Source organism: Haemaphysalis longicornis, unplaced genomic scaffold, assembly GCF_048455015.1.
Source record: "Haemaphysalis longicornis isolate Haplotype H1 unplaced genomic scaffold, Haemaphysalis longicornis Haplotype H1 scaffold_14, whole genome shotgun sequence".
Taxonomy (NCBI): domain Eukaryota; kingdom Metazoa; phylum Arthropoda; class Arachnida; order Ixodida; family Ixodidae; genus Haemaphysalis; species Haemaphysalis longicornis.
In genome coordinates, this window is record NW_027526245.1 from 35,076,403 (window position 1) to 35,220,581 (window position 144,179).

General features: G+C 47.9%; 2 protein-coding genes across 2 annotated transcripts; one reads left to right on the forward strand and one right to left on the reverse strand.

Annotated features, from left to right (window-relative positions):
• The first annotated feature begins 14,619 nt into the window (after nucleotides 1-14,619).
• On the forward strand, nucleotides 14,620-85,972 carry LOC144165042 (uncharacterized). The gene is made up of 7 exons (XM_077695200.1): nucleotides 14,620-14,727; nucleotides 20,875-20,984; nucleotides 33,101-33,166; nucleotides 48,075-48,116; nucleotides 49,820-49,873; nucleotides 85,516-85,650; nucleotides 85,811-85,972. Exons 1-6 carry the CDS (start codon nucleotides 14,643-14,645, stop codon nucleotides 85,591-85,593), a joined length of 435 nt encoding a protein of 144 aa, XP_077551326.1. The 5' UTR covers nucleotides 14,620-14,642; the 3' UTR covers nucleotides 85,594-85,650; nucleotides 85,811-85,972.
• A 28,577-nt stretch (nucleotides 85,973-114,549) lies between these two features.
• On the reverse strand, nucleotides 114,550-116,475 carry LOC144164847 (neprilysin-2-like). Its single transcript, XM_077695099.1, has one exon. The coding sequence runs from the start codon at nucleotides 116,473-116,475 to the stop codon at nucleotides 114,550-114,552; it is 1,926 nt and encodes a 641-aa protein (XP_077551225.1).
• Between the last annotated feature and the right edge of the window lie 27,704 nt (nucleotides 116,476-144,179).

Here is a 144,179-nt window from a genome sequence, read left to right on the forward strand (position 1 = left end):
GCGACATTCTGATGCCGAAGAGCAATAAAGTCAACGAGCCCAACGCAGCCACAGCACGCTATGTGTTGCAGTGCAACACCATTGCCGCATATCAGGTGAGTCGCACCGTTTTCGATGATAGTGCGGTGCACAGCAATGTTCCCCTAACTGCCTGGCCTACTTCCTCTGGCGCTGATTTATCGAAGCAAGAAGCAGTCGCGAAGACGCAAGTGATAGTGGCATGCATGCAATTCTGGTTGTCCGCGCCTGCGTTCTGCGTGGTCTCGACAGCAGGCGCCGCGCAACCACATGGCGCATCGGTTAGTTTTGGTCGCCTCTCCCGTGGCCCGTATACTTCAGCTCACCACTGCACATCTCCCTGCAAGCAGTGCCAAAGCACAACGGACACGCCCTGCATCGAAAAGACCGGAACAGAGCTCGGGAGACCCCGAAAGAAAACCGGCGGCTAAGAACTATAGGTATTCTATTTCAGTTCACTGCGTTCCCAACCGAAAGGTGCAGAGGTGCCCGCCTGTCCCCACACGACATTGGGGCCGAGTGGGGGCCCACCATTCTTATTTCTATAAAATGAATATATGCTTTACTTATAAGCAAAAATACCTTGTGAAGGAAGATTATAAGCCCTGCATAACTTGCATTTGCTTTCGCCGCCCTCCGCCAATCTCAGAGCTGTTTGCTATGACATCATAGGTTCTCTTGCGGGAAATGATCTAGTGGTTCGCATGGCCGTTTCCTTTTTCCGAAATATGAACTTATTCTAGCGAAGTTTACGCTAAAAGTGATGTCAGTATGATTCGAAGGAAGTAGTCGTTCGAATGAACCAAAGTCGTGTTTTGTCGTCATGGCTCCTTTAAGCTAGGGTGCGCATAGAGTGCAAAGCTATGCAACTTGTCTTTAAGGCGCCGAGGTAGGCGCAATCGAGTGGTATGTAATCGTGCACAAGAACTGGTTGCAAGCAACATTTTACACTTGCGGGTCACGCAGTACGACCGAGTCCTTTCTTTGGGTCGCCTTCTAGGCTGCAGGGCTTTCTCGAGCACAATCACGTAGATTTCACGGACTGCAGCTAATTTAGCATTCAGTAATATTTTCCACAAATATTACCATTTTCCACGCGGTTTGCAGTCGGTTAAAAGTGTTGGAGTTCAGGTTCCCTTGAATGTATGTAATTATTTCTTTCTAGCGCCAGGCATTTTCCGATTTTACGCAAAGAAGAAAACATCCGATGCTTCGTACGGCCTTCCCTTTGCTCCAAACACACCGTTCACATGAAAGTTACACCCGTATATGTAGCAAGCTTTAGAGATCGCACTGATGGAGAGCGATGATCTATTCAAATAAAAGTCGGCGGCAAAAGTTTACGGGCCACTGGACCGGGAAATATTTTCTATTACGGCTAGACATCTTGTTATGTATGTGCGACTGGTGATTTCCGTACCGATTAATATTCATAAATCCAGGAATAGCTTCGACTAGCCACCGCTATACCGGCCAGCAAAGTTGTGGCTGTGTGTAATTATAGCTACCCATTGCACCAAGCAATCTATAGGTACAAATCATATCCCTGAACAGGTGAACCCTTTATGCACCATGCCTGAGCTAATTGGGATGCCGGGCAGTAGTAATTGTTGTAGCCAGGAAACTGGGCGTTGTCTGCTCAGGAACGTATATATCACGCAATCGGATGAGACGAAGAACTGCGAACGTCTTCAGAGCGCATACCAGTGCCAGAGGTGGACGGAGACTTGGAGGGCAGAGTGGATAGCATAAGCGCTGGTCCCCTCCTGCTGGCCTACGAAGTCGTTGTTTACCTTGGCACTGTTACGGGTCTGTCGCTGAGTGGAAACTTGTCCAAGAACGTGTTCTGCCTGAAACTCCCAACTTGCTGCTACACCTGTGTCGACCGTTTCACTTGTAGCTTAATGAGCACGCATTCCGACTGCGTTGGTTTTACTAGGACACGTATGTTCCGGAAGGCGTATTTGGCGCCTATAGCTTCATTGCTTTAGTAGCCGCTTTTCTTAAGCTTTGAGGGTGTACTCCTAATTCCGATATTGTGCACGTTAGCATCGTAGCCGAAGAACAAAGGGATGAGTTACGAAAGAGCAGACAGGGCACAAAGTGCTTTTGAAAGACTTCAAGTGGAAATCATCTTCGGGAGGCGTCAGCGTTCCGGGGAAGCAGAGCAAGCAAAGATGAAGCCGCAGACGAAGACGTTCACAAGGAGAGCCAATGCAGGCGCCGCTCTGCTCTGGCGCGATGTCCTCATGGAAACGCCTTCGCCTGCGCTCTCCACCTCAATGTACCACGTCTCGAAACCGAATTTCCCCGCAAGGCGTCTTAGAAGCAGTGGCAGTTTTCAGTGGCATACTCAGGATTTCTGGTTAGAGTGGGTCCGACTCCGAAAAAAAGAGGGGAAGAACGTATAAAGCAAAAAGAAAGTTAAAGAAACGAAAGAAAACAAATAGTAAATCTATACAAAGGGAAACAAAATGGGGAAGCATCGCACTGGTGTAGCGAAGACTGGGCAAACAGGGAAGCTGGCGGCCCCGCGTAGCTTATTCTTGGTTGAGGCAAGTTTTTGTGGGATCGAGCCGCACCTGGATCGAGCCGCGGACAACTCGACCGTCTTGCTCAAGTCTTCCGCTAGCCGGCGGGGTGATTTTTATTACGGTGAGCAACCTAAGTTGAGCGTTCTCAGCAGTGTGACCGCCGGCGAGGCGGCCGTGGTCGCCACCGCGGCAACCTGACACCGCTCGCAGAGCTCCATCGTCTGAAGCAGACGCCGTCTAGCCGACTGTCGAGATCCAGGGTGAGTCTGTCTCACCTGAAGATTATAATAACGCTGCGGGTGGGATCGAAAGCTACCACCACGGGGGCCACCTTGAGCTGTCCCAGCTAATCCTTACGTCGGCGAACAAAGGCCAACATGGCGCCGGCTACCACGTCGATGCCGGAAGAAGCAAGCAAGATGGCTGCGCTCGCTCCTAGTCTCGCGGCCGCCACAAACGGCGTCGAGCTCCGGATCTTCCACCGACCGTCGTAAAACCCATTCCCAGCCAGAAGAAAAATCTCGACTGATAGATATCAGTATCCGGAATATTCCGTATACTGATGACGCCGACGCCATAACCCACAGTCTCGTCAACAACCGCAACCCTACCATCCTGCAGGCCCGACGCCTCGGCACGTCCCGCTCAGTGAGTATTGCTTTCGAGGGTGGCACCGTCCCCTACTACATCTATTACCGTGGGACTGAATACAAATACTATCTACATCAGAAAAAGCACGAAGTTTGTGAGCGATGCGCAGCGTATGCACTCTAAGAAATCGGGGGAGCAGTTGAAGAGTCCAACCGTCATTGTACTCTTGCAAGCGTTGGTGGACTCCCCTCGAAAGCTGCGGGGAGTTGGATGCAATGCTCGCTCCCCATGAGGAGGAGAGCAAAACTGACCGCGTACTCTTCTCGTGCGCGGCGGAGTGCAGCCCAGTTCTGCTCCCGCACCAGTGAAGAGTAAACCTGCGCATCGTCTCCCATCTCCAGTACGAAGAGTAGAATTGCAATTTCATTCTTGTCCAGTGCGGGAGTAAGCATGGAGATGCACTCCTGCCATCTGCGCACACCAACTCATCAGCGATGTTTTATTTGCATACGAATATATTATATAAAGCGCTTGTGTAAAAAGCGCCCGATTACTTCTGCCGCGCATTCTAAACGTGCAAGAATATAAATTCGTGTAACGATTGCTCGCAGCGTTCAGTGGCGGCAGGCGGCAAACCGAAGGAACTAATCTACGGACCCCTGCAGACGGTCGCTTTGAAATAGTTTGATCTATAGACATACGCTTGTCCCGCGCCCATCGAGCTTAAAAAACGGATTGTAAATATGAGATCGATTGAGAAAAATGGTGTTGCAAGAAGTGAAGTCCGCGCTATTCTGATAGCTCAAGCTGCAAGCGCAACACGAACCCGACCCAACAATCGTGGCTAGTGTCGCCGAGATAGGCATGTACATACGATAGCTTTTACTAGGTTAAATAAAGGAAATCCGTATACATAACTGGTATTAACAGCAATATAGGGCCTATCTGCAAGATCGGAGTGTGAGGAACAGGCGATATCAATACACCCTCTACGGTGAAAACTATCTCGTCGGCTGACGAGCGACGATAAAAGCGTACACACCGATCGGTTGCTGGAACTCTAAGCAAAGAGAACTGATGACCCCCCCTCCTCCCCCCCGCGGCGGCGCAGGCGTGGATCACGATACGTAACGCGTCATACATCCGGGGGATCAGGTAATGCGAACCGCCCGAGCAAGCGTGAGAAAGGCACCTTCAGCGAGCCACGAAGTGCGCGTGTTCTGCAAAAACCTACACAGGCGGTGAACCCGCCAAGGCCGGACGGGCGACTTACAGGCCGCGCCAGACCGTGATGTCAATGTGCTACGAACGAAGTGGGCTTTCAAGCAGACGCTTCGTGCAACATGGGAAGTTGGACCTGCCCTTATCGTCATACTTGCTTCGACACAGTATACGACGCGTGTTGCCTAACCGCTGGCCGCTTGTGCGTCAGCGCGACATCATGCACAGGCGAGCAAGTCGTATATTCGTTCATTCGTGCGCGCGTGCGTGCGTGGTACTAGTTTTTCTTTCGGACGAACATCACAGCGGCGACAGCGCTGAGGCCGATTTCGGAACTATGCGCACTGTGTAGCGATGCGCGCGCTATGGCCGGACTGTATCCGCGGCCGTCGCAGGCTTCGCGCCTTGAGCTTTGGATCTTTCGCAGCTTTACGACCTTGGATTTATCTACCGGACGAAGAAACGCTGGCGGGAAGTAGAGGTAAGCCATTAGTTAACCTCGTATTCTTGTCTTGTGTATTTACCGAAGCAGAGTTACTCTCTGTACTTCGGTCCGCGGAAGCGTTTAGTCCTAACGTTTTCGTGACTGATTTTGACCGTTGCTTAGTTTTGAAGGGCGGCTTTTGTACCCGTGTGCAAACAGCGTCGATTCTTGCACCGTTTCAATCCCTTTGATTCGTGAAGTGTTGGTATCCTTGCGGAATGTTTTCGCAGGTAGGAAGCATGGTCGCGCGAGTAGTCGCAGCGCTACGCTGTACTCTTAGCTCGGCGGCTAGGGTTAGAGTGGCGGCCGTGCAGTAGCTGTGGCTACCTGCGCGGCTCCAAAGAATTGCGTACAATAGGCTGAGTGATAGGAGCGCGTCTAGCGCGTGGTAGTCACTAAATTACAACAATTTTAGTGACCGCCGCGCGTACAGCAGCAGACTGAAATGCTGTTCAGACAAGTTTTTTTAAGTTTTGCTTGAGGGCAGGATGGACGGAAATGGGACTTTTCGGGGCGTACTCACCGCACTGTTAAGGGGTAATTGCGATGAGCGACGCGAGAAACCTTACTCAGTGTGTACGGCAAACAGGTATTGTGTGCGACACAGACAAGCGAAAATTTTTTACACCTGTAGGCCGGTGACGGCGGCGACAGCGGCAGGCGACGGGCCGTCGCCGTCGCGGGTTTATTTCCGGACAGAAGCAGCCCACAAGCGAGCGGCAGCAACGACGACGAAGGGCATTGGCAGCAATGCATTACTTTTTTTCGTTTGCCGCTGTCGCCCACACTGTTTGTTGTACCCATTACATTACTTTTTTCGCGTCGGTTGTCGCCGTCGCTCGAGCGTTCTGATCGTTCAATACGAGCCTATTGGTTCTCGTCAAATGTTGCGATCTGCAGCGTGCATGCAACGAAGCGTACTCGAGAATGAAGAAAACAGTAGCTATATGACCCATTAGCAACTTTTCCACGCTAGTCTTGTGAACGTATAATTGGCCCTACGTTGCAGTCGGCTGAGGACAAAATCCAATGCAAATTATTCAGGGATTATAACCTTACAAAAAGAGTTATGTTTCCTTAAATTTTGTGCAATGTTTTTATACCGGGAACGATAGCGGGGTAAACAGTTGAAGCTACGGACACGTAAGCACTAATGGGTTTGGGGCGCAGTGCGTAGGCAGACAGCTGTAGGGCGCGCTGTCTGACATGACATTGGCCAAGTGGTACAATGAGCGTGGTGGCATCCAAGGTCACCACATCCGCATCTAGACTGTTTACTGCGCCAAGCAGTATGGCATTTCCAATACGGGTTCAGTGCGTGCTCTCGGCGCAAAAACTAATCTATCACCCAATAAACTTCAGTTAACGTTGTCAAACTCGTTAATATTTTTTTCGTTGTAGAACTTATCTTTGCTGTCCCCCTCTTTCTGTCTATGTAGGAACCACGAAAAGACGCTACTTGCCCGAAGATTTTTTTTTTTTGAGAGAGAGGGAGAGATCCCCGAGGCGTCAGCAGCAGTGGCCGTCGCATTCAAGACACTTCTCCTCACACCCTTGGACATCGTGGATGGGTTCCCATTGCTGCTGTCTGTGTTTTGGCCGTTCAGTGTGTAATACGCTTCAAAGGCGAAGCGCACCTTCTTGCTTCTGTAGACGTTACTTTGGCTCAAGCACGGTGCCCTGGTCGGTACTGTTCTGAAGGCCGCCACCAACATTATGAAGCAGTCAGCTCGAACGTGTTTGTTTTTAATACCAAGTTATGCCTTTTTAAATCTTACTAGCGCATCCTCATTTGAGAACCACCCGCCTAAAAAACCGAGTAGGAATGTTTCCTGCGGTTTCCTATTGTACCACCAAAATATATCTGTTGCAAAGTTGCCGTGTCAATGGCTTTGTATCTTTGTGTTGATTGCACCTTGTAATGCGTTAATAGTAATCCACGCTGAATTGTTTTAGTCCCAGATTTTTCTTTCGCAAAATTTATGTGTAAATATTTTTTATGTGTGTTAAATAAGAGCTGGCTTTTCAGTCCATGTGAAGCACTCACTGATGTACTAAGGCCATTTTGTTTTATGTTAATACTGTTAACTATTCTCCCACTGCTCTATTTCTACTGGCACTTATCGTGCTAATGCCAGTACCTTTTTATTTGTGGATGTTAATGTCATTTTTATCGTCATAATTTAATTTTGTATTTCAGTGTTTTCAATTGCTTTGCTGCATTTTTATTTGTGAATTTTTTCTTGGATGTATCCTAAATAGGCGCTACGTCTCCTGTGTGCATGTGGAGTAGGAACCGTTTTTATGCCGTGATATTTTAATTCCCAATAAATTGCATTTTGTGTTAAATTGCAGAATGAACCGATTGTTGTGGTATTTTGAAAAATAAAGTCTGAGCTTGTTTTTTCTTCTTTTCCATGTTTCAAAATAGCTTGTCCTGTTTTGTTTGCTTGTAACTGCCTATAGTACCATCGTGGGGAAGGGGGGGGTGTAGTAGCAGGCGGAGCGAAAGCACGCTGCCTCGCGGGGGATAGCAGAACGCTCTTGAGGCGTAACGAGATGCTTTCCAAGAGAGAGTAGTAGTACCCGTCTGCAGTATCCGGGAACGCCGCCAATAGAGCTTATTCACGCCTAAAGGGAGTGACGGAAGGCTGCCTTGGAGATGGCATTGAAATTCCCACACAGGGTTCAAGTACTCCGCTTCGAAAGCAGCAAGTAAATCCCACGGGGAGTGTTTCGCCTCTCGTTCGGCCGCCACGCGCTACTCCTCGGAAGAGTCGCCCAATGCTTCCAAAGGGAGTGAAATATGGGACAAAAGTTTTTACTCCTACACAGAGTGCCCAGCACTCCTCGAGTTCTTAGAGTGTGGCCACCGTATCGACGTCTGCCCCAAACCCGACAATTATACTCTCGAAGTCTGCCCTCTCGAAGTCTGCCCTCTCAATTATACTCTCGAAGTTGCGCCATCTGTCGGCTGGACCATAAGACGGGCGACAAAACGTGCAAGCAGCGGTATCGCACACCCTACCTATTCAACGACGCCGATGGGGTCAAGAACGACGCCGATCAGCGCACACTTACTTCTTCGGCTAGTTGTCGATGAGAAAGACCTTTATCCTTGCCGGAGGGAAATCTTTGGAATCAGGGTGCATGATACGATTGGGCAGCAAGGGAACTTGCGGAGAGCAAGGCGAGATTTACCCGGTCTTTGTTCTTCAAGTGTTGGAAAAAGACGAGGTGGGGCGTCGACCGCGAACAAGGTCACATGGGCTTGCTATGCCGTCCCGTTTCTCAACACTCTGCCGGTCGGTTGGAACTCTTCCATGCCCGAATTCTCTTCCGTGAGGGCATCTGTCCCCGCTGTCCACAAATAATCCATTAGGCTCAGTTGATGTTAATCATTGAGCGCTGAATAGCAATGTGGCTGTCGCTTTGTTGGTTCCGATGAGCCATGCCCCGCCCTGAGTAGCGCAGTACCAGCGCAGCCGTGCTTCGGAAGTCCACTGGAGAGGAAGTCTGGCGTAGCTATACCACATGCGCGCGCGCAGAACGTCTTTCGTCTGCGAAGTACGTTAAACAAAAACTCCCACCTCCCCTCGCGGGAACCCCTGTGTAGATGCGACGCATAGGGGGTTCACGTTGCAGCGTTGGACAGCGGAAGAACGTCGCTGGAACGATGGAGCGGAGCGGCGCAGGCACCGCGTTTCATAGCGCGCATAACGGTGAGGGGACGCGCCGGCGCCAGTGCGTCTGCCGCGGCTATGACGCAACACAATCCAGCACAATCCACTTTATTCCAATCCAAATCTAATCCAAGCCAAGCCAATCCAATCCAAGCTAAGCCAAGCAAATCCAATTCAATGCCCCTCGCGAGAGAGTGTTCGCTATCGGAGAGGAGAGGGGTTGAGCGGCGGAGAGCGAAGCTGGCGCGGCGAGGAGAATGGGGGAGGGGTGGACGCCGACAACAACGACGACGACGCCGACGTCGGATGCAGGGACAAGGCGAATGAATGAGATGCGTTCGCATCTAAAAAAATCTCGGCCATCTCCACTGACGGGAGGCGTTGGAAAACGAGCGTCCCGGTGTGTTCTTTTAGTACCGTTACGTTCTAGCACAAAGCATTGGAAAATCAGTGTCCTGGTGTTTAGTACTGTGACTACATAAAACGACGACGTTGACAGGATACGCCGACATCCCGAGCCCCTTAGGTACAAGCCATTCGTGAAACGGTGGTCACCACAGCCCTGGTCAAACCGTGAACAACGGTCATTTGTCTGCCCACCGTGCAAAGTCTTCAACACCTTGATGAGCATCGGCGTAGCCTGAGCGCACAGCATACTTGACCTCGTTTGTACCAGAAGGCAAAGCAACTGCCACAGAACTGCGCCGAGTCGCGGCATGCGAGCTTGAAGCGCAACCACAAGTATTTCCATGCATGACGGAATGCAGCGGAAAAGCAGTAGCGGCGCAGAATTGCAGAAAAGGTGAATTCAGACGCGATGCAAGCCGCAGGAGAGAGAAAGCAGAAAAATAAACAAAATGACGTATGGTTTGACTACGACAACCATGGAATATCCGACGGCATATTCTCTTCCAACGTAGGTACAACCCGGACACTTCCTGTCTAATACCGAACGTTAATTCGAGGTGTTTATATGTCGCGCACCCCCCCTGCATCAAATCAAGATACCAAACCACACTTATTTAGGAACGTAATTTGCAGAATTGAGCTAAGAATAGTTTACATAAAAAATTGTAGCCTCCTAAAACATTAAAAGGAAGGTGAAGAGGTTTTGGAATTAAAAGAAAAGTTCATTAGCAGCAAGTACACATTGAGTAGTTCCCGTGTACGAAATATTTTCGTAATATGTGCAATAAAAGCGGCGCAATACGCAAACAAAAGGGGCCCGATGCCCCACACCAATTTCGGCGCGCGATGCCGGAAGACCGAAAGCGGAGACGAAAACCGGCCGGAAAACGTCATAACTGGACTTCCGGCCGGATGAGCCGCCTCTGCCATGCTCTTTTCGCCGTGTCTCCTGTAGATGCTCGCCACAGGAAGAATGATACTTGTTGTTGTTCTTGTTGATAGCACTCATTTGTACAATTTTCGTGTTCAAAAAATTACGCCCACCTCCCCTCGCGGGAATCCTGGTGTGATGCAACGCATCTCACGGGGGGTTCCATTGGCGTTTTCCGTCGTATTGATTACACTTATAGCAGGGATTCTCACGTGAAGGGGAGGTGGGCGGACGACCGTCGACTGACCCGCCGCGGTGGCTCAGTGGCTAAGGCGTTGTGCTGCTGAGCACGAGGTCGCGGGTTCGATTCCCGGCCGCGGCGGCCGCTTTTCTGATGGAGGCGAAAAGCAAAAACGCCCGTGTGTACGAGATTTCGGCGCACGATAAAGATCCCCAGGTGGTCAAAATTAATCCTGAGCCCTCCACTACGGCGCGCCTCATCGCCTGCGTTGCGTCGGCGCGTTAAACCCAACAATCAATCAATCAATCGACCGTCGACTGAGACCGCGGGAGCGCGGCATGCCGCTGTATATTCACAGCGCCCGAAGGAGAGAGCGCGCACGTGCGCAGCGCGCGCAGCGGCGAGCGCATCGCCACCCACTGGCGCCTATACTCGGTTACAACTCAAGAACGGCACCACCTCATGTAGTGTATCACTCCGCAAAAGCACCGGACCTGTGACGTCAGTGCGCGCGCGTTTTGAAAGGGGTTTGCTATGAATGCGTGATATCGTCTGCCTTGTCTCATGCAGTTTGTTTGTTGTCACTGGAGTCGTTCATAAGCATATTAAAGTGACCCAGAAAAGCCTTTTGTAAAAGTTACAAAATGCCTTTATTGTGGCGTAGTACCAATATAGCGATGCAATGCCGTTGGAATTATTGATCTACATTCAGTATTAGCTGCGCCAGAAGCAATTAAGTGCACCTCTCCCCCCTTTCCGATCGATTCCTCCTCCCTCTCTGCTTCTTTCAAAGCAGCTGGAAACACCGGGAATAGCCATGTGACATCGCGACGCTCGACTTCCGTTCTCCGCTAGCTACATTCCTGCGCCTAGGCACGCGTCAATCGCTGCAGACCCGCCTTAGCCTCGGGATCGCGCAGGAAGGAGGACGAGCAGCCGGAAGCCAATGGCAGTGACGTTGCCGGCGACCGACGATCGGCCGAATCAGGGGGGCGCCTCGCCGTTGCGTCAGCCGCGATCGCCGTTGCGTCAGCCGCGGTCGGCTCGCTGCGGCGCGCGCTTATCGGCTGAGAAAGGCGATCTTCAAAAATTGTTTACGAATTACCCGTGCAGCGTATGGGGCCCACACTAGGCTCAAACATCCCCCGTTATGTGTTTTACCACCTGAATGCATTTTATTGCCACCTTCACAAAGCTTTTCTGGGTCCCTTTAAGTCCAAAAAATCACGGGAACGGCTCGCGCCATGTTCAAAATATTCCCAGTAACACCCTACTTGCGCCGCGCGGAGAAACATCCGGCTACGGTGATAAGGCACAGCGGCCACTTCCGGTAAGATGACATGTCATCACCCCGCTTCAAAGGGGAAACCAATAGCAACCATTATCATCATCATCGGTGCCGTTCTTAAGTTGTCACCGAGTATAGCAACGGAGTGAGAGCGCGCTGCGCCAACCCGCAGCTGTTTGGGAGAGAGTGTTCGCTATCGGAGAGAGGAGTGGAGGACAGGCGCAGCTGTGCGCACAACGCCGGGCAGACGCACGAAGGACAGAGGGGCGAGCATGAGATGCGTTGCATCTAAAAGTATGCACGAACGCCAAACGAGGCATGCGTTACTATGCCGTATTCCTAAGCAGGATAATACCACGCCGGGATGCTTTAAAACATACGGACGCGACAGCCGAGGTGGCTGTGCTTGATGACAGAGAATATACTACACTACGTTAGATACTTTGTAAAACGCTTCAATGCGTTATTTTTATTTTCTTTTTTTTATGCGACGGACATGAATGTTCACATTAGATGCTAGATTTAGGAAGGATGGTGAATACTGCTGTACTTTGGTCAGGGGTGTTTCGTTCACTTCCAGCAACAGTCACATTTCTTCAGGAAATACCTGTTTCGTTAAACGCGTCGGTTTGCTTTCCCGGGCTTGGGACAATGTTCAAAAACCCAATTTTTGGAAAAACTAAAACAAGGTGCCAATCCTGATAGCAGTTCTCTCCTGGCTAATAGGTAAACAGTATTCCTACAAAGTAAAAGAACCACATTACTCATTTTGCAAGTATACATGCCACGAAGAGGTAATATTTGTCTGGAATGAAAAAAACACCGATCCGAACCACCACCGTACCATAATTTGTGAGTGACTACGGGGGCCTAATTCTTCGCCCGAAATTCCGTGTGCCTGCATATTATAACCTGGCAAGCGCTTGTTGCCGCTGAACCTCATGTGCGCTCCAGCGATAGTCGTGGATATATATAACGATGAGACTAAAAAAAATTAGGAACGAAGAGTAACTATACGGCCTTTATCCGACTAGTGCCCTACATGGTTAAATCTCGAAATGCTGAAACAGGCCAACGATTCATAATCACAAACGTTTGGTGATTGTTACCTAAAGTAACGTAACTACAACGAAACTGCCTTGTCCTACTGGTTTGTTAATTAAAACGAGGTGGCCGTAATATTGTAGCAGAATGCGCAACGCACACGCTAAAATCAAGCCCTACTAGAGCTGATAATTCTGCGGAGCCGCCAGTATGCTATAATCTTTTCAAAATAAATGCAAGCCAAGCAGTAAGACGCCACTCATCAAATGATGCTAGCGATCGCGGAAACGCCTTAGCGCCGCTGCCCAAACGACGTGCGCGCGCGCGCGTGTGGGTGTGGGTGTGTGTGTATGGGGATGAGTAAGGGGGTGAGGTGGGCGACAACGGACAAAGAAAATTCGGAAGCAGAATCCGCTTGTTGGTTTACGCGTGTAACAGCAGCACATGTCTCGCATATACGTTTACAGTGCATGAACGCGCTTTTCGCTGGTGCATTGTTTATAAAATCCCGCTTAATCTTGGGCATAAATGTTTTCGTATGTAGTAACAAACACTTCAGGCAGTACCGAATATTAACATAAGAAATAGAAACCCCCTATGCTGGTTTCCGAGTTCAGCAATATTTTGACGTAACTCTCTAGCCGACGCCACAGTCACCGCTTTGTGGTTTTCGGTCATGTAAAGCAAATACACGCTCTAAGATACTTGAACCAACACCAAGGGAAGTTGGAAACTAGACTTGCGGTCATGTGTGAACAATATACTGCAAAGTAAATTGCCGAAAAGGCAAGCGCCGCTGCCGTGCGGTCGTTTCCAATGCTTCCGACAACCCGCGTGGCCGAAGGGTGTCCTATTTTGACGTCACGACGGGCGCAAGCAATCAGAGGCGTCAAATACAAAGAGCGCGCGTCTTTCAAACGGGACCGCGGGTTTTGCAAGATACATTCCGGTTGGGCTCATTTACAATAAAATTCAATGTTATTTTCGGAGTCAGCACGGAAGAAACTATAGAAAGGTTCCTCTGACTCAATTTTTTTTGGAAAGCGTTTCAGCTTCCCTTTAAGGAACATAACGGCTTGAAACCAGGCAGCTTGACCCGCCGCGGTGGCTCAGTGGCTAAGGCGTTGCGCTGCTGAGCACGAAGTCGTGGGTTCGATTCCCGGCCGCGGCGGCCGCTTTTCTGATGGAGGCGAAAAGCAAAAACGCCCGTGTGTACGAGATTTCGGCGCACGATAAAGATCCCCAGGTGGTCAAAATTAATCCGGAGCCCTCCACTACGGCGCGCCTCATCGCCTGCGTTGCGTCGGCGCGTTAAACCCTACAATCAATCAATCAACCAGGCAGCTTGCCCGAAAACGCGTTTTTCTGCCTCTAGGCCACTGACGCCGATCAGCAGGGCTGTTTTAGAAAAGCTACAATAGCATCGAACGAGTGTTCCAAGGGAACCAGTAGGTGCCGAAGGAAGCGTACAGGACGCTTAGGGCGTGTTCCCATCCGTGTACGATACACAGCATATCCTGCAAAAGCGCAAGCAGTCCTGCTTCTAAAGCGTTGCTTAGTACACCAAAGCACGTATTTGGTGTGCACGGATGTGTGACATTTTGGGAGGCACACATTTTTTCGTCGACACGAGCACTTTCTCGAGCCAAATTGTTTGATTGTGTCCTGTATTGTTTGGTGCATGCTGATTCCTCGAGCAGGTTCTATAGCGTTGCTTAATACACCGCCGTGGGTACGTGGTACGGATGGGTACGTATTAATTTGCTAGAATAACGGCAGCGACATTGAGGTCTGAGAGGGAACTTGAACAGTGCCATGCGTCGCTAACCGATGGGTAACAACGAGGTGATATGAATTAACAGTTTCGTTGCAAGGTCACGTCGTGCACCGCGGACAGAAATATCGAACTGGTCGCTGCCCTTATCTACTTACAAGCTAAGCGCACCCAAGGCAAACATGTGCAAGAGCTGAGGAGCGGGTACACAGCGCCGTCGTGATGAATGTTTCGCCTGATTCTGAACATGTTCACGAGCTGGTCGCCTGTTCAAGCAGCGCCCTTCATTTTGTACTACGGGAAAAATTCAATTTTTTACTTCAAAGAAAACTGCCACGCCTCAGCGACTTTCCTCCGCGTATTGTCGTGTCATAAATCAGGAACACAGACTTTGTCAACGAGCAGGTGCGGCCAGCGGGCCTCTTATTTAGGGAGCCTCACTTTCAGGGGCGAATATTTCTTTGGGCGGCTGCGCAGAGACCAAAATGGTGCAAGTGCTTGCCACATCCGCATTGGCTTTTTCCTTCGGTGCCCTGTTTGCGAGTGCTTGCAAGATAGAACCGAAAGATGGTAAGAACATCACGCGCTTTTTTTTTTTGCTCTAGGAAAGCGGTTGGATTCACCGTTATCATCTACAACTGCGGTGGAAATCAATTGGAGACACCTGAAAACCGGAACGCTTTTAAAATGTAGGTCTCGGGGTGTGTCGCAGAATTGCGGGGGACTAATCACAATGCTTTTCCGTTAACGATTTCTGGCAATGTTATGGTAAAGTCAGAAGCTAGCGTTGTAAACGCGGAGACATGGTAGTTGCGAAATTTGTTGCAACCACGCTGGTACGGGCTTCTGAGTTCGTCTTGAGAGTATTTTTAGTGAAGCGTATTTACAGGTTGTGCGTGGACTGTCACGTTAAGTGCACAACACCATAATACATCCAATATAGCCACAAAATGTTTATAGGGTATAGTTACTTCTGACATGCGACTTGATTTAACAAAATTCTAGGTGCCAAGAATAAAGGTTAATAAACTGAACGGATTATATAAGCACGTTTGCGTTGGAGACTGCAAAAAGATACCTGGCATGTCACTAAGGGTACACTATTTTTTTTACCTGCCATACGGTGGTGCAATATGCACCCAGAATTCGACCAAGGTAGAAGCCTCTTCCGGGTTAATTATCTTCGATCCCAATTCCGCTTTCTCTCCGATACTCGCACTACCGACGCCTCCCTATACAACTCAAGCCAGGCTCATGCTCTGGTGGTTGTCTACGCGGACGGCACCCCTCTGACCTCCCTCAAAACTCTGTCCACATCAACCAGCCCTGCCGAAGAAATTGCTATTGCCATCGCCGCTACCACTGGCTCCGCATACCTTAAAATTATCCCAGATTCCCAGCATGCCTGCCGTAACATTCAACGTGAATGCATCTCATTTCCCGCATTACGCATACTCGCATAAATCAATCCCCTCCCCGAGCTGTACATCGTCTGGACTGCCTTGCCACTCGTCCCTCGAGGGAAATGAGGGGGCTCACGCGGCTGCCCGCACCCTTCCACACCGAGCGGTTCCTTTAGGCACAGAAACCACGGTCCAGCCTCCTCCACCTCCCGCTGTTTCATCACGCTACCATGACACCTTCACCATTATCGGCACATTCGTCTCACTTGGCCTGAGCCTCACCTTCAACTAATCAAGGAGGAAGCAATCATGTGGCGTCGATTGCAAACACCTATTACAACGTACCCATCCTCCACGTTATTTCCTCTACCCTATACACCCTCTCCTGTTACTACTTCCGCTCTCTTAATACTACCTTCGGCATGGTGCGGCCCTGTCGAAACACCCCATCGCTCACCCCTAATCCCAACCTATCCCCAGAGCTGTGGGAGGGCCTGCTCACGAGCTCCCGTCTCGCTGACCACATCTTTCTGGTCACCCGTGCCAGGGCTGCAGCCAAGGCCCAAGGGTACCTGGGCTGAGCCGAACACACCCCACCTAGTGACGGCTGAACCACCTCTGTTTGCTCTATTAAGCGTTTATTCTCTCTCTCTCTCTCTCTCTCTCTCTCTCTCTCTCTCTCTCTCTCTCTCTCTCTCTCTCTCTCTCTCTCTGTCTCTCGGTCACACGGGTGAAAATTGCAAACCGAGTGGCACTTCAAACAATATGAAAGCACTAAAGTTAATGCGCTAGACGGCGGTATGGCTTCTCAAGATGTGATGCACTGAGCTTGGTTGTTCTACTCAACTAACGTAGTTATCGGCAGGAGCCATGACAATACGACAGCTAAAAGGTTCACGTTCTTTTGCCCTGCCTTCCAACGTTACGCCAGCATTCAAACTTTTGCGCACTTTTTCCTGCAGTTAACGTAACAGGTAAACAGTACCGAGAATCTCATGGCAACAAAAATAGATCATACTGGTCCGCAGGAAGCACATCCCTCCTTTTTTGGAGATTAGCTGTTACCGGCCGAAAATCCTGAAGTGATTGTCCGGCCCAAGCGCAACACCCCCCCCCCCCCCCCGCGGAGTACGTCTGGCGCGGAAAAGAGCGTGCATGTTGTCATTCCTGGTAGTGGCATTGCTGTGGCAGCCTGACGTTCTGGGGTGAGGCGCGTTGTGGGTGTTTTGGTGGCCTACGTCGCCTGCCATGGGACTTTCTACACTGGTCTTAAAGAACAGCACGTAGAAGAATAAAAAGAAGAAGGAAGGAAAAGAAGAAGAAGAAGAAGAAGAAGAAGAAGAAGAAGAAGAAGAAGAAGAAGAAGAAGAAGAAGAAGAAGAAGAAGAAGAAGAAGGAGGAGGAGAAGAAGTTGTAGAAGAAGAAAGGCTTTGAAGACCTCGACTATGGCTGCCCCAAACTGGGATAAGGGATTCAACCGCGGGGGTATCTCTACACGATGATGATGTTCGCTGCCACCTCGGAAGCGGGAGATTCAACGTTTAAAATTTTCAGGTACAGTAGTCTTGACCCGGCACTGCCGTTCCGGAACCGTTGTAGCTACTATTACGACCTTGAAATCGTTGACCCACAAACCCCACACTAGCGACACGCCTTTCCCTTTCTGTTCTGTTCCACATTGGCAGGAAGTGCGGCGCATGTCCTTTCGCTGATTTAATGATGTAGTCGGACCCACGCCGGCTCTCATCGCGCACAGCGGTTACTTCGGAGGTGGCAATTCGGGCGTGTCAGCCGATGAAAACTTCGCTGTGGGCTATTCTACTGCCACCTGACAAGATCGGCCACGTGGACTTGCAAACCAGGCAAGCTGAAACAAGAAGTTGTTGCTGTCGCTGATGTTACGTCACCGCATCACATCTGCAAGATTTTTAAAGCCAAGCTGCCTTGGCTTCGTCTACGGACTTTCCGGCTGCTGCTGCTGCTGCTGCTGCTGTGATCTCAGTCCCACAAGCCGCAGGGTTTACAACACCACCAGATCATCGTAGCCTCCGATTATTGTGGGCCTTCGCCGCCACAGCAGCTCATGGAGCAGGCTGCCACGCATTTTTCATTTATCCCGATTAATTTGTCGCTGCTAGCCAACAAAAGGGCAACATCATTCTCGCCGACAGTGTAGGCTACATGTGCGTTGCGCGAGTCAGGCATGGGGACGAGAATGCCAGTTTGGCCACCTTGGCAGCGGCAGTTGGAGCGACGCCAACACTTCTCCGTCGGTCTCCTCGTTGAGTTCGCACGAGGGTTTGCGCTTTGTGGTTACATGAGCCATTACTAGACTACCCTGTCGGTTTCCGCGGAGATTTGAACGTCGACCTTCGAAAGTCGGCTGTTACCAGCAGCACTCATGAAAGGTGTCTACGGCGTGCGACTCCTTAGCTATCAACCTTCCCACTCATCACTGCCCACGTCAAGAACCGGTCGTGATATTAGGAGCGAAGCTCTTAAGCAAACCGTAATTTTTCGTGCTCGCAGTTAAAAATACCAAGAAATTGCCGAGCGTGCGCACGCGAGCGCGGGATTCGCGGCGACCAGCCAGCGTCTGTGGCGCTCGTTTGTCGAGTGAAGCATACCCACTTAGAGAGATTTGTCAAGATTAAGGCGACCGTCCGGCATTTAAGAAAACCAATAAAATGCCGAGCGCTTGTGTGCGCGCTCCTCGCGGCGACCGTCCAGCGTCATCGGCGCACGTTTGCTGACCCAGCATGCTCACCATGGGAGAGTGACAGAGACTGGCCAAAAACAGGATAAAAACTCCAGCGCTTGCCGCTATCGTGGCAACACTTGCTCGGAACGGGGAAGGCAGGTCATAGCGTATGTTCCTCCAACGTTATTTCCAATGATTATCACTTCTCAAAAAATGCAGGACGCTCAGACTCATAGCAACAATGATGAAGTAAAGGTCGTTGCGGCAGCGGCGAAGCAAATCGGCTGCAATCGTTTACTCAAGCCATCGTAAATATCGTGAAGGTTGCGTACAGCTTCGCTAGCTTCAAGTCTTACGCGTTAGTGAGAGCTTTCATCGTTTTTTTTCCAAAGTTTTGTTTTTTATATTTTTATATTTCTGTATCTCGCAATTCTGTTTGCCTAGTCATCTCTATTTACGCTATTATAAATAATAAATGTGTTCCGTCCTCCAGTGATGCATCTTGGAGGAAATGCAAGGCGTTACATGCATGTCCCATCCGCTTTTTTTGGTTCTTATTTGCAACGCCGTTTTTTTTGGCGTTTTATTTGAGTCTTCTTTTTCTTGAAGCTATCTATGCGATGCATGTTAATTTAAACAGTCTTCTTTTTCTCATTTAAGCAGTCTTCTTTTTCTTCTTTTGTAATTTTTTTTTCTTTTTTCAAGTTCCCTCATTTTAGTTTTTCGAAATTTTATTCAACCAACTATTTAGTGTAACATAATTATAACCATTCAAAGCGTTACTTCCGCAATACTGCATGTTCGCGCAAATAGACGACATTAAACGGTTTGACCCATTTAGCTGTTAGGTGCGGAGTACCTTAGGACCGCACAATGTCCGTCCGCGTCCGTGCGCATAGCATTTACAATCACAAAAAGGATTCGAGTCTGTATCTGGTCGACCAGAGTTAGTTTCACTCGTCTCACCCATTGGGCTACGACCGTGAGTTCGTACCTGAGAGTCAAACGGCTCACTCCCTCGCCTGTAACGGTGCGGAGTACCTTAGGACCTCCAAATGTCCGTCCGCGTCCATGCGTGCGCACACCAGCATCAAGCAGAAATCAAGCAAAATTCGATTTAACCCTTGAATTGCAGGTTCATTTAGGGAATAATCAAGGTGCAACTCACGGCTCAAATCCAATGATGGTTGGGGCGCAAATAGGATGTCACTCGGGGCGCAACTTGCATGTCATTTCGAGTCCGCGTACTCCGCGCCCTCGAAGGAGAGATGCTGCCATTTTTATGCGGATTTTTAGCGTTCTGTTCCGGCTTTTTTAGGCTTCATCTTGTTTTTTTTTTTTTTTTTTGGGGGGGGGGGGGGGAGATGCATACCAGACACATTTTGGATTTGGAGAGTTCCTTATAGTATTTTTTTTTATTTTCCCGGTTTCTTTGTTGTTCCAACTTCGGGCCCACCGATTGTGTTCATTCACGCTATTATAACGACTACATGCGTTACTTCAAGTTATCCGTTTTCCTAAAATACAGGGCGTTACACAGTCTGCCAATTTTGGGCTAATTTTTGATTCTCATTTCCAACGTTCTTTTGAGTCATTATTAGCTTAGTCTTCGTTTTTTGGAAGTCTATAAAATACGTATTCTTGTTTTTTTTCAGCAGATTTGTATAAAATGGGCATTTTTTCTGGCTTTCGTGTTTTGTTTTTCGATATTCTGTTCGACAAGATATGTCTATTCATACAATTGTAATGAATAAATGTTTTACTTCCGCCAATTCTGGACGTTTGTTTAAATACCCTGCGTTACACGTTTTGCCCATTTTCGCTATTTTAAATCGTATTTCTCCGTTCTCTTTAGTCGTTTTGATTTAATTTTTCTTTTTGCCTAGGGGACAGATATGCAGCTTAGACTGGATCCCGTCAGCTCATTTCTGAAAATTTTAAATTAATTTTTTTTCAATTTTGTGGTTGTTCGAACTTCTTCTGTGCAACCGATTATTTCATTCGCACATAGAAAACTATAAGCGTTACGTTAGCCAGTTATGCATTTTTGTGGAAGTGCAGAGCCTTACATGGTCCTGGATGTGCAAGTACACTGCAAAGAATGCTAAGCAGTAAAGTGTGCTCTCGTGGTCATTGATTGTCGGTGTTTCTTCGCGTCACTTAAGCATTGTTAGCTTGAGCATGCAAATCCTCCTTTAGACTTTGCTTAGTGTCATGCATACCCAAATGTATTTTTTGCATGCAGTCACTTTAGCTTAAATACACATAACGTCTAAGTAAGTTTTACTTCTGCCCCTGTGGCGTTCGTTCATGTATTGGTTTCAAATAATTTCATAATTGCATTCTTGAAGCGATTGATCTCGCTGTCAACTTGTCCTAAAACCGTCAGGAAAAAAAAAAAGAATTCATCGGACTCACACAAAAGCAGTTTTAAAAAGAGCGGGGGAGGAGACAGAGGTCAACTTTGCAAGCAAGAACATCATTGTTATGCGTGATTCCTCACATTGGGAGAGTTCACGTTTTAATGCCCGCAGTATAATGCCATAGCGACCATACGTTAACGCCGTAACGCACTGCACTGCAAACTCGCAATTTCAATCACTTTACCTCCAGCTGTATTCTTCGCAACGAACATTGGCCGGGCCACGCACTATTTCTTCAAGAACTGCAGCCACTACCTAAGAGAACTCCGCCCTCATCCTCCGCCTGAAGTGACAATAAAAGTGAGCATTCCATACTTTTCTCTCAGTAGCAGCGGAGCCTTGCGCTACAGTGTTGTGAAGAACTGGCCGTCATTCAGTGTTTAGGAATGCCTGTAAAGATGAAGCCGGCTGTTTTGTGCTCTCTCGGCCTATATCGCACATTGAGTGCAGGCGCCGTCGAGGTTCCTGCAGATACCTGCGGCGACGACTTCTTCCATTTCATTCCGATTGCGTGTCGAGACAAACGCGCGCCTGTGGGGGGTTATGATAGAGCGTGTTTTTGTTTTTTGTTTATTTGTTTATTTCGAGCACCTTCAATAACACAAGCATTGAAGAGGGGAATGGGTTTTGGATACAAAAAGTAACAAGGCGGCAAAAAAGTAACATAGGCTACATATGGTGGTAGTAGAGACAAAGGGCTACACCAGAAAATACGCTAGTCGTCATTCTGGACCAACCTGTAATAATATTCGCGCTGTAAACAACAAGCGGAAAGGAATTGCCGGCTACAAAGCAAACTGCACGAAGTTTACACAGTACTGCACAAGAAATGTACAAAGCATGCGCTCGACAACAGTATTCAAAAGAAATTGAAATAAATAATAACAACAACAACGTTAACAGCAGAAATAAATTCCCATTCTACACCCGAGAAAGGCGAACAACGATCGGTAAAAGAACATTTGAATCGACTTTTCATGCCATATCACCGGGAATGTGGAAGTTTGGTTTTTGTGGCAAAAAATATTTGCAACATGGTACGCGTGGTCGACATGGGAAGAGCGGTAGGATAGCCTTGAGATCATGTGACTGGCTAAACACTGCTGGTATTAAATTTTAATGAGTAGGCAGAGGCGGAAAACTTTTCTTCGTTAGGATAACGGCGGCCATTACAGTTAAGTTCGTTGGTGTTGCGCCAGCGTTTCTGTTGTAAGTTGTAAGGATAAAACGGGGAAGCGTTTTATTCTGGACACGTTCAAGGGGGTGTTTCAAAAAGCTTGATTCGGAACCCAAAATAACGCCGCATATTCTAATTTTGGTGTCACAAGAGTTTTGAAAAATCACAGGTTTAATGGAACCTGGACTTTGCGGATGTTTCGCCGGAGGTAACCTTATGTGCGGTTGGCATAACTGGTTATGTATTCGATGTGCGTTTTTCCTGTGAGAGCTGAAGTTATAATTACGCCTAAATACCGATAACATGAGACGGTTTCCAACTGGGCTGCCACTGAGGTTGTATACTGAACATTCTTCGTTTTGTCGAGAAAACCGCATTTATTTGTATTTGCAGGGTTCAAATACATTTTCCAGGTTTCGCTTCATCACAGGACACCATCTGTATCTGACTGCAGCAAAGGCTGGTCAGCATCATTCTCTATTTCTTGATAAAAGACGTAGTCGTAAGTGTAGAGCTGGATACGACATGAAACAACATTTCGGAAGCTCATTAATGACCAATAAAAGCACTGGTGGACCTAAAATTCAGTCCTGTGGCACACCTGCAATTACAGAAACAAAAGGGGTATCGTAGTTGTTCACAGTAGTGTACTGAAAGTGGTCAGTGAAAAAATAATTTTGGATTATTTTCACCGTTAATGTAATTGGTTAATAGGTTTGGATCTATCTTCAGCGTGGAAACTCAACAGTATGAAACGATGATCAATTTTATCAAAGGTTTTCGAAAGATCCGGAAAAACACAGTCTACCGTGGATGTTTTGTCAAATATAGAATAAAGTGTGTAAAGTGTGTAAAGCGCTGAAAATGTGTTTCGCATAAATTTGAACACTGAAATCGTTGAGATTAAACAAACAACTAATTAGATTCCAGAAAGCGGAAGAGTTCGGTGTACAATACATGCTCTCAAAGTTTGCAAGGAACGCTTGTTAACGAAATGTGGTGGTAGTTAAGTGGAGAATTTTTGTCACCTCATTTAAACAGGGGGACCATCTTCCTGATTTTCTAATGTCTGGGAAGCGGATCTGGGGCTAATGATTGCTATAAGATATTTTCTAAGGAGATAGAAGAGACATTTCAGTTTGTTTTAAGAATTTTGAGGTAAAGTTACTGGGCTCAGAGGGCGGTGAAAACTTTAAGGATTAAATAAACTTCACTACTCCGGCTGATTCGATGGCAATAGGAAACATTGAAGGAAAATCCGTCGGTGAAAGGTCAGGCGTTCATTTGTAGACCATGCGGGTGAGAAGAAAGTTGAAAAGACATTCTTCAAACTTGACTGGCAATCGGCGAGTGGTATAGGCTGATCCGATTCATCGTTAGAAGAAATGCAGCTGTATTCCCTAGTATTTACCACGTTCAAAACTTTCTTGGGATCACGTGCCTACAAGCTGGGCAGGGTATTATAGAAAAATTGCTTTTAACAGTCAGACAGAGAGAGGAACAGGTTTCATTTGTGGCCAGGCTTAGTAGGGACAGTTGAGCCGTGGAAGCGGAGCTCTGGGGGCCCGGGCCCTGTACACGAGGGCGCACTGACTGCGCGTTCGACTGCGGCGTGAGGCCAGACCACCAGGAGTTGGGGGAGGGGGGGTTGAGTAGGGGAAGAGGAAGCGGTGCTGGATGGCGTGGCGGGGTATCTTCGTAGTCCCCGCAGATTAGACAAACGGGTGTGAGAAAGAGGGATGGCAATATGTTTGTGAGGATGGATTGAGGGCGTTTGGATCTGTATCCAGAGTGCTATTTCTACGGGGGATAACGAGGGGTGATGTTGTGAACGGGTGATGCGTGAAAGCCTGTGATCGAGAGCGATTTGCCGGAAGATGAGTGGTGGCTTTAGGTAATGCGTAGGCTGGGAAGTGAGAAGGGGGCCGGGTTGGGGAGCCCGGTGTATCAAAGCTTGGGGCGTCTCGTGGGCCATATCCGCGCCGCCAAAGCTCGTATGGCCAGGAGCACACAAAATGGATATAGTGCGTTCAAGAGGAGAGTCACGGGGGCAGAGAATGTGTGAGCGAGGGGCAAGTGATGCCACTGCAGACGTTGCTAACATCCCTTTGTGAATTCCTAATAGGAGGGTGTGGGTTGGGTTGGAAGGGGTGGCCAGTGCAATTGCTACTTTCACTGCGCCGCGGAGATGAGCCGGGCGTATGGTGGCTGTGGTAGAGGTAATTTGGGTACGGTTTACTGCTGCTATGACGTATGTATGGCGGCGTTGCTGTTTTGAAGCATTAACGAGGAAGGGGGTAAGTGTTTGGCATTATATTGCCACGACCCATGTTTTGGGGTTTATTTATGATTCGTTTTTGCCGACAGGCTGCGCAGGGCTATGTTATCTGTGGTATCCGTGGTACAAGTGAAGCACATGTTCCATTCTTTATGCCGCACGTGTTATCTCTTTTCATAGGCTTCGAACTAGCGTCACCAGCCTAGAACAATCTTCGTTGATCTACAGTGTTCTGGATACAATTCGACTATTCGAGAAACCCTCACGCCGAGTGATAAATTCCCGCAGAGCAGATGCCGCGGCTTTCGAATCGTTGAAGACGCTCGCCTTCGCATGTCACTATGTTGAGCTGCTTCACCGCCTGTGTATTCTTGGAGTTGTTATGGGAGCACAACTTCGCTCCAATAAACTTGTTTTCCTTGAAGACAACTTCGTCGTCTGTGGCTTCGTGAGAATATTGTGCTCGCGCCAGGTGATGGTTTGCGTGATAGGTGGGGTGCATGTTGCAGGGGATAGAGAAGCACTCGATTTTCTCGAGGGATGAGGAGGATTGGGGAGTGCTGGATGGGCTGGTTAGTTTTGAGGGAGAATGGGGTGGTTTTTTCCGGTGTGGGTTAGGGTAAGGCGGGATAGTTGAGCCTGTCGTGCTTTTATACGCTCGGGTGGTGTGTTAAAGGAGTACTGACACGAAATTTTTATGTTACATTTTTTTCGCTGCTATGCGTGCCTACCAGCCCACTAATCATAGAATGACAGATGAGACGGTCGAGCGCAGCGTAAACATTCATTTACGGCGTCGTTTATTCGTGCCAGTTTCGGTTTCTACAAAAAAACGCCGAGCGGCCGCCATGACAGCATGTATCGCATGGCGTCACCATTCTTGCCGTATCGCTGCCTCTCTGGAAGCGCGCGCCAGCGAGCGCACGCGCGCGCCCAGACCGCCGAGGTCTTCGCCGTCCCCACAGACCCGGGCAGCATGACGTCAGTCCCAGAACCATGACGTGTACACACGCCCGAGCAGCGCGCGCCAACCACAGCCAGCGCGTCAGCTTCGTCACGGGAGCCCCGACGTCGGCAGTTTGGGGCACGTAGCAGATGATGTCACGTCGGCCCGCTCTGGGCTTTCTCGTGCGGGCGAAGATTAAAACGGATTTTAAATATGTTTCGCTGAACAGTTGCTGTTGAAACTTGCTGGGAGATATCTCCTGATAAAAAGGAAGCGTTTTACATACTTATCTCAGCTTTGAAATTTCGTGTCAGTACTCCTTTAAAGGTACACGTGTAAACGAGAGCATCGGAAGCAGCGCTGGGAGGTAGCTGCAGCCTACGACGATATAGTGCGCGTTGTATGGCCTCGCTTTGGGTTACTTAAGTGCGAGTGATTTTGAGATATAGCGTATACGTGATGCGTGGGGTCAAGAGGGCGTGGGTGATCTTGAGGCTATTTGACTCCCGTGGGTCATGTCCTCGCCCGGTGACGGGCCATAGGAGCTCCGATATTTGGGCTGCGTGTGTCTTTAGTAGGTGCGTGGTGTCTGTTAGTTGATTTTGTTGCATAGGGAGCCCTACTATGTAAATCTAGTTGGCTAGTTGTATGGCAGAGTCCCACAAAGCGACTTGGATGTTGAGTGTCCATTGTTTGGTTCGGTGGCTGGATGGGAGCAGAAGGAGCTGTGATTTGGGAGGAGCAGGGCAGTCCTGCTGTAGCTGTCATTGTTGTGGCCGCTAGTTCGAGCGCTGTTGGATATGCGCGTCGCTGGCGCGTGACATCCATACTGTAATGTTGTGAGCGTACAAACCGCTCTGTGGTGTGGGTATTTGTTGTAGAGCCGGGCAAGGGGTATTAAGGCTACATTGATAGGCGTGGGGGAAATTATGGAGCCCTTTGGGGTGCCTTTAGCGGGCAGTGCCTTTGGCGGGGTTCTTTGACGGGGGTTCCCTTTCGCGGGAACCATGTAAATAGACTAAGCTCAAGACATGATATCCATCAAAAATTCTTGATTCATGAGGAAAGGAAACATCCAAAGGGGAACAGGCATTGACGCCTATTCATCGCGGGGTTAGTGGGATGTCTACGGAAATAGAAGTAGGAAAGCCTGCACCGAAAACATCAGCGCCACAGAAGACTGTGAAAAGGGGAATAAGTTTCAGCAACCTTGATTGGAAAAAAAGCAGAGAAAAAGGTTTCCCCCCCAACAGCAGTGGTGCCAGACCGAATACCAATGCAGATGATAAAGCTGCTTGGACCAAAAAGTAAGGCATCCTTTATGAGGGCAACAGAAAAGGTGATACAAACCAGACAAATACCGGTGGATTGGCTATAAAGTAGAATGAATTTAATATACAGGGTGTCCCAGTTATCATGCACCAAGGTTTTAAAAAAGAGTATGGGCGTAACTCGAAGAAAACCTAGTGGATAATGTTTGCAGTACTGTGGAGAAGCGGGCAGCATTTTTTTCGTTAATCAGACTTAATTAATTAATTGTAATTAATTATCTAACTCGCGACGTACTGTCCTAATCACGAAAGTGTCAATGAGGCACTTGTAGGTACCCACGAGGGGAATCTAAGTGCGGTATTTTCAGCGACGAACTAATTACGTACACATTTATTCTGACTGATAAACAAAACCCGCGAAATATGAAAAATACCACGTGACGGCGCGTCCGCGCGCATCGTAAAGCAACGCCCTCAAACAGGCTGTCTCTGAGTTAGCCAGAATGAAATAAACAAAAGAAAGAAAGAAGAAATCGCCACCGAGTTTGTGCCTTATCTGCACACGCGCCTTATCAGAGTGATGCGCTGTCTCTTCGGGTGAGTAACACCGGAAGCAGTTGCTTTCAATCAGCTTATTTGGGGACGCTGCTTTACAATGCGCGCGGATGCGCCGTCACGTGGTATTTTTCATATTTCGCGGGTTTTCTTTATCAGCCAGAATAAATGAGTACGCAATTAGTTCGTCGCTGAAAATACCGCAGTTAGATGCCCATCGTCGATACCTACAAATGCCTCATTGACACTTCAGTGATTAGGACAGTAATTATCGAGTTAGATAATTAATTAGAAATAATTAGTTAAGTATCATTAACGAAAAAGTTAGTCACCGCTTCTTCACAGTACTGCAAACATTATTAAATAGGTTTTCTTCGAGTTACGCCATTACTCTTTTTTTAAAACTTGGTGCATGATAGCTGGGACACCCTGTATAAAGGCAGAGGTAACAAAGCCGGCATTGATTGATACAGACCCCTCACAATAACGTCAGTGGTGTATAGATTCGTAATGCAGACGATAAAATCAGAAATTCAGCCATGGATGGAAGAAAATAAAATCCTTGGGGCACCCCAGAATTGATTTAGACAAGCAGGCTACTGGATGATATGTTCCTGATAGCACAGTGCATTAAAATTGCGAAGGCGTAGAATAAACCATTATGAATTACGTTCTTAGACATTAAAGGGGCATGCGACAACGTAAACAGAGAACTGCTCCCGAGAATGCTGAAACTGGAGGGATTAGGTGGCGAGTTAATACAGTTCCTTACAGCAGTCTATAAGATATTAGAGCGGAGCTGACATATGAAGGGCGCAAATGCCCACAGCAGGTCAACACCCAGCAGGGATAAAACAGGGATGCCCTTTGAGCCCAATACTGTTTATGCTTTACATGGCAGGGCCAGAAAACAATTAGAAGAAAGTCAATTAGAATTCAACATAACGCATATTTTGTAAGAAGTGGTACAAAGTGTATTCCGGGAATGTTACGCGCAGACGACATTGTTCTATTAGCTGATAACCAGACCGATATGCAACGGCTCGTAAATATTAGTCGTGACCCGCCGTGGTGGCTCAGTGGCTAAGGCGTTGCGCTGCTGAGCACGAGGTCGCGGGTTCGATTCCCGGCCGCGGCGGACGCTTTTCTGATGGAGGCGAAAAGCAAAAACGCCCGTGTGTACGAGATTTCGGCGCACGTTAAAGATCCCCAGGTGGTTAAAATTAAGCCGGAGCCCTCCACTACGGCGCGCCTCATCGCCTGCGTTGCGTCGGCGCGTTAAACCCCTACAATCAAATATTAGTCGTGAGGAAACCACTGCCCTCGGTATAAATTTTAGAGTAGAAAAATCGGGAATAATGGTTTTCAATGACACTAGCACTAATTCAGTGTCAATGTAGATGGCTAATTGCCAAGAGTCAAGATATATAAATATTTGGGGTGTGGATAAACGAAGCGGATAAGCAAAGCGAAACACAGCTATAATGAAGCGTAGAGCTCTGTGGGGGTATAAGAAATGTGAAGTAGGAGTTCACTATGGAAAGGAGCAATGGTTCAGAGTCTCACATTTGCGAATGCAGTACACTGCTTAAAATCAGACGCCCTAGTAGGCCTTGAAGTAAACCAGAGAACGGTAAGCCGTTTGGCCTTAGGAGTGCATGGAAAAACAACTAACGAAGCAGTGCAGGGAGATACGGTCTGGGCGTCGTTTGAAGTTCGAGAAGCGCAGAGTAAAATGTGTTTTCAGAAGAAGCTCAGAGCAATGGGTCAGCGTAGGTGGACAGCTATGGTTTTTATGTTCCTATACAGGAAAAGCGTGAACTCGCAGTGGCTACAAAAGACTAGAAGACTAACGATGAAATGCGGAAAGAACAGTGGAGAATCCAATGCAGCCAAGGTAACCGCAAAAGAGACAAGGCACGTAGAAACAAATAAGTGGAGAGAAAAAATGAAATCTAACACGTCGTTAGAGATGTACAAGGCTGAGAAATTGGACATCAGAAAAAAAATACTTCTGCTGTAATTCCAAGGGCAGTGCTTTGCTTGTTGAAACTAGGACAGGTTGCTTGAGAACTAGGAGGTTTCTGGGGAGGTATACACAAAAAGATGGGGTATGCGTGGTCTGTCGAAAAGAAACAGAAACAACGCGCCACATAGTGTTAGCACTCGCGCGTATCCCTCCAAATCTACATAAGGAAAATGTTCGCCTTCAAAAAGCCCTTGGATTTAAAGGGGCCATGCAGATAAAACACCACTTTCGTTCATTCAAACGCCTGTAACGCCTCGTTAGAATCATAGGAACACTACTTTTAACGTAAATGCTTCGCAATTAAAAAAAGGGAATGGCCGTGCGAGTCACTACCTCATTTCCCGCAACAGAACGTATAATGCCATACTGCCGAGCTGCGCGATTGGCTGGGGCTGGGAAAACAAAACACAAGTTTTGCAGGGCCTATATCCTTGCAGCACGAGCTATTTTTGCTCAAATGTAATGCATATATTCATTTCATAGAAGAAAGAATGCTGGGGTTACGAAAGTAAGCGTAAAAAAACAAGTACCAGAACGCGCTGTTGTTGTACTGCGGACACTAGGCTTGTTATAGCTGCACATCAGTATGGCGCTTTCCGGTTGTATGACACGACACAGGCCGATTGGCGCAAGCGACAGCGTCTTACGCACGCTGTTTGTCGAGTATACCCCATATTTCACAAAACGAGTACTTTCTACTGTAACAAGAACGAGTCAGGTGCAAATATGGTCGACTACAAAAAAAAAAAAAAGACGGGCAAAGATCAGTTGTGGTACTGTGGCGCCATCTGGGAGGATTGGCAGTAAACAATGCTTTGTAGCCCTCTGAAAACCTAGAGCCGCATTCGGGTTCGCTTGAAGACCTGTTTTTTTTTGTGACATCAGTCCAGACGACCTCAAGAAATACACGATTTGGCGGGATAATCAAGCGTTTAACATAAATCGTATAATTCTTAGTGACTAGAGCATCGTTTGCGGCCGTACAAGTGCTGGGGGCGCTATAAAAGACTCAAAACTAGACGCTCCTTTCACAAAAGCAAAGGTTACGGCCGTCCTGCACCACCCACATTGTAACATCACCCCTCGCCCAGAAGGTATTACATATTCATCCCTCCGCAACTTCGCCACCGCGTCTATCGATAATCGATTCTTTGCTCCAACACTTTAACGACTGCTGGGCTAACATTACCCACCCACATACCTGCCACACAGCCACCGTTACCCTAAACCCAAAACTCCATAAACCCCTAAATGCTCGAAAACGCAAACCCATTTCCTTCCCACCTGTATCGGCAAACTCCTAGAACAAACGGTCCGGTCCCGATTAACTCAACATCTTCATGACGTCGATGCTTACCCCTGCAACATGTTGGGCTTTCGACGCCACCTCAGCACCAACGACATTCACCTCCCACTCCACCAGCACCTATTATCGAACCCACCACAACGAGACACTTCAGCTATACTAGCCGTAGCTATACTAGCTAGTATAGCTAGTAGTAGCTACGCTAGTAGCTACTAGTAGTAGTAGCTAGTAGTAGTAGTAGCAGTAGCTAGTACAGCTATACTAGTGTAGCAATACTAGCTACACTAAGTGGGTCCCCAGTTCGCCTTGTACCATTAACATCCAACCATCATCAAATGGAGATAATTAGTAGAACAGAATTTTCAAATAACAAAAAATCACAAAAGAATAAAGAATGAAAAATTCACAAGAATGATACGACGAAATAAAAAATCTGCACCTTATACATCTCCTCCAAAAACGAGGAATGGATGAAAAATTGATTTGGTAATGAGGTTTGACGCGCTTACGCTACGCAGGCGACGAGGCACGTCGCAGTGCAGGGCGCCGGAGTAATATGGACTACCTGGGGACCTACATATAAAAAGCCCCCAAAAGAACGTTCGAAATACTAATAACAAATAAACAAAATGAGCAAGCCGTGTAACGCCCTGCATTTCCTGAATTACTGGCGGAAGTAGCACATTTAATAGTAATAATAGCGTAAATAGAGGTAATTGGTAGAGCAGAATTTTCAATAACCACGAAATAAGAAATACAGAAAAAATACAAATGATTAGAGAAATTGTCTGCCGAAATTATAAATATGCACCTAATAAATGTGTTGTACGCAGGAATACTAAACTAAAAAAATCGAAGAAAAAAACGTTAAAAATACGAATACAAAGTAGCGAATTCATACCAACTATGTAATGCACCTTGCACCTGAGGGAAGATACATAATACATAATTTGTGAACTAAATGCGCGTAATCCCTATAATGGTATACAGTTACATCACTAGGAAAAAGAACCCAAAGAGAACTTAAGAACACTAAAATATCCCAACATCTTTGGGTACGTATATTCAAATGTGGCAGTAAAGACTCGCAGTCTAGAAAAGCGGCCTGAGAATGCTACGTATTAGTAGACGACCCTCTGAATTTCTGCTGCATGTATTTTCGGCCATTGATGCTTTCCGCTGTGTAGGAAGGAGAACTTCTTCACAGTAACCAGACAAAGATAGAGGGGTCACAGACTTCATGACGAATTGTCTGACGGACAGAAGCTTGACGGACAGTACGTTGAGGCTTCGGTGTATAGGTAATATTGCTGAATTCATTTATCTCTGAGGGGGGGGGGGGGGGGGGGCGAGAAGGAAGTTGAAATATTTTGCGCTGGACTTACCGGAATACTGGAAATGAACAAAAGGACGTGCCATGGGGTAGCCATGTTTTAACACAGGAATGGGAAAGAAGAGTATCTTCGGACACTATTTACATTCGCAGAAAAACGTTTAGTCGATCGTGGATGATGTTATTCTCTTTGTTATATAGCATGGGAACTTTTTCATAAGCAATTTATGAAATAATCATACATTTCAGTCCTATATTATGAGGAGTACATACCTTTTCTATCATTACGGGACGCGGACAGCTACCCCGCCTGACTGGCGTTCTGCACCGGGTAAGATGTGCAGGTAAAGAATGATGCAGAAAGAGAACGTCGCGCACTTGGAATGCACGGATTCAGTGCGGGGGGCAAATGGGAAATGGGGGCGGATAGGAGTATAGTGCAAGGTATGGAACTTGGCGCCTAGTTTATATTTGCAACGCTACGCCTCGTAAGTCCCTATATATATATGCTTAGTCGACGAAGCGTTGTACAAAGCCTATTTAGCTAATGAAGAGTTTCTGATCAAGCTTGGTAGTCACTTCGTGCTGTGCGAGTGTATTTTGCTGCCACAGAACTGTATATTAACGGTGTACCTAAAACGCCTGCTGGAATTGTGTAAGGCAAGACAGTGGGCGACTGTTTCACATTTGTAGATTTGTGATGTTAAAGAGAGAGAAAGCATAGCGTGTGCCATAGAAAAATTGTAAAAGTAAATTTTAAAAATAACTCCCTTGATTGCAAGAGAAATGCGCTACTTTGAGCTAACCTATCCTGTGGTGCAGGTGTACTGTGAACTAGAACTTTAGGCCCAGTACATGGACCTTGTTCTACCGAAAGCCACCAGCACAAAAGCCTACGAGCCGATAAAAGACTCTTTCTGCGTAAAATCTTTATTGTACCTGTACAACCACTCGATTGTAGCGCACATCTGCCGAGTAAAAAATAGTTTCTTCTGGCCAAGCTTTCGGTGCTAATACAGCTACTGAATTGTTACGCGCTTAGAAGCTTATTTAGAGGCTTACTTGCTATACATGACAATAGCTAAAATACCTTGTTTCTACAGTCAATGTGACGGAAAAACAGCTATTTGATAAATAAACCGCGTCTATGATCTGTTCAGCTCATTTACAAGGTTATTTGTGATGTCCATACGACATTCCATTGTGTTGTGTAAACTCAGAGCCTCCAACAATTGAAATGCAAAAAGGTATCCTTTTGTGAACGTGTGAGAGCTATCAACGTCAGACATCACTCAGAGGTGTAAACTTCTTTGGGTGAAATTCTGTGGTGTAGAGGACTGTATGAATTTTTATTAACGTGCGACGGTAGATAGCCACGTTGGAGAAAGTCAGCCTTGAATGTCAAGCAGTTCTTCTTTGATCGCGTCTAATGTCCTTTACGCGGGGTACGAGTAAGTCACCGACCATTAGTGTAGGTGTTTTATAATGCACGTTTTAAGTTTCGCTTTGGTTTCATTTCAGTTCTTGGCGAGCGTCTGCACAAGTTTGGACTCGTGTTCGGAGCGTTCTCCTGAAGCTACTTTTCTGGTATGTCGATTGCGATGGCGATTATTTGCGATTATTTCCTCGGGTGTCATTCTATTGGTATCAGTTTCTAAGACTTGCAAACACAAACCGCTCAACTGTATTCCTTTAATACGTACTGACACGAAAATGTATTAGTTGCACTAGACTAAGCTAAAGCTTTGCAGACACTAAGACAATAGCAAATACATTCGATCTGGACCTGTGTTTGACCTTACTGCCAAATACGTGCTAGTAAGGTCAAACACAGGACGGAACATAACTCTGCGTGTGTGCATAAAGAGTTTCCTGTGGTTGGTGTAGCTGCTCGACTGTTGTTTGTATGTCACTTCGGTGCGAGTAGTAATGCGGAATAAACAGAAAATACTGACTTATGGGTTAAGATTTAGAAACAAAAATAAGATAAACAGCACTGTCAATTGAAGCCTAGCTTATTGACCCATAACCTAGAAATACCACCTATTCGATTAAAAATTAAGCCATTGGGGTAGGTGAAGCACATTGGTGTACCCCTACTGCAACTGCTTACCCATGATTTCTGGTACTCAATGTATTCAAATTTTCACAGAAGTTTTATCGTAGAATCTCTCGAGATAAGTTGGTTCAAATTACGGGTCACCTATTGTCACAAACTCGAGCGTACGACGTCTAAAAGTGCCTTATAAATTTTTCATTTCATTTGTACAGCGCCTAATTCTTCTTACACTCGTCTGATTCATTCAGTCCGGTTCTATTCGCGCCGAGACAACGCTGGAACTTTCTCGAACGAAGAGACGGTAACATGATCACCCGCCGGCGCGCCGGCAAGAAAACAACAAAAATAAAACCCCCGTCGCTCCGGTTTCGTCGAAGCTTCCAGTACTTTCGAGGAGGTGCGCGTGGCCTTGCCAGCTCTAAAGAGCGTCGAATATTCTAGAAGGGAGAAGAGTGAAGTTATTCGCTGACGGCGGCGGGCGCGTTGTGTGTTGTGCTCTCCCCCTCCGCGCCGGCATGGTTATAAAAGGAGAAGCCGCGCCTAAGCAAACCAGCTACGTTTGGACGTCGTGATTGACAACTGCACCTGCCAGTTTGTACATCACACCATCGGCGACCCGCGCCCTGGAGGACTCCAACGTGCTCCCGGGCCTCTAATGACCGTGATCGTCTCGGACGGCCTGGCCTACAGCGAAGCCACGCTTTCCAGGTAGCCGAATCGCCTCCGACAGCGGTGCATTGTCCGGCCCGGTCGGTGAATATGCAGGGACTCTGTCTCTCATAAACATCGAACTGTTTGTTTTCTTTTTTTGTTAACTGCTCCGCTTAGTAATACTCCATTGTTAACGCTCCTGGTTGTATAATTTTGCCTGATATTGAAATGTTGCTTGATTTAGAGAATTCGATCTAAATTGTCTGTCACTATCGATTCATTACCTCGTGCTTGTACAGTACTTCGCCTGTATAAATATAAGTCGTTGTACTGTTTTTTTTTTTTGTTCAAGGCTCTTGCTCATTCTTGCCGCTCTGGTCGGCGAAAGCCGCACATCAGACGGCCACCCCCTTTGTCACCTGTGCCCTGTGGATTCGGTGGGGTTTGTTGGCTCTCTTGAGTCGACTCCCCATATCTTCTGGCAGTGCACCCTAAATTAAGGAAACGGGTGACACCTATGCATCTATCTCTGTGCTCCACTAGATTGCCTGGCAGCAACTGCTCATCACGCTTTTTCTCTTGCCTATTCATCTTCCCGTTTATCCCACCTACGCTTTTCTACAATACCTTAGTATGTTTGTAACCACTGACCTGACCTTATCAACGTAAAATTTTATTTTGCATGCTTCTTTTTGTCCTTGTGAACCGGTGAAATGTTAAGCTGCCGTGTCTAATATGGTCTGCGTCGATACCAAGTGCACTGTACGGGAAAAACAGCGAAGCGTCCCACTAACCGCTGTCATCGAGAAATGTCCGCCAATTAGCGTACTTTGCCAAGCTCATAAAAATGGTTATCACACAGTTTTTTTACGCCATGTTTAAAATAGCTGCGGCGTCCTTCTCGAGGAAAACCTTTGCGAGTTTATCCACTTGCTTTAATCTCCAGGCAGTCTAGTTCATGTTTACCAGTTTATTTAGACGTTTTTTATCCAGCAACTCTTTATGCATTTGCACGGTACAAGGCTGACTGGAGCTATTGGAGCCAACAGTATGCAAAACGGATCAAAGTAGCCACTGTGTGTGAAAACACCGTGAGCGTAACACTCCACCGATCTATGAACAGTGCCAGAAACGTACTCTCTGATGAAGATTCATTAAGACAACTTTCACTATTTTACATCCGTGAAATCTACGGGGAGGCGTCGCATGTTTTTGTCGACGGCTCGGTCACGGCGTCTTCGTCGGCAGCGGCAGTGGTTATGCCGGGGAAGGACCTTACCCAACGTTTTAAGATTGCTCACAGGACGTCGTCTACCGCAGCAGAACTGGTGGGTTTACGCGAAGCTCTCCGCACATTTCTTGTGAAAGGCCACAGCAGTGCATTATCTTTTGTGACTGCAAACCAGCGCTGCAGGTACTAAGGTACCCAATGAAGCAAGGCGCGTACGATCAGCTGACCACTGATGTTGCTATCCTGTTTAAAGAGTTGAATGAAAAGGGCCACACGGTGGTGCTTCAGTGGATACCAAATCACTGTGGCATCACTGGAAATGATTTGGCGGATGCAGAAGCACATCAGGCACACCAAAATGGAACTCTCTTTTCTATACCGATCACAAGGCAGGATGGTAACGCGATACTCTACCGAGCACGTAAACAAACTGCAACCTTGCATTCGTCCGACCCGCAGAATCGTCATGAACGCCTTCACAAGCTCGATCGAGAGCTCACGTGCTGGCTCAGTCATGCTCCTCGCCTTCGCCGAAGTCAAGAGATATTGCTACACAGGCTGCGTCTTGGAGCAGCATTGACTCGGGAGTATCTTCACACAATCGGACGAGAGGACAGCTCGGACTGCCTTCTTTGCGGTTGTCCTGGGACTATCGAACATTTGCTTAGCGCTAGTCCAAAGTAATCTAGTGAGGAAAGAACCTTTAGACAGCATTACTACGCTTCGACACTCGCCCTCTGTCCGAACAAAAGATTTTTAGCACGTGTGCTGACAACAGGAAACAAAGCCTACCCGTTCAAGCACTGCTTACATTTCTTCGTGGCTCCTCTCTGGATTCTCGGCTCTAGGTTGCGACAAAATCTAACATACTGCGAAATGTCTCAGTAGTTTTTTTCTTTTCATGGACGTTAGTCATTTGCTGAAAAGTGAACTGTAGTCATCTGATTCAGTTGTATGTGAGACGTTTATTGGTTTTACTCCTTGTACATAGTTCATTTGTCGCTTTCATTGTCATTTCCCAGACCTCCCATATTTATTCCTTTCTCTTTCTGTCCCCAGTACCCTTCCCCAGAGGGAAGTAGCAGGCCCAACATCAACATCAAGAAACCTTTACTCTCTCTCTGTCTCTCTCTCATGAATTTGTATAAACTGGACCTTCTTGAGGGGTTTCATGGTCAGATTGTCATAAATGTCAAAAGAATCAAGATCCGTAAAGATAGAAAGTAAATACCTACCAGCCATGTAATTCTCACTATCTCTGTATTGCCTGAGTCTGTTGTGGCACGCTATCTTAAGATCCGTGTGCGTCCTTACACCCCAAACCCTCTCCAGTGTTACAACAGCCAGCGACTTGGTCATGGCTCGACAAGCTGCCGAAGGAAGGCGGTATGTGCAAAGCGTAGCCTTCCTGGTCACTCGTATGACAGCTGCAAAGCCCCACCTTACTATGTAAATCGCAAACTACACAACGCCGCATACTTGCGCTCATGATCCGCATTGGAAAGGGAATAGAGGTAATTGTTTTGAAGTTCGAAGAGAACAGTACTTTTCGAGAACCACGCCAGACTGTGTTTAACTCACAGCAGCTTAGCCAGTGAGGCGGCTCAGGGGGCAGAGCTACAGTCAGCTAGAGTGCCCCTTGTGACCCTCCCAGCCAGCCCCAATGTACAGTACGTCCCCCCTTGGTGCCGGTGGCTCCGTGCATCTTCTCCAAAAGAAGTGTCAGAGGTTGCTCCGGTAACCGCTGATGCCCAGGCTGGGCCTTTAGCTGGCACTACTGTGCTGGTGAGGGCTTTGAGGCGTGCTTTCTCGAACAGGCAGCCTAGCCCTACTTTCGAGGCTTCACAAAAAGTCATCGACACAACGGCGAGATCTCCCGTGCGCGAAATATCACAAAAGCGCTGCACTTGTATTGACCGGACAAAACATAGGCCACCTAGAGTCACGGCTCCTGGAATGGAGTCGTGAGCCTGTAAGGATGGCAGCACGACAAATATTTGAGCCCTTGTAATATCGTAAGCTGGTGTTTGGCGATACTGTAGCTCGCTGGAACTGCAGAAGCCTTTTGAAAATTTCAGATGATATCTATGAGTGGCTCTGACAAAACCGAATACGTTTTATGCGTCTCATAGAAACTCATTTAAAGCCGAGCCAAACCATCTGTCTTAAGAAATATTTTATATTTAAAAATACCTAAACAGTTGCATACAGTCCTCTGGAAGATGTTCGATTGTAGCACAAAACTTAATCCCATGCCACAATTCAACCCTACAGACAAATCAGGAGGCTATAGCGGTCAGATTTATTATTTTAGCGAACTGGTACCAGTATACCCATTGCACATTCCTCTAGACCACGGCCTCTCTAGTATGAAGTTTGAAAGGTCAATTCATCAGCTACTAGAGCCCTACCTAGCGGTCGGTTATTCCAATGCTAACCACCCACATTGAGTTTCTGCACGCACTCATGTTTGAGAATGCCTTCAGGAAAAAGTTTTTCTATCACTAGGATCGTGCTAATTGAACAGGAAGAGCCAACCTGCTATAACGCAACACACCATGCACTCCTGAAAAGATCTGGCAACTGTTTCTCTGGTTTTATTTCCAGCACCTCAGTGGAAAATAATAAAGAACAGGCATGACAGTGATAATTTTCGTCATCATTGCACTCTTAGGTAGCCTTAGATAATCCTCAGATAATAATTTTAGATAATCCTTACAGTCCTAGATACGTCAGAACTCTGCGCCCACAAATTTCAAGGATGATGCCGCAGACCAGAAAAATGCCAAAGAATTATCTGAACTTCACTGTACACGTATAGACCACCTTGATATTGATGATACTGCAGAGACATTAACAACCCATGTTATCGAAGCTGCACTAAATTTCATTCCCAACACTTCGTCTAGTAGGGTTACTAAGCCAAAACTTTGGTGAAATGATTTCAGGCAGGCCCGTAAGGAACAAAAAAGGGGTACTTCACTATACACGTATAAACCACCTTGATATTGATGATACTGCTGAGACTCTAACAACCCATATTATCGAAGCTGCACTAAACTACATTTCCAAGTCTTCTTGTTACTAAGCCAAAACCTTGGTGCAATGACTGCAGGCTGGCCCGTAAGGAACAGAATAAGGGGTGGAGTGCCTGGTGTAGGTGCCCGACGACTGAGAACCTGTTTCTTTTCGTGCAGACGAAGGCCAACGGCAGACGGATTTGTGGTATTGCACAGAGAGAAGGCTGGAATACGTTTGTGTCATCAATCTCATCATGTACTGATACTCGGAAAGTACGAAGAAGAATAAAAGCACTCCCAGAAAGCAGCACAGTTATGCACCATCTGGTCAGCACAGAGACACTTTACAAAACCAAGCGAATGCTCTAGGCGGGAATTTTGAGAATTTATAGAGCTCAGCTCCCTATTCAAGTAATTTCCTGACACACAAGAAATCATGAGCAAAAGGTCATAGTTGACAAAAGGCAATCTAAGGTTGGCTATAATTGCCCTTTTATCAAGCAGGAGCTCAAAGTTGCACTTACGGCTTGAACAATTGCTTACCTCTTGAACAAAATGATTGACCGTCGCCTTATATATTTTCTTGAGTACCCCGGTAATATAGGGATTCACCAGGCAGGTTATTAGTGACTTCATTTATTTATTTATTTATTTATTTATTTATTTATTTATTTATTTATTTGTACCTCATGGACCTCTTGGGGGGGCATTGCACGAGGGGTGGGAAAAAAAAGGCAAAGAAAAATAGTGGAAAGGTGTGAAACAAACGATGGTTACATATCAGGGCAGAATTCTGCTATCGCATACCTAACACGACTGTTATCGGTAAGAACGGCCATGTTGACAGAGAGATTATTATAGTCGTTTGCTGCATGAGCAAAAAATGAACGCTGAAGAGTTGTAGTGTGAACACGTGGCGCGTAAGCAGCGTTATAATGACTATGCCGCGAGGCTCTAGGAGCGGGTACGATTAACTGGTTATTTTGGCGCAGCAATAAGAGAACCGGTAATAAAGAGACAGCGGTGCTATCAGTCGACGAAACGTGATAGGAGGGAAGCGAAGTTGCGGTCTTGTAGTTATTTATTTATTTTCTCCTGTATGGGAGATGCATTTGTATATATTAACAATTTTTCTTCAGTTTTATTGGACAGATATAGAGAAAAGTTTTATTTTTGGCGAGGCTCAGTAATAGCGAGTGTCCCTTAGGTGAGGAAGGGGCGCTACGTTATCTTGAGACCCTAGAGGTGGCTAGGCACTGAAGCTCGGGTTAAGAGCCCACGGTCACGTCTAGCCAATTCCAGTTCCTTTCCGTCTTCTCCCCCTCCCCTAAAATACAAGAAAAAGTGAGCAACAACACCCGCACCAGCAAACCTATGGCAGGTTTACAGCCAGTTAGATAACAGGGGCAAGCACACAAAATGTACATTAAAAGAAAACCAATTAGTCGATCACTGAAAAACATTGAAATACAAGAAAATCACAGCACGAAAAGAGCACAGGAGCACAAAACACTGCAGTTTGAAGAGTTCCTGAACTTTAACACCCACATATGCTAGAGGCAGTAATGTATTTTCAAATTCACGTAGTCTGTCTCCACTACACAGTCCGGCTACAGAGAAGCACACCCCAAAGAACAGTACCTCCGCGCAGATCTGAGGATGAGCAAAAGCTGTTTACTTCAACGCAGGTAGAAGCCATCCACAGTGCCTTAAATTCCGTCCTTCGGGCCCGACCGTCACACAGGCACGCACTAAGCTCCCAAACACCGCACATCGCTTCGAAGCTCCGTTCATGAGCGCGAAACGTCCGGCATGTTCTTGCTTACAAAGTCGACGAGCTCGATGAGGATTTGCACGGCTAGAGAAATGTTAAGGTCTAGTCTCAGATATGAAGGTTCCAGGGGCAAACGGACGACATGTTTAGGTAGGGTACAATCATGGAGGTAGTGGTTTACTGCAGAGGCAAGCTGCCCACAAAAACCCCTGTTTTCGGGGAACAAGTCGATTGTGTGAAAATAGTGCAGCATACTGCCATGTCCGCTAACGGTGTGGGCGAGTCGTGTGGGCGGAGGAACGCAACGCGGTAGAGCGAGCGCGCTGAGTATTCAGCGAAACAACTCAGTGTCAGCGTTGTCGGTGTTCTATCGCTGCTGCCACTCTAACCAATCAGCCCTCAAAAGCCTCTCCCTTGCGATGTGCTCTGAAGATTGCGCTCCCACCTCTACGGCCACGGTTGTTTGTCAACGAAGACGGCAAGCTAATTTCCCCACACCCCCGAGTGTCCACGAACGTGAAACAGGAAGGGGGCAACAGAGGATACCAATAATTTATAGCTTTTATGAATTTCGGAATTTCGTGAATAGGGTCCCAGATGCGGAGGGGGTTTTCGAGAGAAATAAGTAGGGATAAGCGGTCAATATAGATGAAAACCCCACATGTAATGCCCCTCATGTACTGCCCCAAGTCCGGACTCTTCAGGAACCAATACATAAAACAAAAAATTGCGCCAATCCACCCTGTGATTGTCGTTGGAAAGGAAAGCTGTAAACGGCACCCACAACGATTACCCATGCGACGTCTCTTAAATTCAGAGATACGTCGCTGTACAAATAGTAAAACCAGAGAGTAGTGAAATGCGCTTAATGATCACACCCTTTGTAACTTTAAAAAGATATTCTTGGTAAGGTTACATCAGTGATGGTGCATGAACCGTGGTTGGTTAAGTTGTATTGCTGCAGCATAGGAGTGGAAACTTTTTTTTATAAAATGAAAGGAAGCTCAGTCCCAGCATTACACGATCTTACTCCTCCATCTCTGCCGCCGCGGATGGACGCGACGTCATCGGCGGCCGAGGTGGTGGAGGAGGACGGCAAGAAGAAGGAGGTGGTGGAGGAGCAGGAGGAGGATGTACTTATATTCAGATTTCTCAACGGCCCAGAGTGCGGCCCAGGGGAGTGGGTATTTCTTCATTGGAGCCCATATGCAGTCCGCGCCGCCTGTACTCTGTCCACCAGCTGAAGTTGGGTAGCCAGAGAGGGAATCGACAGCAGCATCTCCCCTTTCTGTTCTTGGTATTTTACAGAAAGAGAGAAGACACCCGATTCTGTGGCGGAGTGTTCCTTGTTCTGAGCAATATTTACATTCAGCGTCGTAGCGATTCGGTTGCATTAAGTGAAGACGGATCGCGTGTGGGAAGGAGCCGGATTGGATGTGCCGTAGGGTAGTTTGTTTTGCTCTCGAAAGGTCCGGGTAAGGCAAAGGCAGGGTGTATCTCTGAAGGCCATAATGCTGGTTTATGTCCCTGAAAGAGGGAATCGGGGGACTGTCCTCGTGAAGCTCCATTGCACGGGGGTAAAAGCGGAGGATTGTTGGTGGGCGCATCGTTGCCCTCCATGGAAGTGTGAGCGGGTGTCCAGATCAGATGAATGGAACCGTTCGGGGAGTGGGTTTTTATCACACGCAGTGCACGCCGGGACACCCAACCCGACTGGTAATTCCGGTAGGCTTGTTGGGAATCGGTGGCTACCTCCCGAACCCCGGGTTGAGTGAGAGCCAAGACGATGGTTGCCTCTTCTGCGGCCATCATGTCATGGGTCTTGAGTGAGGCACACGCAAGGAGGTTGGTTCTGGAGCGTGATGGCTTACTGGTGCCCTCGATGTTGGGAGGCGTCAGTGCAGATAACTGCGTGATTCCCAAAGAGGCTGGTGTTTAGCGCTTGAGCCTGTGCTTGTCGGGCACCCTCGCGGTGTGAGGGGTTCATATTTCTAAGCAAAGGGAGCATCTTTTGTTCTTGTCGCCAAGAGTGCGGGAGTACATCAAGCGGAGTGACATTCGGTACTGCCCAGCCAATCTGGTGAAGGATGCGGCGATCCACATTTCTGCTCATTCGGAGCTTCTGGTTAGAAAGATGTCCCTCTATCAACTCTTCCACCGTGCTGTGGAGCCCCGTGGCAAGGAGTCTCTCTGTGGACGCACTCAGGAGAAGACCAATGGCCTGTTCAACAGCCTTTTTAATCATTATATAAATCATCTTTATGTACTCGTAGCCGAGAAGAAGACAGAGGGTGGACGTAAGTGATTCTTGAGGAGAGAAAAGCTTGAACTAATCAAAAGGTATCGGATTCCTTGAGGCCTCGCTTCTTGGTGGCAACTCGCCTGATCATGAGTATGAGTTGATTGGTGCTGTGTTTGAGCGCTGCAACGATACGTCACTCTTGGTGTTAGCCTGGAGATGTAGGCCCAGGATCTTGATTCTGGTGCTTCGAGTGATGGCCTCGCCACCAAGGAGTATTTGAATGTGTTCCTTGATGTGTCGTTTGGGGTGAGGGCGGACGGCAAGGATCTGAGATTTTTTACGTGAACACTGGAGGCCACAGGCTTTAGCACATTGGCGTACCACAAGTGAGATGCCATGCGTTGGTGTGAGCTTTCTTTCATTTTTGTAACTCTAGCACACGCACAGGGCGCGCACAGGGCCACTAAACGTGCCGTGGACAGAGCGCACAGTGTCCCGTGAGGTGGCGTGGCGCTATCACGTGGCATTTAACGAGAATGCAGGGGGCGAACTCGCAGATGTGCTTAGTGAGTCCACCACCTGTCTTCCTCGTCTCCGCTTGGGTTCGTAGCTAAATTGGTAAGACAACGGGCTCTCGCTTTGTTGCGCTATTAGTTCCAGATTCGATTCCTGGCGGTGACAATAAATTCTTTATTTGTTCGCTGGAGTTTTCTGTTGACACAAACGGTCGCGAAAGAGCCCTCGGGGGGTAGAGCTATAAAGCTTAGCTTTGAAAAAATAAAACAGTGCTCGAAAGGCGTATTATTTTGAGGGTGAACGAATAGACGATGTAGAGCAATTGCTTCCGCATCATAACAGCTTATGGGAGGACTAATCCGGAAGCGTTGGGCTGTTACTATAATGTTAGGAGCACTGAACACGACGAATGCGGCACCAGGAGATGTCACCAGGAGATGTCACGAATGCGGCACCAGGAGACGCGTGTAACCCAGGACCAGCAAAGAGTCGTGAAGCCGTTTTGGGGTCAATTTTGTTGACTAATATAGAAAGCTGGACCAGTTGGATTATATTTTTTAAAGTGAAAACCAGGGTTTAAGACGCTAGACGTGGACGGCACTGGGCACCGTCATGCATTGCCCTTGTGTGGTTTTTGAATGCTTTCTAACATCTTCCGCAGTCGGGCCATTTTTTCATAACATGTGTTGAGGGTGCCTTCAAACTTCTGTGAAAATGCGGTGCTGTTCAAAGACACTGTGTCACACCAAGGGTCGTGGACAAGCTCCTTGACCAGACGTGACTCAGAAGCCTTTGTCAGCCGCTTCCTTTGCACAACGGGTGCCTCTTTTATGCCAAAGACAACGTACCGGTGGTCCTAAAGCGTCGGAGTGTCCTGCACTTCCAAGAAACCCTTAGAAGACCAGCCGTTCCACCCGCCAAAATGATGCCGATCCCGGAGCCATTCATGTCTGTATTCTTTCCTTGCGCAGCGTCTTCAACACTGGTTCCTACTTCAATTCTGTTGTGCGGAATTCCCAAACGAAGAGCAGGATAACAGCCCGTACAGCCTAGAGGGTGGTCCACCTTCGTTGGAGAAACACGTGTATTTGGCAAATCAATAGGCCGTTTAAGGGGAAACAAGTGGGACCAGTCTAGCTGCGGCTCGCAGCTTGTAGCCCAGGAGACCATCCAGCGGTTGCTCTTAAAAATAAAGGAAATAAAGGAAAAGACGCATTTCGATGTTCAAAAGGATGGACAAAGAAGTGAATTGGCCAACACTTCCAGCGCTGCAGCGTACTACACCTGTTCGTGTAAGCACCGGTCACTGCAAAAAAGCGGAGAGCGCATCAAGGCGTGCATCCTGGCCTTAAGCAAATTATGCTGCCGGTGATGCCACCATGCGAGTGCTACATACGTGATGGCTAGCAGAATAATGCGGTGGTAGAGGAGCCGGAGGTGATTCCTGTACAAGAACAAGTGCAACCTCGCAAATGCTATGAGTGCGGTACACATCTTTTCAATTCGGCCACGCAGGTAATTCGCGTGGGCAACGAATGCCAAGTGCCTGCTAAGAACGACTCCCAGTAGCTTTTTTTTGTGTGACCTGCTCCAATGTTGTGCCCCCCAGCTTGATTTTCACCTTCCGCTGCGCTCCCCGCTCTGTCCTAGATATCAGGAGGCAAGTAAATTTGGTGGGGTAGAGTTCCAACTTAGCCGTGCGTGTCCATTTGGACACTCGCTCAACGGTCTTATTGGCAAGATGCTCGATCGCCCGCCTCGTCTTACCCTTCACTGCAATGACCATGTCATCGACGTAAGCTTGCAGGTGCACATGTAGTGATACAGGAAGGCAGAGTAGGGTGTGGATCACACTATTCCACAGTAGGGGACTCAGCGGCGAGCCTTGATGGCTGCTTTTCACGGTTTGCGCCCGCACGCAACCAGCATGACCACTGTAGTGAACCAGCCCGAGTTGTAAAAATGGCTGGAGCAGGCTATAAATTTTCGAAGGGCACCCATGTGTTCTTAAAAATTGCAGCCAGTACGGGTGCCGTAAAAATGGCTGGAGCAGGCTATAAATTTTTGAAGGGCACCCGTGTGTTCTTAAAACGTGCAGCCAGTACGGGGCCAGATGGAATCAAATGCCCCCTTGAAATCCGAAGATATAAGGAGGATCAATAATCTTTCGTCACGCCAAAACTGAAGGCGCGAGCGTAGGGAGTGCTGCGTTGTGGTGGTGCTTTGGCCTTATTTAAGCCGTACTGGTTCACGTGCAGCAGGCCCGACTCGTGCAGAAAGAAGTAAAGGCGTCCATCGAGCATGCGTTTTAAAAGCTTGCCTAGAAACGACGAAATACAGATGGTCTTGTATAATGAAAGATCACGTCGAGGCCAGCTTGGCTACAGCAGAAAGGTCACCCTCGCCTCCTTCCACGCTGACGGAAACTGGTCAAGACTGAGGCACGCACTGAACAAGGTTAGCAGAAACGAAGTAGTTCGTCCCACCAGGAGGGTCAACGTTTTACCGGTTATACCGTCGGGTCCAGGAGCCGATTTCCGGTTTATATTTTGACCAGCCGATCTAAGTTTACGCCAGGTGAAATCATGGGCTCGAGAAGTTTGATCGTATCGAACTTACACAATCAGTGTCCTCAAAGCTCGATGAGCGAACGTGTCATGTCGGTGGTCGTCAGCGGCAAGAGTTAGGAATAGCAGTGCTGCATATTTCAAGGTGGAGGAGGTAGTTGAATTTCCGGGAGAGCGCAGAGGGGGCAACACAAAAGGAGAAGTGAACCTTTCAAAAGCAATTTTGCAAGGAATGCCAATAAGTTCTTCTTGGAGGTTGTGGTGAATTTTCTCCTAAGAACCCCATTCTTGGCTTTCTCAATGTGACTCCTGCACCAACCTAGATATTTGTAATAGCGGAATCTGAGGTCTGCACGAAGTAGCGGATCATGACACGTTTGATACTTGCGGCGCAAGGATCTCACGGACAACCTTTACTTGCCAGATCATCCGACCACCATGCATTTCCCTTGTGTGGTTTTTGAACACTTTCCAACCTCTTCCGCACTCGGGCCATTTTTTCATAAAATGCTTTAAAGGTTCCTTCGAACTTCTGTGGAGATGCGATGCTGCTCAAAGACACTGTGTCAAACCAAGGGTTCTGGACAAAGTCCTCGACCAGGCGTGACTAAGAAGCCTTTGTCAGCCGCTTCCGTCGTGCAACGTTGGCATCTTTCATGCCAAAGACAACGTACCGGTGGTCTGAAAACGTCGGAGTGTCCTGACCTTCCCAGAAACCCTTGGAAGACAAGCCGTTCCACCCGCCATATAGACGCCGATCAACGTTTCCGAATATTCGGTGAGAGAGTCCGCGAAAAAGAGAGTCCGCGTTACTGAAAGATTTAAGTTGCCGAGGAGGAACAAACCTCGACAACTGCTGTCCTCTCGCATTGAATAAATCACCTCGACAGAGGGGGTTTCTAGCATTAAAATCACCGGCAATGACCACATTGGCAGGCGTGGTAGCTGTCAAGAAGGGAACCAATGGAAGAAAGAATGTGGTCTAGAGCCACAGATGGCCCAGCGTACACTCCTGTAACAGGTTACAGAGGTTAGGCGCGTTCAAACTGAGCGCGATCACGAAAGATGACACGTGAATGGGAAACAGGTCCAAGGATACATTTCGGGAAGCAACGATGCAACGCGGTGTTCGGGCGTGGTGAATAAAGAATCGAGGTGGAATGTCTGGCACAGTCCCACTCCTAACATACCGGTCGCAAACCACTGCGAAATGTGCAGTAGCAGTGCGAGTAAGGTCAAGCTTTGCTTGAAGAAAACGTAGTGATGCCAGTTGTGGGGTGAAACTAAGTTGAGCCAAGAAATAGGGAAGCGTGCTGAGTGTCCTTGTCAATGGTTTTGGCGCGAAGTCTTGCAACTCGCGGTGGCAAGACCTGCAGCCTTTACTTAGTGCCCGAAAAATCATAGCACACGTTCGTTCTTCATCTCCGACTTGGCTTTATGAAGGTATGACGATTAAATGGACCCACTTTCAGAGAAGTGTGGACGAACTTTTAGCGAAGGTTTTGATGCACATTTGACGCTGTTTTGATGTAAGAAAGCTGTCTCGTTTCTCCAAACTTTGTTTACAAAGAGATGGGAAATTTTGTTTCTTTAGCAGTGCAAATATAGTGCCAGAGCACATTGAGGGAATTCATTTAAAACTCAGTATATAATGAAAATCATTACATCATCATCATCATCATCATCATCATCCTACTCAGGTCCATTGCAGGACGAAGGCCTTTTCCATTGACCTCCAACCGCTCCTGTTTTGCGCTGCTCGAGTCCATAGTTAACCCCCGAATCTATTTCATCCTTCCATCGGGTTCATGGCCTTCACCATCTTCTAGACCCATCACTTGGTATCCACTCTGTTAACCTAATTGTCTACCGGTTCTCGGTTCTTCTCGCTACATGGTCAACCGTCGGTTGGGTCAATGACATGGCCAATGACGGTCAACATGGTCAATGATGGTCAAACCGTCATCCCGGATACATAAGGGAGGTTCGTTCGGATAACCAGGAAGGTCAACCGTGCTAGGAAGGCTCTTAGGGATACAAACAGCACTCTTAGGGATACAAACACAGAAGGATATGGTCACCCTGGTGTAGTAGTCGGCCGCCACCACCCATGACTACCCAAGTAAACTCCTGGCCCTCAGTCCCCAGCACCTGTAGAGCACCAGTCCATGGTGGCGGTCAGAACAGCGATGCAGGAGAGGATGCTAAGAATTTAAAGCAATTCTGTTTGATAATTTGTTGTTTATCTTTGCTATGTGACTGCGTGTCAAATCTAGCAGTTTTTTTTATCCATTTGCACACTATCAAGGAGGCCACCTTTTGCAGACATAACATGCGATTGTGGAAAATCGCGAATGCTCCTAGCTATTAAGCGTGATCGAATTGTCAGGTGCCAACGTGAAATTTTCATCTGTGTTTTCCTCTTGTGTTTTTAGGAAATAGTTCCTTGTGTTCAAGAAGACATGTGGCGAATATGGGTAAGTCTATTAATTTCTAGAAAGAAACAAGAAGTAAGAAAACACCTGTCGTCAATTCAAAGGGAGGCCATCCAGGCAAAGGCGATGTGGTTTTTCGTGCGCCAGTCTCCAAGACAGACTTCTCAAATATCTAAAGGAAAGGTACCATTAGTTTTGTTGAATAAGACATTACTAGAATCTCTGCCTTGCGGGATGAAAAATACTTTACGTGTAATAAAAGACTTCGGATACTTCATAGCCAGTAGTGGACTAAAAATGGTTGACGCAAACACACATTTTTTACACTAAACAAATCGACTTGTCAAAGTAGCAAATGTGCCGTTTTCGGTATATTCTTACACATTCACGCGTAACTGAAAGGGTGGGTGTTCGGCAGGAAACTTCATGTTTGGGCAGATAATACGATTTAATCGCACTTGTCCAAAGATGTAGACAGATGTTTCTGGCACAATTAGGAACCAACTCGCGAAAAAATGGGAATACAGAAGAAAGCCTGCAATGCCAACACTAAAGGTTCTGTACTAATGTGACCAATCGCGGGTAGGAGAGATCTTGATATTATAGTTTTTATGAGACTTCATATGAGCCTAAAATATCGGACGGGTAGTATTGAAGGCCTCTTATGCGTTAGAAACTCTCTGACCTGTATCTACGCGATAAAACACATGCTGTAGAAATCTGTACTTTATTAACTATCGGCTTTTTCAACGCATAAGCTATCAGTTGGTTTAACGCCTACAGCTTTAATTGATTCCTGCTTGCCGTCTTTTTCTATTGGGTTGCTACTGCACAAACCTTGGCGCAAAGACGCCCCTTAAAAGGTGTGAGAAGTAGCATAAGAGGTTGGCGTGTTTTTTATTGTTAGCTTGTAATGCAGTGTGCGTTGTTACACATTCGTAAATTTGCTCCTTCTTGCGGCCACTATTGTTTTTACCGACGTATATCCTTGTGGCCCCAGCTTTCACCTTGGGGAAACATAAATTCTTGTTGCGGTGGGCTCAATGTTAAGAGTTATTTGGCACCGTGTAATAGTCGCAAATACTGCATCACTTAAGCATTTTTATCTTTAGTATGAAACTAGAATTAGCTCAACCTACATGCACTGCAAGGCAACCACACTCAAAAGGCTTAAACATTGAACTTTTTCTATACATTTGTTTGCATCACAACTGAATATTTGAAAATATTGTCCACGTGACTTACCCTGATCTCCGGCAACTAGTACCAAGTTTATTTATATGCTAGTCCAGTCATTAGGAACAATACACTTCATCAATATATTTACAAATATATCCAATCGCAGAACACTGAACATTTTACACACGCAAACATAAAAAGCCTGTCGGTGGGTATCATGATCTATTTATGGGGGTATTCGGCTTTAATAATTTCTCATTTTTTTACTATAGATAGCTTCCAAACAGTGCCGACACTCTGGCAAAGGCACCATGACATCAAGCTCATTGCACGGTCCGGTGGTGCAGAAAACACACTAAAAAAGCATTCCGAGCCCCAAATAAGGAAGAACCCGAAGCTGTTCACTTGCGTTGTGCAAAGACCTGGACTTTATTTCGTCCTGCATATCCTATTTAGAATCTGCACTTCTCGGTCCCTAGAATCTCACGTCGCAGCCCTAATTCGGACAGCCCACCATTCCGCATGGCACAAAGAGAACTGCTGTGATGTTCTTGTCTTCTTCACAGGGGCCCACACCATACGCTCCACTTGAACATAAGCAGGCAGTGGAGAAGATGCTGGTGAGTAGCTCTGTACGGCGTGCTAAAAAAGCCTGAAACAAATATAATCCTTCGCTTTAAGTGGTCTTCGTTGCTAAGAACTAATGAACTCTTCCGCAAGATGTTTGCTAAGTTCAGCAAGGACCGTCAATGGGGCAAGCCCAATGTAGGTGCATATATTTTCCGGGGGCACCCACCTTTTTGTGAGTGAAGTGTAACTGTAACCAAACACTTATACCATGAAATAAGGGATTCTACCAAAGCAGGAAGCATTATACGTTACGCAGTGTTCGCGTTCTTCTATTCTAGACTAAAAAATCTGAGCTCCTCCGCGCTTTGGACTCGTTTTGCAGCACCATGGCAGGGTGTGCTGTACCATCTAGAGCCACTTGAATGCGCTGTACGGCAGCTAAACGTAGAAACACCGTCATTATTATGGTATGCGCTTTGGTTCACCCGCATACGCTGCAGACACAGAGAATTATTCTTTTTTTGTTCCACGTGCCAAGGAAAATATTTATGCTTACATTTTCAGTGCGAAAAATAATAAAATAGTGCCTGTGCCAATTGGCCTTTGATACAGCAAGCCGGAGAATTTTATTTTTAAGGCAACAAAGTCAAGTTTTATTTATACTCTTTGTCTTGAAGTGATTTCTGAACTCTTGATCTGTTGCAAACCGACCACTTCCTAGCGTAATATATAAAGCAGGGGCCAGCCTCAAAACACATATTTTTTAATGCTGAGCACCAGTGGCGAGTGCCAGAGTAGCGTTTCATGCAGGTTAAATGGTCAAAATTGAAATCAAAGTTTTAAAGTTTCAAAGTTTATTTCAAAAAATGCAATAATGTGCGATTACATAATGTAAGTATACAAGAGAAGGTCCCAAGGTAAGAAACCGTGGGCGGGACCTCCTATGCTTGTACACCATAAAGAGCGAGCATATAAAAAGTCGTAGTTGGAATTCAGCAATCCTAAAAAAAATAGTGGGCGATACAGAAACACCTCAAAAGCACACAATAGCAAAGTATACCTGGAATATCGGTCAACTGTGTATACTGCACAGACCAAATGAGAGCAAACCATTCAAGAAAAAGGAAAAAATTTTTTTGAAAAAATAAATACAATACATTTTTGTTCGAAATAATTTATACATGGTTACATGCAAACAGCAACAACAACAACAACAAAAACAAGATGCCAGAAGTGTTCTCCACAACCAAAACCGGTAGTAGTGGCATAGCCTAATTCCTTTTATTCCATTAAATGCATGCGTAAATACTTTTTAAAGAAGAACAAGGATTTTGAGTTTTTAAGGTCAATGCTTAAAGTGTTCCAAAAGCTTATTGCGGAAAATGCAGTAGTTTGTTTTCCATAATTTGTTCGTACTTTGGGTAACAACAGATTATTTCGAGATGCAAAACGTGTATTATTACGGTTGGACAATAAATGAGAAGGGAACATGTCTAGTACAAGGTGATTATTTATTGCACGAAATAACATGATGGCAAGCCTATATGTATATAATTTAGAAAGGGGAAGAATATTCAATTGAGAAAATAAAAGCGACGACGGTGATAGACGAGGCGAGGAAGTAATGATACGCATGACCTGTTTTTGCATCTTTTCTAACGGGCTTATGTGAACATTGCATGCGCCTCCCCACGATGAAATGCAATAGTTTAAGTGACCGTGGATGAATGCAAACTATAGACAAGTGAGAGTTCGAACGTTAAAGAAATGCCTTGCCCTTAGAAGTGCCTTTACTCCATCAGCAATTTTTTTGCAGGTAGCGGCAACATGAAAATGGAATTTTAGGTGCGGGTCTATCATAATATCCAGGAAAGAAGACTTTAATGTAACGTAATCGGTTGAGAATTGATATTCAGGGATGAGATGACAGAAAATTTTCTTTGAGGGGAATAGGTTTTCTTTGAGGGGAATAGGTACGAAACAGGTTTTCGAGACGTTGATGGAAAGTTTATTTGCATCACACCACTGCTCGAGGGAGAAGAGGTCTGATTGTAAATTAGAGATAAGGGAATCGATATCCTGATGGTGTGATAAAATAGTGGTGTCATCGGCATAAAGTATACAACTGGAATAGGAGAGGCACAGAGGAAGATCATTAATGTAGACTAAAAATAACAGGGGGCCTAGAATAGAACCTTGTGGAACACCCCTGTTTGTTATTACCCTAGCGGAATAGTGACTGTTGATCGAAACAATTTGATACCTATCTTGAAGAAAACTTTTTATAATTGTTAGACCTGGACCAGTTATGCCATAATATTCCAATTTTTTAAACAAAATGCTATGCTCAATGGTGTCAAAAGCTTTCGAAAAATCTATTAGGACCGCTCCCGAGATGTTACCTTCATCGATGTAAGATTTAACCTTATCAGTAAAAGTAGCAATGGCAATGTCGGTTGAGAAAACTTTTCAGAATCCAAATTGGTTGGAAGTGAGAATATTAAACCTTTTGAAATACCTAGACAACCTTACTTCTATCAGTTTTTCTAGAATCTTGTCGAAAAAAGAAAGAATGGGAATTGGCCTATAGTTGTCCGGGTTTGTAGGATCACCTTTTTTAAATACAGGAACAACCTTGCTGTGGAAAAACTCCGGTCCTAAATACGCAGTTAAAAATGTGGCTCAGTACGTGCGATACAAGTTTACTAATGATAACATTTTTGCCATGAATACCATCTAAGCCAGGGCCTGTTACTTTTAGTGTGTTAAGAATGGACTCAACTTCCTGTGGAGACGTGGGGTTCAAGAAAAAAGATTGCGAACTGCGATTGAAAGGCGGAGCATAAGGCGAAGCCGTGGCAATAGGAACATTACGGAAGAAATTTTCGCAGAAAGCATTTGTATTTCTGCGGGTTCGGTGATAACGGATACATCCTTGCGTAGAGTAATTACTCTGTCGGGTACTTGGACCTTATTTAAAAATTCATTAAGTATTTTCCATTTTTTGTTTACGTCATTCCCACATTCTTGAAGGCACTTTTCGTAATAGATACGTTTAGCTCTTTTGAGTACAAGGGAAAGAATTTTATCATAATTATTTAGGCGCATTTTAAGTTCGTCATTAAAAGGTTGTCGTTTAGTTTTTTATATAGGTTATCCTTCTTACGCAAGCAACGTAAAAGAGAAGTTGCAAGCCATGGTGCGCACGGACTAGAGTATTTTCGATTGGACTGATCTATGGTAGTGCAGTCATTAACCGCACAATTAATGACAGTGCAAAACTGGTCTAAGGCAACTTCAGGGTCGGAACAGTTGGTGATAGGGGACCAGTCAGTGCCAGAAATTAAGTCGAAGTATTTTTCGCGGTCAAAGAAAGACCTGAAGTTCGGTTTATTAATGTTTATGGGTCTAGTATCGAAGCACAGAAATACCGGGAAATGGTCTGTAATCAATGTCTCAATTACACCAACAGTGGGGGAAGTGAAAAAGTTTGTCAAAATGTGATCAAGTAACGACTCAGAACCCCTATTACTGCACCTCGTGGGAACAGAAATTAACGATTGAAGACCATAGCAAGAAAAACAGCTCATGTACTCCAAACAAACAGAATTGGCGGTATCAAGAATGTTAATGTTAATGTCACCAAAAATTATAACGTTTTTGTTTTCGAGAGATAGTCTATCAAGAACGAGTGAAAATGCATTAAAGAAAGCTGATAGTTCGGATGAGGGGGACCGATAAATTGTGCCGCAGAAAGTTTTACAACTGTTGTCACAGGTTCGGAAAGTATCAAGTTCCACCCAAACGGATTCACATTTCGGCACGTTAAGCGATAACTGCACAACTGCACAGTCAACACGCACAGTCAAATCAACTGCACAGTTCCAAACACGTCTCGCTTGGACTACATTGAAGCGAAATATGTGGTCTGCCTGCCTGGAGAGGAAGGGGGGAAACTTTGTTTTTGAAGTGTCTGGGATACTGAGCTGTGGTCACCGACAGCTGCAGCTTGCCGGTGACCTCGGCCGCTCGTTCCGTTGGATTCTTCTGAACCTGCAGGTCTGAGCTGCTCAGCGCCTCTTCCCAGAGCCGGCCAATGGGTATTGTGGGAAATGGGTCTTTGGGGGTCTATTCCAAATGGGATGAGTGATGGTGTCTTGTGTGCCACTTGCAGGGCAATTTGGTGCGCCACTTGCAGGGCAATGTATACTTTTGTGTATACAGAGAAGTATAAATTAAATTCAGCCTGACGCGACATGGTAGTGTATTAGTCTGCATGAGGCGCCACAGTCGCTCCTCGGCGTTAGTCAGTTACGGGTGAGCACGCGGGTATCGACGGCGGGTAAGGTGGCAATGCGCAGTGATACCGTGGAAGCTCAATGGTCTGTCGCAAGCCAACTGGGCTCCATGGAGGGGGACAAGAGTAGGTCCTGCTCGGATGGTAAACTCTCAAGCTGCTGTGTTTACCGCTTCATTGCCGCAGCCCCATGTGGGCAGAAGTCCAGGTCAGCTCCACCTTGGAGGTTTGAGAATTTTGAAGGATCATTTTAAGCGGCAGTAGAGAAATAGTCCCCTTGCTTTGATGGCCGTCTTCGAATCATAAATTATAATTTTCGGGTCGACAAGCCAAATGAACAACACCGCTTAGTCGTGCCGTTTTGTTGAAGACATGTCTATTTCTTGCAAACTGCTTCAACAAATACCATATCGTCGAAGGGACGTCACCCGTTTCATTAAAATACTGTTTGGAACCATCGGGCGAGATTGGTATTCCTGGTAGAACACTTCATGCCTTTTTAGAGCGAAGCTTTTTAAAGCGAAGCAGTTTACCTCGTCCCCAAAGGTTCTGTCGCGGCCGTTGGTGTCAACAAAAACTCCCGCAAGCAAATAAAAGAAGTTACTAGCACCGCCAGGAATCGAACCTGGAATAAATATAGAAACGGAGCGAGAGCCCGTTGTCTTACCGATCGAGCGATGAGCCCACGCGGAGACGGGGGAGATAGACGGTGCACTCACCGAGCACATCGGCGTGTTTACCCCCTGCCTTGTTCTCGCTTAATTCCACATGATAGCGTCACGCGACATCTCGCGCCGCTGTGCACTTGCCCACGGCACGTGCAGCGGCCGTGTGCGAGCATTGCGCAAGTGCTAGGAGTTATAAATATTAAATAAGGTCACACCAACGCTTGGCATCTCACTTCTCCCCGGTCTCTGCCGTCGATCTTGTTGTGGTGATGTTCTGTGACCAAGCGGGGTGGTGTGGGGTTGAACCCGCGAAGGACAAGGTATGTGCGTCTAAGGAGGAAGCGGAAGAAGAGAACTGCGTGCGCACTGGCGTTGGTTCCTGGAATCACGTCAAGGCAGGCGTGGTTCGTGGCGGGCCGGGTTTCGGGATTCTTACAGCAAGAATTGCACCATTTCCGGGTACCGGGCCTGTCTTCTGGTGGCTCCTTTGGAGGTGTTCTGGGAAGCACTGGACATCCAGTTCGTGTTCCCAAGGTGCTTCGCGGCGTAGGCTCGAGCGGAGACATGGATCCATGCCAAGCACCCAAGGCCTGATGTGGGGCGTGTGCTACGAGACAAGCGCACCTGGTCAGTCAAGCGACCCCAGTGCAACCTCCACGGGTCAGCGGTCACTCCTCGCGGTGTAGGGTCGAGGCGCCACAGCAAGCACAAGCGCTGTCCGCGAATCTCCAGCTCCTGTCACCTACATGCTTGGATAGTGGGACTGGCGGACCTCGGACATGCTGCGATGGCGCAAGCCTTGACTTATCTGTAGAGCCGCCAATGCAATGTAAGTCTTGCGTGGCTGTGTACGCTCTTAACGTCTCGTGTGTACCTTTTACCCCGTGCTTTCAGTTTGCGCCTGTTCGCGTTCTCTGGTTGCTTGAAAAAAATATACCTTTTCCACGTTCCGCACGCGATGTTTCCCACCCGTACGAAGGTCTAGCGCGAGGTGCTAGCGGGGTCCATCATAACACTCGTCTCCTATGTCGGTGGTGGAGGAGACGGAGAAGGCAGATCGTCTGACAACGAGTTTGAGCTTCCTTTGATTTTATAAAAAAAAGTTTCCACTCATGTGCTTTACCAAGACAACTCAACCAGCACGTGAATCATGAATAATGCATTCATTTAACCTTAGCAAAGAATATCTCTTTGCAATATTAACGGGTGTGGTTAAGTGCTTTTGTTTCTGGTCTCACTTTTTGTAGAGCCACGTGTGCGCATTAAAGTGACGTCACATGGGTAATCGTTGCGTGTGTTGTTTACAGCTTTCCTTTCCGAACGCCTTCAAAGGGCGGATTGACGAGCATTTTTTTTTTGTCACCAACAATGCGTGAAGTATGAAATATGTTATACAGGAAGGTGCGACGATAATGGGAACACTTTAATAATTTTTCCTGAACGAACCGCTGCTCTGTTCGCGCTCAAACTTCACACGAAGGTCGCATTTTGTGGTCTATTTTGTTTGACACCAGGGACAACGACAGTACTTACCTCGTTATTCTCAAAATAAAAGAAAACAGTTTTGCCCTACGGGAAAATGGCGGCTGATTTGGACGTGAGAGTCAGCGCAAGTTGATCTTGGAACGACAGCGCCACCTGGGGTATTTATTCAGAAAGAAACGCACGTTTGGGAATAATGGTAGCAAGAAGCCAAATGGTGTAGCTGACGATCAGAAAATGTGAAAGCGGGTTTTCTGATCGTCTGCTAGCTCATTTGGCTCATTCCTAGGTGCATTTTCTCATCGTTGTTCGCTGTTCCCGGTGTCAAACAATGCGACCTTCGTTTGAAGTTTTAGCGCGAACAGAGCGGCGATTCGCTCAGAAATGTTTTTTAAACTGTTCCAATTATCATAGCACCACCCTGTACTTTAGAAGTAGCATAAAAAACGGCGCCTTTCTTGCCCGTAAGAGGTCGTGAGTGCCACTTTCGGGTAGGATTATTGGCATCGTGAAACGTAAAAACGCGCTCTGGGGGTTGCGGCCTTTTGCGTTATCGTTACTAAGTGCGTTTTTATTATTCTTTGGTTGTATAAAACCTGTTTTTATCAAGAGTTTGACAGCGCTAGGCGCTAGAAGGCAAATTGTTTGAAGCACTATAAATCCTTGAACAAGGACTGACGTCCACAAGGGCCTGCATTTAAAATAAAGACGAGTTGCTCTCTTTGGGGGAATGTAGCCTTCAAACAAATAGTTTATAACGTTTCCGCAGCTATAACAAAGATACATCGGTGCCCGCTTTGTCTTTAAAGAAACTAGGTTAAGCGCGAAAAGAAATGTTACTGCTCTATCTACAGTTTTTAAAACCCGGGTATACTATAGAGCTGGTACGAATGTCATGGTACAGATTTGAATGGTCCGTCACGCAGCACTGTAGGTAACTGAAGTTCAATAAAACGCACGGAATACGCTTTTTTTGCTATACTATGAAGCATCCAATATGCACCTACTTCAGCATGATGCTTTATGTTGTCAACTGTTTCAAATATACTCATAACCGGATCTAATGAAACGCGATCTTACGAACGTCCCGATACAACGAACAAATTAATATTTGTTCTGAATTCTCAATGCTTTGTTAAACTCAAAGTAACGACATAAATTCAGCGCCATTCTCTGTTTAACAAAGTATTTTGAGGAACAGGACGCATTTAAAAGGACCAATTCGAATGTGTTTCGCAAGAATGATACGAAGATTATACCTCCATGTCAGAAAAAAATGACGAGGCATCTAGTTACGTTTTTACGTAGCTCTACGAGAGAAACTCAGCAGGCCCTAAAATTCTACAGTTATCTTCCGGCGAATAAGAGGTGTCAGACGATGCTGACGAACTAGAAACTGCTGAAGCTCCTGTGCCCCCTCCAGGCCAGGTGATGGCCGCTATTGACTTGCCATGCGCTTCGCTGGCGCTCACAAAGGAGCAGAGGCGGCGTTGAACACGCTCGCGTGCTAAAAGTGTCCGCCCATTGCTGACGAAGTTCACGCGGGCGAAAATCACACGCTTTTTTGCAGAAAATAAATTAATTTCACCCAGAAACCCAAGAGTTCTATAGATATTATTTTAACAGAGAACTTTTAGCGCATTGCTAAAGTATCGCCTGGCGAGTGCCGCGGCCGCCGCAATTGCGATGTGAGGGTCTGGGATGCGCCTCCCTATAGACATCTAATTTATGGAATAAACTGTTTGTAAAACGACGATCTTAATTTTACGAAGTTCTCGATCTAAATAAATAACTTGCGGCTCCCGGTGACTTCCTTATATCGGGTTTTAACTGCAAACTTCCTTGTACTGTCAGCCGATTTCCAGAGAAACTCCTGCTAGTTGTTTTCAATGCAAATCCTACGGACGTCTGCGAGAGCTAGGCTGCAGAGGTCAGTTGCATCCTGCAGAAAGAGGGCCGGTGAAAGAAATAGAATAGCTTGCATGCCAATGGAGCTAGCAATGGCATAGGGTGGTTAATATTCCTTCGGGAGTCAAAGAATCGAACATCTGCCGCGTAGCGCACCAAAAAAAAATGCGCCATGGCGCTTAGCACATGCCCTAAGATTGTTGTCCCTGAACCAGACGATCTCTACAGGAGGCCAAGTATTGCGACTGCCAATTCGTTTCAGGAGTTCGTTCGCACGGAAGACCTCTGCTCTTGTGCCGCCCGGTGCGTTGTTACGTTCTTGCATTCCCGCAATGGTCACAACGCGTCCCCTGCTTAGGCCTCAGCGCTTACCCATTCAGTACTAACTGCCCCCGACCATTTTGTCGACAACGTATGCGTGGTCATCAAGTCAGAGCTCTGTCACCCCACGGGCACTCGTTGTCAACTTCATTTTTGCTGCCCTTATGAAATAAGGTAGGAGAGGTATTTACAGTCATGCCAGTATCTGGCGAGTCATCAAACCTTGCCCACGTGCCAAAGTGCCTCGTCACAGTATTGAACAAATCAAATCGGCACTTTCTTTTGCAATAGAAGTGGTCATCCTGAAATGTGAAAGCATGCGCAACAATTGTTCGTTAAGTATTTCATTCTGGGCACTATCGGCCTGCCACGTCAAAGTTTTTAGGCTGCAAAGGCTTGACCACGGAACCTATAAGCATAGAAAGCGATTAACGTGGAGTTTGGGCGAGTTGGTACTCCATTGAATTGATGCTTACACCGCGAACAATTAGACGGATCCTTCGTCCTTCGTCTAATTGTTCGGACTCTAAGCCTTAATTCATAGAAAGCAGTCAGCCCGATGATGTAAGCCTACGGAAAAACAGTAACCTCAATATTGTAGTACATGCACGCGAAAGGCCTACTCCACTGAGGAAGACTTGATTAGATGAAATGTCCACGAACTAACGTTCTTCGACAAAAGGGGGTTCTATAAAGCGGTATTTTATGACACGGCTTCTATTAGGTGGCGTTTGATATAACGGCGTTTGATTAACTGTCTGGCACCGGCCTGCCCGTCTGTCTATCTGTCGCTGAAACAAGCCATAACTGTTAGTACTGAGCCTTCTCACTAATTTCGCTAGCGACTGACTAGGAATTGGTAACCGAGTGATTCGTGAAGGAAGAGAAATGTAGCAGAGAGAAAGACAGAATAGAGAGAGTGAAGGCGACAGAATGGGAAGAGGAGCCAGAATAGAATGTAAAAACATTGGTCGCGTATCTGCTCCTTTCGTTGCAAATGTCGACAAAAGACGATAGTCACTGTCGACATTTGCCAAGTAAACGCCTCCCTTCACTTTCCCGCTCACCTCTCATGTTTTTACTCTTGCGTCGCGCTCCTCCCAAGGTAGACACGCTAAAGGTTTGCTCAAAAGAATTTGAATTTACCGCGTTCCACTGCTCCAGTCCGGGTACGTCGATACCACTGATCTCCACTTAGTTGCTGGACGGCGCTTCACCGCTGTCGCGGCCGGGCGCGCGCACGGCCAACGGAAGTTCAACGGCTCGTCCCGGAAGCGTGAAATAAATTGCCCGGACGATCAGACGCGAAAGAGAGAAAAGGAGGAGTGCGAGTGGGAAAGGCGAAGGGCGCTTGGCTTTTCCGCCGTTGTGCACACTCCCCGCGCTCTGGGACCGCCCTGCCGGCGTTGAATATCGCCGGAGAAGTGTGCGCTCTGCGCTAGCCTCTGCTCGGGCACTTTCGTGAAGCGACAAGTGTATCAATCGGCGTGTTTTATTTCGCTCTCTGCGACGGCCGCGCTTTGGATTTAACGCTTAATCCTTCGTATTCTAGCGAAGTTACGAGTGCTTCAACCGTGCCTGTGTTGGATATTTCGCGTTCTCTTACGTGAAGCGGCAACTGTTTGGATACGCAGTGTGCGCTCTACTGTATCCTCTCCTCATGCTCTTACGTGAAGTGCTTCAACCGTGCCTCTGTGCGTGATTTCGCGTTCTCGGGTGTTGGCCGGCGCTGTAGATTTCGAAGTGCCTCAACCGTTCGCCAGTCGCCGCGTAGTTGGAGCGGCTGTTTCTCAAACGTAGATCTACCGTTCACCCTACATGTGATCGGCTCAACCTTTGGCCCGGAAATTGCATTTTGTGCCCCGATGTTTTTCTGTGATAGCGCAAACGACCATGTTGCTTTCGTTCTTTTTTTTTTCTTCACTAGCGTTCCGTGCTGACGAAACGGCAGTTGTAACTCGCTAAAGTTTCGGCAGGCGCAATGATAACTGGCCTGAGTCCTTCAATGATTTACTACTGCTCGGACGATTTCCTCAGTCAGACAGGATGACCCTTTGGTGTGCGCTTCCGTTGCTAAATGTGTTGTTCCAGGGTTCAAATCTCTTGTGACCCCCCACCCCCCTTTTTCTTTGTCGCTGGCGACCGCTTAGGAAAGTGTCTGGTGTGCAAATTCAGTGTACAGCTGACCAATTGCAAAGCGTGGGTGTTATTAAGCTTGTCATAGAGCCTTTGAAGTGATGACTATTGCATTCCTAATGACCAGTTTCCCAAAAGACGCTTCCAGAAGGAGCATATTTAAGCAGTTCTGCTCTCACTGTGTGAATTGCAAAACAGGTGAAAACAATGTGCTATGGTGGCTGTATTTGGCTTAAGAGTTAATTGTACGTACATTGCATGTGTTGCTGCGGACCAGCTTATTTATTTATTTATTTATGACATACTGCAGGCCCCACCCAGGACCCAAGCAGGAATCACTGAAATATAAACAAACCGACAACACAGGGTAAAATACAGTAACTTGTAAAAACATACTGCCTCAATTTTCAATATGTTCAATCCCATCAATGCTGCAGACAACAGATACAGGCAGATTATTCCAGTCGGATATGGTGTGTGGGAAGAAGGAAAATTTGAAGACGTTTGTCTGGCGCTGCAGCATTGAGGCATATATTGACACGGCTAAGACAGCAAAGATATTTAGATATGTCGATGATTACATGATTGTTACTAGGTCGGTGAAGCCAGAAGAAGTAAACCTTTTAGTCAAGACAGTTAAGAAAACATTTCTGGAGTGCTCTGACGGCTTGGAATTCACTCATGAATTACCAAATGATGGGTCCTTGCATTTCCTTGATGTGTATTTTAATTTCTGTGGAACACGTGTGTGTTGGGCATATCAGCCACGGTCAAAAAAGGCAATTTTGGATTATCGTTCAGCGCATTCGAAGATAGTGAAAAGGGGTATTGGCGTTAGCTGTCTTCGCGGCGCCCTCGAGAAGTCTTGTCAGCACCAAGTCGCCGATAGTGTTCAGCACCAAGTTGCACGTTTGAAAGATGCCGGCTTCCCTCGGGAAGTAATAGCAGCAGTGGTTGAAAGCCTATTGCGTGACGTCAAGTCAGGGGCACGGCGTCAAGGGCGAGATGAACCTCGCAAAGAAAGGAGGCCTGTAGTCGTCCCTTACGTGCACAATTTCTCCAACCGCCTTAAAAAGGTGGCGGGGAAATGTGGTGCCGACGTTGTGTTCTCCGCCCCAGAAAAACTAGCACGAATGTGCTCTGCTGTGAATGGCGAGAAGAAGGGTAACTGAAGAAGAGGCATGCCACGCTGTTTGTTGGTTGCAAACAAGGTGTTGTATACGAAGTGCCTCTATCTGGTGGAAAATGCTATATTGGGCAGACTGGTAGGTGCATAAATGACAGGCTCTGAGAGCACCGTACAGCTGTTCAAGCGCTCGCTGCGGGGGGCCATTTAGCTGACCATTGCCGCCGCTGCCGGTGCGTTGCACACTGTGTTCCAATTTACGAGAAGACAGTAACATTGTGCTGTTTTAAGGACCAAGCCAGCCGTGAATTGTTTGAAGCGTGGTGCATCATGAAAGCCGGTGAAAAGTGTGTAAGCACGGCATCTATTAGTTCATCAAAAAAAGAAATAGATTATCTGGATGCGAACTTGCCACGTGCGTAACAAAATGCACCACTTGACCTTGTCTTTTTTCTTTGTGCTTTGAGCATGTTCACGCATGCGCCCTTCCTGTATATCTTTTGATGTGTGTAGTAAAAATTTCAGTTGATGTCTTGATGTTAGCGCTAGTCCTGTGTGGTCTCTACTTTTGTCCCGTCTTTACCGCGCTACTTGACCATGTTTCCCCAGAAACGCCTGCAGGCGCTACTCACCTAGGAAAAGCTGCTGAATATGCATGCGCCATTGATCAAAGCATTTGAAAGCCGTCCTGCTTCGTGTTGATTGTGCTAATTTCCCTGTTTCTACTGGCTGCTTTATCTGTATGTCACTAGCTAGGTACAGTACTACAGTCTCTAGTGCACCCACATGCATGTATTTTTGTGGCTGTGTTTCTAGGCGAGGCAAAACATTCCCACGAAATCGACATTGCAAGAAAGCCTGGGATGAGGCATCATATTTTATGTTTACTGGCTGATGTTTGTGTAAGAAGCACAAGACCAGGAAAAGTTCTTGCACACATTCATATCCCTGCATCAGTGTTTGCTTCAGAAGAACGCTTCGACTAGTTCCACCAGTCATGTCTTGACATCCGCAATTAGTAATGTCACAAGTTGTCGTGCAGAACAATATATGGGGCAGCCGTGCCTGTTTTCACGCCACTTTGGGAATTTTCATGCACTAATAAAGTACTGCTGCTGCAAGTCGCATATTATTTGTATTCACAACACTGCAATTACCGATGCTGGCCAACTTGCTTTTGCACTTTAGTGTCTCTTTAGGCGTCTATAGTGTACCGTAAAACCATTAGGTCCCTCCTGGGCAGATGTACTGAACTATGCTCCTGTGCTATGTCGCTTGTGCATCCCAGTAGATTTACTTCCTCATTCTCTTTTTAAGCATAGCAGCAATTTTCGAGGTGCAAAAAGTGTCGATACATGAAAAAGTTCAGTGTAGTTTTTTGTGCTTAAAATGAGAGCTACTGTATTTACTCTCATAATGAACCCTCCCCCCACTTTTCTTGTTGAGAATTTACTTTTTTGTCACTGAATAAAAAATGCAGCGGGAATATGTCTTATTTTAAGCATGGTTGCTGATGCTGTAGGCGATCACAGTAACGTGATATCGTGCTACAGTACGCGCAGAAATGCTAAAAATGCATTCCAAGAAAAAGAAATCTCATCCGCAGCCGGAGACGTGAGCGCGAATGCCGCGGCTTACAATTTAAAAATTGCGCGTTTGCGGTGCGCCACCTGTTGAATGCAAAACAAACCTTGCGCCATAAAAACGTTGCGGTGTGCGAAGTTCGAACAAAGCACCAAACGTACTCCGCACTCCTTCCTGCTATTTGATGTTTAGGCTGGTTCTGCCGGCGTGCGAACAAAGCAGTAAACGTACTCCGCACTCCTCTGCTCTTGTTTAGGGCTCGTTCACGTAAGGCCCCTGGGACCTTACGTTCACGGCACCAGCAGCATCAGTGGCGTAGAGTTTGCTGCAATTTTACGGTTTTTTTCTAGTTCGACGGCGAAGTAGCAGTTAATTTCTTCAGCCGTTGTGACATGCGCGGGCGCGACCAACCTTTCGAGTTAGACTGCAAAGCCAGCGTCGATAACGTGGACGTGCTTCGTGCGGGGATGCGTACGCATGGCTGACTACTACGGCGAGGCAACCGTGCGTCGTGGATCGTCGACTGGGAGCCCCCAACCCAACGAGGTACCATAGATGCTCTTCGGCAGTGTCTTTATTTATTGTGGCAAGGTCCTCGGAGGCGTTGCCAAATCACCCCCCTACCCGACCTGGTAAAATCAAGACAGACTGATCAGTTGCAGTTGCGAAGCTACACCAGCGAGTTTTTTTTTTTTTTTTTTTTTGCTACGCATTTATTACAGTAGCGGTGGCTTAAAAATCTGGTTACTACTGATCACACTTGCTTCCGTCACGCTGAACAACGCCACGGGTCAATCATCGATGCCGCCGTCTTTCACGCTCACTTTCAAAGGGAAGAACAGCTGAACTTCGTCGTTGTATGTTCTCTTGGCCGAGGTGAAAGAACATATAGCTTAAATTACATTACATTGAGTTGGGCTGGGATTTTTTGACCACGATTTGAAGCACCCGTGCAAAAACAATCCGCATTTCACTTCATGTTCAAATTAATTTATTTTTCCTTACGTAAGATTAAACAATATCAGAATAATGTGTGATGTAATTCTAATTCACAAACAAATAACGCTTCATAGTATGGTCCGAGCAAAAAGAGTCAAGCATGTGTGTCATGCTTTTAACATTTTCACAGATGAATGATTTTTAGCCAATTATCTCCTGCCCCCTTCGGTCTATTAAGGGGCACCCCTTGCTGAGGAGGAAAAAAAGACCAACTGAAAATGCTTTAAAAGAGGCTTTAAACGTGTCGTGTTATTACGTGTTCAGTGGATTTAAACGTAACCGAAATGTCGGAAGCATATAACTGTCCTATTTTGGAGAGAATTGTGTTATATGCAAGAGCATAACATGCAACTGTTCCGCTTCGATTTCGTGAGCGATTGAGCAAGTTTTTTTTTTTTTTTTGCTTGGTACCAACACAAATTTTCCTAAAACGCCATTTTTCATACATGGGAAAATTAAGTGAAAGGCGAGTGCTAAACCTGTACAATTTCTTATTCCGCGAAGTAGATCAGAACATGACTTGGAGGCACATCTTTAATACAGTATGCGCATCACCTTGGAACTTCAGCATTTCTTAGTTGTCTGATTGTGAAACTTGTCAGATGAAGTGGGTAATTGAAGTAAAAAAAACATTTGCAGGTTACAGATTGCATATCTGGTTCTCAATAATATTCTCACAACTAAAATAATTCATAATATTACCGTTTAACACGTTTGTGTTTCATAAAATTGTAATTTAAGTAAAAAAATATGTTGCAGGTTAGTCGTTGTATATCAAGCTTTAAATAATATTTTGAGAATTGAGATAATTTGTGATATTCTCTTTTTACAGGTTTGTGTTCCACAAGGAGTGAAGGTGGCAGCACAGAAGCTTGAACGAAACTGCCGGAAAGCATTCTACTACTGCTAAGCATTTGTAGATGTCAAAATTAGGAAGTCACAAAAGCAACTCAGCAGAACGACCCATTCCTCAACTGGCCAGTCTCGCCGACTGCTGTCATCAAGCTGCATGAGGTGCTCAACCACGGGCTCGACTGCGCCGATGGGCTTCGCCTTCTAAAACCCACATCGGACAAAAGTGCCGCATTCTTCCGCTACTTTCAAGATGATACGACCCCAGCAGCCGCACTAGCTCCTCATAAAACGAAGCTGGCAAGGCAGGAGGACGGTGAGGGCCTGCTCGCTAGCAGCGCTGTAAATCCCCCAGTCAGCACCGTCTACCACTGGTTCTGCGGGTGGCGGAGAGGGCAGTATGGCGACGAAGGAGTGAGCCCCCTCACTAAGCTGGACAGAAGAGCACCAAATCACGCTGAACATTGTAAGTAGCTATGTACCCCAGCACACTCCATATATTGCTACTTTTATGTGACCTGTGCCAACGTTTATGCAAACATGGTATCTCTCTCAGTTTAATTTTCAGCTTCAAGCAAGCTATCATGCAGTGTAGACGGGAAGGTATCGCAGAAACTCTGTTCTGCAGTGTTGAATTCTCTAATCCGGGAGAAAGGCAGCGATGAGCACATGCACAGCCACGGCGCACTTAACTAGACTTGTCTGATGCACCTGTCCTAATGAAGATGGCACAGCCTGACTGAAAGCCTGTGCTTGTAAAACTACTTTTAAATTATGGCCCAGACGTTCATATGTCTCAGTACATACCTTCGCTCTACTATTTTTGTTCCACTTAGAAGGAATAAATGGGCGTGTGGTATTCGCCACAACAGTGCAGCTCATAATACATCTTTATACGTGGCACAGCTAACAGCAGCCTGGCGTGGGAGCAATGCGCAATTTGAATCAAATTCAATGTGAAGTGAATTTTCACTATTCACATTTGAAAATAATTCATTTGCAGTAATCTTTTGCCATTTACATTCGAATATATGTAATTCGCGGTTGGTTTCTACTATTCGTATTTGAGAATATTCGATCTGATTCACAGTCAGTTTTCACTATTCCTAACTGTTTACAGCATGTCTGGAGGGGGCATTCAGGAAGCTTGACTGGGAAAGCAAACACAGGACAACTCCCAAGTAGCCAGCACCAGCACACCCACAGGGCAAGGCCAACCGGTGGCAGCAGAGCCTGAACAGCAGCAGCTGCCTATGGATACCGAGCCACAGCTGGAGGCCCAGGGCTCAACTGGAAGCAGTCACCAACGTGAGGTGTTGAGGTGTGGCTTGTGCTCGTGCATTTATTTTAGCAAAGCCTAATAATTGTGACCCTTACTCCAGTTACTGGACACCTAGGTAGCAACTAGACACCTGAACAAGATCTGTTTCTCAGCAACACACTCCACTTTTGTAAAGAGCTACCTATTTTATAACCACGTGCATGCATTTTTTCAGGGGTCTCTTGTAGTAAAATTTATTTTTACGAAGGTACAATTGCAGGAGCTAAGTAGAAGAAGGCTACAGGATGCCAAAAAAGACACTCCAAAAATTAAGGCAATCCAACATGACTGCGTAGCATCATAGCAGAAGCAAGACGAACAAGTTTTTCCAATGCATGTAAAGGGGAGCAAGAATGAAGTAGTTAGTATTCATATGTCACAGCTAGTGTGAAATTTTGTATGCTGGCTGTCGTATGTCTTCCGAGGCCCTTTCTGACATAGGGAGGGTGCTAAGAGGAGGAGGAATAAACTTTCATTAAACAGCACTGTGCTGGTGTTAGGGGCCCCCACCAGGTGGGACAGTCTTCAGCCCAGCTTAAAAGAAGTGTTAAACAGACTCTGCCAGGATCCAATCTCATACCATTAGATACATAGTCAGTTGCACAGTGCAAGTTTTTAAGATGTAAAATTTTACATTCTGATGTAAAATTTTACATTCTGGTCTTAATGTTTTTTCTGTGTGTTTCGCTGAATAGTCCTTGTATGCCACTAAGGCCCTGTGAATAAAAAGGTGCCTTGCGAAAGCGCTAGGTCAGGGGCTCTCAAGTAAGGCTTTGAGGAACCCTGGGATTTTGAAGAGGCGTTGCTTGGGTTCTGTGAGACTAAAGTGGCTATGGTGTTGTGCTGCTGAGCCCAAGGGCATGGGTTCGATACCGGCTGCGGTAGCAATTTTCCTGATAGAAGTGAAAAGCGAAAGCGTCTGTGTGTCGAGATTTCGGCGCACGTTAACTCTTCCTAGCTGTTCCTAGGTGACCAAAATTAAACCCCAGCTGTCTCCACTACAGCGCGCCTCATAAGCAAGGTGCAGTTTCGGTACTTTAAACCTCGCAGTCAATCAATCAATCAGTCATTATTATGTAACTGAACATGGCACTAAACAAAGCTTTTTCTTGTGTTTTATTTTAGTTCAATGAATGCATTAATGTTTGTGAAACTAATCTGTAAATACCTGCGTAGTATTCTCTGGTCCAAACTGGTTATCTAAGCTTGGCAGGGGAAGGTGAGTTCTGTGAACATTTTTCTGCCCTAATGGGTTTCCCGGTAGGCCCATAGTTGAATACCTACGGAACACCCTTATTACTTCAGCAGTGCAAAGAAGACAATAGTAAAGATAGGAGATGCAACAAATTTTGAGTAAATCTGTGGTATATCCTGAACAAATTTTTCGTAGGACACTGCGGAGCTGCAGAAGATCTACGAGGAGTGGTGGCGCCAGCCTTCCCTAGCTGCTGGCAACCCATATTATGCCACTGCCCTTCAGCAGCTGCTGCGGCAGATGCACAAGATCAGAAAGGAACCCCAGGAAGGAGCCTGCCCATGAAGGCAGGCTTCACCAGCGCCCGGAGGTGCGGCTGTACCGTCAAGGTCCAGCCCACAAGCATTGCCAGGCGTCGCCCTGGGGTCAACCGGGGACCAGGTAGAGTGCCTGCTGGCCAAGAGCTCGGCTAGCAAGAAGGTCAAGCGGTCCTCACGCCCTGAACCTCAGCGTCAGAGATGGGGTGCCGCATGCCAAAGCTATTGGACTACAGAAGGGACAGAAGGCACCTAATAGGGTGCCCCTTGTGGGGGTTTCTTCATTTAGGGTTATGTTTTCTCCGGAGGTGTGTGAATGGCACTACAAGTCGTAAATGAATAGTGAAAACTCACGGGAAATCAACTCCAATATTTTTAAATGCACATGTCTCGGCATTAAAGGCCAACTGCACTCAAATTTTTCTTTGTCCAAATAAGCAGTCTAAGCTCTTAAAATCACCTTGGTGAAATCCTGATCTTCGCAAGCACACTGCACACTAGGTACCATCGTTCAAAGTAGCTCCATGCAGACGACGTTTGCACCTGGTGGAGAGTTGCCGAAACAAGTTCCGAGCTGCCTGTGACGGAGGTTGGGGAACCTGTCCCGTGAAGCTCGCATTTCTCCGGCGACTTGCAGGGCGCTCCGCCAGGTGCAGGGATGTGCTCGCCCGGGGTTTCTCTGCTACACCAGCGCGCTGTACCGCCGTCGCCATCACATGTTTAAACTAACCGCATAGGCAGGCGTATCCGCCATTTTTTTTTTCAATGTAAAAAAAAAGAAAGAAAGATGAGAAGCCTACAAACTATTCACGCGCTTGCGAATGTCTTGGTGTTAGCAAACCTCTTTTTACTTAAAAATAAAATTTTTACTCAAAGATAAAAATAGTGCGAAATGAGCACATGCCTTACATTTGTCATTCCTATTGCATTTACCACAGAAAAAAAAAGATATTTTATAACTTTTTGGCCGCTTGCATCCCGCGTCCAATATGGGCCATATTTGGGCTGGCCCAACGCCACCTCTATCCTTTAGACCTTTTCAAAAGTTTGACGACCTAAATAGAGTTGTTGTACACGCGGCTATAAATGCTTGTGTGACTTTTGCCTCACTCGCTAAGTGAGCCAAAATCAGCCTTTCTCTAAGTAACAAATACATCAGCACAAATATCGGCCGTCGTCTTCATCAAGTGCGAAAACTAACGAAACTTCTCTCCTAAATAATAGACTAGATTTTTAAAAGTTCAATTCCCAAGTGAAGTATTTACTTTGAGTGTTAGATTTAGTTTATTTGAAAGTAAAATGTTTTCAGCAGCACCTGTCTCTGGTTAAAGTAGAAAACAGTGGCAGATAGGAAATGTTTTCGTGCTTTAGTGCATCATTTAGCTGTGGAAGCTGGCTTATCGTTTTAGATCCGTTTTATAATTCGTTTCCTGATGGGCAGCAAGGCAAAAAATACTGGGTTGATATTCACGAAGCTGTTTGCACATAATGTATGGTAAAAATAGTGATAGATCGCAGCCCGCGTGCGGTTTGTTCCCTTCAAAGAGAGAGATGTGATAGCTGAAGCGTCGGCTATAACAAAAGCTCCTTTTCGAAATCGTACGGGCAAGTAGCGTTGTAAATCAGGGTCCACTTTTTTAGTAAAATATGCTGTTGGGCTAGTTGGTTCATTGCTTAAGGAAAATCGAGCGCTACAAACGAGGACAGAAAAAACGAAGAACGACGAGACAGATGCGCTACTAACAACTGATTTATTCCAAGGAAAGACAGCGATATAAGTAGCTTGTCTACAAACGCACAAACATACACAAAGGATAATAGATCTGAAAAAGATACTATAAAAACAAAATAGCCACAGCTGAAGGCAACAATCACACCTTTTTATCGCATGTTGTCTAGGATCCGGTACTCCTTCGAAAACAGGGATAGCGATGCTTCACTGATACAGCCTGCGCTGTTTTTTTTTTTGGATAAAATACGCTTCGCGCAGTTCTTGCGCCATGGTGTCACGACTCTTTCCGATAATGATTGTCTCTGTCAGTCTCGGAAGGCATCCTTTGCCACACTCGCGGTAGTGATGAAGCAAATGCGACCCGGTGCCATTCTTCATGGAAAGATCATGTTCCCTGAGGCGGTCATTTACGCATCGGCTGGTTTGTCTGATGTACACCTTACCGCAGAAGCAGTCATCGAAGTATCTCGGGAACACCTTGGGTATCGGCTAAAATAATTCCAATGCCTTCTTTTTAAATTGCTTCCACTGTAATATTTGCAGTCGTGACTGAAATAGATGCTCCCATAGCGGTACCGAAAACTTGCCTGTAGAATTCGCTTTTGTGCGAGAAGCAAGTGTTAGACAGGCAAAACCGTAGCAAGGTGCAGAGCTCAGTGACATCGAACGGCGTGCGATACACTAATGTCATGTCCTTGTGGAGGAACTGCCTGGAAGTGGAGCCCTTGCTCGTGTCTTCAGAAAACGTGGTGTGCAGATCGCGCATGTGCAAGCAAGCAAGCTCAAGGGTGACTTGCTTAAAATAAAGGATCCTCCCTCGGCAACGTTTCCCTGGTGTGGTCTACAAAATCCCATGCGCCGACTGCGAATCGGTATACATTGGTGAAAGCGGAAATTTCTGCCGGCGTCTTAAACAGCACAAAAATGACGTCACCAAGGGCCACACCGTGACGAATGCACTTGCAGAGCATGCCGAGAAGATGGGCCACAAGATAGAGTGGGACCACGCGCGCATCATAGCCACGGAGTGGAGTGGATAAACTTTATTAAGACGAGCTTCAGGTGCCCGCCAGGTGGGGGGCCTCCTGTAGTCCGGGAAGCCCTGGTCCGCGCTGGCTGCCCTAGCCCTCTCCACCAGGATACGCTGGACTGAGAGGTCGGAGCTGGCCAGCTGGTCCGCCCACTGCTCGTACGTTGGGTGAGGATTCGGGGTAAGAGATGGGGTTTTCTGACACTCCCATACCATGTGGTACAGGGTGCCTGGTTGGTGACAGAAATTACACGTTGAGTAGTAGAGGGTGGGGTACATGGCATGGAGGAAAGGCAGTCGCCTGTGCTCTGGATAAATGGGGATGTGGTGGCGGGAAGCGTCGTCGTTGGTGGCGGTAATGGGCAAGGATGTCCGCGTATGAATTCAGAGTAGCGGGCTTGGGAGAGCGAAGGGGCTGCATGACTTCGCCTTCTTGAGAAACGGCCTGGTGTGTATGAACGCGGGCAGCGGCGTGTGCCGCCTCGTTCCCCTCGAAGGACTCATGTCCGGGGGTCCGGATGATGTGCATTTCCGGGAGCTGGTGCACACTTTGCAGAATTTTTAAGGCCGTGGGTGTTATTCGACCTAGCAGGAAGTTGCGGCAGGCGGATTATAGTGAAGTAGTCATTTCCAGTGGTGGCGGCTAGAGCGATGGCAAGTCCTTCTGCTGCCTCAATAGATGTCGTGTGTACTGTAGCGGCCGTCAGTTCTGCACTGTTGGCTCCGGTGACACTCACGGCATGTTCCGGTTGTTGGTGGTATGGAGAGGCATCCGTGTAACGAGTACAGGGAGAGTTGGGGAAGCGTTTTCTAAGGGCTCGTATCCGGGCTTCTCGGCGTGCCTTGTTATAGATGGGGTGCATATTTCTGGGAATGGGTGCGATTGTGATGTACTGTCGGATGGTTAGAGGGATGTGTTGCCTCTGTTCGCATTTTGGGGGAGGCCTGTAGCTGAGCCGGGTAAGTGTAGCCCTGCTGGTTGGCGTGAGCTTAAGTCGCGTGAATTGGGAGATGCGATGAGCTTCTTCCAGTTCCTCCCATGTATTATGGATGCCGAGCTGTAGAAGTTTTCTTGTTGCTATTTTTGGAGGCAGTCCAAGGGCGGCCTCGTAGGCCTGGCGTATGGCGATGTTTAGCTTTTCTTTCTCTGCGGGTTTCAGGGCCAAATACGGTGGCGTAACCTGGCTAATAAGGAGGGCGTGAATGATGCGCAGGGTGTCAGCTTCTTGTAGCCCAAGTCGCTGATGGGAGATCCTGCGGATGAGGTGAACGAGCTGGTCAAGAGTCCGTTGCAAGGGAAGGATAGTCTGAGCGCCTGAGCCATCTTTTGGTATGGTGAGGCCTAATATGCGTAGGAGTGGGACATTGGGGACGCGTTGCTCATTAATGGTAAGTTCTGGATCTGGTATGGGATCTGGACGCTTCTTATATGTCCTTTTGCACAGGGTTAGAAGGGCAGATTTTTCGGGGGCACAATCGAGTCCTCGGGCTTTCAGGTATTGTTGGGTGACCTGAATGGCTGCTTGAAGTGCATCTTGCTGGTCGCCCGGAGATCTAGTGGGGACCCAGAGCGTTAGGTCGTCCGCGTATATTGCGTGGCGAAGATTGGGGATGGCTTTTAGTAGGGGTGGCAAGTCTTTCATTATGAGGTTGAATAGTATTTGGGATACTACCAACCCCTGCGGAGTGCCCTTTGGCAGGGTTTTAAATGCGTCGGATCGACGGTGCCCGATGCCCACTGTTGCTGTGTGCTGGGTTAGAAAGGAGACAAAGTATTGGAATGTGCCCTCGCCACAGTTTGTAGATGCGAGGTCTTGAAGGATGGCTTGGTGAGAAACGTTGTCGAATGCCCCCTTAATGTCAAGGGCCAAGATGGGACCGCTTGCTGTGGCTATTAAAGTCGTCCAGCACTTCCTCCTTAAGCTGAAGTAGTATGTCTTGGGTTGACAGATGTGGGCGGAAGCCGTACATCGTGTCAGGGAAGTAGCCGTTGTCTTCAACGTGGGGCGAGAGCCGGTTGTAAACCAGGTGTTAAAACAATTTGCCGACACATGAGGTCAGAGAAATAGGCCTCAGATTCTTGGAGTTCAAGGGTTTGCCGGGCTTGGGGATGAAAGTGACGTCTGCGTGTTTCCACTGTGGGGGCAAGGAACCCGCCAGCCAGCACTCATTGATGTAGACTAGAAGATTTTCTAGGATGGCATGGTCGAGGTTTCGCAATAATTTGTTAGGGATTTTGTCTCGACCCGGAGTGGTGTTTCGGGTGAGGTTGTACGCTGCCGCCTCGATTTCAGCAATGGAGAACGGCTCGTCCATTTTGGGATTCGGATCGCCTGTGTAGTCAGGTGCCTGGGTGGGTTGGACGTGAGGTGGGGGCGCCAAGGCTTGCTTAATAAGTTCGTCCAACAAGTCTTCTTCTGTGCCCGGGTAATTGTGGATTAATCGGCGAAGCTGGTCTGCTGCGACCGCCTTATATTCACCGGGGCCCATAAGGGAACGGAGCAGGTACCATGTGCGGCGGGTTCTCAGCGTTCCTTGCAGCTTGTTGCAGAGCTGCGTCCAGTTGTGCTGGCTCAGCTCACGGGCGTACACTTCAGCTTCTGCCGTAATTTCCGCAATGCGGATCTTCACCTTGCGGTTCGTCTTGTTCTTTTTCCACCGCCTGATTAGCCCTCTACGGGCGTCCCAGAGGTGGAGGAGATGGGCATCGATGGCTGGGTTATCCTGCGTAAGGGAAAGTTCCTTGGCGTGTTTTCTTGCGTCTTGAATGAGCTTGGTAGTCCATTCCTCGAGACTGTTATCCGATCAGCGGGGGTGGTTTCTCAGAAGTTCTTCCAATTTGTTATGCAAGCAGTGCCAAATTTTGGCTGCTCGCTCTTTGATGGGAGATTTGTGACTGAATTATGTAGTGGTCGCCGGGAAAGAATTTCGCAACGAGGCTCAATCTTGAATCGCTAATAATTCAGACAACAAGCAACACAATCAACAGATCATCTGGCACTCTAAACCATGTGTACTCCCGTACATTACGTCATGCGCTCAACGCTACTTAGGAGCCTGCTGCTAAGCCATCAATCCATTATGAACAAGGGATCCATATGGATCCCGAAACGTCAATTTTGTTACAACATTTATACAAATGCCTTTACCTGACCAGATGGCATTCCGTCGAACTCTCGACAAAGACAGAGATTGGCTTATAGGTTTATAGATGACGCAGCTACACTCTCACACCTACCGACAGTGCTACTTGGGAATGCCACATCAAAGGGAACATTAAGGCGTCTCTCGCAGCAGAGCGCTCATGCAGCAAGCTACTCTGTGAAGCACAGCTCAATGGGTAGGCCACGCATCACACATAAAACAGCAACTGTATGTCACAGCTTTGCTTGTTAATCATCTGTACAGACTGTGTAGGTGAATTTTTTTGCCAATGCACTTAGTGAGAGATGTTGCTGTGCTTTGTTTGTGTGGGTGCTGCTACAATTGCTGAAGTTGTTAATGTGAATGTACTGAGTGATAGGAGTATGCATATGACTGAAGTTGTGTTTTTATGGTTCGCATAATGCCACCTTTTTAAGGCTAGGATGCAGGCTCCTACTTGTGATTCTTGCTTTTGATGTTTTGTACTTGCATATCTTTGTGGTGCAAACAAATAAACTTTGTTGCAAGTCAAGCACTTGTCGTGTCCTTCTTTCAGGCCTGTGGGCAGCAGAAATGCCACAAGGTGTAATATGCGCAGAATGTAGCTCACTCATTTCAAGCACGAAGAACTACACTGAACTTTTTCATGTTTCGACACTTTTTGCACCTCAAAGGTTGCTGCTATGCTTAAAAAGAGAGAAAGAGGAAGTAAATATATTGGGATGCAAAAGCGACACAGCACAGGAGCATAGTTCAGCACATCTGCCCAGAAGGGACCTAATGGATTTACGGTGCAATACAGACGCCTAAAGAGACACTAAAGTGCAAAAGCAAGTTGGCCAGCATCAGTAATTACAGTGTTGTGAATACAAATAATATGCCACTTGCAGCAGCAGTACTTTATTAGTGCATGAAAATTCCCAAAGTGGCGTGAAAACAGGCACGGCTGCCCCATATATTGTTCTGCACGACAACTTGTGACATTACTATAATTGCGGATGTCAAGACATGACTGGTGGAACTAGTCGAAGCATTCTTCTGAAGCAAACACTGATGCAGGGATATGAATGTGTGCAAGAACTTCTCCTGGTCTTGTGCTTCTTAAAAGACAAAAACCTCATCTAGCAAACATAAAATATGATGCCTCATCCCACACTTTGTTGCAGTGTCAATTTCATGAGAATGTTTTGCCTTGCCTACAAGCACAGCCACAAAAATGCATGCATGTGGGTGCAGTAGAGACTGTAGCACTGTACCTAGCTAGTGACTTAGCGCATACAGATAAAGCAGCTAGTGACAGGAGGGGATTATGAGCACAATCAGCAGGAAACAAGACGGCTGTGAAATGCTTTGATCAATGGCGCAGGCATGTTCGTGTAGCAGCTTTTCCTAGGTGGTGCCACTGCGGGCGTTCCTAGGGAAGCTTTGCCGATGTCATAATGCCCTGCCAGCAAAGAGATGGGGCTGGGTGGCCTATTTTGCTGTACGCCGCCACACCAAGGTAGCATTAGGTAGAATGTAAGGTAGCATTAGGTAGAATGTAACAGAATGACAGAACGTAACTTTGAAAAGTGAAGGGCAATCAGAAAAGTTTTTAAGAAGGCGGTAACAACTGAATAGTCGGGCTTGGCTTGCTCTGGGTGCTTTGTGACGTGCCCTGATATGTTTCCAAAAAGCGAAAGAGAAAAAGTTCGATGAATAAAAGAAAAGGCTTTGAAAAATTGTGGTTTTTCTGTCAGACCAACTTTTACAGCCAGTTCAGCACTGTTAGCTGGCCTGCAGCAACACATGCATGTACACTTCACTCTTAAAAGAGTGTCTCGTGCGCAAATTCAGCGTACAGCAGACCGATTGCAAAGCGTGGGTGTTAGCAAGTTTGTCACATAGCCTTTGATGTGATGACTATTGTATTATAATGACCAGTTTCCCAAATATGCTTCCAGAAGTGAGCATTTTTAAGCAATTCTGCTCTCGCCATGTGAACTGCACGACAGGTGAAAACAATGGCTACCGTGGCTGTAGCCAAAGAAAACGGGGGGCGAAATTTCATTAAGCACCGGACAACACATTTAGCAACGGAAGTACACACCAAAGGCCACAATGAAGACATGAGGAAACGTAGAGCGCTGAAGTTTACAAGACGACCACAGAATAAAGGGACAAACGCTTGGTGTGATTCGTTTGCTCCTTTATTCTGTGGTCGTCTTTTAAACTTCAGCGCTCTGCTTTTCCTCATGTCTTCATACCAACTAGCCCAACACCCAAGCTTTACTGAATAACACAATTAAAGGTCATCCTGCCTGATGGAGGCAACGCATGTGAGCAATAGTAAATCACTGAAGGACTCTGGCCAGATATCATTCCGCCTGACGAAACTTTAGGGAGTTCCAATTGCCGTCTCGTCAGCACGGAACGCTAGAAAAAAAATATATCTGAAGCAACACGGTTGTGTGCACTATCGCAGAAACAATCAGGGCAATTTTCGGGCCAAAGTTTAAGCTGATTCCATGTAGGGATGTAGGGTAAACGGTGCAGATCCACGTTTGACAAGCAGCCGTTCCAACCACGCGGCGATTTGCGAACGGCCGAGGGCGTGAAATAGAGCAGTAGTAAATCACTGAAGGACTCTGGCCAGTTATCATTCCGCCTGACGAAACTTAAGGGAGTTCCAATTGCCGTCTCGTCAGCACGGAACGCTAGAAAAAAAATATATCTGAAGCAACACGGTTGTCTGCACCCGTGGTCTGCACTATCGCAGAAACAATCAGGGCACAAAATGCAATTTTCGGGCCAAAGGTTAAGCTGATTCCATGTAGGGTAAACAGTGCAGATCCACGTTTGACAAACAGCCGTTCCAACCACGCGGCGATTTGCGAACGGCTGAGGAGGCACTTCGAAATCCACAGCGGCGGGCAACACCTGACAATTAAAGGTTGACTTTACAACTTTTACAGCGGCGGTCGATCACCACAGGGTGAATGGTGTAGATCTAGATACACGCTCGAGAAACAACCGGTTCATATACACGGCGATTGGCGAACGGTTGAGGCACTTCGAAATCTACAGCAGCGGGCAACGCCTGAGAACGCGTAATCACGCACAGAGGCACGGTTGAAGCACTTCACGTAAGAGCATGAGGAGCGGATGCGGTAGCGCACACTGTGTATCCAAACCACGACCGGCTGTCGTGACCCAAACCACGACCGGCTTGATCCAAACACTTGCCGCTTCACGTAAGTGCATAAGCGGCGGGCAACACCTGTTGAGAACGCGAAATCCAACACAGGCACGGTTGAAGCACTCGTAACTTCGTTAGAATATGAATGATTAGGCGTTCAATCCACAGCGCGGCCGTCGCAGAAAGCGAAATACAACATGATTGAAACACTTCACGTAACATGAGCACAGGCTAGCGCAGAGGGCATAGCTCCGGCGGCTCCGGCAGGTCCCAGAGCGCAGGGAGTGTGCACAACGGCGGAAAAGCCAAGCGCCCTTCGCCTTTCCCACTCGCACTCCTCCTTTTCTCTCTTTCGCGTCTGAGCGTCCGGGCAATTTATCTGCTACGCTTCTCAACCGCTGGTAAGCGTCCCCATTGGCGCATTTTGGCATTTTCTCCGCACTTTATTGCATTTTGGCTATACAGATTGCGTTCATATTGCAACTTATGCTATACTGAAACATGCGACATTAATATGAAGCAGAATTTATTTGCGAAGGAGAACGAAAATGTCACTTGGGTCTTGGTCTGAGAGGAGACGACGCAGCTCCAACGGGATTTATGCTAGAAATTTATGCTAGGGATTTATGCTAGAAAGAAAACAACGTGGGCACGGCGTCAGGCTGTAGCCGAGTTCGTGCGCCTGTTCTGTCAAAACAGTTGTCAGCAAAGTGGTCACTGCAGAGCCTGCTGCCTGGGGACGGAGCGAACCGCGGTTAGACAAAACCGCAGTTTGCTGCATTACACGACAGACGAAACTGCGGTTACGTTGCTAACCATGGTTATCGCAAACTGAGCTTGGCCACCTCAGTTCGGTCACACTAACCACAGTTTCTGCAGCCCCAGTGCTCAAAATCGCACAAGTCAGTTCGGACGCAAGTGGCGGCGCATCAGCGGAGGCGAAAAAAGAAAACTCACCTGGTGTTAGGAAGAGACGAAGGTTCTCAAATAGCGGGCGCCCCATAGCTGTCCCCAAGACGCGCTTGCGTTCTTAGCATCGCTCTCGCAATCAGCGCGACTGCCCGTCAGCAGCGGCTCGTTTTCCGATCCATCATCCACCCGATCAACTACGACAAAAGCCGTGCTAAATTTGTAAATTCTGCGCGTCGTCCGCCAAACATGGATATAGCAGGCAATCCTGAAGCGTTTTCAGCATTCGGAAACGATCGGCGTGCGCCTCGGCCGTGCCTGCAAACACGCCGGCGCGCCTTCCCGCACGACACTGCTAGCGGCCCGAACCGGCCCAGACCACGACAGCAACAGCTTATCGCCGCTCTTCGAAATCAATCTGATCGCGGAAAAGAACTTCTACTTGCAAGAAAATGGAGGTTAGTGCGGTGAAAAATTGTGCTATGGATTGTAATTCGCAGTTGTAGAGATAGCGGCGGTTAAATGTCTACCGCAATGCTAAGCCGAAAGTTCACAACACCGAACAGACCTAAGCAAATCAAGCCGGTTGCGAGCTGTCGGGGAAGCCCCTCGGGGAATCTGCGTAACAAGAGCCGCAGCTTAAAAACGACACTGATATGACATTTGCGTTTCGCTGCCTATCACGCACGTCGTACAGAATATTGTAATACTTTCAAGTGGAACGTCTTCCCAGACGACTTCTCTGGTCTGCTTGTGCAGTTGACGGCGCAACAAGCAAGCATTTTTGGCGGAATGCGCGCGGAAACCAGCCCATACGTAACATACGCTATGCTGGAACGGCGGTCATTTGCCCGACTTCCGGGACGAGCGCTCGAACTCGACCGTGCGGCGGAGAGCTCGAAGCGCCATCCAGTAACTTCAGTGGAGATCAGTGGTCGATACCAGCGCTGCCGCACGGCGGAAACGCGCGAGAATCGAGTCGGCCTACTTCAACGTTTATAGAACCGCGTTGCCGTAGTCCACGTGCGTTCCAAGCAGAACGTGGAACCTTTATAGTCAAACCTTTCGTAAATGTTGCCGCTTGAATTCTTAAAATGCCGCCAGAAGCTATGGTGGCGCGGGTGACAGCAGGCGACAGTGTGATTTTTATTTTGCAGTCGATGTAGCGTCTCATTGCGCAAAAATCAAGCATCTATGTGTTTTTTTCATAGAGGAACACTGTAAATATCCCTTGTGTAATAATGTTCTGTCTTATATTTCCGTAATGTCTTGTTCTTTTTCAACAATGTTGACACGCATGAACATATAAACCGGACTTAAACGGTTACATTTCGCTGTGAGTATATAAGACCCTGGCACAGACTTCGTTTCAGTTTGGCCGTGTGGCTGAATAGAGTCACAGACAGACAGACAGACAGACAGACAGACAGACAGACAGACAGACAGACGCAGACAGACAGACCAAAATTTCTGCGTTTAAGTAGCCCAAGAAAGACTATCGTGTTTAAATTGCGTGACCTAAATGGGGACGTTGACTACTCGAAAGAGGATATCGAAGTAGAGGGGTAGGTGAGAGAAAGAAGTGGTGTACCGGTAGCAGTTGCAGAGGAAACGAAGTGAAGACAAGCCAGTACGAATGGAAGAAAAGGGAGTAGAATACCCGGAAGAAACCATGGGAAGTAGGAAGACAAAGAAAAACCGGTGTTGGATTCCTCTGTCATAGGAATTCATAAAACACGAAAGAGAAATGTGCAGCGAAATCCGCAGCGAAATAAGCGTGATATGCGGGTCGGCGGCTGTCTTGTGGGTGCGCTTGGCGAGCGACGTCCTGCTGGCGGGTTGCTTCGGCAAAGGTGTACTGGCGCCATTTCCGTGACAGATATGACGTCAGTGAAATCTCAGAGTACCCGGCATGAAACACTTTCGTGCTACAATATAAAACCCGAAGACCGACAACCCCGCTGTTTAGTACTAAAGGTTGCCTTCCCGCAAGAAGACCCTGTGTGCAGGGCTGCACCCTTTACACGCCGGTTGCTTCGTTGTACTGGCGTCAAGTCCGTGACGAATATTACGTCAGTGAAATGTTGGTGTATCCAGGCACAGAATACTTCCGTGTTAAAAATCACAGTCATTCCAGGCAATAAAGCTGGATGAACAGCAATGTGTAAGTTCTGTCCCCCACAGGACATAGAGGGTGCATAGAATTCCGGGGAAAGGTATGAGCACATTTTCTTTATCTCAAGGGTGTACGGCGGTATTTCCTAAGAAAGTGTGTTGCTTCTCAGAAACTGTACACACTTGCAACTGCATCGTTCAGTTTTGCTGTTGTTGAACAAGGGTAAGCCACGGTTGTCGAGCGAAAGCTAAGTTTCGGGGCTAGAGCGACCATAGTGCGTGCATAAAAGTGCACGGCAAGGCAAAAAACATTCGCTGCTCGCCACAGAGCTGCTGAGGTCGGCACGCGCAGTGAACTTTGACGCGGCCGGTACCAGAACACTTTATGGGCACGCCTTGTCGTCTTAGCTCGCTAACGGTCGCTGCGACTGCCGGAATCCAGCGGCGTCCCGAGGCGTCCTCATGGACCGTCGTTAGGGCGTCACGCTGAGGCTTCGAAAACCACGTGGTTTAAATAGTCATGACTCATAACAGTTCGAACATCGTGAACCGCTGGCGCTTGTCATACATCGTCCACTTGCTTAGCGCAAAGAAACCTGCAGGTATATTTCAGACAAAATCTGCGTCTATAACAGGCAGCCCCCACATTCATTTAATTAGGAACGCTGGTTAGGTTTGTTTTTACGATATTAAGCGAAAAAAAGCGGCCGCGCAAAAAAAATGGTGCGTTCGAAATGACGCTGCAAGGCTCGAGCCGCGCAAGGAAAAAATGACCCGTTCGAAATGACGCAGAAAGGCTCCAGTGATGCAAGAAAAAACTTACGTGTTCGAAATGGCGCAAAACAGCTCCAGCATACGAAATTAAAGCTAGCACAAAAAAACAGAACCCTTTGCTGGTGCAGTTTGAGGCGGGGTGCGCGCCCTTTATTGCACGCGCCCTTACTCTTTTTTCTTGTCATTCTTTCTGTCCCCATTTTCTAGAATCGAAGTAGTGACTAGACGCTTTCTCTGGGGAAACGGCCGGAACGCTGGCCTGACGAATTCTGGCTCAAAATTCCCTAACCTCCACGGTAGAACAAACTTGTACCCCGGTTCATGGCGGCCTCGGTGGAAAGGAGGCAGCCCATGTCGTCGCTCGACGACACAATCCGAGTGGGCCCCAGCCTCGTTCCCTACCATGGGGCCAGATCCGCAGGGACAGACTGACAACTTACCACGACATTGTCAGTCATTACCGCCTCACCCACCGCAAATACCCTCCTGCCCATTCTCAGCTCACCCACGCGCAGGAACGCACATGGCGACTCCTCCAGACTCGATTGATTGATTGTAGGGTTTAACGCGCCGACGCAACGCAGGCGATGAGGCGCGCCGTAGTGGAGGGCTCCGGATTAATTTTTGACCACCTGGGGATCTTTAACGTGCGCCGAAATCTCGAACACACGGGCGTTTTTGCTTTTCGCCTCCATCAGAAAAGCGGCCGCCGCGGCCGGGAATCGAACCCGCGACCTCGTCCTCAGCAGCGCAACGCCTTAGCCACTGAGCCACCGCGTCGGGTGACTCCTCCAGACTCACACTCTCCCTTGCCGAGCTGTACTTCACCACATCCACCCCTCTCTTTACCCCTTTCCCGATTGCCCTGCCTGTAGCACACGCTCCACTCCATGTGGGGCTGCCCTAAAGACCTTTTCCCTCTAATTTCCTGCGACGAGCACGGAGCTCTGACCTAGGGACACAGCTCTCCCTCGTGGACAGGGCTACGCTAGTCGCCGCCAGGCTGGAGCCTGCGGCCACCCCGACCCCTTAAACCTAATGCAAATAATTAAGTTCTCTCTCTCTCTCTCTCTCTCTCTCTCTCTCTCTCTCTCTCTCTCTCTCTCTCTCTTTCCACCTTAGGAACAAACGAGGTATAAGACGTTTTCTTTTTTTATTTATTGGTACCTCAAGGGCCCTTTGCGGCATTACATGAGGGGTGGGCAGGAAAAAAGGCAGGCCAAATACAGTGCAATGTTGTAAACTATAAGGGGGACAGGCCATGACACAAATCTATCGCAGACCTAAAACGACTGCTATCAGTAATAACGGCGATGTCGGCAGAAAAATTGTTCCGGTCTTGCGCTGTACGAACAAAAAATGAACGCTGAAACGTTGTAGTGTGAGCGCCTGGCGGGTAAACAGCGTTACGATGGCTGTGGCGCGACGTTTTAGGAGGGGGTAGGATGAACTGATTGTTTGGGGGAAAGGTATAAACAAACCGGTCAGAAAGAGAGAGGCGTGCTATCTGTCGACTTGAGGTGAGAGGAGGGAGGTGAAGTTGCGATTTTGAGGCCGAAACGCTTGAGTGATACGAATAATCTGAAAGGATGAACCTGACGGCGCGGTTTTGAACGGATTCGAGGGCTTCACAGAGGTTGGCTGGGTGTGGGTCGTAGGTGGCGTTGCCGTAAACAAGTTTGGAAAGAACGATTGTTTTGTATGCAAGTAGCTTAACAGACGATGGTGCCAAGGAAAGGTTGCGACGTAAATAGCCGAGAACACGATTTGCTGCGTTGTAACATGACTGATATGGTTGGACCAAGTTAAATCGTGACTAATGTAGATGCTAGGTACTTTCCTGATGTACAGGGGGGTACCGCAGTATTGTTTAGGTAATACGATTGGGGCGCATAATTAGAACGACGGTGAAAAGAGATCAAAGATGTTTTACTGACGTTAAGTGACATGAGCCATTTCCTGCACCCCTCTTGAACAGCAAGGAGATCGTGTTGAAGACAGTCTCGTCTGAGGAATCGCCTATTGGCCGGCATACAACACAATCATCCGCGAAGAGGCGGATAGTAGAAGAGACAACGTCGAGAAGGTCATTAATGTAGACTAAAATAAGAAGGGAAACAAGCACCGTGCCTTGGGGGACACCCGAGAGAACTGGGGACTGGTCGGACGACTGCGAGTTGGCGTAAACAAACTGTTGACGATGTGTAAGAAAACAGTGAATCCAGTTTAATGTGTACGGATGTAGCTTCAGGCAAGATAACTTAAATATTGGTCGAGAATGGGGGACTTTATCAAAGGCTTTCTCGAAATCTAAAAAAAGGGCGTCAATTGGAATGTTGCGGTCAAGATGCGAATGAGGTAGTGAAGGAATAAAGCAAGTTGAGTGTCGCAAGAAAGGCCTTTGCGGAAACCATGCTGGTCGGGATAAAAAAAGTTTGACGACGGTAGAAAATTAGCAACACGGGAGCAAATAATATGTTCCATGATTTTAGAGCATACACACGTGATAGAAATTGGACGGTAATTCAGCGGGGATTATCTGATTATCTTTTTTTTTTAACACAAGAGTGATTTTGCCCATTGCCCAGTCTAATGGGAAAATTCCCGTGTTCAAGGACTGTTGAAATATGAGGCACAAGATACTTGACGATGGATATTTGGTGTTTTTGAGCACTTTAGCATTAATACCATCGATTGCAGTAGAGGAAGAATTACACAGTGAGTTTATAACCGTAACAATACGAGTAGCGTTGAAAGTAATACTAGTGTCGGAAGGATGTAAAAATCTGGCATATCAGGGAGATCGCTGGCAGGCTCGTTAGTAAATACCGAACAGAAAGCAGAGGCGATGTTTGCTGAGGGTAGATGGTGGAGGCATGGTGGCCGCTAGGGCAAGCCCCAGCGCTCGACCTGGCCTTATCGGCACTAAGCTGTCATATTGCGGACGTAGGTCAATCCGGCAAATGACAAAAACCCCAAGGCTTCACCGGACATTCAAGACACCGAACTGCTTGCAAGAGCTGGCAACTAAGCCAATCATGGTATAAACAAACGAAATAGGAAACCGCCATGCCCCACTCAGGTAGCAACCAACGGGCAAAGCAAAAACCACCACGAGTGGATGAAGCGTGTGACGTACACCGCGGTTCCGTCCGGTGGTCTCCTGTGTTCGGCAGACCGCAGGAGAGGAAGAAGAAGAGGTTGTTGTTCGTCGCCTGCGAGCTGAAGACACGTACCGGGGGTACGCGACACAAGACGCTCTGCAGAAGGCGACGGCCAAGGTGGCTAAAATGCCACACACCGAATTCGCACACTTACCCATGGAGATTCTCATCGTCCCAAACAAGCCCTACATAACCACCACAAACACCGACGTCGTCGACGGGCTTGTCAACGGAGCGGTGGAACGCTTGACGTGTCTAGTCTTTACATGATGTGTGGGCGAATGTTTCACGGTTTTACCGAAAAGCATTTTAGCTTCGCCCCTCTCATCATCATTCACTTCGTAGAGATGGCGGGATTTTTTCTCGTTCCCTAAGTAATAATGTCCGTATAGCCCAAACTGCTCTAGAGGACCTTCGCGGAGCCGCGGGCTAATGGTGACGACATATTTAGCATCATAGACGTTTCCCAAAAATTAAGCAGTCTAACTGATCGTGCTCCTTAGCCTCCCTACACCCCCAGGCTGTTAAATGCAAAATAGTTACAGCAAATAACAGCGAACCGGATTTTCCACGTACTACGGATGAAGAAGTTATGCTTTCTAAAATTATTACAATCACTATCTTGGGTGTTGAGAGCTTTACTCAAGGGAATATTGCTCTCTCGTGGATACATAGCCTACTGGGAACTGGTGTACCGGGTTTTCTTTTATTGATCACTTTCCGGAATTTCAACCGTGAAACAAACTGCTCGAAATTTGTCTTGATCCAGTTAACCTACTTTTACAATACCGCAAAAATAGTTTACAACTCAATACGGAGGATTTGCATGATAACTGCAATAGACATAGTGTCGGAATCAAATTTTCAATCACTAGGCAGCATATGATGCTGCGATGTACCTCAGTAATTTTCGAAACGTTCTTTTTTCTTGTTTTGGAGTGGTAAACTGAACATTCTTCACTGCAGGTCCCTTCTAATTTTTGCCGCATATCAAGATATTATTATTTATAATTTCAATACAAGTAATAGAATACAATACATTCTGCTGACAGTTTCAGTTTACTGTTTTAATTACAATATTCAATTGAATTTCTATACCCTACTATCAGTAATACTTTCAAAAGATGTTTTCCAGGTATGCATTGAGTAACCGCGGGTAAGCTTCTGTCACTTCAGAAAAACATAAAATTATCGTGCACTGTACAATATACAATGAAATCAGAAACAAATATCCTGGTGCAGTTCCGCTGTTTGTGCGATTTAAAGCTTAGGGCGCTGAATTTGCCTGACCAGAGCGTTCCCATAGACTGCAAGGACGCTTCATGGGGCCAAACCAAATTCTCACTTTGTCACCGTTTGGTTGTGAATGGTCTCCATTCTTTTTTGGAGCAGTGGGTGTTAATATTCACGCCAAAAAGTCAATATTTTTTTTTCTTTCAGCTTTGCGTCAATACCGTGGTACCGTCCGTAACAGTTGGGAAACACCTGATAGCGTACCTGTTGAAAATCAGTGGCTGACCCTGACCGAAACTTCAGCTTTTGCAAAAGAACTTCTCCGTGGTTTTTTCGACACAGGTAGGTGTACGCTGTTGTCATTGCATCGAATGCTCGTGTAATATGAGCTCTGCGGAGTTCACTGCCCGGTTTCAATTTCCCGCGATCATTATTGAAACTGCTCGTAGATTGTTTTTTGCAATGTGGCACACTCTTTCATAAAAAATAACTTTGCTTACAGATAACTTTCTTATTGGAGCTTCCCATCAAGTCTGGTTGGAACCACCTGACAACAGTTGGTGCGAAATGACCGTGGATTTGAACCTTATTGGCTTATCATTCCCAATACTATCATTTGATTTACTGAAATTCGGCTCTGCTCTAGAATTGGAGCTTTTTTTTTCAAAACCCTCAATAAAAACGTATTGCTTTGTGAAACAAAGCCAGAAAAGAAAAATGGCTGCATTTTAGTACGCGTACAACGACTCGATGGAAACTATAATCACCCTGATAGCGTGGCAGAAGGACTCGTCCTACCAGGGAGCACTTCCACACGTTCACACCATCCGGAGTTCTGCCGGGCAGCCGTGCAGGTAGCTTTAAAAAAAGCGAGCATCGGGCTGACCAGGAAATTAAGAAACCTTCATACATGTCTAGTCAAAACAGCACTGAAACACGACAGGGCAATGAACGACACACATGGGCGCTGACTGCCAGCTGCTTATTTTAGTAGGAAAGGAATAATATGTCGGCGGGCGCAGAAGCTCATACAAAACAAAAACTAAAAATCTGAATGCGAGGTTTATCGACTGGGACCATGTTGATGTATCGATCACACAAGGGCACGAGCTATCTCGCCAAATCTCCTGCACTTCGCATTTCTGCTGACGGCGCAGTTACCATTGCCTAAATCGGTGCCCAATACCTACCACCAGCAAAAGCTTGCTCCAATTGATCGAAACATATTTCGCCCCGAATGTAACTTGAACATTCCGCATAGACTGGTAGTCGCCTGTTTCTGACCCGCCAAGTAAGTAGCGGTGTCTCCACATTTCGCATTTTGCGACTCCATCATGTTCTACCCGAATAAACAAATCATCACCCAGCTGTGTGCACTCCTGTAAATGACGCCCCAAATGCGTCCCAGTGGGTCCTGCCGCACAACGTCGATACGCCTGCCAGGGACTTACAAGCGCGACGGATTATACTAGAGACCTTCCGCTGACACCGCTACGCCTTCCTGTGGGCCACTGCGACGCTGAGTCCACGTTCATTATGTGCAAGAACCTTATACAACGTGGTAAGTTGGGCGTGGCTTTGAGCGTGCGGAGGGGATTGTTCCCAGAACGATGCGCGTCACGAGAAAATTCTGGTGTCACGGCACTCTACTGCTTCGCCGTTGCGGTAACGATCGCGAAGTTAGTGAGTTGCGCGGCTCCTTGTCTTCGGGCAATTCGCTTATTTATTTATTTGCCTATGTACTTATTCATTTTTCAATTTATTTATTTATTTATTTATTTATTTATTTATTTATTTATTTATTTATTTATTTATTTATTTATTTATTTATTTATTTATTTATTTATTTATTTATTTATTTATTTATTTATTTATTTATTTATTTATTTATTTATTTATTTATTTATTTATTTATTTATTTATTTATTGAATACTGCCAGCCTGAGTGCCAAGCCTTAAGCAGGAGTGGGAATACACGCTTACATTCACAAGAACGCAATATTTACCTGGGTACATAATAATGCAACGCAACACGGAACACATTGACAATATTTGTCAATGTGTTCAAAAGAAAGAAAACGCAGCAGAGAAAGCGCATACCTGCACAGAATTTTACGCGCATGACACTTTATTGTGCCACTGCAGAAAATTGGGCCGATAACAACTATTTACAAATAGAAAACCGCGGCACGATGACAAATATTGCCACTCAGGGAATAAATTCTAAAAAAATGTACTCGGAGGCTAACGTTTGCACATAGCTGAGGGAAAAAAACAGAAACAGTGTTAACATAAACGAGAACACGATACGCGCACAATTTATCTTAATTGTGCCAAAGCACACCCCCAGCAATATTACCCTACTTTATTTGTGCCGCCGTAAGCCGATTTGGTTTTGCGAAGAGCGCCCTCTTCTCGTTGTGAAGCACCAAAATGTAAGTACGGGGGTGAAGCCAGAAGGATAATGCAGCCGAGTACCGCTAGAGCAATGAGGATAGCATCGCAAATGGGAAAGGGCGGCACGCGTTATGTAATCGGAATGAAAATATCGGAGCAGACACCGGTATTTAAACCCAGATAAACTGTGCGAAGCGCTTTTGAAACCTTTTTATTTGGAATATTGGTTACATGTTTTTATTTTCATATATGCCCTAACCATAGGTTTTGTTTATAGTTTGTCAAGATCCTGTGTCACTAATTTATATAAGGTGCCCAGGTATCGCTGATGACGCTGAGATATTTCTTAGTAAATATCGAAGGTTGTTCGTTTGGCCATTTGATGCGGCCCCACTTCAGAAGTTCTTTGGCGTTTTCGCACACTGTCATAGTATTATTGGTTCTTTTTGACGTATTATTCGACAATTTTTGGACCGCAGTGCAGCAACAGTGCACAAAACGCCACATATTTGATTTGCAGCCAATGACTATAACTAGCACAGTACGGAACCTTTTACTGCAGTTTAGTATTGCAGTTAAGGCTGAAAGTTGATCTAAGGCGTTGCGCTGCTGAGCACGCGGGTTCGATTCCCGGCCGCGGAGGCCGCTTTTCTGATGGAGGCGAAAAGCAAAAACGCCCGTGTGTACGAGATTTCGGCGCACGATAAAGATCCCCAGGTGGTCAAAATTAATCCGGAGCCCTCCACCGCGGCGCGCCTTATCACCTGCGTTGCGTCGGCGCGTTAAACCCTACAATCAATCAATCAATTCTAGGTCCTTGCCTTTTTTCGCTGGTAAAATGGCTTTAGAATGACAGATACGCTAGCGTTTTGATGGTCGACTATCAAGAATAATATCCCTTGTCTTTTGTCAGCTATTGATTGTTGGATTGTGATTTAGCTGCAAACTGCATGAGTAGTACCACCATACCTCCCACGGGTACAAGCAAACAAAATCATCTTCCATCGCACACTATCGGCAATCACACAGAGTGACGAAGCCCTGGTAAAGTTCACTTTTACGATAGCACTTAGAAACGAGTGGACAAGTATTGTATTTTCTTTGGAAACAATTACCATTCACCTGAAAAACATCTGGTACGGGAAAAATATATTAGTTTCGTGGTACTGCCAATATCTGCACGATACCACTTTTAACACAGAGAGTGGGAATGGGTGATGTTTAACGTGCATTCAATCCCAAACAGCCTTCAATTTTTTTCTTTAGGCGTTTCGTAGAAGTCATGGTTGAAAAACGTATGGCTGCCGGACATTTATTCGCCTACCTCTCGAAAATCACTGGCCGCGATTTCCAGCAAATTTTCAATTTCCTTAAAAGCTCCGTGATGATAATGTCGGCGTAGAGCGATGTACCCCATTGTGATTGCGTGAAAGGAATAAGTAATTGAACTAGTCATTATTTTGACTAATCTGCCTTCATCGTGCGCGATAACTGCTCGAAGCCCCTTCTTTCGAAATGGGAAGCACTTCTCAAGTACATGTAGAAACTTTCGATGAAGACGAGGATGAGGCTGCTACCGGGCTCAACGGAACGTACCCGGGAGAAGAAGAAGACGACCAGGCGCGGCTACAAGATGGACGCTTTATTGACGGTTCTTTGTAAGTAATGTAAATATATATGCTTTCTATCGACGAAGACCTCCTACCTTGCCTCCCTGAACGTTTTCCACATGGTGCCGAAACCCGGGACGTCAAGCGACACGACGAGGTGAGCCATGGAGCGGAAATTTACTCTTCGACCGCATTGCTCACCCCGAAGCGAGGAGGAGGTGTCGAGACAGATGACCCGGCTGCAGATTGCTCAGGGAAGCCTTCTCGACTTCAACCGGAAGCTCATCTCCGAAATAACGCGAACTCTCGAGCAAACCAAGGACGTCGAGGCCGCTGTTTCGTCCGCCAGGCTCCAGCACAGCGCCGATCGACTTGCTGCAATCAGCGAGAAGCTGGATGCCCTCGCATGCGGAACTAGCATCGACGGCCAACACGACGACGCTCTACGGTCGGTGGAAGAAGCTCACAGGATAATCGCCTAACTGTAAATAAGACTTGGCCAACAAACTACTACAATGACATCGATGTGCATTCCAGTAACAGGTCATCGACTTCGGGAAGGCCCAAGCATGCCTCCATCGCCAGCCCAAACGACACCATACGCCTCTATGAAAAACCATTCGGCTAAGACGGCGCTTGGGATACGCCAGTTGAATGTGCCTCCCTCGATCGGTACGAAAGACGCCGTGTTGCTGGGAACACCACACCAGCAGCTCATTGAAACCCAGCAAGAATCACCGCATGGTATCTTGGCTCCACCCCCATCAGAAGAAAGCACCCTGGACGAGGAACTGGCTTCAGAAGGTGTCACTGCCGAACTACCCACGACTGAAGCGCTTGAAACCTCTTCTGCATGTAGGTATGTGGCGACAAGATCTGCAGACGGTATTCAGAAAGACATTTACAAGAGAGAAAACGTTGAACACCACGGTAAAGTAAGGAAACCTTCATCGGACAATTATGATTGCTCATTACGAGACAAGCTTGACCGTGTTTCGGAGAGTTGTGGCGGCGACAGGGGTGAACGCGGTCTTCCTAAAATCGCGGACCATTGGACGACCGGTCACCTTCACTTCGGCTCGAGAGACGCCGCGAAAGACCGCACATCCGCTTCTCCAGGGAAGAGCCCAGATAAAAATGCTGCCGCCGGCATAATGACAACTATGATTAAGAAGGCTACTAGATGCGTTCGCCAATCGAAGAAGCCAGGAGAATGTGTTACTGCGGAGATTCACACTGGAAAAGATGTAAACGTTCACGGTTTCGACTGGTGCATCGGGTACAAATACAAGACGTCAATGAAACTACACCTGAAGCCAGTGCGCACTCTGAACTACAAGAAATGTTGTGCTTTTGACTCGTCACCTGACGTAGTTATCATGAAAAAACACAGATCAAAAGTCACAAGAAAGGCGAAGTCTAGACGAAAGAGGAGGCGGAAAATAAGAAATATACGACTTGCTCGCGTGTGCATGATGTCGCGCTGACACACAAGCGGCCAGCAGTTAGCCAACACGCGTCGTATACTGTGTCGAAGCAAGTATGACGATAAGGGCAGGTCCAACTTCCCATGTTGCACGAAGCGTCTGCTTGAAAGCCCACTTCGTTCGTAGCACATTGACATCACGCTCTGGCGCGGCCTGTAAGTCGCCCGTCCGGCCTTGGCGGGTTCACCGCCTGTGTAGGTTTTTGCAGAACACGCGCAGTTCGTGGCTCGCTGAAGGTGGCCTTCTCACGCTTGCTCGGGCGGTTCGCGTTACCTGATCCCCCGGATGTATGACGCGTAACGTATCGTGATCCACGCCTGCGCCGCCGCGGGGGGGAGGGGGGGAGGGGTCATCATTTTTCTTTGCTTAACAAAGGCGCTTGAGTTCCAGAAACCGATCGGTATGTACGCTTTTATCGTCGCTCGTCAGCCGACGAGATAGTTTTCACCGTAGAGGGTGTATTTGAGATGCCCCAGTGGTATCGCCTGTTTCTCACACTCCGGCCCCATAATGCTGTTAATACCAGTTATGTATACGGATTTCCTTTATTTAACCTAATAAAAGCTATCGTATGTACATGCCTATCTCGGCGACACTAGCCACGGTTGTTGGGTCGGGTTCGTGTTGCGCTTGCAGCTTGAGCTATCAGAAGAGCGCGGACTTCACTTCTTGCAACACCATTTTTCTCAATCGATCTCAGATTTACAATCCGTTTTTTTAGCTCGACTAGGCGCGGGACAAGCGTACGTCTATCAAACTCTTTCAAAGCGACCGTCTGCAGCGGTCCGTAGATTAGTTCCTTCGGTTTGCCGCCTGCCGCCACTGAACGCTTCGAGCAATCGGAACACGAATTCATATTCTTGCACGTTTAGAATGCGCGGCAGAAGTAATCGGGCGCTTTTTACACAACCGCTTTATATAATATATTCGTATGTTAATAAGACATCGCTGATGAGTTGGTGTGCGCAGATGGCAGGAGTGCATCTCCATGCTTACTCCCGCACTGGACAAGAATGAAATTGCAATTGTACTCTTCGTACTGGAGATGGGAGACGATGCGCAGGGTTACTCTTCACTGGTGCGGGAGCAGAACTGGGGCTGCACTCCGCCACGCACGAGAAGAGTACGCGGTCAGTTTTGCTCTCCTCCTCATGGGGAGCGAGCATGGAGGAAAAAAGAAGAAACATTCCCCTCGCGAGGGGCACGATCAAATGCAGAGCATTTCTGCGGGGGGGGGGGGGGGGCGCCTGTAAGTCGTATGGATTACGTATTGGTTGTTAATTGTTGTCTTCCAGCGTAGACATTGTCGATGAAGTCGATGGTGGAACGTGCCGTGAACCCCCTGCCGCGGCTATGACGCAACGTGGAGCGGCTATGACGCAACGTGGCGCGGCTATGACGCAACACAATCCAACACAATCCACTTTAATCCAATCCAATCCAAATCCAAGCCAATCCAATGCCCCTCGCGAGAGAGTGTTATAGCGCCGAAATCGCCACTACGCGAACGCGTGATGCTGACGTCACGATCACGCCACAGATGTTAGCGACCGCAGCGCGCGCGAACGACTTATGTGGTTTAAGCGCGAACCGACCGCGGCGAGAGAGCGCGATGCGAGCGCCCCACCTGTTCTTGCGCGCGAACCTAACGCGGTGAGAGAGGGTGTTGCGCACGTCCCCACCTGTTGTGCGCCCGAACCGAACGCGGTGAGAGAGGGCGTTGCGAGCGGAGAGAAGGCGAGGAGGACGCGGGGGAGAGGGCGCACCTCTGGCCGACGGTTGAATGAGTCAAGGATATAAGGCACGTTCGTAACCTTCCGTTCTGTGTCGGCTTTGTGGCTCAGTTAGTAGAGTACCGTGCACATTGCGCTCCGCCCACAGAGTCGTAGGATCGAAACCTGGCGCCGGCAAGTATTTATATAGTGTAGGGGGAGCGATGCGGACGCGGACCACGGACGCCAACGCGGGTGACATCGTGAGTTACTGAAATGCTCTGCATTTAAAAAAAGAAACTCAGACACCGGCTGCACATGAATGGACAACACCACCGCTCGTACGAACTCTTGTGGGGCGGGAAGATGTAGAAACTTTCGATGAAGACAAAGATGAAGCTGGCACCGAGCTCAGCACGACGCATAGATAAAGACGATGAAGACGACCAGGCGAGGCGTCAAGATGGCTGCTTAGCACCCGGTTCTCTGTTCATAGTGTAAATATATCTGCTTTCTATCGACGACGACCTCCTACCTTGCCTCCCTGCACTCTAAGAAATTGGGGGAGCAGTTGAAGAGTCCAACCGTCATTGTACTCTTGCAAGCGTTGGTGGACTCCCCTCGAAAGCTGCGGGGAGTTGGATGCAATGCTCGCTCCCATGGAGGAAAAAAAAGCTTAGGAGAGGCCCCCAGCTATCCTCGCGCATTGGCAAAAGTGTGGAGGAAGTCACGTGTTTTCGACAGCCATTGGAAGTCGCATTAGCAACGGCGTCCTAGCAACAGCCCGCCCGCCGTTCGCCAGTCATGGAGGAAAGGCAGCGCCTGCCTTGTCGTCCGATTGCGAAGATTGCTGCTTCGCTTTGCTGCGCTGTGGTCTTGCGGAACTCGAAAAGGATGCTGAGAGTCGCGACAGCTGCGCCGATGTGAATATGTCATTTAATTTCTACTTGCAAGTGCACCTTGTACCGCGTCAAGCTTTTGCTCCGGTCGCGATCACGACGCGCCTATTGAAGTGCAGATATCGTGAACGCGCCGTCCCGTCATACGCGCGGACACCCGTCAAGTAGATTTTCGGGAAGTGATACATCGTGTGCAGTACGTAGGCGACTTGCAACTGAACGATTCGCAACTCAATTTTTTGGTTATCACCGCTGCATGTAGTTTGCTAGGCCGGCAATGCGCGGCAGTGCCTTTGCAACTGTTACAAGGTAGATTCCCAGTTGATATAATTCCATCGTCCTATTACCAGGTGTCCGTCTGTTGACTGGAAGAGTGCTGGATCTGGAATCTGGATCTTTTTGTGGTCTCGCTCTGGATTTGGCTTTTCAACGCTTCATACTGCGAGGTTAGTGTATGAATTAACGTTTTCAACTGATATCACCTTGAATTTATTGACACTGAGACAAGTTGAAACTTGGCGAAAAAAAGTTTATTGACGCCACCCCCTCTCCTTTTTTTTACTCAATAAAACGTTCCGCCTCCTCCTCCTCCTCCTCCTCCTCCTTCGCAAAAAATTCTATCGAAGGCACGTGCGCGAACAACGGTAAAAACATTTCACAATTTTTTAGCTTGAAATCTGCATGACGTGCTGCTTACCTATATATATAGAACGGCCGTTTAATTGACTAGTCATCTCTGGGATTGCCAGTGAAATTGCAACGCAAACTTGGCCACTTTCCAGTCCAGTAGCCGCACGGCGTTGGCCCACTGTTTGCGGCGTTCTCCATCGCTTGGGAACCTATAAACGGCGGCGATTGCAAACAAAGGATGAATGCACACCAAAGGGCCAAGAGCGACGGTCGCAACTTCCACTTCCGCCTTCTTGCTTTTAAGCCACGACGCTTCTTTAAGAAGAATGCAGAAGGCAGTGGTGGGCAGCGTTAGAGCATCGAACACCAGCAGTTCTCTGGGGAGGCCGTATGTAGTCTCCAGGTAGACGGGAACTGGAGGGTCGGTGCAGAACTTCATGCCGGTAGCTAAGCCACGGAACTTTTTGGACTAGTGCATCATTTGCACCAAATTGCTACAGAGAACCAGCCCGCTTCCCACTCCTGAAATCGATGGCAAATTCAGGGAGATATGCCAGAGCGTTATTTTAACCCTAACAGTGAACAAATTGTAGCGTGGCCTTTGTAAAAGACCGCGAGCCACTCCATTGTGTAAAAGTGAATGATCAGCACAGCGTGTTAGCTCATAACACAGAGGTCACACGGAATTGAGTTCAAAGGTACCAGAACATTTTATTTATTTGGAGTATTGACGGCGGTCCTTATCATGAGACACACACACGCAGACGCTTTCATTTTTTAATCTAATGATGCTAAAAAATGGTGCCTATACATAATCGACCTGCACAAAATGCACATGCATGTGGGGGGACACAGACGCTTCAGGTATACTTAGTGTCTTGACCTTGCAAATGCAGTCAAAAAATTCCCCCGCATTTCCCCGAGGGGGAGAATGTGAAAGTGCGAATGCACGGTTGTCGGCCCGCTTGCGGCGCTTGCGCTCGGCCCCCGCAGCCCACCGCCTCGCCGCCTTCTCTTCCATCTCTTCCATCGGGTTTGTAGTATCACGTGTACACCAAGCAGTTATCAAGCCGCTATAACGCCGCTGAGTCGCCAACGCACGCCGCTGACGACGTAGTTTGAATGCGTTAAAGATATAAGGCGCGTTACTCACTCTGATATCAGCGTGGCTTCCGTGGCTTAGTCGGTAGCGCGTCGCGCTGCGGCCGCAAAGTCCTCGGATCGAAACCTGGCGCCGGATGCTGTTTCTTTTTTAAATGTAGAGGAGCACTGCGGACGCCAACGCCGCCGACGCCGCCGCCGCCGCCGCCGCCGGCGGTGGATGGTTTGGGGTCGCTTATAAAGAGCATTCGCTCTTAATATCGATATAACGAATGATACCGGACCGCCGAAAATTGTTCGTTATTTTGAAATATCGTTGTAAGGAAAAACTGGTGGTTATAAGCCAGTTCTGAAACCTAGGGATGAAACTGACGTACGTTAGGAGTATTTGCATTTGTAGACAGGCAAACTCTCAAATAAAAATTATGGGCTCACTTCAGAGCTACTTTGTTTCAAGAAATCAGTTATTTTCTTCTGAGGCATGCAGCACGGACAAAGGACTAGGGATGCCTCTACATATTCCAACTTGCACAATACGTCATCGGGTACGTCGTTTCACTGAGCAATGAAAGTGCGGAATTTGTTCATGTGCACTGAAACGCCAATGTTTGACACGATCTCCTCTTCTGTGTTCAGTGAACCACTGTCGTACCCGTTCGCGTCGTCATCGTCACTAAAGATGATGACGATTCTCGCTTCTTATTTAACTTGTCGCTAGCTGCATTCGTCTTTGGATCTCGCGCGGACTTCACATCAGAATAACCCACAACAACGAAATACCTGCCCGCACACGTGATTAGCGTTAAAGGGACACTCAAGTGAATTTGTCAAGGTCCCGTTTTTGCTTGCACTGCGTAGACTGGCTCAAATTTGCACACTTTTCATCGTTTATCCGGTTGACAAGTCGGTAATTATTTTACAAAGCGCGAACGAAGAAAAACTACCATGCGCGGTTTGCGGCGGCCGCGCCAACTAAAGACTGTGACGACGGGAGGAGACGCACCGTGATTGGTTAGCATTCAAACAAGTTTCGGTTTCGGTTCTGTAAAACAACATGCTTGAGATCCGATGGCATCGTTGGATGGGCATTCCCGATATCTCAGTAATCGTCGTACCGAGCTTCTGCCACGTTCTCGGTTGTAAAAGGCATAAGATAAGCCTCCCAGGACGGCTTGAAATTGTAGCAATCACTAGCCGAGGCCTACGAAGTGGATCAACACCCTCTTCGCCCAGCAGACGCTCAAATGCCATGCGCTTTTTCCCCATATTTGGAGCTTGCCTCACTCATGCCTGTATCGTAAAAAGCGTGTTCCCACCAGGCCAAGGGTTTGTTGATTCTGGCCTGCGCCCACTGCCCGCAAGCAGTCGGTGCTTACGGCAACAGCACGCTAACGAGAACTCGCTAGCGCGCACCAGTGTCAGCCTGCGCGCGTTCTGTGAACTAGTTCGTGGAGCAGTGAACTTTAAGGCCTAGAAAAAGGTGAACTCAATACAGAAAACATTAGGCGAAAACGAAAACTTCAACCTACAAAAATAAGAACCGTACCACCGGGGATTCGAACACTGGTGACTTGCATAGCGGTTGCATTAACATACCTAGCATTCCAGACCACTCGGGCATTGGCCAGCGCTTGTGACCTAGGAAATATAAGGTATATAATGTATAACCATTTTACACTAATATTTAGTTTCAGCATTTCAAGCAGCTTAGGTGACGATTTGTTGTATTGCGCTCGTGCAGTAAGCGTACCCCAGGTTTCCACAATATCTCACGTCAAGCAATTGCATTTCTTAGATGGAAAAGCGTTTGCAAATGCGTAGTCTCGTGCTGCTGACCGCTGTGCTTGTTCGCCGAGCGCAAAAAAGTGCTTACTGCACCCTAGTTTTACGCTGTACGGTAAAAATATCAGTTCATTTTATTCCCTTTGTACCTATATTGACTTTGCTGACTCTTCTGGCGCCTTCAAGTGGCCTTATATTTTCCTACTGGCGTACCAATCAGCGACGCGTCGCATGTGCGTTTGTGCAACGCTTGTGTGAAGTGACTTGAAGCTAGATACAGTGTACAAACTAACAAAGTAAAGAAAGGCACATTCTTCCATTCACAAACGCGTATTGGCTTCTTTTGAACTGAGTGAACTAATTGCGACGACCCGTCAGCAATTCCAAATTATTCCAAATGCTGAAATCTCACTACTTTGAAATTTTGCCACTGATGTCGAACAAATCAACTTGCGTTTCGTGAGCGGCGTCTGGTTTGTCGTGGGAAACTCTCCTAACCTTGGTTAGCTCTCTTTCATCACGTATGATGCATTTTGTGCGCCGTGCGTCCCGCTTGTCGTGGACAGGTCCACCGATACGGGTGCGATTTCGTTGGTTGCGTGGAGTGGGGGCTAGACAGCACGTACTCGCTTCGTTGCGTTCCGCGCGGTGAGCGTTTCGTTATGTCTGGACCGGAAGAGCAGGTGCTACGCACGTTCCGCGTTCTGGCTGGCGCGCGCTGCGTACGTTGCGCGTCTGGTTGCTCGTCGCTGGAATAACCTGCGCGTGGGTGATGTAGCTCGTCGATTGGCTCAGTGTCAGAGAAGCGGGTGTTCGTGATCTCGCCAGAAATGCACTGATCTTTGCTTGCGCTTGCCTAATTGTGGCGATTACGTGTGAGAGGTCCGGTTAGCAGGCGGTGCACCGTTTTGCACGCCTCGTCTCGTCCGTGTGCGTGCCGCTGTCGATGCTGCCTGTTTCCGGATCTCGAGCAGTTCAGGCACCGTGGGAAACAAGTGGCCGACGCTAGCCAGTCGTGTCAGAATACTTTCCCGTTCTTCACGCAGCTTGCCGTTCAGAAACAGTGTTGCTTGCAGGTTCGTCTGCCGTTCGTCGTCGTAGGCAGCCTGCAGTATCGTTGGCGCATTCATTCGTTTGAAGAGCTGGCGACGTCGTCGTCCTCTTGAAGACGCGAGACGACATTGTCCGCACGGCAAGAGCACGGAAGCCCTCGTAATCGTAGTTCGTTCACTGACTGTTGTTTCTTCGTTGAACACAGGACGTCGCGTTCTGTTGAAGTCAGCAGTGGGTCGATCACCGCTGGCCTGAGTCCGCCGGTGCCCTCTTCGGCGTGCCGCACTCTCGTAGTCGTCGGCCGATTCGTCGGCGTCGTTGGTCTCTTCGTCCGTACGTCCTGGCGTGGCCTCAAATTCTGATACTGTCGACTGAGCTATGTTAGCTAAGTCGTGCCTCGAATGAAAGACTAAACAAGAAACATTTGAAATGTTTAATGAATAGAAATACTGAGGTTAATTAGAAACACTGGGGCGGAGATGCGGTCCCAGCAGAACGGCCGCCGCGGCCGCTGCTGTTTCCTCGTCGTCATTCAAGAGCCACCCCTTATTTATTTATTTTTTTATTTATTTGTATGTTTGTTTGCTTGATTATTTATTTATTCATTTATTTATATATTTATTTATTTATTTATTTATTTATTTATTTATTTATTTATTTATTTATTTATTTATATAGTTATTTATTTATTTGTTTATTTATTCAATTACCCTCAAGTCCCGAGGGCATTACACAGGGGAGTGGGTACATACATGCACTGAATACAATCAAAATACAACAGAAAAATTGCAATCAAGTAACATCGCTTGATAGAGGGTTGAACTAAAGGCTACATGCAAATAAAATTAGGGACAGCAACTTTGAATGAAGCACCATCTTATATACCTACAATGTCATAGGAAGACGATTCCGACATACAAAAGTAGTTGGCGCAAATGAGCCCTGAAAACACTTGGCGTGCGCTGACGGAATTCCTACTTTATGACGATGATCAATGCGAGTGGAAACGTAAGTTGGTGGGAACAATAATCTATTTCTGAGTAACGAATTGCTGAAGCAATTTTAATGAAATTGACACAGCCCAAACACTTTCCTGCGAAGAGACTGTAGGGGTAATGATAGTGTGGTTTGCATTGAAGTGACGATGGTAATTAGAAAGGACGAAGCGCGCTGCCCGATTCTTCACTCGTTCTAATTCGTAGATAAGCGAGTCATGACGAGGGTCCCAAACAGATGCTGCATATTCTAATTTGCTACGTACCAATACCTTGTAAAGTAAGGGTTTCAGGGAAACGGGCGCCTGATTAAAATTTCTTCGCAGGTAGCGCAACATGTGTACGCAGCGCTTCCGCTGGATGACGCCACCGAACTCCTCCAGATGCGATCGTGTAACGCGAGCAGGCGAGCGGAAGGCGCGCCTGCGCACCGCCGCGTCAGAGAGCAAAAAGAGCGCTCCCCGATGGGCCGTGCGAGCCACCGTTGTAAAAAAAATCAGTTCATTACAACGAATCGTTTCTGTTCAGCCAACTGCTCTCAATATAGATAACAGTCCAGAAGCGGGATATAATCACAACGTCCGAACGTGAGAAGCGGCCCCTGCAGTTACGATGGGGCCTGTGACGCCAAACGCAGCGTCTTCAGCGACACCGAAAGAAGATGGCGCGAACCAGGCCAGCGGTGACGACGGGACACGCAGCGACACCAGATCCGAAAACAAAGTCCCGAGTGACTCCATGACACCGCAGCCGGTGATGGACATGGAAGCCGTCATCCAAGCAGCTGTACAAGCAGACGTGAGGAAAGCGATAAGCGGTATGGCGCTCCTTCAAACGCAACAGACGCCTGCCACGCCCGTTACGCCCGCGGCAGAGACTTCGCGTCTAGTGTCATTATTCGATCACCTTTCATCAGGCTTCTCGTCCGTCGACTCGTGGATTCCGCGAGTAGACGACTTGGCTGACATTTACGGTTGGTCGGACAGGCTGACCTCCTGCAACGCACTATGCGGATTGGAAGGCCCGGCCAAGACCTGGTAGGATTCCCTGTCATCAGTGGACAAAACGTGGGTGCAGTGGAAAGACGAACTAAAGCGTGCATTTCCGTCGACATCAGGAATGCAACGCATCCACCGTGAAATGGAAGCCCGTTGCCGCTAGCGAGGTGAGCCCATCGAATCTTACTACTACGACAAGCTCGCCGAGGCTCGCCGGTGTAATACCAGTGACAAAGGCTGTGTCGAGTACATCATCGCCGTGATGAAAAAACAGCGCAAGGAACACAGGGACAAAAAGGAAGAGTTGAAGACGCACAGCGCGTCATATACTCTTCCTTTTTGTTCCTGTGTTCTTTGCACTGTTTTTCCACCACCAATCTTAATCTGCACCAAATAGCCCAACTTGCCATCTTACATCATCACCGGCCTGGTCGATGAAGACGCAATTCGAGCAGTGAGCGTTCGCACGTACGGCTCTCCAGAAGAATTACTACATTGTCTCAAGCGTCTAGAAGACCGTCTACGAAACGTTATTTTGCCTGCTTCCCGCCAAAATGCCAAGCATTTCACCGAAAATCAAAAGGGGCTCTTCGAAGGGGCCGATCCCCTTACCAAGGCAACCGGAACCAACATGGCCGACGATCGCCGAGACTCCCTCTCACGCAGGCAGAGGAAGAAGCCTCTCTGCAACGAGAAAGAGGAACCGCTGTGCTTCAACTGCAACGAATACGGCCATTTGTCTCTCAATGGGCCCTCTCCCCAACGGAAAGCGCGATGCGGCGCTTGCGGGCGAGTGGGCCACGAAACGAGAGACAGCTCGTTTCGTGGCCGATGCAGTCAACCAGAAATATTTCATGCCAGCGGAACTGAACGGGCATGAAATACGTGCCTACGTCGACTTGGGGAGCCAGTGCGTAACCCTACGTCAGGAAGATGTAGAACGGCTGGAAATCTCCTACACGAAACTCAAAGAACCGCTCTCTATTGGAGGGTATGAATCGCGATGTGTGACGCCTTGCGGCGAAGCAAGTGCTACCATCACGGTCGACCAAGCGGCAGCTGACGTTCATCTGTACGTGGTACCAAGCAGCTCGCAGTCCATATACCACTACTTGTTGGGCAGCCGTTCACGAACAGCCTCACGTAACGATTGTAAGGGGGCGACAGACGGTCAGGATTTTTGAGAAGCGCGAACACGTCCACGAAACCGACGACACGCTACGCTCCATTGAGATCCCCGATCTGCCCCAACGTTTAATCTCCCTATTGGCCAAGGAGTCAACCGTTGTTCCGCCGAAGTATGTGGGATTCATCAAGCTCTCTATACGCCACGGGTGGCATTCCCAGCACAGATGTGTTTGTCGACGCACAATTCAGGTGTCAGGGAGGACGTGAGCACTGCATACCACGCTGCGTCGTAACTGTCGACGAGTCGTACGAGACAGGCCCACCCATCATGAACATGTCAAACCATGACATGAATATCAAGGAACACGAGCGCGTAGCACGAGCGGAAATCTGCTATCCAGACGAAATGCCGGAGCGAGAACGAAACGTCCACGTCACTCAGCGACAGCCGATGCCACGCCAAGAGATAAAAACTGGCCCTGCCGTTAGTCCGTAGCAGCATGAAATGCTGGAATGCCTTACCGAAGAGAATCGTGATTGCTCTGCACGCAAGATTTCGGAGATCGGGCAGACAAATGCCGCGGAAAGAAAGATCGAACTGACGAGAGATGATCCAGTGAGATTCCGTCCCTACCGACTTTTCTTCGCAGAGAGGGCTCACACGAAAGAGATGATCGAAGCACTGAGCAAGGGAGAATCGTTGTCGACTCGACTTCCGACCACGCCAGCCCTATTCTCCTCGTGCGAAAGAAGACAGGAAAACTGCGGATTTGTATCGACTACCGTGCGCTTAACCGTGTAACGAAAAAGGACTGGTACCCGCTGCCAATATTTGATAATCAGCTGGACCTACTCCGCGGAAAGTGCTTCTTCACGAGTCTCGACTTGGCGTCGGGTCATTACCACATCCCCATGGAACATGAGTCGAGACACAAGACAGCGTTCGTTACCCCTCACGGGCAATACGAGTTCGAATGCCGTTTGGGTTGGCCAACGCCCCAGCGGTATTCCAACGCATGATCAACGCGGTTCTGGGTTTTCTGCGATACTGCGTGGCACTCGCCTACATGGAAAGCATCCGTGAGGCCCAACATAAACAGAAAACACGTTACAACAAGAAGCGGGCTGAACTGTCTGAGTTTCAACCGGGAGACATCGTACTAGTTGAGCGAGAACCCGCAGCGAGCGGAGAATCCCGAAAACGTAAAGTCAAATACAAGGGACCGTACGTCAAAGCCGAGAAGCTTCTTAATGACGGCTACCGCATCAGAGACGCCCAACACACCCGGAGGACACGAAGAGCATATTCCAGCGTAGCTCCCGTTGACAAACTCAAGCTTTGGACGAAGGGCATGGACTGTCGGTAATGCAGCATGGTAATGCAGCATGTAGCATAGGGACGGAATCTATTACTATTGACTACGTTGGTGTAGAGAGTATAATCAAGTCTTTAAAGCCTTCCTCGTCTCCTGGGTGTGATACGATTAGTCCGAAATTTTTGAAAAACACAAGCTCTTATTGTTCAATCATACTAACAAAGATATTCGAACAATCGCTTCATGAAGGCTGTCTCCCCATCGACTTTAAGATTGGAAAGATAACTGCACTGTTTAAAACGGGTAACAAACATTCACCATCTAACTACCGGCCCATCTCGCTAACCAGTATACCCTGTAAAATATTAGAACACATAATATATTCCAACCTGGCAGGTTTTCTGGAATCTAACTCGTTTTTTTCTAAGTGCCAACACGGTTTTAGGAAAAATTATTCATGCGAAACTCAGCTTGCATCTTTCACCCATGGACTACACACCATTCTTGATCGTTCATCTATCGCTGATTGCATTTTTTTAGACTTTTCGAAAGCGTTTGATAAGGTATGTCACAAGTTGTTACTTCACAAACTACAAAATCTTAATCTTGATCCCAAACTTTTATTTTGGCTTGAATGTTTTCTTTTTAACCGCTCTCAGTTTGTTTTAGCTAATGATAACGTCTCACCCCGAACGAACGTCTTTTCTGGAGTCCCTCAAGGATCTGTCCTGGCTCCCCTGCTATTTCTTATTTACATTAACGACTTACCTTTATCTGTTACATCTCACATTCACTTGTTTGCCGATGATTGCGTCCTCTTTCGTGAAATATCTAATGACAATGACCTATTAACCCTTCAATCCGATCTGAACGCTATATCGGTGTGGTGCAAAACATGGGTAATGGAACTTAACACTAGCAAATGCAAGTTTCTTCGCGTATCTAGAACTAACCATTTATTGCCCACTTACTATCTGAACGATGCTCCTTTGGAATCTGTCAGCACTTACAAATATCTCGGAATACATATTACTAACGACCTCACTTGGTCCTTGCATACAGCGTACGTAATTAATAACGCTAATCGCATGCTCGGCTACGTACGTCGAAATTTCTCACAGGCTCCCTCAACACTAAAACTGACTCTTTACAAAACGCTTATACGTTCCAAACTGGAATATGCTGCATCAGTTTGGGATCCTAACCAAGAAAATCTAACACACTCACTTGAAATGGTCCAAAATAACTCTGTTCGTTTTATACTTTCTAACTACAACCGGACTGCTAGTATAAGTACTATGAAATCCAGCCTCAGGTTACCTTCTTTATCATCTCGTAGAAAAATCCTTCGCCTTTGTCTTTTTCATAAGCTTTTTCATCACAGCCATCTACGCGACGAACTCATTCTGCCTCCTCGGTACATTTCAGCTCGCATTAATCATGTCCATAAAGTCGGCTTGCCGTCCTGCAGAACTAACTCCTTTTCCCAGTCATTCATACCGCGTACATCACAAGAATGGAACCACCTACCCGCACTGACGGCAACAATTTCTGACCACCAACTTTTTAAAACTGCTTTAGCTAACATTGTATAATCGGAAGCATTGAAGTACATTGTATTTTCCTGGTTTTGTTCTGTTTATTGTTTTTTTTTCTGCTCTGTTTTATAATATGTTTGTAACTATTGTAACCCACTCCCCTCTCTAATGCCTCTGGCCCTGAGGGTACCTAAATAAATAAATAAATAAATGGCCGCATGTACGCAGAGCTTCCGCTGGATGACGTCACCGAACTCCTCAAGGTGCGATCATGTAACGCGAGCAGGCGAACGGAAGCCGCGCCCGCGCACCGCCGTGTCAGAGAGCAAGAAGAGCGTTCCCCGATGGGCCACGCGAGCCACCGTTGTAAAAAAATCAGTTAATTAAAACGAATTGTTTCAGTTCATCCAACGGTTCTCAATATAGATAACACATGCTATTAGCTTTAGCTGTAATATATTCAGTGTGTGTCATCCAAGATAATGTAGATGTTATGTGTATGCCTACATACTTAGAAGAATTTACTGCTTCGAGAAGAACGTTATCAATTTTATATGCGCTGGTACTAGCGTGGTAATGGTTAACGTGCATGTACATGCAACTGTTAACGTTTAACGTTATATCCCAAGTCTCACACCATTTCTAAACCCGTTGAATATCAGCCTGCCATTCAAGTACGCCTAAATGGCCATTAACCGCCCGATATATTACGCAGTCATCTGCGAAAATAATGTTTAGAGGCAAATCGTTGATATAGACCATACAGAGCAGTGGCCCTAACACGGAGTCCTGTGCGACCCCAAAGCCAACCGGGACCCTGGGCGACTCATAATTATTAACAGTTAAGCGGCTGCCACGAGGGCTTCGAAACTGCCGCCATGAGGTGCATGCCTTCCAATTGGCGAGGTCGTCAGGCTGCTCGTACTGCTGCCAGCTTCGCGCTTCATGTTCTGACCGACGCAGAAGCTGCCACGCGGCCGAACCGTCGACGCGGGCGTGAAAAAATCGCACGCGGAGCGCCGACGCGCACAAATCGTGTGCAACAACGATTCAAGCGGTTCACGCTTTAGTGAGCGACCACCGAAAAACGAAAACGCAAGCACAGCCAAACCAGGACCGGGAAATGAGAATGGCGCAGTTTTCGTTGTCTGATTTTACCTTCCTTGAAAGTTAATCGGCGCAGCGGCACCGCTACGCCACTCGTACACGGGCGTCCGGATTCGAGTTTGTGCAGAAAGCTTGTTTGTGCTACTGTACTCTCGAGGAACGCGTGGTGGCTGCCGGCTGAAGGCTGGCGGTGGCGGTGGCAGCTCGGTCAACCAGAAGTAGCTGCACCCCCGGTTGTGAGCTGCCCAGTGCGTCCTCCCACTGCTCGGCGCTGGAGAAGGGGGAGAGTGGGTTAAGGGGGCAGGCCCACATGGCGTGGGTTAAAGTGTCCAGGGAATCACAGAGGGGACAGTTGGGTGAAGGGAACTCGGAGGGATAGACCTTGTGGAGGAGGGACCGACTGGCGAAGGAGTTTGTAAGAGTCGCCATAGGCGCTTCTGATCGTTGGTGAGGGATGTGTGGGCAGGGGGATAGCGGCGGTGGGAGAGGCGGTAATGCTCCGTGACCTCTTGGTACGAGAGCAGTCGTTCGTGGGCCGACCGAGCACCGTGGTAGGGAGCAGGAGCGAGCCCAGCACGGCTGGTGAGTTCTCGTGCTGCTTTGTGGGCCGCCTCGTTGCCTCCCACCCCAGTGTGGGACGGAGTCCAGACTGTCGACTGGTTTATTAGTGGGATTTTGAGGATACTTTTGAGTTCCGTAGCCCAAATGCTACCGCGAATGAAGTTTTGAATGGCCGTCTTCGAATCAGTGATTATAATGTGTGGTTGCGGCCTGGTGATAACAGCCAGGGCTATCGCCGCCTCCTCCGCCGTTGGGGGGTAAGAGGTCCGTACGGTGAGGGAGTTGACTGGGTCTCCCCGGAGAGTTGGAGTGGGTAACTACTGCCAGAGCGAAGCCGTCCGCGTGTCGGTACCAGGCGGCGTCAACATACATGGTGGAGGGGGAGATGGGGTATTTATCTGTAAGGGCACGGGCGCGCTGGCACTTGCGCTCCGCGTGATGCACTGGGTGCATGTTGCGCGGGAGTGGACGTATGCGGAGGCAGTCTCGGATGTCTCGAGTCAACGAAGCTTCGTTCTCTACCATTGCCTGGATGCCAATTCGTAAGCGGTGAAGAATGTGCCACCCTCTGTAAGTGGTAGAGAGGCGGCGTAACTGCTTAATACGATGGGCCTCTAGTAGCTCGTGGGCAGTATTGTATACTCCCAATGAGGCGAGTGTGGCATTGGACGAGTGGAGGGGTATTTGTAATGCTGCCTTATATGCCTTTCGGATGAGGCAGTCAGTTTTGTGTATGTCGGAGGTGGTAAGGTTAAGGTAGGGGAGAGAGTACGTGATCCCACGGATGATGAAAGCCTGAACTAGACGGATTCGTTCTCTGTCCTTGAGCCCGTGGTGACGGCTAGCGATTCGTCGAATAAGGCCGAAACTCTATGTTGTGACCCAGCGGCGGCTCTGCTGGCATGGAGACTGGTGCGGCGTGGTGCGTACATGTCTTTTTATCGGCGATGTGGTCGCGAAAAGAACATAAGAGTATGAATTTAGCGATGAAGGCGGACATCATTAGACGGGGTCAAGGCCATTGAAAAGTAGTCGTCGGTTGCAGAAGCATTCGAAATTCGAAATTCCTCGCAGCCCATTTGGACACAAAACTGCGCAGCAAGCTGATGTAAGGCGAAGGCAGCGCAGCACGGCCGTCCTAGAGCATTTCGTGTGCGTGTTGCTGCAGTGGTTCAGCAAAGCAGCTTCGTTGCGGGTCCAGACGGAAGGCGTTCCGATATAACAGACAACGGCGTTGAGTACCTCGAGAGTGAAAAACAGAAAGCTGCCATCATTTCCATGCGAAATCCCCGGGGCCGGAACAGCATGTAAGTTCGTAACTGTTGACGACGACCTGCAAGGTGTGGCGGATGGCGACGATGAGGCGATCGCGGTGCCGATCGCTGTTACCGAAAAGCGGACCTTACTAGCGACGCCGACGACGTTCCCAACCGTCTACGGCAGTCGAGCTTGCGTCTGAATTCAGCATAATTCGTGACTGTGGCGGCGCAGTAGACGGGGACGGGCTTTCTCATTTAAATGGCGTTGGTAAGCTTCAAGATAGCTTGGTGAACTTCACGGCGAGAAGATAAAGCAAGCGATGCTCACGGACTTTTTTCGTGCTGAACAAAGTTGGGTGGTCGCCGCGCTATTTCATATTTTCCGTGCTCTGAAGAGCAAAGCGGGAAGCTTCCGCTTGTCGCTGCCTCTCAAAGCTCTCAGTGATGTGTGGACTTTTCAGACAAGCTCCAGATGGGCATATTTTATATTTCGAATTACCGCTATATCTATTTCGCGATACCCTTAGAGTTTGATATATCCGGCATCGACTGTACTCACGCAAATACAGTACTCATGAGTATTGTAATCATGAGCACTGTGTATTCAAGGGTATTCTGTACTCATGGGTACTGTGTACTCGAGTACTGTACTCATGTGTACTCATACTCGTGAGTGCCGTAATCATTAGTACTATACTCATGAGTACTCATACTCATGAGTCCTGTACTCATGAGTAATATACTCACGAGTATGCTAATTACCTCTGTACTCACTCGTCATCGTACTCACTTTTTAAATCCGGGTGTGCACTCATCATCGTACTCACTCGTCATGAGCTTCTACAGTTTCTCGTGCAGCAGCTGCAGAACTTGGTGCCAGTGTTAGCAGCCCAACTAAGACTCATTTTACTATGCCTGTGCCACAATATATAGTCCAATGGAACTGTCGCGAACTTCCAGCAAAGATTGGGGAGCTTCGGGAACTTGTTCGCCTAGGCAAACTGCGAGCTTTTGCTTTCCTACTACAAGAGACAAACTATCTACCTCGCCTCCCAAATTTTACGGCTTACGCTACGCCATATATACATGATCGTCGTTGTGGCTTCAATGGATCTCCGCCAGGCAAAGCCGCCATCAATGTGCTCACGGCTTATCCGCAGACTCAGATCCCCATAGACGAGTGGTGCACGGAATGGCAAGAAGAGGTTGCGGTGAAAGTACAACTGCCCAAGCCTGCGATAATCTTGGTATCATGTTATGTACGTCCACATAGCGGACGTGCGCCTCGTCTAAGATTGGGCTGGTTAACATCTCTACGGCATTTCCATGCTGCCTGTCCAATACTTGTGGCCGGGGACTTCAATACCCCTCATTGCTACTGGGGTTCTGCTATCATAAGTACACGCGGATGGGTGCTACTTGACTACTTCAGCGATGCGCACATCACCCTCCTTAACGATATCTCGTGTCCTACGCGCCGATGTACTCGCCCATCAAACATGTTGTCAGATTTGGTTGAAGATGTTTGTGTAGGTGCCCTTATTGACACTGGTGCCAGTATTTCGGTGATAAGTATGGAATGGTGTGCGCACCTACGCAAGGTTCGAACACCCTACAGTGGACCTTCTTTGCATGGTGCCAATAGCAGCACGATCAAGCCATCCAGACAGAGCACGGTACGAATTTCAATCGGTCAACTTCGTCCTCACCTGCAGTGTGCAGTGTTGTCACCCTGTGCTCATCACCTTATCTTGGGCTGGGACTTCTTGTCATCCGCATCCGCCGTCATTTCGTGCCAGCAACCCCAAATTGAAATCGCAGATACGGAGGGTACCAATATTCCGGAAGAACAGCCAGAACTCAATATGACTGCAAGTGCCGATTACGTTTTATACCCTGGCCACGATACAATCCTTTCTTTTCACTTAACCCAAATTTGTGATGGTGATGTGTTAATCGTTCCGTCTAGGCGTTTTATTCCCCAAGGAGTCATTATCGCGACGTGCTTTGTCCGTTTTGCACGTGGGTCTGCGCCGCTCGTGTTTACAAATACCACTTTTGAGACGATACTCCTCCCTGAAGGCAGTAGGTTCGCTTCCGTTGTGGCTGATGACAGTCTGTCTTTGGTTCCCCTCTGCTCTGTGTCTTCTGTTATCCGGTCTTCAGATTCCTGACCTTCACTTCCCACCCTGGCAGCCACGATTAGCAAAGGCTTCACGGTGTTCGAAACGAAACTCCTACTTTAGCTGCTAGAAAAACACAAAAACTCATTCAACTGCATCTCCACGAACCTCGGACAGACGTCTGTGCCAGAGAATCGTATTGAGACAGATGGGATGCACATTGTTCGCCGCCGCCCGTTCCGTGCGTCGTCGTCTGAACGGAAAGTCATCGAAGAAACCGTCGCAGGCATGCTTCAACAAAACCTTATTCGACCGTCCTCGAGCCCGTGGTCTTCTCCTATTCTGGTGGGAAAAAAAGACGGTTCAGTACGCTTTTGTGTGGACTATCGGGCTTTGAATAGGATTACCCGGAAGGATGTATATCCGATGCCGCGCATAGATGACGCGCTGGACCGTCTACAAGGGGCTGAATATTTCTCTAGTCTAGACCTGCGATCTGGCTACTGGCAGATCCCCATGCGTGAGTTTGACAAAGAGAAAACGGCGTTTGCGACTCCAGACGGCTTGTACGAATTTAACGTAATTCCATTTGGCTTATGCAACGCCCCAGCCACATTTGAGCGAATGATAGATACGGTACTTCGCGGCCTTAAATGGAAAACATGTCTGTGTTACCTTGACGACATCGTCAAGTTTTCGTCAAGTTTTGCGGAACACCTTCAGCGTCTGGACGAGGTGTGTGACTTGCCTGGCAAAGGCTGGTCTGACTCTCAACCCCAAGAAATGTCGTTTTGCTCGCAAATCGATAAAAGTTCGCGGTCACGTAGTTAGTAAAGATGGCATACGCCCGGACCCAGACACAATTTCTGCTTTAGCCAATTTTGCTCGACCTCAGCAACAAAAAACCCTGCGTAGTTCTCTCGGTCGGGCGTCCTATTTTCGCAGTTTTGTCAGCAATTCTGCTACTCTGGCGGCACCTTTGAACAAGCTATTCAACTCTGATACCCCCTTCGACTGGAGTGATGGCTGCGAAAATGCATTCCAAGACCTCAAGCAAGCGCTTACTTCCACACCTGTATTATGCCACTTTGATGACTCGAGACCGGCGATCCTCCACACCGATGCTAGTGGGCATGGCATTGGCGCCGTTCTGTTGCAGTGCGATGCTTACCACCGCGAGAGGGTTGTTGCTTATGCCAGCCGGTCTCTAACACGAGCGGAGAAGAAATATACGACAACGGAACAGGAGTGTCTGGCCGTCGTGTGGTCTGTGCAAAAGTTTCGGTCATATCTCTACGGCCGGCATTTCACCGTCGGCACAGACCATCACGCTTTGTGCTGGCTGTCTTCTTTGAAAAACTTGTCGGGACGCCTGGGACGCTGGATTCTGCGATTGCAACCGTACGACTTTACGGTTACCTACAAGTCTGGACTCAAGCATGTAGACGCAGACGCACTCTCGCGGTGCCCGCTGATGCCGTCTTCAACCGACATGGCGTCACTTTCCCATGCACCGCTATCATCAGTTGCACCTGTCGATTATGCACCGGCTGACGACCGCCGCGACTTCATCGATCATCAACAGGCAGACAGTTCGTGCCGGAAAATGAAGGATCGGCTCGCTGGTTTGACACGTCCACTCAATAGCCGACTAAGTCGCCGAATGCGGCAGTTCCAGCTCATAAACGGTGCACTGTATCGCAGAAACCACCACCCAAATGGCGCCACATGGGTCCCAGTTGTGCCTCGTCCTCTCACAAGTGGCATCTCGCAAGCTTTTCATGACAACGCCACCGCCAGCCGCCTTTGCTTTCAAAAGACCTACGACCCCATTCGAGGTCGCTTCTTTTGGCCAGGACTGTCGACCAGTGTCGTGAAATAGGTCGCATCTTGCTCACCTTGTCAGCACCGAAAGCGCTCTACAGCACCCCCTGTCGGTCTCCTTCATGATTGATTGATTGTAGCGTTTAACGCGCCGACGCAACGCAGGCGATGAGGCGCGCCGTAGTGGAGGGCTCCGGATTAATTTTGACCACCTGGGGATCTTTAACGTGCGCCGAAATCTCGTACACATGGGCGTTTTTTGCTTTTCGCCTCCATCAGAAAAGCGGCCGCCGCGGGCGGGAATCGAACCCGCGACCTCGTGCTCAGCAGCGCAACGCCTTAGCCACTGAGCCTCCGCGGCGGGTCGGTCTCCTTCAGCCTGTTCCGTGTACTACTACGTCGTTTGAAGTGGTCGGTATTGATTTGTATGACTCCTTACCGACGACATCGACTGGTCACCGCTGGATCGTCACGGCAGTTTTTTTTAATTGCGAAAGTTTGCTCTGCAGCATAAAACGGTGGAGGCGAGTGTGTGTTCAGGAAGTTTTCACTAAGGAAAACAGGAAGTTTTCACTAAGAAAGTCTAAAAGGCTCCGGTGATACGGCCCAAGGAGCCAGTGTCAGTAGTCGGGAGGCCGGCCTGGGTTGAGTCCCACGCTATGTAGTACTTGCTGTCGGGAACGTTGGAGGCCACGGCAAGTCCAGTGAATATGGTGAATGTCTGCGCTCGATGCCGACGTGGTGAAAAATGGACGTGTCCGCCCAAACGGAGCCCGTCGATCCGGGGGCCAGGTGTGGGTGACAGCTGGTGTAAGAGCAGCCCCGACGCGAATCCTTCGTAACACCACCTCATCACGGCGGGTGAGCCCACCAGGGAGGTTTGATCCACACGGTTGAATAAGTGCGCGTGTGGAGCGCCGAAGGTCTTCTTTGTCGGTGGCCAACTTTGACATTACGTCAACTGGAAATGATCACTTGACTCGCTACGCGGAGACAGCGCCACTTCCCTCGGCTAGCGTTGGCGACGTCGCTGGCTGCCTTCTTTTATTGGATGCGAAGCATCTCATGGTCGAGGCTATGGCCTTTCCTCCGCCATGCGGCGTCCGCACCCCCACTGCGCATGCTCGGCTTGTTGAACACCCAGTGGTGTCTTACAATTGAATGGCTCCTGGAGCGACAGTGTTGCCGGTGTCTTCCTAAGCCAGCACGAGACGAGCACGCTTCACACGCCTTCGACGTTTTATCGTCATCGGCTTCGGCGTGCGTCGGCGAGTCTCGGTGGGCAATGATTACAATCAGCCCACAACCATCCGGGGAACGTGCATCGACCTCATTTTCAGCAACTTTAGGGTTCATCCACTACAACAGCCCTTGACTTTACATTTCACAGACCATAAGCCGGTCATAATTAAAGCAAAACGCCAACCACAGCTCGACGTCACTTACGTTGAACATGATGATGATAATGCCTAAATAAAGACAAACTCATACCACGTACACCGTCTCTCTCTCTCTCTCTCTCTCTCTCTTTAATACCTCTCCACTCTAGCACCCCCTCCAATAAAATTACACCATCTTCCCGTAGGGTAACCCTGAGTAGTATGCGAAGCAGCCATTGGGTCAACGCAATTTCCTATTTTGTAGTTCCGGTAAGCGAAAAGTTTGGTAGTTACCATGGAAACCAAACGGTAAATATAACGGTAGCTACGTACCTCAACCTAACGGAAACGAAGAACTGAAAACTAATGGGCACTTAAATGGACCCCATGGCTGCTTCGCATACTACTCAGGGTTCTGCAACATCCTGATACGACATGGAGCTCCTCGCGTACTGTGAAGTGACCGCGGCAAGATGTTTCTATCTGAGATCCTTGCCGAAGTACTTCGTGCCGCTAATAACTCGCAAAAGATGACATCAAGCTACCCTCCACAAACGAACTGGCTCACCGAATGTTTTCACTGCACGCTCTCAGACACAATCAATCCCTGACCACCGAAATTGGGACACTATATTACCTCCAGTCACAATTGCCTATAACACGGCAGTTCAAAGCACTACAGGATACGCGCCTTTCTATCTTGTCTACGGGCGTCATCCATCGCACGTGCTTGATACCTGTTTCTCTACGGTTCCTGTGTCCGCTTCTGCATCGTTCCCGGAACAATCCGTGCCTCGTATCGACCACTGTCGGCGACTGGCTCGCATCCGCACAGAAGCAAGCCAACAAGACCGCAAAGACCGCTACGATGCTGTTCGCCGGTCTGTTTCTTTCCGACCTGGTGACGAAGTCTTGGTCTGGGCACCGGTTCGCTCTGCAGGCCTCTGTGAAAAATTCCTACACCGGTTCCTTGGTTTTTACAAGGTTCTTGAGGCTGCCTCTCCTGTGAACTATCGCGTTACCCCCGTTTGTGGAAGTTCGGACCGCCGTCATCGTGGCACGCGGATTATCCGCGTTTCCCGCCTCAAGGCTTCCCACCGGCGTAATCCGCAGTAAAACGCGACCAGGCGGCCGCTCCCGGCCCCCCCCCCCCGGGGGGGGGAGGGGGGAGGGGAGGGATTGTGACCACTGTTAGCCTCGTTTGTGGAAGTTCGGTCCGCTGAATGCAATGTCCTAGTGGAATGCAATCATCACTGTCGCCCAGTTGCGGCCACAGCTTCTTCATCTCTGTATATGCTCATAATCACCGATTGTTCCGCCTTCTCGAACAATCATCATCGGTAACCTGGTTCGGTCGCCATCTGGCTTCCTTTCAGCTCGGCCTGCGGATAAAGTGGTTTGCGCGTACTGGTCTGCCTTCGCCCAACATCGGCCTTACAATATCTCTATATATATATATATATATATATATATATATAGATATATATATATATATATCTATATATCTCTCTCTCTCTCTCTCTCTCTCTCTATATATATATATATATATATATATATATATATATATATATATATATATATATATATATATATATATATATATATATATATATATATATATATTTTATATATATATATATATAGCGGGAAACAATTTCTTGGACACCGGTAAGTACAATGAAGAAAATGAAACACGTCGAAAGAGGATAGGTCAACGTTTAGATCGGGGACCGGCCTTCGTCAGCTTTATGACGAAGGCCGGTCCCCGGTCGAAACGTTAAAACCTATCCTATTTCGACGTGTTTCATTTTCTTCATTTTATATATATATATATACCTCAAAAAAGTGCGCATTACTTTGCGGTCTGGTCCACACAATAGGCACAGCGACGGAAAATTTGCATTGCCTAATCACCTATCAGTAATTGCTATACATAAATTACTGCGCTATTAAATTTTTGTTCCTAAGCCTCTGAGGTCCAAACTTAAAAACAAAGAAAACAAATCTTGCTCGAAATACAAAAATTCCAGAGGTAAAAGGGTCAGTCAGAAACGTAATTAGTCGAAATTCAAATATGGAATTACAACTGCGTAAGCCACTTTTTACACTACCTTTGCTTAAAAGAAGGGCATGCTTCCCGAAAAGACAGAAAATCAAGCTTCATTTATAAATTTGGTGTATTTTTTAATCAAAAAACACTTATCGGCGCCTCGTTTCTTATCGAACAAGGGATGGCCGTAGGTACTGCTCCTAATGAATGCGCCCCAAAAGAGCGCACCTTTTCTATAGTGTCATTTCTAAAGTGTTGAATTATTTCTTGTCGGGCACAAGGTCGTCTGTGCTCAGGCTGTCCAGTAGGAGCACCTCCTGGACGGCGCCATCCGACTGCGTATCTTGCACATAAATGTTTTCTGGAATCCCGGGTCGTTGGCCAAGGCGCTGTTGACGCGGATCCGTGCTGGAATGGCGTGCCTGAACCTTATCTGTACGCCCTCAGTGCGCGGATGCTCATACTGGCCCATGGCGTACACGTAGTACAACACCTGGTCCGCATTCCAGCGATCGCCGTATGGTGCAAACCCCTGTGGAAAGCGCTGGGAAGCACGCTGCCTGTAAAGGTCCAACAGGGGCCTGATGGCCGCGCTTTCCGCAATAAAGAGGTTGAGAAACGCGCTGAAGTTGGCGCGTGCTGAAACGTGCCGGATCTCGCTGTCCAGCTGGTTGCGGAAGCACGCCGACCGGTTCTGGTACTTCAGCCGGTCGACCAGCTGCCACCAGTTTCTGTAGTCGCCGTCGTCCGTCACCACAACGGAGCCTCGGACGTCGACGGCCGCCATGACAGCCTGCAACATCTTCGCTCCCAGGATTGGAACGAAGATCGGGTGCAGTGTCTCCGAGAACAACGCGGGCATCGTAACCAGGGCGTGGGGAACGTAGAGGGTGTTCGTGTCCGCGTTGTACTCTACCGACGTGGAAAAAATGGACGCTCTGAAGAGAGAGTCGTAGTTTATCGTCTTGTTGAAGTCTCTCCGCACTACGTCCCAAACCAGGGTGCCGAGGTGGTCCAAGCTTGTAAACTCTGGCGTAGACGTGGCGTATGATGTCGGGTGGGCCACATTAGATCCCAGGTAGGCAAGCTTCATGGAGCGCAGCTTCCGCACCGCAGTGTCTACTGAACTGCTGCTGAACCAGGAACGGACGTAGCGCTGAAGAGTTCGCCGAACGTCGGTGAAGAGCGCCTCTACCTCTTGCCGTAGAGGTATTCGCCAGGCCCTACTGTCGCCGCCGAGTGCCTCTGTGCCCATTATGCGCATGCCGTGTTTGTAGAAGTTCTCCACCAGGTGGAGACAGCCCTGCACCCGCAAGGGAACGGCACTAACGTGGGTGTCGTAGCTGAGCGGAATCAGCGGCGTGATGTTTAGAAAGGACGAGTACTCCACCAGTGCCCGGAACTGGAAATAGTCTGCCAGGTCGGCCGGAGTGCACACTTGCTTCAGCATGTCGACGATGCGCGAAACGTAGTCCTGGTCCAGGATTCTAAGGTTCGATCGACGCCCGTACGAGCTGGGGAAAAGGTGCGACAACCAGCTCAGCGTGGCGTTCCCCAAGCTTCGAATTCCCTTCGCCGTGACCGTCCGCGCGTTGGCAGCTCCCGAAACGATATTCATGAGCCGCTTCTCTATATATACAATCTTGCCAGCGACCTTCGTCGGGTTCAGAACGTCCTTCAAAGACGACTCGATGAGGCGCTTGTAGTCCCTTTCGGATTGCTCCGGGTACAGTAGGAAGAATCGCTTGAGGAGCAGTTCGGGGGAGCGCACGTGCGGAACGTACCGTCTGGCTCCACCTTTGCCGTTACCTCCCGACGGAGCGAGGTAGACCCTCACCAGGGGGTGCACGTTCACGTGTTCGAGGTACTCGCTCTGCAGCTGCGGCATCATCTCCTGCAACCCGAGGTGGAAAATGACCGCGGGGGCTTCCGTTTGAGGTGGCGTAGGAGAAGAATGCCTGCGGTGCAGCCTCGCGAATAGCTTGTCTCTCACCGCCCGGGAGCCATTAGACTTGAGGCAGGACTGATAGAGGAACACAGCGTTGCGGACCCAGCGCAAAGGGCTGCGCTTCTGGACACGCACGTTCAGGTCGAGGCAGCTCATGAGCTTCTCGATGCTTTCTGCTTCGAACGTGGGCTTGGCGTTGGGCTTGAACCAGCGGGGTCCGCACACGTGGCCGTAGAAGTCGTCGCAATGATCCACACTCCTGTCCAACATGGTGTTCATGTGGTGCAGGTACCAGAGGCACTCTGGCTACGAACATCGCACGCTGCTCTCTTCCAAGTGGATACGTCGGGCATCTCGGAAAGACTGCGGAGATTTGGGTTTCGAGATTTGTTTCCTCGGGCTCCTTAACGGCAGATTCGATGTGACATTTGGAAGCTGTTCGGAAGAAGTGCTTCTCGTTCCAGCTCCATCTTTTCGGTCGTCCCTTTCTCCTTCCTCCGCTGTGTCCAACTCTCCTGCAGCGCTCCGCTGGGGCCCTCCTTCCAATGCCCCGACCAGCTCGCTTTCCGGGTCTAAGCGTCCCGAATCGCTGTCGGCAAGCTGGCCCGGTTCATGTGGTGTTGTGACGCCAGGACTGCCCAAATTCCATCTGCATTATCAATAGCGAAAGCGTCAGACCAAACTTCTGCAATGCAGAAATTTCTCATACTTGGGAACCTAAAATTCGGCTAGGTACATCGCGCAAGAGATAGTAGAAAACCGAGAACCAATGCAGAGCTTCATACTTGTGCATTTACTTAGCAGCCCTGTTGTTCCTACTTCCCTATTGTTTTGTAATCAGTGCTGGCTCGACTTTCTTTAATTTCGAAAAAAAGTACACGTTAATATGAACACAGATCTATTATGAGAGCGCAGCCACAAGCAAGAGCCAATAAGACCAGCTCACCGCTATTTCAAAAACAACTGAATCGGGCAGGGTTTTTTTAACGAAAACGCGTTACTACAAGACAACCAACTCTGAGATCTAAACTTTTTGTGTTAAGATACTCCCTGTTCATATTTCGGATAGCTGTGAGATCTAAACTTTTTGTGTTAAGGTACTCCCTGTTCATATTTCGAATAAAAGTAGGGTTTACACGCACTGAGGGCAGAACTGCCGTGTTCTTGAGGCGTAAATCTTTATCACATCTTAAGGTTTCCACTGTTGATGTGACCGTCTGACAGAGCGATGCTTTGCAAAAAACATTACAGCCGTTCCACTCAATGTGAAAGCTGTCGGAAGTGCAGAGCAATGATTCGCCATAATGGGTTGTAGCTACGTTATCCGATCACTGCTAAAACCGAATGCGAATCAATTTTCCTGTCTTCTGAGAGCTCGCGCGCTCTCTGCCTGAAACTGCGCCAGCGGGCTGTTCTGTTATTTTCGTGCTTGCTTTTCCTAACGCACGTGCTGGCCTGCCCTGCCACTTTTTTTCGCTTTCTATCCTATGAACCAACACAACCAGCGTTCCTAAATAAATGAACGCGGGCGCAGCCGGTTAATTAGGTATACTTTGCATCAAATGAACCTGCAGTTTACTTTGCGCTAAACAACGAGAGATGTATGGCAAGCACCAGGATTTTAGGAGTTTAGAACGCTTATGACTATATAAACCGCTTGCCTTTCGAAGCCTCTGGGTTACGCTGTGACGAAAGCGGCTACGGCAGAACAACGGCTATACTTGGGTCCAGCGAGCTAGCTACAACGACAGGGCACGGCTCTCAAGTCCTCTGCACCTAAAAATTAGTACCCTTCCACTCTGTCAAAAAGGATGAGCTGCAAAGCTGGACGCAGTACACGAGGTGCAAGAAATAGAACACGTTTGTTTGTAGTTTGCGATCGAGTAAATGGCATTTAGCCCATTGAATCTTTGAAGGACTCCAAATTTATTCTATTGAACAAACACGGAGTTGTCTGTTTCCCGCCCGCGTCGTAGGCATCTTAGTGTCTGTGTAAACACGGACTACTGACGTCTGCGGGGCACGGGGAAGTTCGCATTGGCGCTGTGAGCGTACACGTTTAAACCTCCCGCCGGCACAACGGACATGTCACCAGTGAGGGCGTGAAAGCTATATCTGCGCGTGCACCCCCCTTCCCTCTACTTTCAACTCCTGCCTGATAAACAGCAACCAGTTATGTGCGCGTGCTTAAACCTGAAAGGCATCGACAAAATTGTCGCTCTGAAGGCCCTTCGAGCTGAACAAGAAATGTTGGCTCAGGTCGACGTTGTTTTTCATCCGGGAGAGATTCCCAGCTACTCGGCGAAGTGAAACTTGTGGTGGAAACGGCGGCGGCAGCGGCTTTCTGCTGTTTTCGCACGCATTCGCGCTCTTTTGCGGCAGGCGCTCCTTCGATCCCCGCTGTTCTTCCTCCGACTGAACGACACGCGTGTGTCCATGGGGAGTCAAACATTTGGCTGCCCGTTTACGTCCCGCGTCGTAGGCATCTCACTGTCTGTGTAACATACCTACCCAACCTTAAACTGCTGTGCCATTGAGTGCAGCTGACAGGTCGCATTGCGTCGCAGGACTTCCACGTTTAAATTTCGCGCCAGCACAGTGCGCATGTCGCCGGCAGCGGATGCACGCCCGCTCGGTAGTGCATGCACGCCCCCCCCCCCCCTTCTTCCACCCCAACCATGCGTGATTAGGCGTGAAATACTCTAACGAAAATATCGCGCGGAAAGCCTTTCATGCTGAACAATGATCGGCTCACGTCGGCGATCAAAGCCGGCAAGTTGCTCTGGTAACGCCTGATAAGCGCGCTACCGGTCTTATCAGCCGATTGCGGTGATATAGGTTTCAAGATATAGGGTTCACTGACGACACGTCCGTTGAGCTGGCGGGTAGCTTAAACGTGTTCGTCCACCGTCCCAATGCGAGCTGTCCGATGTCCTCAGTGGTCAAGGGGATTGGGCTGGTGCGTTACGCAGACAGTAAGATGCCCACGACGCGGGAGGGAGAATGAAGCTCGTATCCTTCCAAGTTTCATTGGGCTAAGGGTGATTGCTCAGTCGAAAATCACAAACAAACGTGTTTTGTTTCGTGCATTTCGTGGACTACGTCCAGCTTCGCAGGTCATCCGTTTTTACAGAGTGGAAGGGCACTAATTTTTCCATGTATATGTTTATCACCTCTTCAAGCGGGAGTAAAGCGATGTTTTCCTATCTCAGAAAGCTCCCGTGCCGACAAATCAGGACCACACACCCCTCAAGAAAGCATGCCGTTGCAAAATTCCTATAAAATTGCAACGTGGCGGCAGGACAGATGACACGTACAATAGCTAAGAAATATAAACGATCTATTTACAGAATATACATGGCGGCCATAACATAGCGCGCTGCAGCACCCAGCCACTTCGTCATCTTCGTCGTGTCCTATCTGAGCCCAGGCATTATATGGGACATTGCCCGCGTATGTGTTCCGTTACAGAATGCACAGTTAGAACGGATATTGTACGGAGAAAACGTAAAGTGTGCAAGTTAACCGCCGGATTTAAGTAATGGCTGAGGCGTATTTCGTTAGAGATGGTCTATGTTTTCTCTCGTCCAGTTAAAGGAGGATTAAAATAAACTTCGCAGTTCTTCAACTTTTCGCACCATCTTCGAACTCACGCACATGAACGTGCGGGTACCTGTTAATGTCATAAGGTTGGACCTTTGGGCAGGCTGGCATCCGCTTAATATCTTGAGAGGGAGCGATAGTCGAATACACGAAAACACACAGGAGCAAACACGACGCTGAACTCACAACTAATTGTACTGAAAACGCAAAATTATTGGGTTTGGTCTTAGTATATATGTATGTATTAGATTGTCATTCAGCCTCGTCCAGCCTTCTTCCTTTTCGCGTGTATTCGACTACACTACGCTGCCCTTCAAGGTGTTAAAGTCGTCAGACCTCAAGGCGTAACGTTGTATTTAACGTCCCTTGACTTCCGAAGCGACGTCAAACTTATTACACCCTCAGTAGCGGGCGCCCGTAAGGCGTTATATCGTACACCGTAACGTTACACCCGCCACGGTGGCTCTGTGGCTAATGTGTTGCGCTGCTGAGCCCTCAAATGCGGGTTCGATTCCTGGCCTTGGTGGCCGCTTTTCAGGTGGAGGCGGAAAGCGAAAACGCCCGTGTGTAGAGATGTCGCCGCACATTAAAGATCCCCGGTTGGGCAAAATTAATCTGGAGTCCTCTAATGCAGCGGGCCTTATAACCAGCTTCGGAGAGTAAAACCGCAATTTCATAAATCGTAACGTTGTGCCTAACATCACAGAGTTAGCCAGTATATCACTGTGGGTATGCGCTGCTCTGTGGGAAGATAAACCTGAAGGACTTATCTCGCGCATGCATGGTCGTCAGGAAAAATACCGGAAAACAAGGGGCTGAAATCAACGTGTTAAACATTTACAGTGAAGACTCAGATTGCGTTTATTAGGTGCAGAGTACCTTAGAACCGCACAACGTCCGTCCGCGTCCGTGTGCATAGCATTTACAATCGCACAAAATCACACACGCACCGGCAGGATTCGAGCCTACGTCTGCTAGACCAGACGGAGTTAGTGTCAGTCGTCTTACCCACTGGGCTACGGCCATTTTTTTTATTTCCGTTTTTCAAAACACACGTACTCGGCTACGACCGTGAGTTGGTACCCGAGAGTCAAACGGCTTACTCCCTCGCCTGGAATGGTGCGGAGTACCTTAGGACCTCCCAGTGTCCGTCCGCGTCCATCCGTGCGCACACCACCAGCAAGCGAAAATCAAGAGAAATTCGATTTGAGCCGTGATTTGCAGGTTCATTTAGTGAATAATCAATGTGCAACTCACGGCTCAAATCAAATGACGGTCGGGGCGCAAATCGGTTGTCAGTCGAGGCGCAACTTGGATGTCATTTCGAGTCCCCGTACTCCGCACCCACGCCATCGTCCACGGAGTGGAGATGCTGCCACTCCGCTTGAGCAATCGGCTTGGGTGTTCCGACTGCGTGCTTGGAAATAAGTATTCATAATAATTTCATTCATAATTTTCTTTTGCGAATGGTGCATATTTAAAACATTTACGTGTAAGTAAGAGGAGTGGTGTGTACACTGAAAGGGCTCTGAAATTTTACAAATTCTGCAAACGTCTACACAAATCAAATCCCTTCCTTATAACGGCAACGACAATTGAAACGCATATCTTTCTTGCACGCGAAAATCAAATGGCGAAGTGCCAAAATCAAGGCCGTGGCAGGCAATCAAAGCCAAAGCGTCAACGATCAAAGTGCGAACCGGCTGAGATTCAAAGTCCAAGCGTCAACGATCAATGTTCGAACTGCCTGCTAGTCGAAGTCCAAACTCGGACGAAACGGATCGCTCATGAGAAAGCTAGCCCCCCCCCCCCCCCGCTCATCATTGACCTTGTCACAATGTCGCAATAGGATGGCCGTCGGCTTCGTAACGCGGGACTCGGGTTCGATTCCGACGACGAAAAGCGTGCTTATCTTCTGTATCATGCTTATCATGCGCCCTCTCATTCTGGAAAGTTGGCTTGTCTACAACGCATTTGGTTACCACACGGCCAGCAGATAAAGAAAGCTTCGCTTTTAAAAAATATTTGAAAGAACTGTCTTGCTGCGTGAAACACAGTTCGCGCCGAAAGCATCCAGACGACCAAAAACTACAGAACAAGGTGAACAGATCGTCAGGACGCTTTAGTCTCCAGTTCCATACGCATCCCTCCGCAATGTCTACTTCTACGCACAATACTTTATTGCGTATAAAATATTGTTGGATGTGTCTAGTGTGCCGTCCGACGGCACAATACCTGCATGGTGAAACGAAATGCGGAAAAAAGACGAGAAACCGGGAGGAACAAGTAAAACAGGAAGGAAAAAAACAAATACAAACCAGAAGGAACAAATAGGACAGAACGGAAAAGAAACGACAAACCGGGAGGAACAACACTACGGAACGGACAGAAACGTTATGTCCTATCGTTCCTCCCGGTTTGCCGTTATTTTTTTTTTCGCGGCTCGTTTCACCATGCATCATTACCAACTCGCCCAGCTATCTTTGTTACTTCGGTATTATACGCCCTTCACTAAAGCGACGTCCACCAGCTTTTCGCAAAAATAACGTGTTTGTAATTACTTCGCTTTCCCTTACGAAACGTAACGAAACCTAACGTAACCTGACGCAACATAACACAGTAAGCAACTGTTTAAAACGCTAGAACACCTTAGTTAAGGCATGAAATGTATGATAGAAACTAAACATAAAAATAACTAAAGGAGGCAAGAGCCAGACTCGAACGACCAGCAAAGGCGTCAGGAAGGTTGAGCCTCCTGCGAGGCTAGTTTCAAAAATTCCAATGTCATCTGGCGGCACAGTATCTATGGCTGCAGAGCTTAGCTGAAGCTCCGTCGGACGGCGCTAGAGACTGTGCGTTTTTTTTTTGTCTTTTTTGCCTAGCTCTTCGGCTATAACTGTGCTCCATTTCAACGTGCAATTATGCTAGGGGAAGAGCAGCATTTGCAACGGGGCTCCGTACCTGAAGAGGCGCAGGGCTGCCCCGGCCCCAGTGGCGGAACCGGCGAAGTAGGTGAGCAGGGCTCCGTTGATTATGGCCAGCGCCACAACGGCCGCTCCCAGCGCGGCCTGGGTGGCACGCCGGCACAGGTGGGCGCCCTCGGGCTCCGAGCGTCGGCCTCTCCCCACGGCGGTGGGCTGCGGGTCTCGAAGGCGGTCCTCGGAGGCTGCCGTTCTGTCGGCCATGGCGACCGGTGGCGGCGGTGGCGGTGGTGCCAGACTAATAGCTCTTACCCATACAAAATGGCCGTCGGCCACGAACGTGCAGCTATTGCTCGCGAGCCCAACTTCTTCATCTTCCAGAAGGAAAAATAGCGCAGGCGGACAATGGGAAGACTGCCGTGTCTTCTGCGCTCATGTGTGAAGCGTCTTCCTTTTGTGCCTGTAAAAGCTGCGCTGTCTTTCCTTTCTGATAACGTGTGACCAACACGCCCAGACAGCCACTTTAGCGGCACTTTATTCGTTCTCATCTCTTTGGGAGAAAAGACGAAGAGGAAGTAGGCCTTCGGAATGAAGGCTAGCCCTCTGGTGGGGTTGTTCGTCTCTGCAATACAGAGCATAATTTTGCTGGAAGAAAAAAAGGGATACCTGTCGCAATGCTGCGAAGCTTTTTCCGAGCAAGTTTCAATATTCCGCGGAAGACTTCTGTGTGTGTGCCGTTACTTAATGTGTACGCAGTTAAAAACCTCAGCCAGTATGGTTGCCTAGACCAGCGACGATTGCATACTGTTAGCGGTGAAGACAAGGCCGTCGCTTATCGCGTTACTGCAATGGAAGGTCGATTCCGGTATAACTTGCAAATTACTGGCTTCTTTGCCAACCCCCGTTAGTGCAGTTTACTGATAACGTAAATTAGCCTTTTCAATCTCCCACGGTGATCTGCGGCAAGGGCACGCGCCATCACATAGTTGATTCGAGGAACTCACGACCTACTGGGGCTGAAAGCACATGCTGCCTTATTGTTGCTCTAATGGTGACTCAACAAATGAAGGACGAGTGTATGTAAGAAATCCCTGACGCGGCCAATACCCGGACTGGGTATGTTTTCGGCCGGACGAGACGAGAACAAAATGTCATATGGGGAGGAATCGAGACGATTAAGATACTCTTAAAATTTTGATTGAAAATATATTTAGGCTTACCGTCATTGGAAACAGAAGGCGAACTCTTGTGCCTAACTACGATGGAGTTTTTTTAGCGCCAAAAGACCCCGGTGACACCTTTGGTTGTCTGACGAGACAAGGAAACTTTGAAAATGGCGAGCACACTCTAGCACTCATTCCAATGCAGCCAACGTGAAAGCTACAGCGTCCGAAGATCTAGATCACCAGGGTACCGTTCACAATACCAGCATATTAACTAGGCAATTGGATAAGCTTTCACGGCGTGGTAAAGAGTCCTTAAGTGACCTCGTCATTTCTTAAGCTCACGTTCACTCTAATAAAATAACGTTTAATGACAATAATACTATGTGTAATGATGTTTCAGTTCGGTTTCCGTTAATAGTAAGATTTTCGCACTCCAACGACAAAGTATCCTATCGTTGCGCAGTCAAATTAGAGATACAGATTTCAGCATAGCGGAAGACTTCTCGCCAAACGTTCGCCTTGCTCGCAGATACTTCATTAATTTTACGAAGCCTTGCAATGTGCCATTTAAACTCAAATTCTTGCGATGTCAAAAATTTCATTTTTGCCATCGTCAAAACGACTGTTATGGAACTGAAGTCATATCAAACAGATACGTCTAGAAACTCGTCTTCGTAACCCCTAGTCACTCCCCGCTATCATTCCTCGTTACTGGCACTCGTAGCCCCATTCTAAAATTTGATTCCTTATGCAACCTATCAAATGTATCGTACTGTAACATTGTCATCCTCACCGAAACCAGGCCAAACCCGTCAGTGCTTGCAATGCTGAAGCACTTCCCCGCTCAAAGAGTTTGCATATTCCGTAAGGATAGAGCCGATATTGTTCGCGGTCGTGGTGCACTAATCGCAGATCATCGCCAGTTACGATGCGCCGCAGTTAACTTATGAATATACCGCGAAATGGTCTGGCTCAGTTCTAATGCCCCTTTTCCACGTGCTGATTGTTGTGTGTGGCACCGCTCAGTCAATAGCGGCAGCTATTTCATGATGCCTTGTTCGCGATAGAAGCTACTTATCAGAATGTACCCATTCTACTTCTTGGCAATTTCAACTTCCTTCTAATCGAATGGTCAGATCTTGCCCCTAGGCTCCCTTCTAATATCTTTGCATCGCAGTTTGTACACACACGTCTGACCTTTGGGTTGTCGCAAATTGTAACGAATCCAACGTGAATTACTGGTCATTCAGCAACATTCTCGAATTCCTCCTTACCAGGCAGCGTATAAGCGTTTCCTAGTCAGTACAGCCAGCCGTTTTTAGTACAGTACAGCCAGCGAGCCAGCAATACAGCCAGGCATCTTGACTGTTTCTCACCTTTGTGTTTTCCGAGATTTCGGCGCACGTTGAAGATCCTTAGGTGTTCAAATTAATCCGGAGCCATTCACTACAGCTACGTGAACACTAGCGTCCAACTTGCCGTGCCGCCCTGCCGACGGCCGCCTGCGGCTTATAGCCGCAGCCTTCACCCGCATCGCGGCGTGACGCCGCCGGCGGCCGCACGTAGCTAACGGTGCGCCTCATCACCTGCGTCGCGTCGCCGCGTTAAACCCTAAAATCAATCAAATCAATCTTTGTGTTTTCTTCAAGGGCTTAGTGACTACGCAGCCTTAAACGCAACTTCTCAAAGCAGTGTTCAAGTAGGCAAGAAAAAAAGAAATATATTACTATTTCCAACCGTGGCGATTATTCGAGCATGAACCGAGAGCTTGAAACCTTTGCTGTCAACTTCGTGACCAGTATTTTTACCCGCTATGCTGAGCCCTACAGGAAAGTATTCAAGGATTACATGCAACGCTTAATAAATCTTTATACGCCAGGTACCACAATAACTGGGCGTCTCCGCTCTCCTTAGTTTAACGTCGCTTTAAAACACCTTAATAACAAAAACCAGCGCCTCTTCCGTTGCCGAAAATAAGCAGACGTTCTCCTCGAACACATTGCCTTTAATGCTACTAACCGACTCAAAGCAATTTTGCAAGACAATAAAGCCTGAACAATCAAATCTTACCTCTTTATAAGATAGCTCAAGGTGCCCTGTCTTCGACAGGGTAGTGATATCTTGAATGCTGCGTTCTGTTCAGTATCCACTAACGAACCTCCTAGCGATCTTGCTGATATGCCAGATTTCCGGCACCCTTCCAATACTAGCATTATTTTCAACCCCACTTGTGTAGTTAAAGTAACATACTCGCTGAGTAATTCTTCTTCCATTTGGAATCGATGGTATCAATGCCAAAGTGCTCAAAAGCACCACTCTCTGGCCTTATTGGACAAAGAAATATCGATGCTATCTTGTATGTAAAGCCGACACGTGTTTGCTGTATGTGCTGTGTGCTCCCTAAAAACTTTTCTGCGATGATGATGCGCAGTTTTGTAGGTATATAGGTCCTTTGTTTCAATCAATAAAATTTCAGTTGTTAGAGTGCGCTAGTCCTCGTCGTTTTCTTCTTCGTCCTTGTTTTTTTTTTTTTGCGCAATCGGTGCCATGGATCAAATATACATTCTCAATCATCTTGCCCATCATAATTCAGCAATCCTTGGACACGGTACTTGCTCCATGAGACTGGCTAATTGGAAAAATCACCCCTATCTTCACAAAAATTGGCTCTAATCCAGGCTGTGACGGTGGTTGGAAAGCATAGCTTTAAACAACACCCACAACAATTACCCGTGCGGCGTCACTTGAATTCACACACATGTGTCTAAAGAGCGAAACCAGATATTCGTCCAGCCGTTACCTGGAATTCGCGGGGGCGGCGTACCGAACGCAGCAGCGTCGGCTATGGCCGTGCTAGAGCGGTGGACGTCGCCGCCCTAGCCCGGACGTGTCGACAGAAAGAAAAGGGAGAGGAGCGTCTTTCGAAGGGTGAGGCAGCGGAACCTAGCCATCCTGATGTGCTAGTTTGGGGCTACACCACCGCGCGACACAAGCGCAGACAGCGAAACAATTCGGCATGTCATCTTAGTGATTCCCATTTACGCCGATTAAGACTAGTTAGTTTAGTACGTTTGAGAATGGCAAGAAAGCTGAGGTAATTGTTATAATCACTATTTATCAGAACCAGTTGCTCCTTCCGCCTTTTATAGTACCTCTTAAAAAACTACCGAATTGGTATTCATGTATTTATAAAACAGAGTCCCATTCGTGACAAGCAGTGCGCAAAAGGTAGCGTTTCTCTGGCGGACAGATGTTTGTATGTGGTCTCTACATTTTGTTTTCCCGCCATTCAGACCAACACTTAACGTATCTTTGCCGTACGGCCACTTAACTCCGTCGGATTCGGTTTACCCAGGAGGTGCTGTAAAACAATTTAATTAAGACGTGCGGAGGAAGCGCGCAATGGACGTGAAGTTGCGCCAAAACAGGTCGAAAACAACCGTCGCTAAAGCAGGCGACAGAGCCGTACCTCCTACGCACCCGCCCGCGAGATGGCACCTCCACGCGGGAACGCTGGGTTAATTCGCCGCGCCATCTACAATGTGCTCTGTAAAGCGAGATCCACACGACGGAGAAATCCTGTCTTTCTGGCCGGCGAGGCCCGCTCACCTGACCGGTTGTAGGCTCCCCCCTCGGTGGGGATAGCCCGCGGATGCTCCGGGAAAGAAAATACCTCTGCATGTTTTCGCTCGACGGCGGCAGCCCTCCGCGGGGAATGGAACCTGTTTCTGGCACATAGGGCTGCACGGAGTCTTTCAACGCGTGCTCATTGCGGTCACGGGTTTTATGTCGTAGCAGGTGGAAGCGGCTGGAAGGGCGGCTTTTTCGACGTGATGTGGTCGACCCGTGGTGAAGTGACAGGTGCGGGCGCCGCTTGGGATATCGCTATTATTGCAGGTGCTGTTGTCGGGAGATCAGGAAGAAGCGCGCCTTGACGTTTGGAAGCGCTACGGGCGAACGAGAGCAAGGAAAAAGAAACCGGTTCTGTAGGGTGCCACGCCGAGAATCCCCTAGCTTCCTTCGCGCTGTCGTCTGCTAGTCACTCCACGTAGCTCCGCACGTGTGGATGCGCAGTCAAGCTGAACAATCCGGTCACGTGCTCTTGACGTCCCTGTGATAGCGAAACCCTCCGCCCTCCCCGCTGCCGCCGCCTCCGTCACGTTGGGAGTTTATTGCCCCACACGGCGCGAAAGAACCGTTGCTGTGTAGACGTACAAAGGTTTGCTTTGTGGACCAGATTTAGGGGAAAACCCCAAGGTGGAGTAAGTTTCTGTAAAAGAAAGTTTGACATCCACCTAAATGCAGCCATGCGGCTACAAAGGAAAGCTATACAGCTTTCTCGGAAACTTCGCAGTTGAAGAAAAATTCGTCCTGGTCCAGGATTCGAACCCGGGACCACTGAATAACCGGAGCAGTCTCTCTACCTACTTAGCTAAGCAGGAGGCCAGTCGTTAGTAGCGCGAAAGCGAATTGATCAACAACTCGAAGTGAAGGACAGGTGTTAATGGACCAGATTTAGGGGAAAACCCCAAGGTGGAGTAAGTTTCTGTAAAGGAAAGTTTGACATCCACCTAAATGCAGCCATGCGGCTACAAAGGAAAGCTATACAGCTTTCTCGGAAACTTCGCAGTTGAAGAAAAATTCGTCCTGGTCCAGGATTCGAACCCGGGACCACTGCTTAACCGGAGCAGTCGCTCTACCAACTGAGCTGGTAGAGCGACTAAATCTGGTCCATTAACACCAGTCCTTCACTTCGAGTTGTTGATCAATTCGTTTTCGCGCTACTAACGACTAGCCTCCTGGTTAGCTCAGTTGGTAGAGCGACTGCTCCGGTTAAGCAGTGGTCCCGGGTTCGAATCCTGGACCAGGACGAATTTTTCTTCAACTGCGAAGTTTCTGGGAAAGCTGTATAGCTTTCATTTGTAGCCGCATGGCTGCATTTAGGTGGATGTCAAACTTTCCTTTACAGAAACTTACTCCACCTTGGGGTTTTCCCCTAAATCTGGTCCATTAACACCTGTCCTTCACTTCGAGTTCTTGATCAATTCGCTTTCGCGCTACTAACGACTAGCCTCCTGGTTAGCTCAGTTGGTAGAGCGACTGCTCCGGTTAAGCAGTGGTCCCGGGTTCGAATCCTGGACCAGGACGAATTTTTCTTCAACTGCGAAGTTTCCGAGAAAGCTGTATAGCTTTCCTTTGTAGCCGCATGGCTGCATTTAGGTGGATGTCAAACTTTCCTTTACAAAAGGTTTGCTTTGAAAAGGAAACCGATCGTTCCCTTTTAATTACCGTCCATTTTCTATCAGGTGTGTACGCTCGAAAACCATTGAACATATCATTTACTCCTATACGATGCTAATTTTACATTGTCGGCAAACATTTTCAATCCCCACCAGCATATCTTCTGTAAAGGCCACTCTTGTGACACTCAACTTGGTGTATTTCTCCACAACATCTCGACCGGAACATTCCAATCGATGCCCTTTATCTTGATTTCGAGGAAGCCTTTGATGAAGTCCCTTATTATTGGCTAATGCTTAAGCTATCTCGCCTCAAGTTAGATTCGTCTATTTTAAATAGTATTCAAAGTTTTCTTACGCATATTCAAGTTTGTTTATGCCAATTGGCAGTCGTCTTCTCTGTCACCAGTAATTTCTGGTGCCCTACAAGACACTTTACTGGAGCCCCTGTATTTATTTACATTATATAAAGGACCTCCCCGACGTTGTTTCTTCCAGAATCAGTGTCTTCGCGGATGATTGTGTTGCTTCCCGGCCGATAATCGATTCTTGATACCAAAGTGCTCTTAAAAACGATCCCCTTGCTGTTCAAGAATGACGCAAGAAATGGCTCATGCCATCTTTTTTCACCGTCATCCTAATTATGCACACGTACTGCCTAAACAATATTGCTGCGAACCATGTATGGGTTTCTTTATGTATTCTTTGTTTTTACTGCCGCGCCACGCCCGGCTGTGTTATCTGCGTTCCAAACGAAGCGCGTCTTGCATTCTTTACTTTTCTGCCACACGGGCTATCACAATCAGATAAGCAGACTGTTTCGCTTAAACGTCACTAGCCAAGAATAATCTTCTGTGATCTACAATGTTCTGGATGTGAATCGACGGTTCCAGAAACACTGCCGCCGAAAGATAAAAGCCTGCAGAGCAGGCGCCGCGGCGTATAGACAGTATTCATTCAAAAGTTTAGCGGGCGATTTTCTTCGCTTGGCCACACTGAAAGCCGCCATGTCTGTGGCCACTGTGCTAGCGCATGCGCTGTGCGCCCACATCTCGAGAAAAAAAAATAACACCGGTGTCCCGTTTGTCGTCTGCCGCGTTTCAACCCAATTATCGGTAGTGGCGTCAAGAGATATATTATTAATCGCATTCACATTACGTGGTGGCGCTCTACCTGCCATCGATAACTTCGCATCACCGGAGGATGAAACCGCGGCAGCGAACGGCCGGAACGGCGCGCAAATGTCCGACACTGCAGTTGGCTGCCGCCGTGGATGCCGACGCAAGTGCACCCGCACCGTATCCACGACTTTGTCTGGTAAGTTCCCTCTAATACATGGTTGATTACAAAAACCGAATAATTTCTTTGGAGAGCTGTTTCACGCGTACGCCGATTTAGCGATGGTAGCGAATGCGAGGCCGGTGCTGTAACCCGAGCGCTGACGGATCGCAAGCGCCCTTTGAACAAATCCCTCGAGTTTGGCTTCCGTACGGCAACATTTTCTGCATATGCCTTCGGGCGATCGCTTTTCCGCGAGCATACGCGTGACTTATCGCGACGCAGTCGCACGCATACGTGGGCTCTAACGTTTTTACCGCTCTACCTACTCGTGCACGCCCCCGTGTGCCAACGTGTTTTCAGATAAATTGGAATGAAAACTTAGGCAGGCAGCAATGCGCCACCATCAGCTTCGCAGTCACCAGTCGCGGTCGCACGCTGGATGCTTTGTCGGTGTTCGTACGAGGGATAAAAAACAGGCGCGCTCTTGTTTTTTATTTAAATCGCGGCAATCACTTACACTGACAATCACTGACATCACTGAGATTTTCTTCAGACTCCAGTTCCAGAGAAAATCTGCTGTTGCAGTGACCAACCCGTTCCGCTGGTGCCGTGTAGATTCAATGCGCAAGTCTTGACGCAGAAAAATTACTAGGGCCCAGATTTCGGAAGTGTAGTGGACGCGCATTTCACGGCGCGCTGAAGGTGCGTTTCTCACGCTCGCTCGGGCGGCGGTTCGCGTTACCGGACCCGCCGGATGTGTGACGCGTGAGCTATCGTGTTCCACGCCTGCGCCGCCGCGCCATCGGGGACCGGGGGAGTTTATTTCTCTTCGCTTAATAAGGCACTTGAGTTCCAGCAACCGGTCGGTGTGGTCGCCTTCAACGTCGCTCGTCAGCCGACGAGACGTGGTGTCAGAAGTGGGATAAAGTTAGCGACACATCGATCAATTATTAATAGCAATCAGTCTAAGGTGCGTAGCCTGCAAAACACGCTATGGCGGATGGAGATCCTTCTATCCAGTTCAGCGGCACCGGGCTTCAACCGCCACCGAAATTCGATTTTGGGAACCCAAGCTCTTGGAAAGAATGGGTCTACCAGTTCGACGACTATTGCTATGCATCTGGGCTCTACCAAGCGCCGGGAGAAGTACAGGTCAGAACGCTTCTTTACGACATGGGCTCCCAAGACGCCTGCTGCGTTCTCGACACTCTAGCATTGTCCAGTGAAGACTGGAGCTCGCTAGAAGTAGTTCACCGATCACTTCATCCACCCGGTCAACGAGGTCTACGAAAGTGTCTGCTTCCACCGTCGAACCCAGGGCGAAGGCGAGACCGTAGACGAGTTCTACACTGCACTGCGTACACTTGTCAAAAAGTGCAACTACGCCTCAGCGGAAGTGGAAGAACGACTCGTTCGAGACAGGTTCGTCGTGGGTCTCCGGGACTCTAACCTTGTGGACAAACTGTGCCGAACACAAAAGCTTACCCTTGAAGAAGCAAGACTCGCATCAACGAAGATGCCGTGAAAGCCCGTGCAGCAGTGTTCCAAAAAGAGCCGAATCCTGCTCACGTTGTGGCCGAGGCCAAAGTTCAAAAGCGCTTCCAAAAGCCACGACATGGCTCGGATTCTCAAGGGAGCTCCGGCAAGCGTGTTACGAAGTCCAACACAAGCGACGCTACCACGAGCTGCAGATACTGTGGTCGACCAACGCATCCTCGAACAGATTGCCCAGCTAGGCAAGCCAAGTGCAAAGGGTGTAATCGGATTGGACACTTCGAAGCAGTTTGCGAAAACAAAAGCAAGAAGAACATGGGAGCTCTCACACTGCACTCCGTAGCAGCCATCACCAGAGCCAAGTTCGTAAAAGTGGCCGTCAATGGACTACGCTAACTTCAAGGTTGACTCGGGTGCGGAGGTGACAGTGGTACTGGACTCGTTTCCAGGCATACCGAAACAGCTGCAAAAGCCAGAAGGTGAGCTTACGGGCCCAGTAAATTACTCCCTCACCGTTCTCGGAACATTCCAAGCGCAACTGAGCTGGAAAGGCAGGTCTAGAGTGCAAACAGTGTATGTTGTGCCTTCGCAAGACCCGCCGCTTCTTGGATTCCCTGCGATACAGGCTCTCGGAGTTATACGGTTCGTGGACAGTGTAACGGATTCTACCGTCACTTTGAAGGACAGTCTCTTCGATGGCTTGGGTGAGCTGCAAGACGAATACGTGATACGTCTCCAACCCGGCGCCAAACCGTTCTCACTCAGCGTGCCGAGAAGAGTACCGATTCCGCTTCACAAACCAGTTCGAGAGGAGCTCACCAAGCTCGAATCCCAGGGAGTCCTCCAACGGGTGGACCGTCCCACACCATGGTGTTCCGGTATGGTGGCTGTTCCAAAAGCAGGAGGAGGCTACCGAATATGCGTTGACCTCACCCGACTCAACGAAGTCGTGCTTTGGGAGCGTCACGTACTACCCTCAGTCGAGAACATCCTGGGACGCCTCGGATCAGCAAAGGTATTTTCTAAGCTCGATGCTACCGCTAGCTTTCACCAGGTGAAGCTTTCAAAAGAAAGTCAAGAACTCACTACGTTTATAACACCAATGGGAAGATTCTGTTTCCAAAGGCTACCTTTTGGAATCTGCTCAGTGCCAGAATGTTTGGAGCGACAGATGAGCAGAATTCTGGAAGGCCTCAAAGGAGTTGTGAGCATGATTGACGACATTTTTGTCTTCGGAGCACCGCAGCAAGAGCATGACCAACGTCTCAAGCAGGTGTTATAGCGCTTGGAAGAAGCGGGAATCAAGCTGAACCGCAAGAAATGCACGTTCTCTGCAAACCAAGTCAAGTTTCTTGTAGTCGTGGTTAGCGCACAAGGAATCAGTCCCGATCCAGAAAAGGTCGAGGCCTTGGCCAAGCTACCAACCCCATCGGATGTCAGCGGTGTCCGAAGACTGCTGGGAATGGTGAACCATGTGGGCCGCTTCATTCCTCATCTTTCCGACATCACAGCACCGATCAGGGCATTGCTTCAAAAGAGAAACTCATGGCTTTGGGGACCGTGCCAGCAAGCTGCTTTCGACAAGCTCAAAAGCTTGCTCAGTTCAGAGGTCTGCATGGCTAAATATGACCCATCGTACCCCACGGTTGTGTCAGCTGACGCAAGCTCATACGGTCTCGGAGCCGTATTGCTTCAAGATCAACCATCGGGAGAACGATGAGCAGTTGCTTACGCCTCACGATCCCTAACGGACACTGAAAGCTGCTACAGTCAAACAGAAAAAGAAGCTTTGGCTGTGACGTGGGCTGTCAAGAGGTTCGACCAGTTTCTGAGGGGCATCGCATTTCAAGTCGAAACGGATCGTCCTTTAGTCGCGCTTCTGGGATCAGCAGAACTCGACATGATTCCGCCCAGAATCCAGCGCTTGCGAATCCGTCTTATGCGCTATCAGTTCACTGTTCTCTACGTCCCTGGCAAGCTGATTGCCACGGCAGACACGCTGTCAAGGGCTCCTATTCAGGGACACAATCCTGAGCGAAGTCAATGGCAGACAGACTCCATCGAGTTATTCATCGGGGAAGTCGTTACAGCAGCTGCCAACCTCATGTCGTCCCGCATGGATGCCTTACGCAAGCACCAAGCGGAAGACGGCATCTGTTCTGGGCTACTCCGCTTCTGTGAGAAAGGATGGCCAGAAAACGTCTCAAAGGTTCCAGTTCATCTAAGAGTACTGGAAGGAAAGAGGCAACATCACAGTGTGCGATGGCTTCTTGCTCAAAGATCGCCGCATCATTATTCCAAGCCTGATGCTCCGTGAGGTACTTCAGCAAATCCACGAAGGCCACCAGGGCATTGGACGGTGCAAGGCAAGGGCAAGGGACGCAGTATGGTGGCCTATCCTTAACAGCGAAATTGAGCAGCTCGTAACATCGTGTGAGAAATGCGCTCAGTCGAGAGTTCAGCGTTCGGAGCCACTAATCGCAACACCGACTCCAAATCGGCCATGGCAGCGTGTAGGCGCCGACTTGTTTGAACTTGACGGAACTCACTACATAATCGTGGTGGACTACTACTCTCGTTTTCCGGAAGTAATCAGCTTGTCGTCGACCACCTCCACAGCTGTCATTGCGGCTGTCAAGAGCACGTTCGCGCGACATGGAATACCTGATGTGTTCGTGTCCGACAACGGCCCGCAATTTTCGTCACGGGTGTTCGCCGAGTTCGCGCAGACCTACGGATTTCATCACATCACGAGCAGCCCGGGCTACCCACAGTCAAACGGCGAGGCAGAACACGTGGTGCGGACAATGAAGGATCTTTTCACAAAATCCAAGGACCCACACATGGCGCTTCTGGTGTACCGCGACACGCCAGGAGCGAGCAAATACAACCCGTCGCAGCTCCTAATGGGCCGACGTCTGCAAACGACAGTGCCGAAGATGCCAGACACCCTGCAACCGGAGTGGCCACCACACGACGAAGTTGCAGCTAAGGATAAAGCTAACCGAACAAAACAAAGTCAAGACTTCAACCGTCGTCACGCCGCCCACCAACTCCGCCCACTCGCTGACGGGGAGGATGTGTGGGTGCAGGATATGTCATGCGCAGCAAAGGTGCTCAGCCCAGCAAGAAGACCACGCTCATATGTGGTGGAAACACCGACAGGCATCATTCAGCGCAACCGTCGGCATTTGGTGCCATTCAACGGTGCAGGCATGCCTGATGGCCTTGCGTCTGACAGTTATTCAAGCACAGACGAAACACCAGCAGTGACGGTCGAAAGCTCCGCGGATCAAACCCGCCGGATGTGTGACGCGTGAGCTATCGTGTTCCACGCCTGTGCCGCCGCGCCATCGGGGACCGGGGGGGTTTATTTCTCTTCGCTTAATAAAGGCACTTGAGTTCCAGCAACCGGTCGGTGTGGTCGCTTTCATCGTCACTCGTCAGCCGACGAGACAGGAAGTACCCTAATTTGAGGAATGAAAAAAAAATTGAGCGTTTTAATTAGTGAACAAAGCGGAGTAACGCTAGTTCCATCTTTGGCTCGTTCCTTTTAACTGCGCTATTTTTACTGTGCACCTTAAAACACCCGGTTATTCCTCCCTCCCCCTCTGTGCTTTTACTACATAGCTGCATTTATTACATGGAATGGCGAGTTGATTTTTAAGCAATCCCTTACGAAAATGCCATATATGGCCCATATATAAATTATATGTGGCCATATATAGCTATATATGTGTTCATATCGGGCTATACCTTGCCGTATATGGGGGCAAATAGGGCCATATATGGCGTGGCCAGCCCATATATGGCGCCAAATATGGCCACATATGGCCCCACGTGGAGCCATATATGGCGAGTCCAACCCATATATGGCGCCAAGTACAAGCGGATATGGCCTGGTCAACCCATATCTGGCGCCTTCTACATCCATATATGGCGCTACGTTCTTTGTTATACAGGGTGTCCCAGCTATCGTGCACCAAGATTTAAAAAGGAGCAATGGCGTTACTCAAAGAATACCTAGTGCACAATGTTTGCAGTACCGTGGAGAAGCAGACAGTAATTTTTTTTAATGATACTTAACTAATTGTAATTAATTACCTAACTCGAGAATTACTGTCCTAATCACTGAAGTGTCAATGAGGAACTTGTAGGTACCCACGAGGGGCATCTAACTGTGGTATTTTCACCGATGAACTAATTGCCTACTTATTTATTAAGACTGACAAAGAAAACCCGCGAAATATGAAAAATACCACGTGAAGGAGCTTCCGCGCGCATTGTAAAGCAGCGTCCCCATATAAGCTGATTGAAAGCAACTGCTTCCCTTGTCACCTGCCCGAAGAGACAGCGCATCACCTTGATAATGGAATGCGTGGATGGAGCAGCCACAGCGAGATTTGCGGGGCGCGTGTGCAGATAAGGCACAAACTCGGTCGCGATTTCTTCTTTCTTTCTTTTGTTTATTTAATTCTGGCTAACTCAGAGGCCGCCTTTTGAGGGCGTTGCTTTACGATGCACGCGGAGGAGCCGTCACGTGGTATGTTTCGTATTTCGCGGGTTTTCTTTATCAGTCGGAATAAATGAGTACGCAATTGGTTCGCCGCAGAAAATACCGCAGTTAGATGCCCCTCGTGGGTACCTGCAAGTGCCTCATTGACACTTTAGTGATTAGGACAGTACTTCTCCAGTTAGAAAATTAATTACAATTAATTAGTTAAGTCTCATTACCAAAAAATGCTGCCCACTTCTTCACAGTACTGCGAACATTATGCACTAGGTTTTCTTCGAGTTACGCCTTTACTCTTTTTTTTAATCTTGGTGCATGATATCTGGGACACCCTGCATGGCTTGAACAACAGCTATATGACACAATCAGATTCATGTATTACACTAAATGCAGCCAGATATGCGGCCAGTTACTTATATATACAATTGATTAACGCAGTTCTAAAGTAATATATATGCAAATTCTCTAACTATTTAATTAACAATCACAGGAATATGAATTGGGTGTCAGTATAAATTCTGCGAAAACAATTTCTCTTTAATTACCCAGTTACGTTGCTGATAGTTTTTCTACTATACAGAGATATTTCCTTGCATACTTCAAAACTGCAACTATATTTAATGCAGCTGCCTTAGTTCTTTATTTGTCATATATGCAACAGCACCACAAACAGTTTTTATTCCTTCTTTTTCAACACAGCATTTATGTACAGCATCGTCCAATAGCTGGTTATGCTTGCTGTGAAAACATTTCGCAGTTCCCGCCTTAATTAGTTACGAGAAAAAGATATTTTCAGTATAAAAAATAAGTAGTGGTGGCATTTGAAAGCTTGAAACCTGTTTATTAATTGGAGCGCTCTCGCGAGTAGGTTTAAAATTGCGTTCAGTAGACAAAGAGAATGTTCACAAATCACACTCTTGCCTAGAACTCTTCCCGTGTGTACGAGATTTCGGCGCACGTTAAAGATCCCCAGGTGGTCAAAATTAACCCGGACCCCTCCACTACAGCGCGCATTATCGCCTGCATTGCGTCGGCGCGTTAAACACTACAATCAATCAATCTAGAATTCTTCTGCTATCGTGATTTTTTTTCCAATTTGAGAAAGATATGGTGTTCTTCCACATAAAATCATTGCCTCTCAATAAATATCTCTTTTAAGTAGTGATGTGTCATATTGCACTACTTTATTGCCATTGTGAAAGCATTTGTGAATTGCTTTCACAGCTAACGAGATGGCATTTGGGTAGAACCGCTCAATTTGTCCTCTATTAATGCTCCGTGCCGGTGCGCACCACCGCAGGGCACTGTACAACGCGCCGGATTTGGGGGCAAGCCTGGTGCATGTTTATCGAGGACGCTACACAGTGACGCAACTCGATCGGTTAGCGATAGCTAGAGCACGGCGCCGAAGCGGCGCCGCCTGCTGCGCCTACCCAATGTCGCAGTCGCTACCTACGGCATGACGTGCGTGGCGCGAGATTCAGATTATTCAAACAGCCCTACAGTGCATGGCACCTTCAAAGAAAATGGACCTTTTCCAGCACCGATGTGGGCATGTAGGCTGCCGGTCCGCCATTCTTGGAAGGCGTCTCCCGCAAAGTAAACAAGGGGGCACTCCTCAGCTTTCCGCTTGGGGAGCGGCTATGCTGTCCAGCATTGCCCGTTTTTCTTTTTTCTCTTTCGGCAGCTCGCGGTGGGGTCGTAGGGGTCGTAGGAACACCGATTGGAAAGGGAGAAAGGCTTTGTGCAGGTGCACCCTTTCCACTCGCCCTAAGCAGCCCCGCGGAGGCGATCACCCCTCTTGTCTTGTCACTCCGACTTCTTGGAATCACACGTTGGGCTGCAGGAGCCCCCTCTGCACCGCACATTCCGCATTCCCCAGCGTGTCTTTTTCTACGTGCGCGTCTTCGCCGTCCAGTCGCTCGTTTTCTGTGTGTTTCTGTGAGTGTTTCCGCGTCTGCAAATTTTGGCAATGTCAAAGTAAGTACGCTTAGATGCCGTGCAAGTGCTGTGTACAACGATGCCGCGGCGACTACACCGCGGACACGAAGGTACACGTGTTCACGTTCCCGAGGGAAGAAAGACTGAGAAATGCATGGATACACGTGTGCCGCGAGAAAGCCTCACCGAGAATTCCAGGGTAAGCTTTTTTTTTCATTTTGGTATAGAATTGCGCTTTCATTTCAAGAGGATACACGTGCACGTGTAACTGGCTCCCAAGCCGCACTTTTGTATGACAAGCACCGAAGGCTTTGCTTATTGGAGGTAATATTTTTTCTTGGTATGCGAGCTACCCTTCGCGGATGCGGATATTATCCGTGTAGCCACGCATACAGATCAAGCCACTGGCCTACGCTCTCGCGGGTACAACAAGTGTACTCCAACAACTGCTGTCCGAGCCTCGACCGATATAAACACGCTTGAACCAGTGGAACCGGCGTGTGGTTCGAGAATCGCTTAACCTGGGTGGTGCGTCTGATGCGTTCTTACACGCGATGCTTTACGCTTCCGAATTCTATCGAAAAGTTTCCGCGGCAACCCTACTTTTTTTAATAGAAGCGCTGTTTTACAGCTCACCCTCTCCGTCCCCTCCTCCGCTGAAGAAAATCGTATTAACGTAAGGGCTTCTTCTCGGAAATTTGTCATGCGCGTACGTATACGTGTTGAGGTTGCAGCTAATGCGTTTCCAAAAGTTGTAAGGGTGGTAGCGCTCAGTTTTCTTCATAGCTGTTAACCTGGACACTGTATTTCCCTGTTGTACCGCCTTTTCCTGCATCTATTTTTCAAAAACTTAGTGCGGGCCACTAGTTCGGTGGAGGTACAGTCGAATGCTTTATGTCAGTAAACACGGGAGCGCGTGCCACTCAATACATGCACAGGACTTTGTTGGGAGGCTGACGCGCCCTCGCAGTTGGTGCACTTAGTGGGCGCACTCCCTGAAACCACTTTATCGCGCGGCTGCCTGCTGCATTAGTTACGTCGCGGAAGATAACGCATTTTTTATCACTCAGTAGGGCAGTGAAAGTAAACATTTTAATGCATTCGCTAGGTAATTGACCGGAACATGAGCACGTGAAAGAACAACAGCATCGCTTTTTTGGCAAAACAGATTTGCGGTCTCATTTATTTGAAGGATGCGGCCTTTATCCCGTGGCTTTTCACAGCTCGGATTAGGATGAAGTTTTTCACGGTGTCCATGCACAAAAGGGCGTTTTCTACTTGTGCTGTTTCGGACGTCGGTAGTTTTTTCCAAGTTTCTTCAAAATAATGTCTTATCTTAAGTTTTTTTGATCCGTGCTAGCCAAATATTGCTTTATTACAGCCGATATAGCACACGGCTTAATGTTTTAGTTTTGTTATAAAAAGAATGTGCCACTGAATTGGAGCGTAACCAAACAGAGTTCATATTAAGTTCGCTGCAGCTGATAATTTGCTATATTAGCGTTCGTTATAGCGTCGTTCATCTGTACTCCGCTGGGCATTTAAATATAGCTTACGCATCTTAACAAAATAATATCCATGGGGCTTTCACTTACACTTAAAAAAAAATCGGTGAATATAAATGCATGTTAATGAAATCTTAGTAGCACTATCGCCATGTCAAATCTGCCCGAGAAATATGCCCCTTGCATGAGCATGCTCTCCTGCTGAATGTGGTTAATGAATTTTTGCTCATTTGTTTGTTGTTTTCGATATTAGCACTAGAGTGGGGTTGAATAATGAGGTGCCTTTTTGCCTCGTCGCATTCTCCAGAAAGGGTTTAAAAGCCAAATGTTTGCACATTCCAGCCATCCAGCAGACACCTCTCCATGCAGGAATTGATGCCATTTTGGGCCGCTTTTTTTCTTATCATAAGTAGAAAAAATGTTCTGTGGGCTGCAATGTGCATTTACATTTGACGAAGTGAATAGCTGTAGTGCATTTGTTTAAACCTCAAGCTGAATTGTCAAAATAAGGAGTTCTCGATGTAAACAAATAAAATTTATTTTTTAAAAGTTGCATAGAGGTTTTAACATGGACTATGGTGACAACATTGCAAGCAATTACCTTTCAGCATCACTAATAACAATTGCGTTCTGTATCCTGTTGTGAAGAATGTAAGGCAGAATAAAAGTATTAGCAAGGGGGAGAATTGGTTCAGGCCCTCTAATTATTTGAGGACGTGACAGTATATTTAAGAAATTTATTTTCAGGATTAATAAAAAAAGAACTTGTACATTGACTAATGATAACTCTTTTTGTTTCATTTCATTTGCAAGATTAGTAAAGACACAGCTAGATACAAGAGGTAAAAATAAATGCAGTGAGAAACTTGTGCTTCCATCAAAGGGGCCAAGCTGGCCAAGAAGAATGCAGCCACTGACCCATCGCCACAACAAAGCAACCTTCAACCACCTTAATTCGCATGCACGCGCATCATTTTTGTAATAAAATGTGGAAGGTATGTCATGAAGTGTTTGTCAGCATTTAGGGAGCAGCATTAATTGCTGCTGTTAACTGAAGTTCATTATATATGCTATCCACGTGGTCATAAACTCAATCCATATATAGCCATATATGATGTTAGGCCGCCATATATGGCTTACCCATGTATGGCCTCGCCCATATATGGCCACGTCAGGAATTGGGCATATAAGGCCATATATGGCCTAGATCCATATATGGCCCCACCCATATATGGCCATGTCAGGAATTGGCATATATGGCACACCCATATATGGCCACATATGCCCAATTCCTGACGTGGCCATATATGGCAATTTTTATATATGGCCATATATAGCATTTTCGTAAGGGTAGCAGGTTATTTTATGCACCATTCTTTTTTTAAGCAACCAACCTTCCCAACCGGCAAGCAGACTATTCATATGCTTGCAGGCTTTGTTTTCACCATCCTTGCGTCTGCACATATGTATATTTGTTAAACGTTGCCTGCATACCTTCTAGTCCAGACTTCATATTTGAAAAGCGGCAACTGGCCACAGTTGCCGCTTTTCTAATGGAGGCGAAAAGCAGAAATGCCCATGTTCGAGATTTTGGCACACGTTAAAACATCCCCAAGTGGTCAAAATTAACCTTAGTCCCTCACTACGGTGTGCCTCATCGCCTGTGTAGTGTCAGTGTGTTAAACCTCATAGTCAATCGAAGTGTTCGTACAAACCTTCTACAAAGCAAGCACAAGCCATTTTCAACTTTATGTGGTCACTGGTGAACTGACTGTTGTAAAACTGTGCATCGCAGCATGTTTAAGTTCACATGTTACTACTCACTCTTGCAGGTCTGAAGCATGACATCAACCACTGGCTCTCAACAGCCACTCCCCCAGTCCGGCGAAGTCAACAAAAAGCCATCCAGCCACCACTAGGCACACAAGGCTGCAGAAAAAACTTGGCATAGCGTATGCACGTTTCTGGCCTATTTTTGCTTCTCTTAAGAAGGTAAAGTTTATGCAGCCTGTGTTTGATTGATTGATTGATTGTAGGGTTTAACGCGCCGACGCAACGCAGGCGATGAGGCGCGCCGTAGTGGAGGGCTCCGGATTAATTTTGACCACCTGGGGATCTTTAACGTGCGCCGAAATCTCGTACACACGGGCGTTTTTGCTTTTCGCCTCCATCAGAAAAGCGGCCGCCGCGGCCGGGAATCGAACCTGCGACCTCGTGCTCAGCAGCGCAACGCCTTAGCCACTGAGCCACCGCGGCGGGTTATGCAGCCTGTGTTGCTTTTCAGTTTCAGTTGTACAACTTTTTTTTTATGTTGATTATGCATTTTCGTGTTGAAACGTATAAAAATGTGCAGTGCCAAAGGGACACTGCACCTCCAAGGCAAACTTCATTTTAGATTTTTTTATCCTTCACCTCCATAAATGCTGGCATCATTACAGGAGTACTTGTCGAACGTTTTGATGTGTGGGTGTTTGCGTCTGTCCCGAATGCAAGATGGTGTGCCACGGTCCCTTAAAGGGGCTGGACCTACCCCACTTCTGATAGTGATGAAAAACATGTCATAGACTTCACATAAGCCATATGATGGCCAATTCTTTAAATACGTGTGAACATCCACTGCCTGACTACTCTTTACGTCCCAACTTTCAGCCTCTCATCAGTGCTAGTAAACATCCTACGCGAGGCTGACACCTTTGCTAAGCTGCACAGAAAAAAGGTCAACCCAACAGCTCAGCCATTATCAGCAGCTGACAATCCTTGTGAATCCTCAGGTGCTGTCAACCGCCATGTGCTCACCTTTGTGAGAGAGAAACGAGCCAAGAATGCCCCAGCGACACATCAGTGATGGCCTCCCAGATGGCCGATAGGATTCTCCAGGTACAGCGCGAAGGGGTTTTGAACCCCCTCCCCCAAACATTTTACTATGCTGCACATAAGCAAGTGCTAGCATTCATTTTGGCAAGGCTCCTTCCATTCTCCCATACCTCCATACACCCCCAACCCCTAAAAGTATTTCTGGCTGTACCAACAGTTGATGGACTGTGAAGAATGAGCACCCTGGAAAGAACTATGGAGGTGTTTCAGGTGTGCATTTGGAGGTTGTCAGGTGACACACTGTTGAGTCGAGTTGATACGTGCAGCATACCACGGTAGCAATGCACCAAGCATGTGTGATCCTGCATTCAAGGCCAGTGCACTGCAGGCGTATTAGTAACTGCACTTGCATTGGGTCAAATTAAACTACGCAGCTGTTGAGAAAAACAATGGGGTGTACTCACGGGAGCAAAACTCTAGATTGATGCAAGCAGCAGCTGAAAGGCATTACATGCTGCCGCATGAATAAGTGCTTCCTGCCAAGAAGACACTGGCTGTACGGCCTAGTTTAACAGTATGATGTTCATTTCGTGCTTGTTGCTTTGGCTACATGTGGCTTCGGCCTTGTTGAAGCGTTTTAGCGATTAGCGGTCAGTAATGCATTGAACGTTTTTTTCTTGACCTCTGATTGGGAGCTTAAGCATGCGACAGGCTTCATTAAAATCAAGTCCTAGCACTTCGGGATTTACACTCTATGCGCAGATTGTGACTATTCGTGAAGGACGAGGACAATAGAAAGGAGCAGTAAAAAATTCTTTAGGGCCTCATCTGGGGAGAGTGACCATTTGGGCTCCTTTCCTTGGTTGCAGCAAAGCCAAGGGAATGCAAGCTGTGGACCGGCGACCAAGGACAACTCCACCCGGAGCTGGGATTGTGTGCGCTGGACGTTGCGTCGTCGGCTGTCGAGCACTGAGGGCCAAAACCATCGAGGACAGGCGGCCATATCCATGCCAACAGAATAAACCTAAACAACAAGGCGAGCTGGGCAGCTACGGTCTCCCACGGCAAACACACTCAGAGACACATGGTCCCCCAGAGTCAATACACTCATGGCAGACATTCCGATTCATGCTCAGAAATTAAAAAAAATCCATCACATGCTTGAGTCCATTGTCGTTGGAAAAAAAAAAGTTCTAAAAGCAGCCCTAACTGAACTTAAGGGAGTCGACACCACTGTCAACCCCGCCTCTTCCAAAACGTCAGACCAGCATCTCAGGCCATCGTTGACTCCAGCCACAGCAGGTTACCGACCTTGGGGTCCTCAGAAATTGGGTCCGCAGATGCAATGGACAATTCTCCATCTGGCTCTACTCAGTTAAAACACTGGGATAAGAAAATTGGCCTTGGCAAACCCCCCTTGCTTCGGGGTCAGATGATTAGTACGTTACGGAAGGTGTGCTTCAAAATTTTGGAGAACAGATCATGGAAACCCTCGT

Excerpts from the sequence above, each read along its gene's own strand:
- LOC144165042 (XM_077695200.1), top strand. The coding sequence starts at position 14,643 with ATGGTGCAAGTGCTTGCCACATCCGCATTGGCTTTTTCCTTCGGTGCC. Across the intron at positions 14,728-20,874 it reads CAAGATAGAACCGAAAGATG|CTGTATTCTTCGCAACGAAC; the intron begins GTAAGAACATCA and ends CTTTACCTCCAG. Across the intron at positions 33,167-48,074 it reads CTCCTGAAGCTACTTTTCTG|GAAATAGTTCCTTGTGTTCA; the intron begins GTATGTCGATTG and ends TTGTGTTTTTAG.
- LOC144164847 (XM_077695099.1), bottom strand. The coding sequence starts at position 116,475 with ATGTTGGACAGGAGTGTGGATCATTGCGACGACTTCTACGGCCACGTG.